The sequence below is a fragment of the Sylvia atricapilla genome, chromosome 10 (assembly GCF_009819655.1).
Source record: "Sylvia atricapilla isolate bSylAtr1 chromosome 10, bSylAtr1.pri, whole genome shotgun sequence".
Lineage (NCBI taxonomy): Eukaryota > Metazoa > Chordata > Aves > Passeriformes > Sylviidae > Sylvia > Sylvia atricapilla.
In genome coordinates, this window is record NC_089149.1 from 7487824 (window position 1) to 7632002 (window position 144179).

At 43.6% G+C, this 144179-nt stretch overlaps 1 protein-coding gene and 1 long non-coding RNA gene across 2 annotated transcripts; both read left to right on the plus strand.

Annotated features, from left to right (window-relative positions):
* The first annotated feature begins 8124 nt into the window (after positions 1-8124).
* On the plus strand, positions 8125-95412 carry LOC136365384 (uncharacterized). Its single transcript, XR_010744363.1, has 4 exons — positions 8125-8904; positions 48793-49068; positions 89872-89963; positions 95070-95412. It is a non-coding gene; the product is annotated as an uncharacterized lncRNA (long non-coding RNA).
* On the plus strand, positions 58699-60364 carry SOX2 (SRY-box transcription factor 2). The gene has a single exon (XM_066325783.1). It carries the CDS (start codon positions 59406-59408, stop codon positions 60351-60353), a length of 948 nt encoding a protein of 315 aa, XP_066181880.1. The 5' UTR covers positions 58699-59405; the 3' UTR covers positions 60354-60364.
* Positions 95413-144179: the final 48767 nt, after the last annotated feature.

Here is a 144179-nt window from a genome sequence, read left to right on the forward strand (position 1 = left end):
TGTCCCCAAAATCTGTGCTCTCATGGAATTTCAGAGCAGGCCAAACACAAACTTTGGTGTATTTAAATTTGTGTACTATTCTAGTTTTGCTTTCCCGTGGCTGTGTTTTTCCATAAGCTGTTTTCAGCATTTGCATTCACCTGGAGCATCTGAGCAGTTGCGGTAAGTGGCGCTCCCAGTTTCAGCTCTGTGTTGGTGGCACCCATTCCTGGGGACTGGCCCTAGAGGTGACTCTGCAGCACAGACCCCAAGCTGTGGCCTTTCCTGGTGCCCCCACAGGCCCATTGCACCCCTGGAGCAGCTGCACCGTGGATCTGTGCAGTAACAGTGACAGTGGCACACGTGGAGCAGTGGCTCAGTGCAGTGTGGCAGCTCGGGGCTCCGCTGCACAGAACGACCTGAAAGGAAATGCCAGTTTTGTCCCAGGGAAGATGCTTAGAAAAGATCCCTGGGCTTAAGTTCCATCCCTGTCTTTTACTAATCCATTTGCTTTGCTGGGGATTTGTGCTAATGATACCTTCTTCCCCGGCCTCTAAGCTGGTGGCTGTGTGCAGCCCCTGGGTGCTGCCTGGCCGTGGGCAGAGCCGTGTGGGAGTTGTGTCCAGCAGATAAACATGGCACAGGGGCTCCCCAAGGTCTCGGGTGAATTCCCAGGGAAAACCTGTGATATATGGGATTTCATGGATGCAAAAGACACAACCATCAACTAGCACACGTGCCTAAGTGTTAAAGAGTTCAGTTAAGTAGTTAACCACGAGTGTTAAGGATGTTTACATCCTCAATGCTCTCTGTATTTTAATGTTGGTTTAATTTTTAATTTTTAATTTTTGGTGGCCAAATCCATCCCACACAACCATCAAATGCATGTTTTGGGCCGAATTGGCATTTTTGTGAAATTCTTCTAGTGATGATAGACTGGAAAGACACACTCCATAGCTCAGCTCCCAGTGGCTCCACCAAGCACTGAGTTGAATCAATATCTCTCATTCCACAACAAATGAGAAACTGTTCTTTTTTAATTAGAAATTTCTAGACCCAGTCCTTAGATTTTGTAAGGATGAAATTTTGCCAAAACAGAGGGAGAATGTAAATTTCGATATTTTATATAAAAAATCAGTGGGTATAATTTTGATGACAGATGAATGCCCTACACTCTCTCCAAAAATCTAGAAGTTAAACAAGTTGGAAATAAAAGTAAAAATATGATATTCATAATTGTTATTCCTGGGAAGGGGAGGGAGAGGAGGAAGAACAGCAAGATTTAGAATTAAAGAAAATGTTCAATGTTTATCAGGTATGATAATCATGAAAACTGATATTTCATGGAGAAAAATCCTCAAGCTGTTAAGTTTTGTTGGGAATTAAAATTTGCTTGATATTTATATGGGTTTTTTTCATGCAATACACTTTTTCATTGTTTTATTTTAAATGACATTACAAGAACCTAATCTTCTACATTGAAATAAAATTCATAATTAATAATCTAAATAAATATTTTGTTTTCAATTCTGAGAATTGCTGTGTGATCATCTCCTTTAATGAATTAGACCCCTTTGAGGATGGAGCTGGTCATTAACACACATCATCAGCTGATGCATTTTAATAATACATAGAGTTGGAAGAGAGAGGAAGTGTGAGTTACTGAAGCTTGCAAAACCAATCCCCTAAAGCTTTCATGTTTTATTTGAGCATATGTTTTGGAAGTGGTGGTGTTGACACTGGTGGCACTAATCTCCTCTTTATCTTGTTTTGATTAAAAGGATATTTGAATATTATTTTTGGCAAACTTTTATCTAGCCTCAAAGGGGTTCCCTTGTAACAGCTACAGAGAAATGGTTATAATAAACATATTCTATGATACACTTATATCACACAGTATAGCCACTGCTGGTGTACTCCAAGAATGCAAAATACTCCTGGAAAAAACCAAATGAGCTTGCTGTCAATGCCAAGCGTATGAAAATGTCAAATTATGTTCTTTTTTTTGTTTGTTTGTTTTGCATACCAAGCTGTGTGAATTGCTTCATCTGTATAAAGGAAACTGTGCATTAGATTATTCAATAATTTAGTAATACGTGTGGTTAGGAGACAAAAGGTTACAGCAGTTTTATGACAGATATTTTTATCTTTTATAAAAGCACACATCCCCTTTTCTTTACATCTCTTTTACCACCTATCAAATGACTGGGTTAACATTCAGTTGAGATGTTATTTATTTGCACCTTACTTGGTATTAACTGTATAAAACTTAATTTTCAAAATACGCAACAAAAATACTTTTATCGTTTTGCTTTACAGAATGTGCAGTTGTGTGTAACTGTCCCACAGACTGTGAGCACGGTGCAGATCCTGACATTCTCAGTCACTGCAGGACAGCTCACAGGGAAAGGGTTCATACTTCTGATAAAACATCACAGTCAGGGAAAACCCCCGTGTTCTGCTCTCCTTTTGCCATTTTTGACTCTAAAGCAAGGAGCAGTGAGTGCATGGGAGATCCCTTGTCTGTGTATTTGTGAATGGCAAAGGCCCTGATTCCTGAGGTGCTGGATCAAACCGCTGGTCTCCATTTCCACATTCAGCAATATCAGCATATTACCTCTCTTCTTCATCCCTGTGGATGTGTTTATAAATAATGTTGAGTGGTTTAAGAGCTTGCTTTTCACAGACCCCATGCTGCTTATTTGGTTCTTAAATATGGATTAAAGTGTCTAATTTTAGGTTTTAAATTGCATATACACTTCTAATTGAGAGAAATAGTTGGTCTTTAAAACCAGATCACTTTTTTATGCAATTAATTTCAGACAAGCCATTTTAATTATTCAGAGCAGAAACACACCCCCACCTAAAGCCTGCAGTATGGATTTGTTGATGCTGGGTCATATTGCTCAAGGAAAAAATAGAATCACATGGTGTAATATGGTGAAATTATTGGTTGCAATTTATTTTATTTTCCATCCTCTCACCATTCTACTTCAGTGATTTTTCAAATAATTTGTATTTCATCAGAATTACTTGCTATTTTTTATTTCTTCTTCCAAAGCTGCAAATGACTCTCCTGTTAGTCATGTTTTCTCACAGATGGGACCTTATTTCTGCTCTTTAACCACTCAGGACTTAGAGAGGGTGATTCTGTGATTCCACTGGCTGATGCTTCTCTGCGTTTGGCACTTCCACAAAACCCTTCTTTTTTGAGAAGTTCAAAGTTCGTGTGATCTTGTTCTGGTTTTTGTTCTTTTTGGAAAGCTCTGTCTTGGGAATGGCTGCTGGTTACATTCAGGTATTCAAGTCACACATGGTGCTGAGCTTCTCTGTGTGTACACAATGGTCATGCAGCTTCTCTTTGCAGAATGTTGCCTCCAACCCTCCAGCTTTTGTCCTTGCTGCTCTGTGTCCTGGATTAATTCCACTCACAGAATGTTCAGTTGTTCTGGTTCCCTAGATTTGTGTTGCTGTAGTTGTGCTCCTCCTCAACATGTTTGTCCTCAGAGTCAGAGCTCACATGAGCTTGCTCTGGAGTTTCAAAGATTAGAGGAAAATGGTCAGGTTTTCCACTTCTATACATTTATGTTCCCCCTCCTTCGGTACATCAGAGAAGTCCTGTTCCCCATTAGAAAGTACATTCTGAGACTCTGAACATGGTGTTCTGCTCCTGGTTGTTCAGGGGTGTTTTAACAGATTATTCTGAGGAACAAACTCACCAAGTGTTCAGGTCAGCTTTGGTGTTCAGATTGTTGCTGTTCAATGCTTGGTTCTTCATGGTCTGCTTTGTAAGGAGCAGTGTCAGTGCTCATAACCTTCTGCTGTTTCTAGTAGGGTTTTTTATAATAATGCACTCAAAACCAAAGAATTTAGGGTTGCTGGTCCCAAAATTATTGTTCTATTGTTCTCCTGTGAGGGGAAGTGGCACATTCCAAACTGATGCTCAGAAGGAATTAATGCCTGGTGGTTGCAAGTACTTTTGTCCACTCCTCTAACCCAAGTCTCAAAATCTTAACTGTAACTTGAATTACACACTGAACTCGAGTCCTCTCACTGTCTAAGTGGTTGTTGACTTCATCATAACCTGTATTGTCATGAGACCCAATATGGGTTCTCACATTAAATATCATCAGTGCTGCCTTCCCCGAAAGCAGCAGATCCAGGAGTTGGTCAAATGTCCGGAAGCTGCAGTCCTGAAGACATTCCATCTCTTCTTTATTGACTGTTGTCACTGGAGACTCCTCGCTCCACATGCTGCCTTTGTTCAGACTCCCAAACACAGCACAGGGAAGGAGCAGAATAAACACACTTGGTTTGATGGAGATGGTGACACAGAGAAGAGAGTTTAAGGATATGTTAATTTTCAAGTACTTTACTATGATTAAAAATTAGTTCACATTAAAATAAGAGCTATGACAACTGTCTGAACTTCATAGGGCTTTGTAGGAGATTATATTGAGAGCCTTTCCACTAGTCTCTATCATATTGGTTGAGTTGACGCCTATAAAGCATTCAAAAATCATATTGATGAGTGTTAGAGAAAGGGTTTATTTAGATTGATAGAATCTCCTATAATAGCATTCATAACAAAATCCTTAGTATTTGCAGAGTGATGCCTTGGCTTCTCAAAGCTTTATAGAAAGCTCTGTTGTTGGGTAGTTATCCTTTCGACATGAAAGGAGATCCTTCTAGGAGCAGTCATTTTGCAACTTACTTATCTACTTCACAAAGATGCAGTTAGAATATTTGCTATTCCTGCAACACTTTGCAGGTAATGGCTGTCTTGGAAATTACCAGATCCTTGAATTGTCTAAATGAATCCCAACCTAAATTTTGGTCCAATAGAGCTTTTTTTTTTTTTTTTTTTTTTTTCCCCCTTTTAGTTGACTTATACTAGGTATTTTATAGAACACGTATATGGTTTAGATCAGTCATAAAACCCAGTGAAGCAACCTGGAAGAAAACAGAACTGATAGATGGTTTTCTGGCTTCTATTCAAAACTCTTGTTATGTTGTGGAGTACTTACTATGAATGCTTGGCAACAAAAAGGCAGAGATCCTATATTATACAAATACTTAAAAGCCTGCACCCAGAGACAAGAGAAAGAAGAAAGAGGTGGTTTTATACACATAGTCCCTGCTGTCTCCTTCGCCTCTCCTGGGAAGTAGTTATGACATAATAGGATTTGAAGGTTACTCTTCAAATTTCTTTTCACCTTCAAGTGAGTAACCCATGTCATGCATCGCAGGAAAGCTGTCCTCTTGACATCTGGTGATGCAAAAATGGCTTGAAATGAGCCTTTCTGTTAGAAAGAATTGGAAATCAGACTTGCAAAAGTACAAACTTAATTCTATTCTGCTTTTTCTTGTTTAAATTTTCAAGCCATCACTCAGGTTAAGAAAAAGCTGAGTTTAAATACGTGTGTATAACAGCACATAATAGCTTTGAAGGCCTCTAGTTTAAAGTTTGCTTGGGTGAAAATCAGTTGTATCTTTCCTTCCTTGCATCATTAAGTTCTTTTCTTGATGGGAGGCAAGAATATTGTATTGTTCCAAAAAAATTAACATTTAATCTCATATGTTAAATTGTTCAATTAATATTAGAAGTAAATATTTGGGGGAAGGTGTTGTCCTCTAATTGCCTACCAGAGCCTTTTTCTGCCTCTGAAAAGATAATTGGGCTGGGAATATGACTGCTTGAAATATTTAAGAACAAATGTATGTGTAGAAAAAGTGTTTCCTAGAAATAATTATTAATCTGACAAAATGCATTTTAAGACAGTTGTAGCTGATTTTTGGTACAGTTCTTTCCAGCTCAAATTTGTATTATAATTGCAGTTAATTGTTTAAAATGCAATTTTAAATTAACTAAAGATGAACCTGATGTATTTCCTTTTTCTTCTCTGTTGTCCCTTTTCAAATCATATTTATGCACATTAATAGCAACCATCCTCCTTTCATCTAGTTAGCACAGCAGTACACTAACTCTGTAATTTACTGATTTTAATACCAGCTATTTCTCCCTGGATATTGGTACATGGGCATAGAATTTCTTTGAAAAAGTAACAATAATGAAAGAAATGAACAATATGAATTTTACATCAAGAATTTCCTCGCTAGTCCTCTAATAGCTGTAAAACAACTGCAATGCATTATCTTCTGTAATTTCTTATACCTTTCTTTCCCTCATAATAAAGGGTCCTTTGCTCTCAAAAGTCTTTTCAGTAAGAGGTAATTGCAGACCATGGTTAGTCTTCTTTTGGTTGAGCTTTGGTCTTTTGTTGGAGTATGGGAATTCCAGATCAAATCTCTTCTGATTCTTGTTTGCCCCTCTCTTTTGGAAACCAGTCCAGGGTAGAGATATCCAGAAGTAATGTTGCTGATAGATTCAGAGGGGATAAAAAAACTGGAAAGAATGTTTGAGAAGCATTTAATCTGCTCTGTATGTCTTATTTAGGTCTGGAGTGAATCCTCCATCACAGCCCCACTTTTCAGGAAGAATGCCTCCAAGGTGGCATAACATAAATTCCAAGAAAATTCCTTTCCTGGATAAATTAGTGGACTTGAAGACTACACAGTCCTGATGTTTGCTGATAACCAAAACACGGGAAAGCCTGTGGTTAAAAGCTAGTGATAGTGGTGGCCTGAAGTGTGAAAAACTCAGAAATGATCAGCCTGCAGAAGGCAACAGAAGCTTTTAAAGTCTGTAGCTTGAACTGGAGAGGAGCTATGAGCAGTTGTATCTTTCATTGCAAAGTACACGGGCTTTTATATTATTGCAAAATCCTTTGGCCACACCAAGGCAGAGCTACATTTCTCCTTTAGTGTTTATTTAAATAATGAGCTATAATGAGTCTATTTTAGTTTCAGTTATAGAGTGCTCTCCAAGAAGGAACAAAACCCAATAAATAATTCTCAGTCTTTCTCGGTGGTATATTTAATGCTCTGAAAACCACCCTTAGTTGTACAGCAATCAAAAGTTTTCACTATATTTCCATGCAGGAGCTAAAAATTCTGACAAAATGAAGAGGGGTGTTTGGTTTTGGATAGAATTGCATCTCCCTTCCATCTCAACATCACTAAAACCGTCGATGGGAATAGAGTCAAATTCTTACCAATATATCTGAACTATTGCAAAAATCCAAGGACAAATTTATTTTATTTTGTAGTGGCAAATACTTTCCCCTCTTAATTTTGTGGGAGTGTTTTTTCTCCCTACAAGGAATAAATTGCGCATTCTGGAAATGAGTTAGTCATTCTGAAGTTCAGAATTCATGAAGCTGTTCCAGCAGAGAATGGATACGGAATTGCAGAAAAATCTCAAGGTCACTGGGAATATTCTTTGGGGTATTCTTATGTGGCTTATCTGTGCTCACATGCCTAATTTTTTTTTCAGTGCAAAGAATAGCCACTTGCAGAGAATGGAAGCCTTAGCCCAGCCCTGTGCCATCCCTTATTCAAGTTCTTTTATACTCCTCTTTTTAAAGAAGCTGTCAAGTTCTTTTCTGAAGCTGACAGGAAAGGCCAAATCTGCAGTACAGGAAGAGAGGCAAAAAAGAAACTTTTTTGTGTTGATGTTTTACTAAGTGAGCTAAGGAGAATTTTAGAATCATGTAATTTACTCTGGAGGCATTTACTGTACATAGCTATAGTGATGGTAATTTCTTTCATTGTGGAAGTGAAAAGATAACCATCAATCAGTTGTCAATTGGTCAATTGCAGAAGTGATGAAAAGAAACTGGTAGGAACAATCACTTCTGTGGCTACCTAGACTATTTGGGGTTTTAAGGAAAATACGGGAACTGGAGTCTGAGGAAAAGGAGTGAGGTTGAAACATAAAAATAGTCGGTGCAGGGGTAAAAGGATCTCCTATAAATACTGTATTTATTTTCTTTCCTGCGCAGTATAAGTGCTGCAAAAATAGTCAAAACGGAGTTTACACCGAGGGATCTCTGAACTGAGCTTGGTGAAAGATGTGATGTGCAAATAGAGACTGTTCAGATGGAGGTTGGAAAATGGAAGGATTTTTTGTAAAAAAATTAGCAGGCAGCTGAATTATTTCAAATATTCTTATATGCCTAGTAGGAACTGCAGTTACAAGTTCATGTGTGAAGGAAAATATGATTTGTGTTTTTACAGAATAAGAGAGGCATTATTACATGTAAGTTGCAAAGTGTAAGAAATACTATAAGGCCAGGTATAGGGCCGTTTTTACATATATACCATGGAAGTTGTTTTTAAAATGAGCCTGATGGCACAGACTGGCATGAACGCTGTGCATTTAACAGTTATTTAAGCAGTGTGAAAGGCAAGTGTTTCATTATGTATGCGTATTGCAGGGGGGGTGAGCTTAGGACAGAACTAGGAAAAAGATTAAATTCATTTATTTATGAAAAGAGTTCAAACATTATCAATACGGGGTGGTTTATGCTGTGGTGTTTTGTTTCGGATTTTCTTCCCCCCTTCTGTGGTAGGTAATAAAAAGGTTTACAGGCCCTCCAGAAGGATGAGATATCATCAGTTTGTAATCCAGCCCATGGTTTCCTAGATACCGTATTGTCTATTCTGTTCCGCTATGTGAAAAATGTTGAATATCAACAATGGGTTTCAGTGCTGTATTGTTGAGTTTTGTATGAACTAATCTAGCTTCACTAAAAAAAAAAAAAAAAAAAAAAAAAACCCTACAGCTTTGGACAAAAGTCTATAGCCAGTGCATTCGTAACTCCCCATGCACAAGAGCTGACTGTGGCTCTGGGAAGACATTTTACTCATTTGATTTCTTTTTTCTTGTAGTCTTCTTGTCCAGTTCTCAGGTGTTTACCACCTATTAGAATTTCACCTGTATGGGTCCTGTGCTTGAGAAAGTCCCAGGACTTGTCAGCTGCATAGGCCTCATAAAAGACAGCTCTGTTCAGGGTTTGAAAGGTAAGATTTTGCCGAAGTCCTCTGCTGTCTGTGCTTTAAGGTGCTAACTTTATTGGCCTAGTTCTGAAACTTTGCAGCTTATCACTCATTTGGAGCTGGTGGAGAGGGGAGCAGCTTTCAGCTTAACAGGAAAAATAACCATTCTTGGAGTGAGAGGTGGTGGGGGTTAGAGGGGGGATGGAGCTGAATGGAATTTCCTCTAATAGAAACGGAATTGTAACTAACTGCTGAAAGTGAGAAGTGTGGTATCTGCACAATGAGGTGTGTGAGAGCAGGTACTCTGCAAATAACTCTCCTTCAAAGGCAGGGGAATAGCACAGGGGAAAGCGTTTGACCTGTGGGTAGGATATTTCCAGGGCATGGGGAGCACAGGGAATCCTGTGCTTTGGAACTGCTTTGCCATAAGCACTTTTTTTTCGGTTTTTTTCTTTCTTTCTTTCCTTTCTCGTTCTTTTTTACTTTGGTCTCAGAACTGTCTTAATGTTTTGTGGAAATGCTATTGGGGGTGCTGTTTGCTTGAAATAAAGTGGGCGGAGAACAATTGAGGGTAAATAAGATTCATGGTCAGAAAGATTCTGTCATTAGTCAAATTTCTGAAAGAATTTGTGGGTTTTCCTCTTCAAATAAGTTTTTCCTAGATTTATTAAAGCAGTTCAACAGTAAGCAAAAGATACTACAACAGTAAGAATTTACAGATATATAGGCTGTGGTGAACTATATTTTATGCACAGTAAATATTTATTTGTGAACTTAAAAGTGTCTGTTAAATGTTAAATATATGCATTTTATGTTAAAATATTCCTACCTTTTAAAATGCAAATTATTTTCTATATATGTATTAATATGTGGATGTTTTCAGCACATAGATTTGTGAATTTTTTTTTTTTCTTGGAGAAACAACTTTATGGACAAATACTTTTACTGTAAATGGGGGAAGATGTTTTTTCTATGGAGAAATGGAATTTTTGAACTGCTTTATTTATTTTAATATAAGTAATGCACTGATATTGCGGTTAGAGACCAACTTACAAAAATCCTCCAGGCATTTTCTTGTCTGTGTGGAAGATTTTTGCAGAAGCTATGCCAGCTTTTAAAAGACTCTCTTTGCCCTGCTGCAGTGTGAATGTTTTTCCCATCCCCCTTTTAACCTGGGAATTAGAAGAAAGTACAGATGATGCTTGCTTAACCCTGCATTTAGTGCCAAGCAGTGATGTGCTCCCTATGAAACCATTTCTGACCCTCTGCTTGCAGTGGTGAGCCTGAATTTTTCCCCTTCCTTGCCCATCATTGTCGGTCAATTATGGGATGGAACTGAACCAGAAAATCTGGTACAGTCTGGCAATTAGTACAAAGGGTTTCCAGTCTAGTGTGAAGACAGAGATGCAAGAGCCCCAGCAGCTAGAGAAATAGTTTTGATTGGCCATGGACATTGCCTTTTAGTGCTGCTTGGTTACTTTCTAAAGATACTGGCTCTTCTACCCTACAGGTTTTCTCCTTAAAGTACTGCATTACGGGCCTACTTTTTATAAGTCTTTTGGGAAGTGGGGGGGTCTTCTTTTTTTAGCTCTAGCTTCTCCCATTTGCAGACTGTCATTTTAACCCATCAAACAGACACATTTTGACTTGTACAACAAAGAACCAAGTTATCAACATTCACAGAAACTGACATTTTTAATTCAGGCTTCATTATGTCTTCGGTGTATGACAGTGAGCTACAAAGACATTTAAAGGGTTTTTTTTTTCTTTTTTTTCATTTTAAATTCAGCACTGGGATGTTTATCTTTCTTTTAATGCTCATATTTCCCTTTCTACCTTTATTCTTTAGTAATATATAATTAGCATTATCAAAACCATCAGCTATTATCCACTATGACTTTTGACCTTTGTTTATATCTACCTAGCATTTTCCAAACTAAATTGCTACATAAATTCTGTTTATGTTACAGTAAAATGGAATTTGCTAAGCTCCGTAATACAGTCATCATAAAAATAATCTCTTTTGATATTACTAAGATTTAATGAATGTTTACATCTGTGCAAACTTTAAAAATATCTGGTATTGTAAGAATTAATAATAAAACAAAAATTTTAATTCAAAAATAACACACAGATGTCAGGCACTTTCAAAGGCTAGCAATGAGCCTGTAGTTGATATTTTCCGCTATCCTAAGAGCAAGCAAAAATTATATAAGTTGGGTTGAAGTTTAGAAGAGCCCGTTATGCCAAATAAAAATTATAGACTATTATTTCCAGGAAATCTGGTATCTTTGCTGAGTAGAGTATATGAAGACAGGACTCATTCAAACCTTGTTCAAAACCAAAATGCAGTATAATTAGATAGCACTGCAAGCAGTTGACAAAGTAATAGGAACATCGAGCATTCAACCATAACCATAGTGTTTTGTTTGTGAGAGTTTTTGTTTTCCTACGAGTCAGCAGTTTCTGGTTTATGCTTGGATAACTGTGTGTTTGGGATGTTGTCTTTTGTAGCTGGAAAAAAAGTAAACGTGTGACCTAATCTTTGTGTGCGCTTGTGAAATGTTACAAACACGGGTTCTGAGTTTCTGTTGTCGTTTTTCCTTCGTTCCGTCAGCCTCTGCACCGTGGTGCTGTGGGAATCCCTGAAGGTGGCTTTAGGCACATGATGGCAGAATATTCCATTCAGCAGTTAAATACTCCCTGGCTGTATTAATGGCCAGAAATGCAGGAGTGGGGACTGTAAATGTGATGACGAGATTAACACATTGCCCACTTCTATCAGGTACCTCATGTTTTTGTATTTATCACTCATCTTTCCCAGCTGACTGATGGCTGTCACTCAGCAGCTTTCTTTGGCTGGAAAGAGAAAGAGCTTTCTTTAAAGATGTCAGCAGTGTGTTGAATTCCATAATAGGTCATTTGCACAGGAAGCCTACACTGAACAACAAATTAGTGGCTTCTCTTGTAGATCTTTTGATAGCATATATTGGAAATGATGTGATTGTGTGGTTTATTGCACCAGGAAGATGATAGCAAAGTGTAGGTCACAGTCTAATTTGATTACCCAGGAGCATCATCCCCAAAGATGCACTGAAGATGCTTTAGACAGGAAATGTGTAGAATAATTATCTCGGTACCAATATCTGCCAATTTCATTTGTTTACCAGCGGAACAAACAAAATAGTAACTTACATACAAGTGCAGGGGAAAAGAAAACTATGACTGATTTTGGCTTGGTCTGAAGAATTGGTACAAAAAGGCACAAGAGCATTTTGAATTTTTTGCCACTTGTGGTTTAAGAGATTCCCAGAAATTTCTCTGAACAGTAGACACCTAGACCCTAAATCCACTTCAGTTAATTTTTTCATTGTTTTATTTCCTGTTGTCTTTAGTGACCAAGAAAATTTGAAATTGAACAGGGACTACCCCATCTTAATTTGTAACTCTTCAGTTACCATATTATGGCCTTCAGTTTAAGTACTCACACAACCATGGTCGAGCTGTGAGCTTTGACAGTGCATCAGTGTCAGAAAGTTTAATTGTGAAGTGATTTGTAAAGAGATAAAGATCTGTCCGTAGCTATCAGCACTTTTCTACCAAGGATAATTTTAGTTCTATGCAAGGGTTCTCCTCTCTCCCTACAAATGTGCTTTCTAAGCACTGCTATGCCTATTAAGTATTTACCTATAATTGAAGTTTCAATGTGCCATTTTTCATATGAAAAAACTGAGGCGGAGAAGGGCTGAGTGACATTACCTCTAGGTGTGGTTTGGCAGTGTGCTAGGAGTTTATTGCTGCTTTGCCAGTGTGTTTGGAGTTTACTGAAGATCTCCCCTGCCAACGCATTGCAACAGCTTTTTTTAGTGGCGACTCTCATAACTGCATTCTGGATTTCATGGCCTCTTAAGATTGCCCTTCACCTCAATAACAGCTGTCTCCACAAAATGAATTTTGGACAAACACTCCACTGCAGGGTCCATTCTTTCTACATGTGTGTCACAGTTCTGTGATTTCAGTAGGACGATGATCAGAACTTAATTCTTCACCCACACAACACTCCAGCCCCTGAGCCCTGTTGGTAGCTGTTCTGTCACTCTGCTGAAGAAGTTTGGCTCAGTTGTTGATTTTACTGCTCTTCTAGAAAATCAAGCTGCATGTTGGTAGATCTCAGGTGGAAGGTAACTCTGTGCCATAAATAAAGCCCTGGGAATAACATGTAACTACCATAGTTCATATATGGGTATTAAGTAAGATCTGTTCTTGACATCTGTTTCCTGAGGTAGTGAGATCTGTGTCTTGAGGAGAAAAACATAAAACCAAACCCAAACAAATAAAAAAGGCCAACCCATCATCATCACAAAGGTCAGGAGTGTGTGGCTGTGGTGCAGTTTGACTCTGCCAGCTTTTGCACTGCACTCAGGGGCCAGTCTCTGCTCTGACATGCTGAGGGCTTCCTGATCTCTATTTTTTCTCTATTTTTTCTCTGTTTTTTTGGACATATTGCTTCTGTCCTTGCTCGATGGTTAAAGGTATCTTGGGAACAGACTGCTGGGTCTGCTGATCTGAGAAATGTGTTGGACTAAGGGCACTAATAGAAAATTACAGAAGTTTTGTAGTACAGAAGAGAAATGAGGTCAAGCCCGTTGCCTGAGCCATGATCTACCAGCTTGCCTGCTCCTGGAAATGTTTCCTTTGCATGACACGTCCTCCTCAGCATTTCTACTCACCCTCTTCCTCAGGGTGGGAAAAGCAGCTGAAAAAGCTCACTGTGAGAGATTTTTAGACATATTACAGGGTTTTATGCTCCCCGTTCCCATTGATTTTCAATTCAATTTTCACTTAGATGAAATTCAATAGGAATAAAATACCTAATTCCTTTATGCCATTGAGAGCCTTCTGTCCTGGGTCTTATGGTAGGCTGTGGAATGAGTGAGCATTGGCTGTTAGTGGGATGTGACAAGCATTAAGAAATAAGAGATTGGATCAGTGTATTTCATGGGACTTTATACAAATCTAAGCAATTGGCATTTCATATAAAGGAAAAGGGAAAAATTACTGGTAAAGACGTGGTGATAGCAGTTTCTCAAAGAACAGATCCCAAAGGCACAAGGAGAAACTGTGCCATTGCAGGGGATGACAGGCTGTGTACTGAGACATCTTTTGTTAGCACATGAGCCTTAGCCAAAGACTCAGAAAGGAATCAGATTTTTAATGACAAGCCTAAGGGACTATGATGAGCCTACAGAGACAGAATTGAAGTAATCAAGACACAGAAATGAGATATGACCAGAAAGTTGCATGAAACTGCACTGAATGAGCATTCAAAGCAGTAGGAAAACCAAGCTACAGGCTTGCTAGTCAGCAGAAGGTGGTGATGGCAGTGACAAATGAGGCTCAGGATGAAGGGGTACCTCATACCTGCAATATATAGTATTTCACTTTTGAAAAAGTCAGCTGTGAGCAGATGACTACTACAAATAATATAAATTACAACAAAATATGCAAGATTTGCAATTTTTTGTAAGTCCTCTTCTGGCATCTCAGATATGGCACAGACCCTCAGCCAATCCACTGATCACAGGCTGAGAAATAGTAGACAGCATAACCACCCAGAGTCCCTGGCAGACCTTTTCTTTGTCTATGATGAGTTATTTGCATTTTCATAGGGATGTGGATGGTAGAGGTGGCCTCTTGCTCCTTCCCATTTCACCCCTTTCTAGAGTAGTTCTTAAAATTTTCTGTATTATTTCTTTCTGTTTCTTTCTGTAGTTATCTTCTCAGTTTAGTCCTACAGATTTTCTCTTTCCAAATTGTGGGGTTCTTCACCTTCCTCAGTATAATGCTGTTAATCATCCCTTACTCATTAGAAATTTCCTCTTGAGAGTTCCTGAATCAAGGAGAAACATAAAAGGTGTTGCTGGTTTGTGTTATGTTGGCACTGACTGGAGGAAAGATAAAGTAACCCCAGGTTTCTGTAAGGTTCTGTGTATCTGTAAAAGCAAATATGCTGATGAGGACTAAAGAGAGAATTCATTCCTGATCCATTCTGCCAGTTACCACAAAGGTAGACACAGGTACTTCAGCAAAACAGCACGTTTCATGTTTTCAATTTGTCTTTCATACTTTTTTAATGGAAGAACAGCCTCAAATATGCTATTATATCTCATTATTAAAATTCCATTTTCAAACAGTGATATCTAATTTTTTTTTCCTAAAAATGTTCAATAAGTTGTTTTTAAAAATTTGGAAACACTGTGCTGGAAGTGAAAGTTTTCAGCTCCAAACTTAGCAAAGCACTTCAAAATTTCCTTTTTCTTTCTTTGGAAGAATATTTAATTTATCAACTGTAAATGCAAGGAGAGGTGTTAAATTCTGTGTGTTAAAACTCTAATTAGATTAAGTTGGATTGTACTTTGCATGTTCTCTCAAGCTAATTCCCATGATCACCATGCTTTAAAACCTTTATTAGGGGGTTTTGTTAGAGATGCATCACTTAACTGTTGTTATTCATCTGACAAGAAGAGTGGATTCAAATGTACCCTTCTTTCAAAGCTGTGTTTGTCACTGACCTCAGATGTTGAACTGAGAAGAGAATTGGTTTCTAAGCACTGCACTGTGTGTGCAATGCCAAGAAAACTGCAGAGTTCTGACTGGCATCCTTCTAAGTGAGGTGATGTGAGACCTTTTTGTCTGGTGCATTACATCGATCAGAGCCCAAAATACTTGGGTGTTGTATTTGGAGATTCACAACTGGATATTGTCTCTCTAGTGAGGAGTTGTCAAGATGAAATGAAGGAGGCAGCACTGTGGAGAAAGAAATATTGGGAACTCGTTTTGAAAGAGGAGGTTATGCCTAGAGCTGAGGAAATTTCCTTCTTTGATTCATGAGGGAGGAGAAAAGAGGATGACTGGTTAGGTAGTAGTCTGTTGATGATGCCAGATTTTCAGGACAATAAAGTTGAGGACACTTAGCAGAACTGGCTGAAGGATCTTATGAAACTCAATGAGAACTCCGTAACTATTCCATGAAATTCAGCTTAGATAGGTGTTAAAGTGATGCATCTGGGAATAATCAAAACTTAGCAGATAAAATTATGGATTTCAGCTGTCTTACCACCAAGGAATGAAATCTTGGGATGATAAAAGACAGCGCCATGAAAGAATCAGCTTAGTGGTTAGTGGTGTTCATTGAATATTAGGAATAAATAGGAAGGGGATAGAAGATAAGTACAGAATATTTATGCCAGCATATAAATACATGGCACACCCACATCTTGCATATTGCCTGCCCCTACCTTTTCAAAAGCTTCACAAAAGGGCAACAAGGATGATCACAGGAACAGAGAGATTTCCATTAAAAAGAAACTAAGCAAAGTAGACTCTTTGTATGCCTAGAAAAGGAGACTGTTGGGAGAGATGATGAAGGTATCTAGACTAAAGCACCATACACAAAGAGGTTCCCTCACGTGGTTTGTGCACAGTCTTTGCCAGGACAAGAAATGAAGGCAAGATGACAGATGTGGCAGCTGGAAGAGAAGCAAAAGCACATCTTTAAACATAATTAAGTAGCCACAGGGTACTGTCAGAGTTGAACGTTTCTATGGGTTCAAGGGAAGCTTGAACAAGTTCCCAAAAGGGAAATCCAAAGAGGTTAAAAATACACATGAACCTCCTCTGCCTGGAGTAGTCTCTGAGACTCAGATTGGTGGAAGCTGGAAGAATCTTCGGGGGGAATGTTATTGCTTTCTTCTTCTGTCCTTCTCTAGGCACTTGTTCTGGCTGCTGATTGAGACGGTGCCTGGCCAGAGGGAGGCTTGGTCTCACCCAGGACAGTCATTTTCTGTTCTCATGCCACCAGGCATTTATGCCCTGACCTCACACATTCTTTTTATATCTACATGAAGGACAGGTCAGAAACTGGAGCAGAAGTAGTCTGGGCAAATAGTTTGAATGCTGAAATCTCCATCTTCTTTTTGAGCAAATCTTCCTCTTCAGCTAAACTACGAGTGGGTCTGTCTACCAGAGTGCTCCTACGAGGCAATCAGAGGGAAATACTGACAATCAGAGGAATGTTTTTAAAGCACCCGAGTTCAGATTAATACGATTTTTTAACATGTAGGGAAATCCATGAAAAATTTATCAGTGTATAATAGCCGAACAATGTCTCCAGGAGACTTTAATTTCTGCTTCTAATCTTTTCATCTCAATCTGCTGGGTCAGCTTTGCACTTCTCCTTGTGTGCACAATGGGGAACAATGTTTAGCTGATGACAGAAATGCAGGAAGGGGATTAAGTACCCCCCAAGCTTTCTGTATTTCAGTAATGGTGTTGAACGTTCCCCAGTCCCTGGTTTTACTCCCCTCCTACTCTTCCGATAAATTAACTCGTAAATCTGAAAATCAAGACATAGCTTCACTGGGCAGGGAAAATACACCCTGCAAATTTTCCTAAATACCCCTTTAGAAAAGGCTTAACTTTGATTATTGTAATTGATTATCTTAAGCCCCTGAGTGTCAGAATTCTGCATTACACTCAGCTTGTGGTTTGATGAGAAGATGGATTTGGCAGCGGTCTTCAGTGTCCCCACCTCACCACTCCCACCCACCCACTCATTTCTGGTCTGTGGCCCAGGTTTGCTCCGTAGATAGAGCTTCAAAATCAAGTTAATCTAAATATTGTATGCCGTTAAAACACCAGTTACACTACGAGCTTTCTCTCTGTCCTCCCTTCTCCCTGTGACAGCACAAGTGTTGTGGGACTGTGCGGTTAGAGAAGGTTGAGAAGTTTCTTACAAGGGCCCATTTCCAGCCCCATGGGCTCACAATATAACTGAGTACTGGTGGCAGCATGTGACAACAAAAGGTGCCTTCTGCTGGATGGTAACTCAGACCTGGGGAAGTTCAAGCCTACCATGAAGTTGCACCTCCTGTGGTGTGTTGCTTTTAGGGCTGCATGAGCCAGAGCCTTGAGCCAATCTAGATAACAAGGAATTTAACAAACAGTCCTCAAAAGAAATTGAAAATCAACTTAAACGAGGAATAAAAAGTAATAATATCCTTTTTCTTCAAACACTTCGGGAGCGTGATTACTGGCAGAAAATCTCTGAGATGCTCGAGGCATGAAAGGAACATTCAAAACATATAAAGCCACAGCAGAAAAGCTGTGATTTTTTTGCACCTGTGCTTACCACGGGGGTGGCTGGTGAGAATCCCATCCCAGAATCCTAATTTATTGACTACATTTTAGGATTTGCATCAAATTGAAGCGTCCATAAATAGTAGAGAGTAAATGAACAAAACAAGCTATAAAAACTCATCAGGAGTAAAGACATTCACTTGGAAATTCTAAAGAAATGTTGGAGAGAAACAGGTGATTGTGGTGTACAGCTTTCTAGCTCAAATAATTTTGAGCCAGAGGACTGAAATCTGACTAATACAGCAACAGATTTTAAAATCTGCACTCAGGCAGATCCAGGAAGCTGCATCCCAGTAAACCTGACATCTGTGCTGGGGAAATGAGTAGAAATTATAACAAATAATAGAAGTAGTGTAATCTGAATAATTATGGCATATTGTGAAGTTTTCTGTGTAAGTTTTAAAAGATAAGTCCTGGCCTAATTGTATATTCAAATTCTCTGAAGGTATCTACTAGTAGGAGAACACAGAAGATCCAGCTGAGATCACCTACTTGGGTGTTCAAAAGGGGTTTAACAAGGTTCATTCCCAAAAGCCTTTAAGAAAATAAAATATTCTGGAACAAAAACGAAGATGCTCACATCAATAAATAACTAGTTGGCATAGAAAGCAGAGTACAGAAATAAATGGTCAGTGCTCACAGTAGAGGTAGGTCATCACTGCAAACCCTGTGGAGATCTGTGCTATTCAACATATTCATAAGTGGTCTGAAAATATAAAAGTGAATAGTGAGGAGAAAAAAAATCTGCCTATGGTACCAAGTTACTCAGAAAAGTTAAGAGAAGAGCCAGATATGGTGTATTGAGAAAGATCTTGTAAAGCTGGCGATAATGGGGGAAAAAAGACGTTCAGTGCAGAGAAATGCACACAGGAAAAATAACTCAATCTTTACATATAAAGTGATGGGTTGAGAACTAACCATCACTTCTCAGAAATGAGATCTTGAAGTAAATGGATAGTTCTACAAAACTGTCACGTCAAGAACAGTCGAACCAAAATTTTAAGAATAGAGAACAAAATAAAAGCCATCATTACGACACTATATAAATCCATAGTACACCTACAGCCTGAATATTCTGTGCAGTACCAGCCTCCTCAGCTGAGAAAGAACAGAGTGAAGCCAGAAAAGGTTGAAAGACAGATGGCAATAATGGTCACCATGGCAGGGTGGGTTCAAGACAGGCTAAGAAAGTTGGGGCTGCTCATTCTGGAGAAGAGGAGGTTGTGTGGAGACATCACAGCACCTTCCAGGACCTGAAGGGGCTGCAGGGAAGCCAGAGAGGGGCTCTTCATCAGGACCTATGGTGATAGGACAAGGAGTAATGGATACAAAGTGAAAGAGGGGAAATTTTGGTTACATGTTAGGAAGAAACTTTTTTTATTGGGAGAGTAGTGAGACATTGGAACAGGTTGTTTAGGGAGGTTGAGGATGCCCCAACCCTGGCAAGTGTTTAAAGATGGATTGGAAAAGCCTTGAGCAACCTGGTCTAGTGGGAGGTGTCCCTGCCTGTTGTCCCTGATGCATTAACATCTGTGATGGCTTATTTGAGTACCAAAGAATTTTGTTTATGGTTCTTAGAATTATAATCAGATTGTTTCAGTACCTGTTTTAAGGTAGCTGAACATTATTATGTAAAATTCATGCATGGTGTCTTTTTAATAAACAACAACAAAAATCATTCAAATAAATGAAGCAATCAGCTCTGAACACTTGAATTCTCTTTAAAAAAAGTTAAGTTAGTCTTAACTCACAGATTTCGAAGACACTATAATAAAGAATTATTGGAGGAAATATTGCTTTTACTGTTTTCAGATAATGCTTAATGTTGTTGCAAATTATAAAATTTAATTAGCTATATAAATGCCAGAGGAACAAATAATGTGCTATTGTCTTGATATCTTTCCAGAAATTAGTCTTTTAAAACAAATTTGCCATATTAATCATCTAAAAATATTTTTGATCACTGAATTAATAGTTTGCAGCCTGTTTTCAGGTATTCATTGCCATAGGTGATTGCCTCTTAATTACTACATGGGCGCTTTCTATTCACTCTTATTAATTCATGTTTTCTGGCACAGTCCCAAAAGGCAGCCTTGCCCTATATCTTCTAATTACTTCTATAATTGAATTTGCCCACTTTTTCTAACCTATTTTTTAAACTGACTGTGTTTGTTCATGGTTTATTGTGTCTTTTTTGTGTCAGTTCTCTGCAAGCAGAATGTACATTGATTCTTTCCTCGTTTCTCATTAATTTTCAAGAGCTTTGCTGCATGTCTGTTTTTTCAGCCTGTCAGACCTATTGCTAGACCAAAAAAGATTCTTATTATTAAAGGTTAGGTAAAATAGACTGAAGTTAATTAATTCATTAGTAACTCTGAGCCAATTACTGAAGCCTTCTCTTATTTATATACTTGTTAACAAGACAGAGATGAGAAAGGCCTATTATAGGCACATGTCCTTCAGAAGTTGGGCAAACCCTCTGGAGCATATGCATTTAGTTCCACCAAAGAAAAAGAATTGATTCCAAAATGAAGACTTGAAGATCTAACTGGCAAAGTCTTCACGAGCTGAAGGACCTTCTTGTGGCCACCCAAATATTGGTTTGGATTCTACCTTTTGATCACAAGGAATAAATTTTAGTGGTTATCTTTAAGGAGTGCACACATCATGTTTCTGTATAAATGTATTGACTTGCCAACTTCCCCAGAATAGTTTCTTGGGATGTTTGAGAATAGTTGAACAAAAAGAAATTACCCATGCATATCTATGCAATTAAGGGGGGGCTTGCTGATTTTGACTTCAGATGGTTTCCTTGTATTGATAAAGGTAATGAGATATGTAGCTGGGAAGAAACCCCATTAATTTTTGCTAAACGCTCTGCAGGTTATGAACCTTACATGAGAGATGAAGTCACACAGAAGCTACAGACATATAAATAAAAAAGGGAAGGTAGCTGTGGATCATTGATCAATGTCAGATGTTTACATTAATGACATCAATGCACATTTTAAGGATAGTATTCAAAACCTGGTCTTATTTTTCTTGAGGCTGAAGCACAACAAGACACCATTCTCTCTCACTGAATTCAGTGTTGATACTAGTGTGTTGCTTTTAAAAGGGTTATTCTATTGTTGAGGAGAAAATCTTTGGGGTTTTGTTTTCTCATAATTCAACAACTTGATCAGAGATCATTAGAATTAGAAATTCTTTGGAAGTGTCATGCAAGCCTGGTGTGATAATCTAGATTTGGAGGGAAATGATGCTAAGATTATATTATATGAGGAACATTATATGAGCTTTTCAAGCAAATAGAGAAAACATGGATTTAGAGGGCACCTTTGACCCGGTTTATAAAATATAGATCCAATTAAATTTAAACAGGAAAAAAATAGGTGTTGGAACCACTGGAGTGCAGAAAGCTTGGCCTTGCCCAGTCATTAATGGTTTTAACGAAAATTGATCTGTAGTTCTAGATTTAAAATCCTGAAGAGGGATAGTTACTAAATTCTCTGGAAGTCCTATTCCATGTCAGGAGCAATCGTGGGTGAAAATCTCCAACTACCACCATAGGAATTATTCTCCAATCCACGGTTATTTCTCACCTGAGAGAACACAGTAAGAAGAGAAAGGAAAGAATACAAAACCCAACAGCACACGGTCCCCAGCTGAGCCTAGTCACTGGGAGAAGGTCTGGGCTCCATCACTGTGCTCTGCCAAAATATCTTCCTTCCTCTGCTTCCTCCTGGAACACACACACACACAGAGCTTCCTCACGGCTCCCTGCATGCCACACAGCTCACTGCACAACTGGGGTATTCATTATTCAATCCTGCTCATTCACTCCCTTCCCAAAATTAGTTAGGAAATAACTGGCTGATTGAAACTGCTGATATCTTGATCAGATCATTATTATTTCTGGTAGGAAATAAATAAGTAATTATTTATGCAAGTGCTTGGGCTGCTCTGTAGTTAAAATAGCTTTTAGATTTGTGCTTAAAACAGGCATTCACTGCTTGATTTTGTGTGAATTACATGATGTGGGCTTGCCAAATTTATCACTTATTTTTGGAATGTAAAGTTACTGGTTTTGAGAACTTTTTAAGTATACATTTTGATTTATTTTAGTTATTGGCAGTTACCTTTAAGACTGTGTGAATGAGAGACCCGGATACTTGGATCTTTCCAGTAGAAACAATGTAAACAGATTCTTGTGAATTTAATAGGAGTAGAGTGATACATTTAGACAGCTTAAAAGTGCAGTGAAATGAAAAAAAAGTTTCCCTTAGCACTTCATTTTATAACTAATGAACTCATCAGACTGAGTCCTGTCATATGTAATAGTAAATGTAAAAGTTATTGAAATAACTTTTGCCACTATGAAGTGCACACTATGATGAATCAGTCACTCAGCTGCCCCCCATGATAACAATATTTTCAGTTTGGGCACATCTGAAGGCTTCTGTCACCTCCATTTACACAGACCTTCTAATATTCAATAAGATTTTAAGGAAATGAGAGAGATGCTTCTGTGTCATCCTTTGTGTTATCAGGACAAGGGTAACTTGGACACGTTGGAATTCAGGCTGTTCATCACAGGCTCTTTGATAGCATGAATTGACAGTGACAATGCCATCAAAACAAAATAACAGAGTTTGTGGTGGTTACTCCACAGAGAACTGTGGACAGGACAGCAACACCTTTTTCTTTTTTCACAGGGCAATGGAACATAAGTCTAAAATGATAAGAGCAGTAGTAAGAAAAAGGAAGGGTTTTCTGTCTGAAAATTTCCTCCTTTATCACTTCTGCAGTTCTTGCATGTTTTATAAATTTATTTCCATCCTTTACTTCTGTACACGTTTGCTGCCTTTGACTCTACTCCTGTCACATACACTGAATTGAAAAATTCACTGTTAGCTATTTCCTTTCATAGTTGTTCTTGCTCTTCTTTCCTCTGAGTACCCTCTAGCACATCTTGAAAATACTCTGCCTGCCGTCCTTATCTCATGTCATGTGAATGCATTTCAGCCTCTGCACCAGCCACTGTAATGCTTTTTAGTTAATTCTGTATCCTTGCAGTAACTTCATGTAGCCATCAAGGAACTTGTAAAGAGTGTACTGACTTGTAGGAACATGCTTGTTTCTTCTGGCTCTTCCTTCAATTCACTATTGGTTCTACTTTGTAGAACAGGCTGTGACCACAGGGAATTAATGGGCTCAGCTGGAGTGGTAAATCATAACCATCATCATAATCATGGCCATAACACACAGGCAAGGTGAGATTCCATGACTTTCCGTATGTGACAAGGGAGGAGTGTGGCAGAGAGAGCAGCACAGCCTGTTGGATAATCCTGGGCTTTACTCTTGGTCCTTTCAGCCCTTTCTAGTACACATTTAATGTGGAAATATTAATACAAATGCATATTGTTGTAGTGAGTAAAATCTTGTGGCTGTCAGTGGACTTTAAAAACCTTTTCTAGAGGAAATATTTTAAAGTCTTTTCTGTTACTTTTCATTAAATTAGAGCATAAATAACTTTGTTTAGTATCTTGGATATTAGAACTTTTCCTGTATATCAAAGGCTGACCTGAAAATGAGTCACCTGATTGAGGAAAAGACTGAATGCCAACAGTATTGATCAACCACATTCCTGCTTAAAATCATTAGAATCCTGCTTAAAATCTCCACTCCTCCAGCCTTGAAGCACGGCTTTAGAGAAACTTATTTCCTAGTTGTTCCCACTCGATGTTCAAGCATCGAGTCTTGCAAACCAGGTGGAATTTTCTGTGTTGAGATGTGTCCAATTAGCTGTTTCTTAGCTGATACTTCATTATCTTCCTAAGTAAGCCTTAAATGTGTTAAGAAATATGTTTTTTACTTTAATCCTGAAGAGGAGAAAGGCTAAAAAACACTTTTTTTTTGCTTCCAGTCTTAATGCGAGTTCTCAAAATTCAGTTTTAAACAAGACAAGAAGTTACATAGAATCTATTATTTCTTAAATCTGATCTTCCTGATTGGTTTGTAGGAACAGGTAAGAGATAAATAAATAATGGAGATAGAAATAGATATTTACAAGCAGAAATTAATCTTATTCTGAACACAAAGTTTTGGCCAGAGACATCAGCCCAGTACTGACCACGTGCACTTCAGGGGGACAGGATCAGCCCTTGTGCTCGTAGCATCTGTTTCAGGACACCTGGAGAAGTGAATGTGCTCCTTATGGGTATCCAAACTGCTAACACAAAACAAAAATGAGTGGTTATTATCTGCATGTTGGCATTGTGTATTTTATGTCTACAGTAAGTGCCACCACTCAAATGCCAAACCTGTGCTTAACATTGTGCCAAAAGGCCTCCTGGCTGATAAACCTTGACAGTACATTGTTCTCTTGTCAAGGGGCATTATCCTAGCAATTCAGCAAAAATTTTTCTTCATTTGGACAGTGCATCTTTCAGACATTCCCTTCTTCTATTGATTTGTTTTCTCCTGTCCCTTTCTCCTTCTTTTGTTTTCTTATCATAGCTTCAGGTTATTAAGTGCAAAGTATTGATGGGAATGGGTGGTTTTGGTCGATGGAGAGCTAATGCATCCCTAATCCCACCATTGTTATAGAGTTATGCTTTACTCTGGTTCCTGATGGGGGAAAAGGTGCAAAGCTCTTGATCCTAGTTTTATTTGTCACAAACCCATCCATCAATCAAGCACAAGCATGTCTGAATGCTGAATGACATGTGGGTCTCAGCTGAAAAAATTCGATAACACTGTATTGTCAGGTTGCTCACTCTTTTTTTTTTTCGATAAGAAATACATTTGACTGAAATAGATAAGCATACAACTACTAAAGACTTGAAGAGAGAGAGTGACATACATGACACCAAAGGTTTTCGATCTTCTGTATTAATGATACTTATGAGTAAATAAAATGGAAAAAAAGCTCTAGACATGCAACATGCTTAAATCCTGTGAGGTTTTTTATTAAGGTGGGGTTTCAAGTTTTTAATCTGGACATATATTGTAGCCTGCCACCTAGGTCCAGATGCTGATCGAATCTATGACTGAATTTCTCTTTTTTAAAAAATTTATTGGTTAATATAGCAGACATTCATGAATAGAATATTATTTTTATATATATTGAGAACCTATGCATTTATTATTTCTGAATAAGGATGAAGACACATAAGTATATATGTGTAAGTATTATCCTTTTATGGTTTGAAAACATTTTAAATTTATTATTATAGTACATATACATAGATATTTTATACTATGCAAATAAGTATGCATGTCATTTTTAAAATGCCCCTTTAAAACGTATTTGTCTTTTGGAATCTCTTTATACCAGTTATTGTGCGAAGTACACTAATACATTGCTGAAAGCTTATCCCCGTATTTATATACAATTTTCTATTCATACTCGCTTAAATAATTGCATTTAGAAACCGTTAAAATGTTGCAATTTTCCATTTGTACATTGTTACTCTGAGAAAAGTAATCAACAGATCAGAACAATTTAGAAAATGCATTTTATTTTCTTGCCACAGAAGTGGACACTTTAGAATGGAGAACACATTAAATGACCTAAAAAACCCATCAACAAAGGTAACAAAAAGACAACCCAAATCAGAGGCTCTAAGACAAACATGATGTAGCCTCAAGTACTGGCACACTCTATGAGTAAGCCATTTTTTCTCTGCTCTGTGACTAGGGGCTACAAAACTGCAAAAATCAATGTGGGAGTGCTTTAGGTTTGTTGGGTAAATTACATGTGCTTGGCTGCTCTATTGTATCTGGCCCATATTCTACACCAGATACTTTTAGATGGAACTGTCACATAATACATATACTCAATATTGATTTTTGTAGATTTAACAGAGCTTGAACTGAACTCCATGGTAAGCAAGGAAAAACTTAAGAAGTGCAGCGCCTCAAAATACTACTGAATGTCTTTGTCTGGGAATCTCCTGGCCCAGTTTTAATTTGGAATGGGCAAAGTCAGTACTGAGCAGTTGAAAACTTCTGGCATTAAATATTTGTTGGTTTATCTTCAAATTATTTATTTTTGTGCATTTTTTAATGTTTATACCAAGACCACGTAAACATGGAAAGTTATAAAAATTTTTAAATTACATTATATTGTCTGAATGTCAGATGATGCCAGATGAAATCCAGAACATCTCTGCTAGCACTAAAAAGTACTTTAAGGCCTCTGTACATTTCATGAACAAATTATTTTATATTAAATTCAGTGCATGCAGTGAAGTCGATGACTCTCAGATGCAGGACACCTAAGTCTAAATTAGACATGGGAATAGGTGGTCTCATTTAAATTTGCATATAACTTCAAATTTTTTTAAAAAAAAAAAGACACTAATTCAAATGTCTAAATATGAAACATGGAAAATTTGGCTGCCTTTGTAAATCTCAATGTTAGTTATCAAATATGAGGTAATCGAGTGAGAACAGTTTGCTAGATTTAGGTCCCAAGGCTGGTGTGACAAGACTGGCAACACTCCCTAATAAGACTGAAGAAGGCTAATACTTTCTCAGGGGAAAGAGGGGAAAGAAAATATATTGTATCTTTAAAAAGTGAATTAAGACTGCAAACATTAGTTTATTTCCATTATATTTGTGAACAGTCTATTACTAATGATATCTGTTTAAAGTAATCACATTTTAAAATACCAGTCTCCAGAGTAATTTGTAATCAAACAATAGTCGCTGTAGAACATAAAGAAACGTCATTTAATTGCTTGAAAAATGGATCCTTCTGGTTTAACATGCACCCACCAGCAGTGTCACTGGAGCCCTGCCTGCACTCCTAGTCACACCCCAGCCTGTGTTTATCAGTGCTGCGGTGACTCAGTTACACCCACAATGTGTGGGTCCTGTACTGAAGGACTTTCGGTCACTGCTGCCACCAGGAATGCTGAAATTGTATTTAAAGGAAGGGGAGAAAAGAGGTCTTAAATTTACAGGGAATGCTTTGCATTATCATCACTGCTCCATGTCCCTCAGCTCTCCCCTGGCCTCCTGGGATGTGATCCTCATGGGGCTGCAGCTCTGGGGGGCTGAGATATTTGAGCTGCTCTGCTTGGTCTTGGCTCTGGGCTCAGGGTGGGCAGTGTGTGGTCCCTGGCTCACCTGCGCCCTGACAGACAGCCAGTGGGAGCCACCTGCACCTCAGCACCCTACATTCGAACTTTATAAATCCCCCGATGGTTTTTCTGTTTTTAAAAAATGGTAGGACATGTTTTCAGCTGGTGTTAATTGACATAATTCCAGCAATGTTCTTGCTAGGACAGCAGTTTCCACTAATGAATATCCAGCATTGTATCTCTGCCAGCAGTCAGATGTGGTGATCAGAGCGGCCAGCCTCTGAGAGTAAAGCAGAGCCTTGTCAGGGGGCCTCCACTTTAAAACTTTGTCTCTTGGTCTGTCAGTGCTTGATTTTATTATTCTAAGGGCATTTTGATAACCCCTCTGTGTTTGGGTCTTCATGGTGTGAAGGTCTGACTAAATAATGAGGGTACTTTCTCTTTTATCTTTAGAGGGAGGATTTACTTATTACTGCCAATAATATGGGTCAGATTTTCAAAGGTGTTTTAACTTCACCTCCATGTTTGTACTGCATAAACACTCGCAATTGCTTTTGTATCCAGTCATTTCTACAGATGAGCATTTCCTATTTTCTTGCTATGCAAGTGATGCTTGTGTGTGTATTCTTCTGTCTCATTTCTATAGATAAACATACATACACACAAGTGGGTGTCATGCTTTTATGTGACATTTTGCAGTGCTAAGTATTAAGTGGACAAGACATGAGGGCCATTTTCATTCTCAAGATATATGATGGGCTTGTTTTGTGCACTGAGGAGAAAAAAGAAAAGATTGTGATTTCAACCTTTTGCTTTTGCCATTCATTTTGTGCTCTGTCTTATGTGACAAGAGGCCATGAAGGATCTATGACCATGTGTGATATTCCCAATAAATGAAATGTTTTTCTGTATTCTAACAATATCTGCTACACTGCCTTGTGGTACTGATCCCTCCATTTTATGAAATTAGCCGTATGAAAAGGGCCTTTAACTTCCATAAAACCCATGTGGCTCTGTTCCTTAGACAATAAAAAGCAGCTTACAGAAACAGTGTCTACTTACCTCCTTTTGAAAGAAAAATGAACATAAACAGGGTTTCCTCGACGGAAAGAGCACTTTATGTTTCAGAGTTTGATCCTACTTATGTAGTTTTGCCCATTCAACACCGTGGCTTCTGACTGCTGTCTGTCTGGGAACTGGGTGCCAGGGAAGCAAACGCTCAGCCGTACCTTGTCAGCAGCTGTGCTGTATTTTCAGTTTACTCTTAGGTGCCACAAAAGAGTCCCTGATGTTATGCTTAGATGCAAATCAGCTCCTGAAGTGAATGGCAGTAACGTTGTTGACATCCAGTATATATTAGAAGTCAGCACAAGTATCATGTTGGTCTGTGTCTAGTGGACGTCCAGGACCACTCAAGAGGTTAAGGACATTGTTCATCAACTGGGAATGCAACTTGAGAAATGTAAAGCCAACAGAATTAGAAAGAAAGGGCAAAACACCATATGATTTGTCTGTTTAAGTGCCATATGGCATCTCTTTAAAATGTACAGTATTGGGGAAGAAAAGAGATTAGTGCAAAATGTAAGAGCTGCTTCATAAGGCCCTAAGGACCAGCAGTTCAAAATGCTGGAGTATCCAGACAGCCTCTCCTGCATCTTAAAGAATAAACGATGTCAAGCTACAGAAAATGATGGATGCAATGCTTCTCGTTAGCCTGACACACGTCCCAGGGAGGGATGATCAGCACAGAGCTGTGGCAGGGTTGCTCTGTGTCTGTGTAGCTGTGCAGCCACAGCTGCTCTACAACTGCACAGCTCTGCTGCCTTAGCAGGTGTCACTGCAGTCCACAGCCCAGGTGACAAGCTGCAGGAGCTCTCCAGTGGCTTGTCACAAAGGAGGGTTGCAGAGACCAATTACTGTTTCCTTAAGCTGCCTAAAACTGAATTCTAGCTCTTGTGGGTATGTGTTCTTGCTTCACATCTTCATTCTAGTTTGGTGGGAATTTATTTGTAATGAGAGTAATTGCTGCTCTCTTGTGTCTTGTGCCATCGTGACTCTCTGGGCAAATAAAATGCGCCTGCAATTGGGTTCTGCTCTCTTGATCTGAAATGCAGGGCCACAGGATACAGTCCTTGCTCTGGGTCCCTCAAGAGTAGCAGGATTTCTCCTGAATAATCCCATGTCTGACACCTTCCTTGTGAGCTGGGATAACATGGCTAAAACACTTTCTGACTGTTCTGAGACAAGTTCTTCAAATTCCATTTCATCCTTATAGCCTAATTCGGGAATATCTTAGGAAACATAGGTTTGGTATTTTGTAAAGTTATACCGGTTGGTTTTATTCTTTAGACACAGTCAAGCCACTGCCAGTCAGCGTTTCTTTAACTGAGTGGTCCAAGTCTGGTTTGAGCAAAATAAATAAATGCTATTATATATATTCATACATATATGCGGAAATATCTATTTTATGCATTGGTTTCATCTGAGCCAACTTAATTGATTCAATTGAATTTACATCCATATGAGTGTAAAGAAACAAAAAGCAGTCCTGATAATAAAGTGTATTTCCAAACCAATAACTGTAAGAAAAGAACTGTAGGAAAAGACTCTTGCTTAATTTCCACACCTCAGTTAAATTACTTTTTCAAAACCAGAGGAGAATCATTGACTGGTCTGGATTTTTCAAACATCTCTAAAGTATTACATTATGAATTTTCTTGCAGTAATGAAAGAGTTATTTCTTCACTTATCACATGCAAAATTGCAGAATTCCATTTATTAAATATGAAAATATATTTCTATATTTTAGAGAGCTACAAATAAAAAATAAAATGCCAAGGGAAAATTATTGCTTTTTCTTAGCTGGTTTTGGATTTGATTCTGTGCCACTTATTTTTTGCTAATTTGATAATGTTTCTCCAAAGGAAAAGAACTTAAAAAGGGATTTTCAAATTGGTTCCTACAGCTGTAAAACTTCTGATATGAGATGAAAACTCATGGAGTGTTGTAAAGCATTAACAGAAGAGATGAAATTGTTCCATCAATCTGAAGCCTCTGAAAGCTATTCATTTTCCACTCTTTAGTTTTGTATAAGTTCTTGTGATGTCAATGGGAGCAACTTGCACTCTCAAAGCAAAAATCCACCCAAAGGCAACAACTCATAATGAAAGGGAAAAAATAATAATCAAAAAAAACAGGAACAAAAATTTTCCATCTTGAATTACAAACCCCTCAACTTCCCCACATATGTTTGATTCAAACAATATTTTGTTGGCTGTAAATTCTTTGCAATTGGAATGTTATGTTTTTGGAGGAAATAATCGAGAAAAGCATTCCACCAAACTCATGATAATTTGATTGCACAGTCCATATTTGGAGCATATTAGCACATTCACTCCTGTGTACAAATATATAAACTGTCATCTCCCAAGCAGTGACAAGAAAAGCGACAGAGGAGGTTCAGATGGGGGAGAAAGGAAAGAGTTGCCAATAAGGCCCAAGGCTTGCCAAAATCCTGTAAGTGAAGGAAACGAAACAAAATGCAGAGAACAGACAAGGAGAATAAGTGGCTAATTACTGTACATCCCACTCAACTAAAAATGAAACACAGGCACAAGACATCAGAGAGGCACATATTGCATAGGCATATCCTGACAGCAGTGACAAAACAGTGTAATCACAAACAGAAAGCTGGGAACCTTTCCCTCTTTGTTGGCAGCGTTGGTTGAATGTATTCTAGCAGGGAGAAGCTGTTATTCCCCTGTCACTGCCTGTCCTTTTTCTTCCCCAAGCAGAAAGAAATGGCTCAGGGGAAGTGTGACTCCAGATCCTGCAGGTTCCTTGTACTCCCAGTTTATTTCTGGTGTGGGGCAGTGCTTTCCCTGGCTGTGCTCAGGTGACAGGTGTGTTGTGTGCTCACACTGAGACGTGTGTAGGTTCAATCTTGATATAAATTACCTGATAGAAATCGGGGGCTGCTGAGAGATCCCTAATTTTTGTTGGGATTTGCTGTGTCATTGTGAGCAAGTGGCACCCCTTGGTGCTGAAGTTCCTTGTGATTTTAAGACAGAGCCACTGTGGGCTTTGTTAATCATTTGAGACACTTGTATAAAAGGCATAATACTTGGTCAAAGGCTTGTGATTGTTCCAAAATTTAGCTGATGGTTACCATATATTCCTGTAATTCACCAGACTGATTTATTGCTTCATGTTGCAGTAAATATTAACTGGTTTAGTAACTGGGCACTTTATTATTTTAATTTAATTAAACCAGATGTGGGCAAACGAAAGTATTCTGAGAGATATGACTGTAACCCAAAGCTATGGAATCTGAACACTGAAGGAAATTACTGAAGCCGTTTTGGATGTGCTCATCTCCCTCCTCTGTTGGCTTTACCTAGAGAAGTGCATGAAATGGAGTGGTCTCTGTGTATGGGTCTTTATTGTCACCTTGGGTTTATTGGCCAAGAATTGGCCATATAAAGCAAAAAAAAAAAAATCAAAGCAGAGTAGATTTGATGAAGGAAAGAAAGGAACTTCATTTTATTTCTCAACAAATTCATAAGGGATACGTGTTGCCAACTGAAACAGAAAGGAGGCACAGCTGGAGGCAATTAAGCAGAGAGTTGGGTATGTATTGGCTGGGAAGATTTGCAAAACTCTCTGCAAATTGCTCCAGTCCCTGTCTGCTCCAAGTGGCCCAGCTCCTGGTTGGCTGTAGATATGCAAAGGCACAGCAGTTCTGTGAGGACAAGGGAGCAGCCTCACGCAAATTGATCCAGCAGAAGTTAGTTGGTGTAAGCACAGCAACTGCATTAAACTAATGAAGGTACTTCGTTAGGGACCTCTGTCTTCTCTGTAAGTGCCTTGAGGGTGATGTGAGAGTGAAGCAAGAATCACTTGCCTTAGCAAGTGAAATGTCTTAGCTGTCGTCCTTTTTACAAACCATTGATTGGAAACGGAATAAAGACAGACCTCTCCATACTTGACCTCTTTCCCTGGTTGAAGCCAATGCCTTCTCAGTTCTCTTTGCACTGGGTGAAAACCAGCCCTCCACTTCTGAGTCCATGGCATTGGAGTGTGGTTCTCAGGGACAGATGTAGCTTGATGGCCCTCCACTGTTGGAGAGCTTCCACAGCAGTTTTGTTGAGGTGCCCAGCTCCTGTGTGGGGCACAGTGATGGTTTTAAGGGACAATGGCAGCCCTAAAGCACAGTGGTGGGGTGGGAAACTGCACAGGTAACATCATCCTTTTAGTTGGGGATCCCTCAAGCACAGTCACTGTTTCACCTACAGTTCTTATGACTCATAGTTCATGTATATTGCTTATTTATTTCATGACTAAACTGTGCATGTGTCCACATGAGATGAGATGTTCTTCAGAATATTTTGGGGTGTTATACTGAAAAACTACACCACGTTATTTCTGCTTAAGGACACTGGGACTTAGACCTAGGGAAGCTCTGCAGCCAAAAGGAGTGACTGTAAAATGTAATGATTGTTATATAGGGCATTTTTCAGCACTGATTTGCACTCAGCATTCTGTGGCGCTTCTAGACTGAGGAACCTGTTACAGCACTAAATTGTGCCTGGGTTTAGGATGGAGGTTCCATCCCTTGTGGAGAAGGGTGTGTGTGATTGCAGTAGTTTTGCTGTCAGGCTGCACTGGGTGAATAATCTGCAATTTGGGGTTATTTAGGGGGAAAAAATGCTTGTGAATAAGGCTTTCTATCATCTTTATCTGGGTACAGCTGAGTATGCCTTGATTGCTTCCCAGCTGTATTGCAATGCATGTGCAGGCACAAGTGTGGAGAAAACTGCTTTCAGTGTTCCCGCAGTAGTATTGGTTTCTGACAACCTTAGATCTGTTCACCAAATGCTATCTCAGAAAGTCAGGTGAAAATTCTTAGTCCTCATGTCCATATTTCTCAGTTATCTGAGAACAGGATAACCAAGAAGAAAATCTCTTGAAAATCTAGGAAAAATTGAGTGTTAATAGTCTCACAAGTCATAGAAACTACCATAAGAAGAGAAAAGCTATGCCACACAGAAGGGATTCTTCCAAAGAATTAGTCTCTTATGTGAAATTTTCCAGGGATTTCAATTAATAGTACCCACCTTTTCAATTTAAAGGATTTTTTTAAGAGTAAGGATATAAATAAGTAAAAGCGGCAGAAGTTTGGAATATGTTGTATTATATATGTTGTAAAAAAGTTTCTTCAAATTTATTGGAAAATCGCATTTTACAAGAAATAAAAAAACCACAAATCACAAGAAATATTATATCCAGTTGTCTCAAAACATACATTGTGCTTGGATCAAATATCAAAAATTAAATATGGGACTTAACAGTACAGCTGTATTCTATTGTCATTAAATTTCGACTTGTGTCTCCAAACTAAGGAAAACAAACCTTTTTAAAAATGAAACAATGTTTTAATTTGGGAGATTTATGACAAAAAATGGAAGTATTTTTCAAATTTCATGTACTAAGTAGGAATAGTTTTTCATTTCAGTTTTGATAAATCTTCAAACAACAGTGTTGGTCATAAAAATGAGACGTTAGCAACACTGAAATCACTTTAAAAACCCTGCAGCAGTGGCACTGAGTTTTGTTTTTAAGGATTTGAATACAGAGCTCTGGGAAAAGGGAGCCTAGAAAAAGCAATGCAACACCAAACCTGATCCCTTGGCTGGATGGAGCTTTGCTTGGCTTCTGCCTTGACATGGGGTTGAGAAAAGAGGGCAGGGGCTGTAAAGCTGCCCTTCAGTTCTGCCAGGCTGCAAGACTCCAAACTTCCCTGGCAGTCAGCTGCCGCTGGAGGACAGTGGCTTTGTCAGCTCTTCTCATTTCTTTTAATTTCTGCTGCCTGGTGCTGGGAAAGGCACAAATGAGTTTTCACTTTGCTGCCTGCACAGCCCTGCTGTCCTTGTGCAGAAAGGGAACCTTCACAGGCCAATTCCTCCAGCTTCCTGCACTTCATACCACTACAGGGTCTACTGAATCACCACTGGATTTGCACAACTTTCATTAAGTGAAAAACAGTAGCGAATGAAAGCAATCAGATTAATTGTTAAACGTAGCAAGAAAGCACCTTTAGACTTCCTTTCCCTTGCAGGCTCCTTATGTTTTGCCAGTGAAATAAAATCAGGGCGTTTAGTCAGGTGCTCAGGGGAGCTCTGATGCAGAGGAGGTGACTGCAGTGCTGGGGGCAGATGACACACCCTGCTGCTCTGTGGACTTACTGGCTAAATAAAAACAAGATTTATTAGAAAAAGTAGCTAACTCAATGGGACAAGGATACAGACAAAGAAAAGCCCGTTTATACTGAATAAAAATTATTTAACAGGATTTTATTTACTTTAATTAATGCTCTAAATTTGAGTTCACCTTTTTCCTTAATTAATTTCCTTAATCGTCCAAATACCTCAAGGTAGACACAGCTAACATTTTATTCAAAATACGTAAAAACAAGTGTCCTAATATTGTTTCCAACTGACAGATCATCTTGGTTTAGAATCATTTATGTTCCAGATGTTGGCAGGAAGAACACCAACTCACGAGATGAAACATGAGAGCAAGAAGAAAAAGACAAAGTACTTTCTGAGGAAAGACTTGAGAAAATGTTGCTATATCAGTCAGTGCTTTTGTCATTCCAACAGGTTTAAGTGGTTTTGGTGTTTTTTGAATATCAGATGTCTGTCCCAATCTTTATAAAATATTCATTCACTGACAAATTATAAATCCTGCAATGTCTTCTCCTCTAAAAACTCAAATGATTAAGTGAATACCAGCCACAAATAGAAGTGAAATCCAAGCCAGACACTCTGTTACCCAGAAATGAAAGTAATTCTCCCTCTCTGTTCCCAAAAGTTTGAATAGATGATGAAGCAAAGATGGATATACAATACACCCAGAGGCTTGGCAAGCTTTGGGTAATTTGGAACAAGGATCTGACAATTTGCAGAAGAGCTCCTGCAATACCCTGTGCCCTGGGCAAAGAGCTTTCTGTCACATCCTCAGAGTTAAGAACATCAAGTCCACTGATGGGAACATTGAGTTCTCAGCTAAGTCCAGTGGAAACGATTCTGTCTAACAGCTGAAATAAATTCTGCTGTTCCTCTCTTTCAATTTTTGATGGAAAAAACAGGAATATATCTGGATTTTGGTATTACCTGAAGCATAATTGGAGACAGCCAGTTAGGATTCCACAGAGTATTTCTTTCACCTTGTTTATTGCAGGCAGGCAAACCCTTCCTTTCCAATGGCAAGTAAACCATTATTTATTATACTTTTTGGCTAGGAAGTAACTGCGGCCTGTGGAGATAATTCTGAAGTAAAATCCTCATATTTAAAAAGAGAAAAAAATACCAAAAAAGAGATGGTTAATTCAAAATCTTTTAAAAATAGCAGAAGCAGAGGCCAGGATGGGTGAGCTGTTTCCATTTGCTTGTGAAGAAGGGCTGAAGACCATTAGTGGATGAAGAGTCACATCACAACCCTCCTGCCAGGCTGAGACCAGGCTGGTCATACTCCTTCCAACCAGCAAACTGAGAGAACCACTCACAGATTCCATCCCAGTGCGTTTCTGTGCAAATTTCCCCTTGCTGGCATGCAGACATCAAGCCACAACACCACAGTGACACTGTGACTCCTGAAGTCTGGAGAGCAGACATGTGAATTCATGTATGAATATGTTGCTGATCTGGGTGAAAAGTTCCCAACAACTCCTTGTCCCTGTTACTTGTCCCTTCTTTTCCTTCCCAATAATCGTTTGTGGCAGCTGGACCCTTGCTAGCAGAACTGCATGTGTCCTGTCAGCAAACAGTGAATGTGGTTAAACAAAAATGTGATTACAGCAAACAGTCAAAGGAAAAGTGTATCAAAAAACTAAACAAGCAATAAAAATTGCTTATGAACATTTCCAAGATAAACTAGATAATTTGAATGGAACCTGTTCACAGACCGAGTCTATGTGCAGGTTTGTTGGAATGGGAACTTCCAGTGGAAAGTAGCTGAGAAAAGAGAGTGACAGTAATCTCCTAAGCTGAATCAGCAAAACCAGAGCAAGGAATGAGAGCAGCAAAGGAAATTATTAGGGAGAGGATTAAAAACAAACTGAGAAGTGGTATTTCCACATTGTCCACAATTCATCTGTGAAACTCATTGCCATGGAATTTGGGTAATGCTTACATTATTAGAATATTTAAAAAAAAAAAAAGGGGGGGGGGCAAATAAAGGAATGAAAAAAATTTCAAAGTCCTATTAAAATGTGTCTTAGACTCAGAAAGTTCCTGATCCTCAGGTGGCTGGACACGGGTGACCATGGAAGGGAATTGCCTCCTTCTGCTCACTCTGTCCTGAAGCTCTGCTGTACCCTGGCATTGACCTTCCCTGTTGGAGGAGGATGCAGGACTGGAAGCAGCCACGGTGCCACCATTCTTCTGGCATCAGATTTCATGTACTCAGTTCTTGTGCTATTTTAATCTACAAAATAAAGCTAGGAAAGTCCATGGAAAGTGCTGGAAAAGTCTGGTTAGCATCCTGAAACTGCTCAGCTGGCTTATACACACTGGAAATAAATCGTTATTCACAATAGAGCACCCCAATTTCTGTGTTATTTTAAAGCAGGAAGTGAGAGTAAATTAGCTCATATGAGGGTTTCTGTGATTTGGCCATTTAAGTGGTTTTTTCCAATCTATGTGTGTGCATGTATCATTTTGTTTATAATTTGCATCCTTAATTACATGGAATGCTTAGAATAAAATAATAAAAAAAAGCTCTTTCTTACTTTCCTTGCAGAAAAATAATGTGTTAGTTAATCTGCAAAAAGTGTCCTGATTAAAAGAAATGTGAAACTTCTGCCTTCTTAGTAGGACTGAATTTAGTCATTCTGAAAAGTAGAATAGCTGCTGCATCTATTAAATATTATAATCTTGGTTATCATCCACTGAAATATCTCCTTTTCCAGAGTTCTAATGGAAATATAACAAGATACCAAAAAAAGAGTGTAAGGAAAAGAAAATTATGCTTGGTGCTCTGAAAATTGAACATTTTAATGGCAATAGGATGAGGAGATGATATGTGTTGCAAAGGACTTTTCACTTGGATTTTTTTTCAATAATTGGAGCATCTTAAATTATATCACGGTATTTAGTATGAGTAAAGCATGAGTAAATGTAGAAAAAGGACACAAAAAGACAAATTTCCAGCATTTGGCACTGTAGGAGTAGTACTAATAAAATGAATTGACTCACCAAGGCTCCAGTCCAGCAGTTACCAATGTGCTCAAGTTCATAAGTGATTTTTTTCTAATGGAACTATTTATAAATATTAGGCTGGATGGGATCCTGGGATCTTATAATAGCAGGACTAAATTAGTCTACAGGATTCTGGTTTTCTAATTTTGCTTTTATCACTACCTGAGCAGCGCTCAACAGAATTCAAGGGAATCCCAATTAAAAATTAGAATTAGCAGCAGAGTTCCTTTTTGCTTCTCTGGATGCCAAGCAGTGCCCTGGACATTGTCACTGTGCACCCAGCAGCAGTGAGGGCCAACAACAGCTCCACATTGTCCATGGGCATTACAAAGGAAGGATAAAATCAAAGGTAGAGAAGTCGTGTCACTGCCATTTGATGATCAGCCAGCATCATTTCAATCTTATCCAGAGATCTTTGGTCATTTAAGTCTGTTCTGTGTCCCCGTCCCCACAAGGTGGAACATTTAAAAGGATAAATCAGATACTTGAGAGATGTAGGCTCGTGTGGATGAATGTATTGAGGAGCCTAAGGCTCTTTGATTTCCCAGCGCCTTTGAGGATCTGGATTGTAATGTTGACTGTCATCAGCTTATTGAAAATAGCAGAGAACATACCTCTTCACTAACTATTTTATTATCCCTAAATGCCTACTGCGGAGAAGAAAAGACAAGATAGATCCCCACAGGACTCGCCATGGAAACACTGATCCTGAGGGGAAAAAGCCACTCAAGATCACTGCTGTCCACTCTACGCAAGTACAGAAATATTCCGGGGCATTGTATGAAAAAATGTTTGTAGGCGTAAGAATGATGAGCACAAGTATCTGATCATCACACCCTGGCAGGGTGAATGTAGCCATTAACTAATTAGCAACAGAATTTGCATAACCTGCAACCCTCAAATATTTTTATGAATAAATTGATGGTCATCCAAATGGGTTGCAAAAGAATTAATTAAAAGAGATGATAGGATTCTACAGACAATCAAATGAAACTCAGCATTTTTAGTAATTAAAACATTTTACCCTTATGATTACTCCTCCAATTTTACTAGTGAGATTACTTTTGCCCAGTTCAGTAGAAAAAACAGGACCTGTTTGTATATTTTTTTCCTGGTTTTTACTTTTTCTTTTATTTCTTGACTGTGCTGGAACGACCAATGGGTTAAAAAAAAAAAAAAAAAAAAAAAAAAAAAAAAAAGGCAAATTAATATATTAGCTTGTTAGCAGTTATCTTCTTAGGCAGGACTTGTGAAAATTTAGAGCATTTAAAATGCTCCAGCTGGCTGCTACTGTCTATTTTGACTGCAGCAAAACTCACTCATACCCACAAAATATTTCTCTTGTCCTTTGGTAATTAATAGGTTATAAGTGCCAAGAAAAAAAAAAAAAAAAAAAAAAAAAAAAAAAAAGAAAGAAATTCTGTTGCTTTGGCACTATTATAACAGGAACTATGAGTCTCTCTAAAAAGTATGAAATACCTTATTCTATGTTTAGAGCTGATTGTGCTGTTTGTTAGTTGTGGCCTTGAAGTATTTTGATTTAATCTTCGAAAACAGGGCTGATCTGGATGAATTCCAGCTGAAGCTACGGGAATTGAAGAATTAAGCCACAGAACATAATGAAATGATTCAGTCCCATGCAATCTGATGAGCATCACTGTGTGTAATGGGATGTGTGTGTGGTTGTATCTGAAGCTGGTTGTATGCCATTGATTACAAAAGTACCTTTTACACATAGTGTAAGATAATTACTTTGTATGAAAAGCAGACTATTTTAAAGCATTTATTTTAATAAATACATTTAGCACTAGTTTTCTGTATGTGGGTATATTGTTAGTGAGTAGTATTCAAGGCTAAAGCCCTTACCTTTGTGCTGATGCTGAAAACTATCAATTATAAAGCACCTAACAATGTTCTACCAATGAGCACTCTCTTTTAGTGGCACGTTCCTATTCCTCTCTTTAAAAGACAGATATTGCTGTGTGCAGGAGCACCAAGACTGGGGTACCATTGTTAGGGCTGATTAAGGGGAGGAGGAACTGTTCAAATTTTAGGGTTCTTTTCTTATCAGACATCTATTGAACTGAATAGCATTTTGTTTTATATCACACTTTTCATGGCCTAGGTATCTCAAAGCTCTTTACAAAACAGTCTGTTTCAATAATAAATATTACTAGAATAGTGAATGTGTAGGCATCTATTATGCGATCTGCAATAGCTCACATACTCTTTGGCATTTGAACAATGCATTTAGGGAGTAGGGTGATAGGAATATGTAAGATAGTTTTATTTGCAAGTGTTAAAATAAATGTTTGAGAATCTTAACATTGAAACCAAAAGTAGGAGGAAAATGTTTATCCTGCACCTTATAATTTGGTAAAACCCGCCTGGCATCCACCTGGATGCATCATTACAGTTGGTGAGAAAAGCCAGAGCAATAATTGCTCAGTGGAGGGATGGAGCTCTTGAAAGAAGTAGTCTCAGCCTGCAAACATCTCACAAGTGGTTTAGGACCATAGTGAAAACATTCCTCACCACTGAATTTGTCTTTGTTAGAGTGGTGGACCTCAGACTGCATGGAACAGGTCCACAATTTCTGGTAATTTTGACTGTGCACAAGGAGGAAATAGAAAGAGGCATGTACTAAATGCTAAGGAGGCAGTAAGAGCTAGAGAAGGGGAAATAAGAATGCTGGACAGTAAGGGGTGTGTTCATCTCCTTCCTAAGTTGCTGGATCAGCCATAAACCATACTGGCACTGAGCTGTCCCCTGTGTCCTCAGTAAAATTACTGCACTGCTAGCAGAGATGGTAAAAAAAATATCTACAGCTCAGCCACCACAGTTCACAGCCCATCAGAGTGGGAATTAGGGGAAATGATAGAATTAGTAAAGTCCTGTGTTGTCCCCAACTGGATAGCTCGTTGTGACTGTGGTCTTTCCTATAGGTACAGCTGTGTTCGTGGCTCCTCTGACTGTGCACCCCAGATCCATTTTGTCTCTCTTTTCTCTAGATTTCTGGCTATCTGTGCCCCAGCGTCTTTTCCTCTAGTCAAAGTCTCTCTCTCTTCTTTCTCAACCTCCATATGCTCTCATCTCCCTTTCAGCTCTTCTCTTCCCCCCTCCTCCTTCAGCCTGGACAACACTGCACCTCTTTTCAAAGCCTTTATTTTTAGAGGAAAATAAAATACATGAAATCTGAATGACTTCAAAACCATATTCTGGTGCTTTCTCTTGCTTCTCAGTCCACTATTGTTGTTCAGACAGTGTATAGAGCACTATATCAAGTAATTGGGTATTATATTTTGGACTGTAGTTCGGGCACTAAAAATAGCATATTGGTGACCACTTTGTTCCATATGCCTCCTTTATAAAAGGAGCTAACGGCACTTTTTCAGGTTTTCCATGTTGGAACATTAACTTCTAGCAGAGGTGCTATTCTTTTTGTGGTGAAAGCAAAATGAGTGTGAGCTGGGGATGATCATTGCTTCCATGAAATTTTGTAAAACTCATTGCCACGTGATTATTTCCTATCACCAGGTTCATCCTTGCAGGTTCAGGCTGACATGTTGCCACTGCTGTTGTTCAGCAGTTGCTTTGTTGTTCTACCATTTTTTATCCTGTGCTCTAAAAGACAGTGAAAGGCACTCACAAAATCACTTTCATTAAGACAACCACCAAGTCAGACACTGTTATCAAAGGCTGATGGTCTTGGTGTTCAGCTGGAAACATCTCACAGGAGCCTGATTATCACAAATGATAAGAAACTGCCTTCTGCCAATCGTGCTCTTACAAAGTGTATCACCTGGACCTCCAAATCTGGGGAAGACGAAATACCTGGTCACTTTTTGCTGCCTGCTCTGTGCTGCCACCCTCACCCAGATGACCCTCAGGACTGGGCAGTGGTTTCCATCTCTTGATGGGCTAACTAACTGGATGTGGTCTGGAGAAGCTGGCTTGAAGGCCTGTTTGTTTGGAGCATCTCTTCCGTGTACCCCTTCCTGCCCAGTTGTCAGGGGACCCCTGGCACATGCCCCTGTTTCTGGAAGTCCTGTGGGTTATTTCCCTGCTCGCTGCAGCCTCAGCTGTGAGTTTCTGTGCACTGCTGCAAGGTGATCTCTTACTTTCTCACTGTGGAGAAGAAGGATGACCAGCTGACAGTAAAATTGCTTGGTGCTGATGAGCCCTTGGCTTTGTTACTGTGGTAAAACATACATCATTTGACAGCTGCTTGTGCATGGGAAAAAAACATCGATGATTAACGGTTTCCCATCTTTTCTTGCTACTGATCTTCTTTGCTTATGACAGATGAGACTTAGATGTCTTTTTTTTAAGAGACAGAGAGAGAAAAGGAGAATATTTAAACTTGTTCTCACCTAAGTCTTTTATGTTATCCTAAGGACCTTATTTGTAGTAGAGATTTTTGTCTGAATTTCAGCTCTCCTAAAATGATGAGATCTGTCATTCAGCTTTAAAAGGAAATGTGTATTCTTCCCTGGCTGGATTTTTTTTTTTTTTTTTTTTTTTTTTTTTGCCAAAGGGTATAATGCTAATTTTACTTATTCAGAAATTAAAATAGCAAACAGTTTATATGAGGTGTTGATAATTACCTATATTACTGTAATGCTGTGACAGATGTTGGCAAAAAGAGGCAGAAAATGCCTACAGCTGTGCACTCCATGACATCCAGTTTATACTCAGACAGAAGGCTAACAGATGTTCTGAACTGTCACTTTGCCTAAATGTTTTTAAAGTCTAAGGACCTGCTTTATAATTCACTAGGGCCTCATTTGGTTTCACAGAGGTCCTCAGAATTCCCATCTGTGACAATTAATGTCGAAGACTTTTATAAATCAACCCCTGTCCTTATTAGCCCTCTGCAAATAGATATTGTGTATACTCCCGAGGCTTCTATTTTTTGTGACCTAGTTATTAATTTCTATTCCTTGTATATAGCATAACTCCTGTTTTGAGATGAAACAGATTTGGGTGACATGAATACAGCTTGAGCACCAGAGTCAAAAGATTGCTGATACAATTTAGAGTGACCTCAGCATACCTATGTTAAAATATTCTTTATTTTCTTGATGAATGCTATGATCATTTCTAAGGTGGCTGTAAAATGCTAACAACTTCAAGCCACTTATTTTCCCAAAGGAAAACATAAATCTTGGTGGTATCAAAATAGAGCACTTAAACAAGCATGATCAGCCACCAGAGAGATCCCTATTCCTAGAGAATATTTTTACTCCAAAAAACTTAAAACATTTAAGGGGTAGTTTAAAAAAAAAATCAAATAAAGGTTGATTTATTAAATTATGCTCTTTAAATTAAAAATTAAGATCTTATAGAAGTGGTATATAGATAGTGTATGTGTATAGAAAAATATTTAAAATCGTCGTCTTCAAGCTCCGCCCAAATTTGCCAGCATACCTTCAGATGCGTAAAAAATGTCTCTAGAGTGAAACAACTTAATACTTTATTGATAGTTGCCATTTCTTTTTAAAAGCTGAATTCCTGTTGTGCAGTATTTTAATAGTTTAAATATTGTGCTAACATAATCAGTGTTTGTCTTCTGTTCCCCAATCCTGTATAGAAGCAAAACTCCAAATTGTACATCTTTCTGGGTTTGTTTCTAAATTACTCCCCACACTTAATTACGAGGATGAGAGGGATGCCTTATTCCTCTTTGTTATAGGCTAAGCTCTCAGTAATCCCAAACAAAAGAGCCAGTTCTGGAAGATATAGGATTTGCTAGCAGGATTATGGTCTCATAGATAATGATGTGCAGTCAGCAGAAGCGAAGCTTTATTTTAATTCAAATAAGCTAGTAAACAAACCACTGACAAGTCTGCTGGTGAGAGTAACTGGCTTCTGTTGCCACATTGGCAGCTAAATTATAGAAAATCTATTATACCCTGTTCACCATATGTTTAATTTAATACAGATACAAATTAAACTATCCACAGTGCCTATTAAAATGACAATACATATTTTTTAAATATATGAATGTTTTAAGATACATTCCCCTGACCTTAAGAAGGGCAGTGCTCTTTTGGGAGACTACAGCAAAACACATGCTAGTCAACAGATTCTCTTCAACAACAACAACAGCGATTTGAAAAAACACAGAATATTAATAGTACAGTTTTGTAACAGATAATGAGGTTAATTGGGGTGTTTTACCTTCTAAGCATCTGTTCTTACACACTTCACTCCCCCTAGGTTCCTGGGCCTTGCATTTGATAGAAGTGGTTGATATCTAATCCTCTGTATACGTTTTAATTCAGTGCCAGCTACAGTATGAGGGTTTTGCCCTTTTCCTGCTGCAAATAACTATTCCTCATTTCTGCATATTCTCGTTTATTAATGTTCTTTCAAATGACCTGGGTTTCTTGACCTGTCGGGAACCTTGGAATTGCTACTCTGTAATACTGTGGAGGGTTTCAAATTATGCAGAGGGATTCCTGCTTAGGGCCTGTGTTGTTCAGAGGAGGAAGTGTTGAGTACCATGTGTTGTGGCCCATTATGGACCCTGATTGACTTGAGTCGTGTGGTGGTAAGAGTGAAAGCAGGTATTGGAGAAAAATCAAAATAACAGGAGGCAAATATTTTGAGAGTCTTAAGTGGGGACGTTTCCAAATAAACTGAGTTTACCTCATCAAGTCAGTAAGTCACAGCAGGTTATAGGGATCAGCAGATGTTTCTGTGAGGTGGTGATGGGCTACTTGAAACCTGGTTGAAACCACAGAGAAAGGAAATAACCTTCCCCAAATTCACCCCTTATATTTTATATGAATGATAATGAAAAAATGTGCCAGTTAAAATATTGCAAGTGAAGAGCTCTGTGGACTTCCCTGGGATCCTTCTGCCGGGATTGGAGCTCTCCTTTCCAGCTCCAGTCTGCTCGCAGCAGTAATAGGCATGCAATGAAAATACAAGTTTTGTGAAATTACTCGCTTGCAGGTTATGAATTGTCACTTTACTCCATGGTAATTCATTTAAAATTCAGCATTCAAAATTATGTTTCTCACAACATTTAAGATGTAAGAGCACATGCAAATGTCATGTGAACATGTGGAATATGTGTGAGGGGAGTTCCTGACTCCCATAAATCTGCAGCATTTTATACCAGGCCCCACACTGTACATTATCATATGTACCATGTAAAGGATGTGCATAGGCATCAGATGTGCAGTGCAAAGTGTGTGTGTGCTGTGTGCACACGTATGCTCCTTGCATGTTTATTTTCATTTCATTTACCAAAACACCTTCAGAATCAATATATATTTGTAATGGAGACATAACATACACAGAAATTTAAGAGCTATTGTAAACAAGTGTTATTTATTTGATAAATCCATCTTTAGTATGTAAAAAAAAAAGTCTTTTTCCAAAGAAAATTGACAACTCTAAGGAGTTGAATGTATAAAAATATTAAGTGCGAGAGACATTTGGACAAAATACAGAATGTTACTGGTGCTCTACTTTCTGCTCTTCTTCCCAGGAGAAATTTATCTTATCCCAAGTGGTCATCTTTCACTAGAGACATATTTAGCACCACAGCTACCCATAGCAAATTTATTGCAATAAGTGTTGAGGCAATAAATCAGCAGGTTCTCTCACAGCAACCATAAAAAAAAAAAAAAAAAAAAAAAAAAAAAAAAAAAAAGTGTGGGGGGGAACTAAACAGAAGAAAACTCTGCAATTTTAGAAGACACATCCAAAGTTCTTCCGTAGATTTCCGTGCAGCAAAAGGCCTGTCTGCCCTGCGAACCTGCCTCTCCTCGAGAGCCGCTCTTGTGTGCCACAGCTCCTTTGCTTTGGGGTAAATGCATTTTCTGCCTTCCTGTCCCTGAGTGCTGGGGGCAGTAACTGGACAGACTCCGGTGTGTCCCGAGTGTCCTGCTGAGGCTGCGGCGTGGGGCACAGTGGCCGGGATTCCCGGGATGTGTGTCCCTGGAGCACACAGGGCACCGCACCACGGCTCCCGCTCCAGCTTTTTGGCCAAAAAAAAGCCTGAGAGCTGCTAAAGTGAAACGAGAGGCTGAGAACTTCTGGGAATAGATTGGGAAGCCCCTTTCTCCCAGGAAAGGGGTCCCGGAGGACACGCGGGGAGGCCGAGCGAGCGCTGCTCGGGGGATCCGCGCTGCGCACCCCGCCCGGCCCCCGGGCAGCCCGCCGGTGTTAAAACATAACCCTCCTGTCAGCGAGCCAGAATGCGCGAAAAAAGTGTTTGTCCCGTGTGGTGTGAACCTCACCTCCTCCGGGGAAGATTAACCTGGGAGCCCCGGCGCGGGGAGCCGGGCACGGGCTGGGGCTGAGCAGTGCGGAGCCACCGCGGGCACGGCAGGGGCAGAAATATTGGCTGGGGCGAGAAATGCCAGCAGCAGCCTGTCTTCCCCCTCTGCTTTGAAACAGCTGCAGTGCTTTGTCCTGGGTAGGAACTCCAAAATCCTGAATTATTTTTAATTTTGTTTTTTTTTTCTGGCCACAGTGTTGGGTCAGGCTCCAGCAATCAGCCCCTCTACGGGAGACCGTGTCTGGCAAACACCGTACTGCTCTGTTGGAATATGGAACCTAGAGGTGTATCTATACATAGCCAATTCGGAGTAATTAGCTATTTTATCCATGCACCTGGATGCAGGTGGTCTGGGTTCGGATGTTTTCTTTTGTTGGGGGTTATTTCTCCAAGTCTAAAATGAATTGTGAAAGTCAGAATCTAGGACGTTCATTTTCCCACCCCGTGGGATCGGTCTCGGCACGGAGACTTAAAGGTACCAGTGGCCGTGTGGGAGCCTAGCCCTCCTCAGACCAGGGCGAAAAATGCACGTTCATATGCGAATTTCTCTCAGAGCCCTTCCAATATGCGGTTCACTTTTAAACTTTTGTTTGCTTGTTTTTCTTTCCTTCCGTAAAGTCTTAGAAATTGCTGCAAAGCGTTATAAAGTTATAGCTGCCCGGTCCACACACTGGTGATTTCGTTTCTAGTTATCTGCAAAATGAGCTTTAAGCCAATTTCGTGCTTCAGGCTTAAGAGAGGGATTCGTATTTCCCTCCTAGATGCGTGGCATTCCTGGAATCTCTTTGTCAGCTTGCCGTAGGATGCTGTAATTTGCCGGGAAACTCTTTCCAAAATTTGTTGTATACAGTGGTTAAGAACACTGTAAGATTTCTGAGCCGTCGGGTTGTTCTCTCTGGAAAGAAAAAAATAAAAATCATCTTTCATTGATTGATAAGTCAGTTTTAAACTATTCAGAGCCTGCTTCCCATTTATCCCAAAGAACCCACCGTAGGTTCAAAATATGCCTTCCCCACTGATCTCTCTCCTTCCCTGCTCTAAGAAATAAAACAGTTCTTCATGAGAAGCTTCCTTCGAGAATCCTAGAAAAGTTCTTGTACCATTCCCTGAACTTTGACACTCTTGGCCCCTTTACTCCACATCCCCCCCACCTCCTGAACATGTTGAAGGCTCTTGCAAAATGACGGGAGGCTGCCTGAACTGCGCGGCTGGAGATGAGCCCTGGCACCCTCCGTGCGAGTCCCCTGCTGGCGCTCAGCCCGGCCGGCGGAGCTCCCGGGGCCCGGCAGCGCCGCCCCTGCGCGGGGACACGCGGATGTGGCGCGGCCGCTCCGCCGGGGCCGCCCCGGGAGACGCTCCCCGCACCCTCCCCGCTCCGGCGGAGAGAGCCGGCGAGAAGATGTTTATCCTGAGATGCAAAATGGGTTGTTGAAAAAACAAGCCATGTGCAAATAGTTTAATTTTCCGTTTTGATGCTTATCTTTGTCTCCCGAATTTCATCGGAGAGGCTTTAATTGGCGTGTGGGTAATAGTTCCTAAATAATCCCTTATTAGATGACTTCAGACGAGTTGCGAACCAATAACGTCTTAGTCCCAAAAGTGAAAGTAGAATTTGAAGGTTCGGGTCAGTTTTTGTCAAAGGGCTCGTTTGAACATCTTTTAGTTTGCTGAAAAAGCTAATTAAAGAACGTTTGAAGGTTAAAGTCATTATTCCGTGCTGTTGTCGTGCTACAAGTGAGCCGAGTTTTGTGAAAACACAAAGGGCAGAAGTCACTGAGGTGGATTACTGTCAGTCCAGGCTACAGAGGCACAGAGAACTGTGGCATTAATTCCTATAGAAAGGTAGACAAACACAGTCACTGACTAACAACTTTCCCGCAGAGCCCTATTGTCTAAGCACTTTCTACTGCTTTGGGGTTCTCTTCGAGTTGTTACAGTCGTAACCAGATCCCAAAGTAGGTAACGGGGCGACTTTCGGGCGCACAATTCCTGACCCGCGAAACAACTTTCACGACAAAATTCGCCGTGGGTCTTGGCGGCTCTCTCCGAACGTTTATTTCCCCCTTCAGCGGTGCTAATTTATTCATCACTTGGCAGAAAGTTAGCAGCGCGGCAGAACTCCGCTGGAGCCCGCGGCACCCTCGGCACCCGCAGCCGCCCGGCCCCGGCGGGCACAGCCGCAGCCGCGCAAGAGCCGCGCAAGAGCCGCGCAAGAGCCGCGCAAGAGCCGCGCAAGAGCCGCGCTGCGCGGGAGCTGCGCGCCGCGGAGGAAAATCCCGTGGGCTAATCCCGGGGGATTGTCAGCAGCGGTTTGAGCCTTTGTGTGTGCGTGTGCGTGGACGGCAGATTGCAAAGCCGGGCACACAAAGATAGGGCCGGGCACAGGCACGGCCGGGGCTGCTCAGCCTCGCCTCCCCAGCGCCCGCTGCCTTCGCGCTGAGCCGCTTTGCCCCAGTCGCTCTCGAAGTCTAGGCTTTTTTAGGTCTGGCCACGACTGTAGATCTCCCCAAATTCAAAGAAACAGATGTTTGGACTGATTGTGGATGGGGGGAGGGGAGGGAGGGATCCCTGCAGCTGCAACTCAAAGAAATATATTGATAAAATATTTCAGTGGTAATAAATACGCAGAGATCAGCTCGACCTTGCGAGGTCTTTATTTTAATTTTTTTCCCCCATATACAAAAATCTTTATCAAACCTCTATTCTATGGCTTCAATAAACAGAACCCATTACCTCACGGCAGCTTTTGTTGGCCTGTATACAAGCGAGAACAAAATGGTTATTCAGGAGAACGCTTTCGATTTTTATTGTGTGTAGTATGCACAAAGAGCAGTGTTATTGTATTAAAAAGAACCATCTGTAGCAGAAACAATGGCATCAAATTATCTTTGAATACCCACTGCAAAAATATAAAGCTTTTTTATTATTCTTCTGCTGTACGGTGGGGGACAGAGAAGTGACTTTTTTGTTGTTGTGGGTGCATTCTTATAACACACACCAAATCAGCCATTGGGATTTTTTTTTTTTTTTAAGCCATAAACGATTTTTTCCCCTCTTGTTCCAGGGACTGCAGTTAAGAGCTAGGGCTAGGACTTGGAGGATGTGTAGGCAAACGGAAAGAGAGCCGGGGAAAGAAAAACCGAAATGGATTCATTCTCTGTCCTGGATGGAGGAGGAGAGGAGAAGAGAAGGGGACGTGCGAGCTTCCTTCAGCTGCCTCTGTCCGGTGAAAAGTGCTCAGACCCCCGGGGCCGCGCCGGGCTCCGGAGTCCGCGCGGACTTTGGCGTTGAGCTGCCAATCAAACCGCTCGCAGCCACCACCCTGCGCTGGCACCGACATGTAAGTAGCTGCAGCACAACTTTGACATTCACAGTTTTTTTTTTCCCCCCCTCTCCTCCCCCGTGACCTTTAAAACGATCTGGAAAGTGTAGCTCCCACCTACGACCCGCCGCTCTGAGCTCCGCCGCCTTAAGCTCGGGGGACGCGCGTACGGGTTTGGGCTCGGCTGAAATTGCGCGGCCGCGCATCGCCAGCGAAGCGTCGGGCAGGAGCGCGCCCGGTCCTCGGGCTGCCTGCGCCCTGTGCGCTCCTGTCCGCGGAGCTCAGGGCCCGCGGGGCTGCGCCGGGGCTGCGGCGGAACCGGGAACCCCGCGCCGTTCCAGACGCGGCCGCTCTTTCGGCGCTGCCCGCGGGGCGAGCCGCGGAGAGGCGCGCAGCCCCCGGCCGCGCCCGGCGCAGGGCGGCAGGCGCGAAAACACCTCTCCGCTGCCAGAGACGCTCCGCGGGTTCCCCGGGTTCCCCGGGTTTCCCGGGCCCGGAGGTGCCCCGCGCTCCGCGGGAGCGGCCGGGGCGGTGCGCGGGGCGCGGAGCGGGCGCCGGGCGGGGGTTCCCCGCTCTCTGCCGCCCCCTGTGGGCGCTGCGCGGCCGCTCCTCCCGCGGCCCAATCCCGGGGAAAGGGGCCGGCCCCGCGGAGCGCCCCGCACGCCCAGAGCGCATCGCCTCCGGCTGCGCGGGGTCCGCGCCCGGGAGAGTCGGTAATAAACCATCAATACCTCTGAGCGCCCGCCGCTGCCTTCTGATTGAGCTTGGGGCTGGGAAAGGCCCGAATTTAACATGTTGGCTCATTATAATACCGTTTAAAGGGAAACTCTTCTTAGTTACAGTTAGCAAAGTTGAGGTTGGCTTTCCCCCTCCACACACACACACACACCCCTTTTTTTTTTTTTTTTTTTTTTTTTTCTTGGTAAGAATTTGGTAGATAAAGGTTAATCTTGGGCTGAATGATAGAGCTGTGATTGACAAGAGAAAAGGTGTTGAGGGCAGGTCGAGCTGTCTTATTTACAGCCCACTGCTTGCTATAGAGCCTTTGTTAGGACTGGAAAGCTAATTTAGTGCTGATCAAAAGCACCACAGAGTTAAAGGACTGGTAATGACTGCTAATTTCATTTCAGCCTCATACATCCCCAACTGCTGTAATTAAAGACGTGCTATTTAAATACAGGTGAAGGGGTTTTGTAGTAGGGGGAAAGTGGGTAGCGGGTTACAATTTTATTTATGGTTAATATGGTAAAAGTCCAACATTCGGTTTATGATTTTAGCGATTTGCTTTTTTGCACTCTTCTGCCCCTGCAGAGCAGGGCTGGACGGCGGGGCCGGCCGCGCAGGGGCAGGGTGAGGACAGCGCGCTGCAAATGATGGATGCGAGACCTCAGCTAGCCTGGGGTTATCTTATTTTTAATTATTGCCATCAAACGGCAGTCAGGAAACATCGGGAGCGCTAGGGAGAGGGGAGATGGAGGGACACGTGTCAGCTTTTAAGTGCCTCTTCGGAAGCTCGGGTCCTCATATTATTATTATTTTAAATTAAATTATTTTAGCACTCCACGGCTGGTTCGCTGGCTCTGAGACGATGTAATTTCACAACCGATATAACAGTTTCTTTCTGGGCAACATCAAAGCATGAAAGCTCTACATTTCCGTAGTTGGTTAAAATTGACCCCAAAAAAAAAAAAAAAAAAAGGGGGAGAGAGAGAGAAAAAGAAAAGAAAAAGAATTTAGCCTTTAATCTCTTTTTATCCACGACGACTAAAGATCTGTACTCGACCCCGCTCGGCTCCGGGCTCCCGGGGCTCCCCCCGGGCTCCCCCCGGGCTCCCCCCGGGCCCTCCCCGCTGCCGCGGCCGCTCCGCGCGGGGGTGGCGCCCCCTGTCGGCCGCGCTGGGGCGCCGGGGGAGCCGCGGGACGGGCGCGGAGCCGCTGCAGGGGTTAAAGTGAGCGCCGTGAGGAAAGGACGGGCAAGGCCAGCAGAGAGCGGGAGTTATGGAGGAGGAAGTCACCTCCAGCTTGCGCCGTTTGCTCTCCGGAGAGATGAACGTGGGCGAAAAATAAGTGAAGTGCCACCGACTTCTTGCTAAGCGGCTTCTTTCCGTGAGGCTGGGTCTTACAGAAACGCTGATATGTGATGCTCTCCCGCACCTGAGCAGAGCAGGGGAGCTGCTGCGGGACCGCGCCGCCCCGGCGGGCAGTGGGACATCCCCGGCAGACCAACTTCTTTATTGGCAGCCTTAGGCAGAAAAAAAAAAAAATCCGGATTAATTTTTCATCGTTCCCAACTTTGGTGTTCCAGTGCTGTCAGCAGATGCCATCCTTTCAGATGCTCGTGCTTGTGTTTCCCTCCCAACGTGTCTTAAATAAGTCAGTGTTGACAGGTGTTGCTTGTAAGCAGGGTTGAACAGTTCCTTTTCATTAAGGAAACATTTTCTCAAAAGGCATATGTTTAAACCTGAAGCAATAAAATCACCTCAATGCCTCCTCAAAACAAAAAAAAACCAACAAAGCTCAAACACTTCCTCCCCCCCCCAAAAAAAACCCTCCACAGCGCAACAAAAACAAAAACAACAACAACAACAACAAAAAAAAACCCCTCCCACTCTTTCCCCAATTCCTGGAAAAGGAAGAAGCGTTATCTTAAGTGAATCGCCTGGAGTGCGATTTTATTTCCTCACTGTGGACATGACAGATTTAAAAGAAACCTAGTGATATAAAACGATTAGCCAAAATATGTGACGTGCTGCATCGCCACCAACTTTTTAGATGAATTCTCCACTTATTTTATAGAGTGCACGTAGCTCAGTGTAGCCCATTTAACGGTGGTATTTGCTGGTTGCCCTAATACCCAGCACGGTTTATGCGTCTTGCGTGCTAAGAGAAAGACTAATGGAAACCAAATTATTTCTGTTAAATTGGGGTTATTTTGTATCTCCTGTTGACAGCCTGGATGAAAGTCATAACGCCGCAGTTTTTCTATTAAATGAACCCCATGGCTGTTGGTCTCACAATAAACTTTTCACTTTAGAAATTATATTCGGATAGGTTTTTATGAAATATTATTGTTTGTCGCGCTGAGCATACTTTCTCCACTCTTTCAGTTTGGTCTGCGCTCGAGACTCCCTGATAAGGCAGTTCTGTAGTAAGAGCGCCCAAAATAAAGACATGGCGTTTTCTATAAATAATAGCAAGAGCCCTGCACAGATTTCCTGCACCACGGAATTCCCAGATTTCCTTTAGTGTTTCTTTAGTTAGCACGCGTTCGGTATATATAACTCTGAAATTAAGCAAAAATATACATCTGTATAGATCTGTCAGGCCAGTTATAAACAGAGGTATTATATGTCAATTACCACAGGAAATGGAAAAAATACAGAGAGCTCGTACACACGGGTTAACGTCAGGAGGCACTTTACAAAAATTTAGTGACTCCTGCCGAAAGGTAAATGATTAACCCGGTTCCAGGAGAGGGGCTGTTAGTGCTCCTCTGAGAAACAGCAGTTGTGAGGGGGCTGTAAAGGGGTCGTAAATTCCCCCCTCCCTGGGGCAGAAGTTGGCACATAAAATCAAGGGTCCCGAGTGATCAGTTTAACCAAACCGCGGTTTTCCTGGGCTCGATTCATAACTCAGTTGCCGGGTGTTATTCTGCGGACGTTACTCAGGGGAGAAAGTGCTGTGAATCTGGGATCGGGTGCCAGGCTTGGCAGACAGCTGGCAGCAACGGGGGGGTCGGCTCTGTGCTCAGCTGGCAGCAAGGGGGGGGTCAGCTCTGTGCTCAGTCTCGTTCATCTCCACTTGGAAGAAAAAGTGCATTTGGGGTTTATTTATGTCTTTTGGAAGGTTGTTTCTGGATGCCAGCATTTCCTCCAGCTCTCTGCTGAGCGGTGCAAGGGGAGACTTGAAGAAACAAACCAGAAAAACAGCCTCAAAGGCCAAATTCGCATTTCACCTTTTCTTGCGTCCCCCTCAGCCCGTCCCTAGTACCTGCTGCCCTGAGCACCCGCAGCATCGCCCCTTCTGTCCCAGCCCGTGGGCACCCCCTGGGCCTTTCTCCTCGCACTCATCCTCTCCCACCGAGAAGGATTCCACAGGGACAGCCGGGGTGTTTGGAAGAAGCCCCGTTTTCCAGCCATTTCCATGGAAAAAGAGCTGTGACACCCCGCCGACAGCACCCCGCGCCCCAACCGCCCGCAGTGCCGCAGATCGCGGTGTGCCCGAAGCTCCTGCCCCGCCTGTCGCACACACCCGCGGGCTGAGGATGAGGATGGCCCGGAGTCCCACGGGCTCCCTCCTGCTGCCCTGGAGGAGCCCGAGGGCCCCCTCGCCTCTCCCCGCTGCGCCCGGGCTCCCTCCGGCAAAGGCTCCTTCCGATCTTGGGGTGGAGGACAGTGGATAGACACATGGGAAGTGTTGTTGTTATTATTTATAGCACCATCTCTCTGCTCCGATTAAGCGCCGTCTAAATATGAATTCACTGTATAGACAGCTAGTCTATAATTTGAATTAAAATCCTCCCAACGAGCCCGTCGCTGGAGAATTCTGAAATCACAAGCCTAAGTTGACACAATGAGCCCATGGTGTCAATAAACCATGGGCGAGATGGAGAGATTGTCACTCCAGACCATAACAGTTCTGAAAGTGTCATTACCGTCTGTCCTGTCAATGAGCTCCAAATTAAGGACTATGAGGAACAGCGAGATAAAAGTCACCGTCTTGGCTCCATTATGGGCGATCTTGTCAGTGATCTGAGAATCACTGGAAAGGGCCTTTTTTTTTTTTTTTTTTTTTTTTTCCCCTTCAATGTACTTTTCAAACCATGCCTCGGGATGCCAGGGTTTGAGGTGCGCTGAGAGAAGCAACCTTGAAGCACCCCAGGCTGTGCCTCAGGCGTTCCCATTGAAACTGCCACAGCTTCTTTGGGAAATGGTGTGAATTCAATGGAAGAGCCGGAATAATTCCATCAAAACTGTGCTGGGGCCAAAGAGGACTTCATTTGATTTGGGCGACACGTGTGATCCCATGAACAGACACTTTTTTAGACCATTATTTTCTTAAGTCAACACAAAGATGGTGAAGGGGAAAGAGGGAAATAAAATAGAAGCCTCAACTTTAGGAAAAGACAATACGTTTGAGATAGCCCCTTCCAGGCATTAAGACTTTGAGAGAATGTCTCCAATCTCTCTCTCCTGCGAGCCTGAGAGAGTTAAGGGGACTTATTCAGGAATTGGAAACCTTCAATTCTGGATTTTTGTGCCTTTGTGGGTTTAAGCAGTTAGCGTTCTTCAGGAGGGTTTTGTGTTTAATATACATGAGTTCATTCAACTACAATGGGAAAAGAAAACTCATTTGTTCTTATAAAACTAGGAAGGAAAGATAACTTTAAATAGACTGCCAAAAAGGATCCCGTTCGAGGGGGTTGCCTTCCTGCTAAAGAGCCAACATTCAACTGTAATTTCACCCCGTTGCGTTGTACAGTAATTCCTAAGTTTATCCTCGCCACTGATCTTGATTTTCTGATTTATTTTAAAGATCCCGTAAGAAAAAGCACGGGCTTCACTTATGCTTTCCTTTGGGTAAGAAATCCCGGGAGTGTGATTTTAGATGCAGAGCAAAAACCACGGACAGTTTGAGGAAGCTGTTGGCTATTTATGAAGAGTCATGGAAGCCTGTTTGGACAATCGGCTTCTCTTTTTATTGAGAAGCCTTTTGAAAACGACTTCGAGAGGTGGTGTGCGCGATTCGGCTTTTCTGCTGCTTATTGTGTACGTTCAACTCCCTCCAGGATCCGAGTTTTATTTTTTTTTTTTTTTCTCTCTTTAAATTTTCCTTCTTGCAGCACTGGACTAAAGCGGAGCTGCTTTGCTTATTTTTAATTTTTGTTTCTCCTTTTTTTTTTAAATTTTTTTTTTTAACCTCTCGCCCATTTGTTTTTATTCCCCCCCGGCTGAGGAGTGCGGCGGTGGCCGTGGCTGCTCGGGGGCTCAGCGGGACCCCCGGGAGGAGCCGGGCCGCCCCGCTCGGGCCCGGGCCGTGCGCTGCCCGCCCGGCCGCACGTGTGCGAGCCCCGCGCTTCCATTCGGGGACAACGGGGATGAAAGGAGAGGCCGGGAGCAGCGCGGGGCTCCCTCGGCATTCCCCGGCTTTCAAGGGTCCTTAGAGCCCTTGAATGGAATTATTGGGAGAAATGGGGTCTGGCGGGACCGGCCGCGGCTCGCCTCCTCCTTGGTTTGTACGTGTAATGCCACTTCTGAGAGCGACAATCGGGCTACTTGCTGGACAGGGAGGGACAAAAAGGAGATTAAACTGTTTTAAATAATAATAAAAAACATCCCAAACGCAAGCAGAGTGGATTACACTTGCCGCGGCGCCTCGGCTCCCCCCAGGTTCCCCGAGCAGCCGCCTTCGGGCCTCGCAGGCGGAGTGGCCCCAGCCTCACCCCAGCTCGGCCCCGCCAAACTTCCCAAGTTTTCGGGAGCCCTCTGAGCGCCCCGAGGGTCTCCCCGGCTGTGGGAGATCCTTCTCAGGCTGAGGACATCTGCAGCAGCCCGGGACCCTGCAGGGGCCGGGGAAGGCGGCTCTGGAAGCTGGGCTGCCCCTGCCCCTGTCCCGGCCCGCGCCCACTCCGAACGTGCCTTTTATTCCGGGCCATTTCAGACTGGATTTCCCCAAGTTTTCCTCGGGATACTACTGCAAAACTCACGGTGTGATGACTGAAATTCCCCAGAGATTAGGGTATAGTTAGTTCATTAAAACTTCCCTGACTTCGCTTCGGCTCCCGAGCGCTGGGCTGCTGTAGCAGCATAAGAGGGGGCAAGAGGAAATTTATCTGTACATTTTCGTCTTCGCCTATTTTTTTTTTTTTTAACGTAATGAAATTAAAACTTTTGGAGCTCACAGTTGACATTTTGCAGAAAATTGAGTTATCAAGGCAGTAATTATTTCACGGGGAGATAAAACTCTCATAGCCCTAACTGTCAAATAGGGGCCTTTTCAGATTTTAATTACAAAATAAAATTAGTCTGCTCTTCCTCGGAAGGGTTTGTGAGTGGCTAAACAGAGCTTTCCCCAATACTGGTGGTCGTCAAACTCTGCTAATTAGCAATGCTGAGAAATTCCAGTTAACAAGGACATTCTCTAAGTCTCTGCAGGTTCCCTGCCGTTCGCCTTCATTTCCATAAGAAGATTAAGAGTGGAGGGGAACACACTCAAATGCAGATGCAGAAAAGAAGCGTTTTTAACAAGCATCATAATAGTAAGATGCTTGGCTAGTTCTCACCTAATTACTGCAAGTTAAACCTCTATTTGCAGCTAAGGACAAAAAATGGAGCTGCAATCTCCCATCTCCACAAGTCTGCTTAATAGTTTGCTTTAGATTGGTTACTAGTAGGTTCAGGGAAAAAAAATAATATGAAAATGTGTATATTCTTTCCGATAGAGTTAACACGATAGGTTGTATCCGTAGGGCTTTTAGAAAAATCGGCGAGTATTAGAACAATAAATACATGAAATCCAAGTAGTTAACATTCATTTTCTTTTTAAGACACTCATAACCTGAAATAAGAGTGCGTGTGCCGCAGAGCCCATCACTGAGAACATTTGCAGACTATTTGTTTAATGTAAGCACTTTTCATTTCCATAAATTATACCAAAGGCAACGATTTTTTAAATCCACTCAGATTAAACCGTCCCTCTGCAGGCCTCCCTTCCCTGCCTGTATTCTTAGAGAGCAGTGGTGTTACTGTCATTAATATAGAAAATCAGAGACCATTTCATCTTTGCTTTTTTTTAATTTTTTTTTTTTTTATTATTATTATTTTGTAGCCAGCTTCCCGGTCTGCCTCTGCTTCCGCCCACCCGTGTGTGTATTTCCAACCCAACAAACCTCCATCCCCTGAGGAAAGGCACAAAATGCCCCAAAAGAGCCATCGCCCTCACCTTATTTCCTGTATTGCACTATTATGTATATATGCCACTTTATTGCAACGATAATTAAAAGTGGTAATTAAAATAGAGCCGTAAATAGTCCCGATAGCACAATTGTTAGGCATTTCCCATCCTTTATTCGTGTGATAAATGCAATTAGAAAGGACCAGGCCTCGCAAGGCTCTCAGTGGGCTCAGGGCAGCTCACCATGCCCTGGTCCTGCGTGGGGCTCCGGGCTGTGAACCCCAGGCGCCTCCCGCAGCTGCAGCCAGAGCAAAAATAACCCCTTGCCTGCGCACCGCCAGCCCTCGCTTATCGCTTTAGCACGATGAGCAAGCACCTACACCGCCCACCCATCCCCTTTAACAAAAAAAAAAAAAAAAAATCCCTAAAATTATTGTTAATAACTTTATCAACTGCAGACCGAAGAACAATAAGGCAGTAAACAGCCGCCGTGCCTTCAGGAGTGTGTGGACAGTCAGAATCCCGTTATATCCCACATCTCACAATTTGCACCTATTTTTCGACAGTTTAACCTATCACTTATCCAGGGGTTATATATGTGTATTTTCGAATTAAACGCGTTGGACCCGATAGGATTTATTTGCATAATCCACGCACAGAAGAAAAAAAAAAAAAAAAAAAAAAAAAAAAAAAAAAAAAGAAAGAAAGGAAGAGAAAGAAAGATGCGTGGCTGTTCGCCGGCAGATTTTTACTAGTCTTTATTATTATTATTATTATTATTATTATTGTTATTATAATTCACTATTACGGTTGTCATTCCCGTTCCGCCGGGGGGCATTTCCCGCTCCCTGCCCCCGCGCCTCCCGGGGCGCGGCCGGGCCGGCAGGGGGCGCCGCAGCGCCGCGGCTGAGGCGATGGGGGCGCCCCGCGCTGCCCCGGCCCCCGCCCCGCTCCGGCCCCGCGCCCTCCGGCTCCACGCCGGGAGCAACACCGCCACCAAAGGCGGAGCAACCCCGTGGAGGCAAAGGGGAGGCGCGGAGCGGCGCGGGGGAGCGCGGCCGGGGCGGCGAGCGGCTCCCCCCGCTGCCGCTCCGCGTCCTCTCTCTCTCTCTCTCTCTCTCTCCCCTCCTTCCTTTGTCGTCAAGTGCGGTTTAGCAACAAAGATCCCAACAAGAGAGTGGAAGTAAACTTAGCCGGGGCTTTGTGCGGCCCGTGTAGTGACAACAAGGGAAACAAAACTACCTATTTGTAGCGCCCGGCCGTGCCCCCAGCCCCGCGCTGCGCACCCCGCGGCCCGCCGTGGGGTGACGGCGGCGGGCGGAGCGGGCCCGGAGCCCTCCCGGCATCGGCACAGGGGTGCGGGCCCCGCGTTGTGTTCGGCGGGGATGGCGTGTGGGGACCCCGTGTTTGCACTGGACATCATCCCTCCGCAGAGGCCGGCGGCCGGGTGGAGGGCTCGGCGCGCTGTGGCACGGCCGCACGGAGCAGGGCCGGGGAGACGGGCACAGCCTCGGCCCGGGCGGAGCGCTGCGGCTCCCCGGCGGCGGCAGCGGCAGGGCCCGGGCTGCGCCTCACCGGGGCTGCACGGCCGTGACGGGGCGAGCGAGGCACACGCGGGGCCCTGCGCAGCCCGGCCACCGCTCTGTCCCGAGGGGCACCGGCAGAGCGCTGGGGGAAGCCGCTCCTGTCCGCTCCCCCCACGGCTTCTCCTATCCCCAAGCCAGCACCAACTTAAAGAAAAAAAAAAAAAAAAAAAAAAAAGCAAGGAAAAAAAAAAAAAAAAACCACCACGTAGCAACAATGCTGTTTACCCACTTCCTCCAAAAGGCGTGTGTGACCTGTTGCTGGAAGGGGAGATACAAAGGTTCCCAGTGGCCGCCCGGGCCGCCCCCGGGCCCGCCTCCCCGCCGAGCCGTCCCGGCGCGCCCAGCCCCCGCCCCGTTTCATGCAAAACCAGGGGAAGAGACTTGTCCTCAGTGGCGGAGCCGCCGAGCGCTGATTGGCCGGAGCGAACGCATTTATTGCCTGACAAGCCCCCATCACATGGATGGTTGTCTATTAACTTGTTCAAAAAAGTATCAGGAGTTGTCAAGGCAGAGAGAGAGAGTGTGTGTGTTTGCAAAAGGGGGTAAAGTAGTTTGCTGGCTCTTTAAGACCGAGGTGGAGAGAGAGAGAGAGAGAGAGAGAGAGAGCGGCAGGCAGAGAAAAGGGAAAAAGGAGGAAGAAGTTTTTTAAAATCAAGACTCCGGCGGTAATAATAGCAGTTATTAGCATTATTAATCCATCAGCGAAGAGGAAGATCCTGATCTTGATCCAAGTGTGGTTTTGGGGAGTCCCCCTCCCCCCTTTCCTACCCCTCCCTAGGAAAAAAAAAAAAAAAAAAAAAAAGTCCGGCTTGGGACTCCGCTGCGGCTGCTCCTCGTTTCTCTGCTCAAGGCTGGTTCCAGGCAAAAGTAGTTTGAATGTACAACATGATGGAAACCGAGCTGAAACCTCCCGCCCCCCAGCAAACTTCGGGGGGAGGCACAGGCAACTCCAACTCGGCCGCCAACAACCAGAAGAACAGCCCGGACCGGGTCAAGCGCCCGATGAACGCGTTCATGGTGTGGTCCCGCGGGCAGCGCCGGAAAATGGCCCAGGAGAACCCGAAGATGCACAACTCCGAGATCAGCAAGCGGCTCGGGGCGGAGTGGAAACTTTTATCCGAGGCGGAAAAGAGACCCTTCATTGACGAAGCCAAGCGGCTCAGAGCTCTGCACATGAAGGAGCACCCGGATTATAAATACCGACCCCGGAGGAAAACCAAGACCCTCATGAAGAAGGATAAGTACACGTTGCCGGGGGGCTTACTGGCACCGGGCACCAATACCATGACGACTGGGGTAGGGGTTGGGGCCACCTTGGGAGCTGGGGTGAACCAGAGGATGGACAGTTACGCGCACATGAACGGCTGGACCAACGGAGGCTATGGGATGATGCAAGAGCAGCTCGGCTACCCGCAGCACCCGGGCTTGAACGCGCACAACGCGGCGCAGATGCAGCCCATGCACCGCTACGACGTGAGCGCCCTGCAGTACAACTCCATGACCAGCTCGCAGACTTACATGAACGGATCGCCTACCTACAGCATGTCCTACTCCCAGCAAGGGACCCCGGGCATGGCCCTGGGCTCCATGGGCTCGGTGGTCAAGACGGAATCCAGCTCCAGTCCCCCCGTAGTCACTTCCTCGTCTCATTCAAGGGCTCCTTGCCAAGCTGGGGACCTTCGGGACATGATCAGCATGTATCTACCAGGTGCTGAAGTACCAGAACCAGCTGCCCCAAGCAGACTTCATATGTCCCAACACTACCAGAGTGCACCTGTTCCTGGCACAGCCATTAATGGCACACTCCCTCTATCACATATGTAAGACAAAGGGGCCGGGGGGGGGGAGGGTGGGAGGGGAGGGAAAGGAAAACTAAACAAAACAAACAACAAAAAAACTTTTATTAGAAATTCTGGACTTTTTTTTTTTTTTTTTTGTTTTTGGACTATTTTTGTACAGAGAAAAACTCCGGGCGGGGGGTGGGGGTGGGGTTTGGGGTGGGGGGGCTGTCAGAAATTAAACCGACAAGGAACTTGTATAGATCTCGGAGGGGAAGCAACTACACAAAACTTTTAAAAAGTTCTAGTTTAAACGGTAGGAACTTTGCAGAAAGTTTGCAAAAGTCTTTACCAATAATATTTAGAGCTAGACTCAAAGAGCGAAGAGGAAGATGTTTTAATATTTGCAGGCAACTTTTGTACAGTATTTATCAAAAGACACATGGCAATCAGAATGTCCATTGGTAATATAGAGAGAAGAAAAAAAACCAAGCTCGCGAATTTGCCAATTATTTTTTAAAAATAGAGTCTTCTTCGACCATCGTGGTTTTGGCAGCTGAATTTATAGCAGCTGCGAGAGGAGAGGAAATTATTTTATGGCATTTGGACATTTAAATTGTTTTAGAAATAGTACAAAAGATTTAAAAAGGTAGGACGAGTACTTGCGAACCATGGGCTTGGTTTGCTGGATAAGGGCAAACGTTTAGATTGTACTAAATTTTTTTTTTTTTTACTTCTTGTTAAAAAGCAAAAATTGCCATGCAAGTTCACACGCCGTTTGTTAATTTATAATAACTTTTTGTTTTCAGACTTCATCCTGTTCAAAGAAAAAAAAAAAAAAAAAAAAGAAAAAAAAAAAAAGGAAAATTACCAACCTGAAATTACTGTGTTTGAAATATTTTCTTATGGTTTGTAATATTTCTGTAAATTTATTGTGATGATATTTTAAGTTCTTTTTTTTTTCTCCTCATTTTCCGTAGTTGTATTTTAAAGATTCGGCTCTGTATTATTTGAAATCAGTCTGCCGACAGTCCATGTATATATTTGAACTAATACCATCCTTATAACAGGTACATATTCAAGTTAAGTTTTTACTCCATTATGCACAGTTTGAGATAAATAAATTTTTGACATATGGACACTGAAGTTCCGCTTGAGTCTTGGATTTATTTTTGTAACGCCAAGTTGTTTTTTAAATAATTCATGCAGTAGAAGGTATCATGGCAGCCAACCGAATACGATAAATAATGCAGTAATATAGAAATATATATATATATATATAAAACGCATGAATATTTTTATAGGTATGCACATAGAGAGAGAAAGTACGATAGCTTAAACAGAATAAGTGCCTGTGCCTCCTTCGGGGGGACGGGAACGCGGAGCGAGAGGCTGGTTCCCTGTTCCCTCCCGAGGACGCGGGTGCCGCGGCCTCCGGGGCTTCTGTCGCCGCTGCCTTTGGCCACTTGTTGCCCCCGGAGGGGCCGAGCCGGGGCTGGCGGGGCAGCGAGAGCGGGCACTGCCGCGGCCTCCCGGCTTCCAGGGCGGATAATGCACTCCTGTCTTTGCCCAGCCGTGCCTCTCTCCCCTGGGCGGGCAGGAGGGGAGCCGGCTCGTCACGGCCGGGAACCGCAGCGCGCCCGGCCTGGCCGGGCTCAGCCCTCCCCGCTCCCTTTGTCCGCCGCTTCCCAAACTTTCCTCTCCCGGCTCCTGGGCCGCGCAGGAGGAGGTGAGAGGTGGGGGCGGGGGTAGGGTTGGCCGGGCAGAGGTAAGAAACAACAAAAACCGAACAAACAAACAAACAAACGAAAACAGTCGAAATGCCAGAGACTTTCAGGTTTTTATCCCGGCTCTTTCTTGAATCCTATTTCTTAAATTGCCAGCGCGGTGTAGCCCCGTTTCGGACACTCTCTGCAGCCGGTCACAGCCCCAAAGAGAAGCGGTGGCGCCCGCCATATAGAAGGAGAGATCCACCGTCCGTGCCAGGTAGAATTTTACTTTGTACAGTCGTTCCGGCGCTTGCCGAGGACGGGGCTCCGCGCTGCTCCGCGCTGGCCGGCGCCAGGCCCCGCGGGCCCGGGCAGGGGGCGATGGGCAGCAGAGCTGGGCAGTCCCTGCCGCAGCCCCAGAGGTTATTCGGTGCTGCTAACGCCGCTGCGCTTTCCCTTAGGAAACGCGCGAGAGGGAGATGTGAATAATAATAACAATAATAATAATTGAAAAGGTACGAAATACGGGATTTGAAGCGCTGTGATTGCAAACCGGTCGTGTCTTCTGCTAATGGCATGTGGTACGTGGCGACGAAAGCATGTGATGTTTGGCTTAGGCAAGGCACAAAGTGGGCACTCCAGCACGGGGCAAGCGTTGCTGAGGTTTTCTCTCCAGTGTTTCTTGTCAGCCACTGGATTTCGCTTTAGGTCCGGGAGGAAGAAGGCCGGGTAAAATGCACACACGCTCACAGGCACACACACACACACACAAAGTTACCTGGCTGGTTGTGGCTTTTATTTGGTATTGCTATTTTCTGGGCTTAGTTCTGGCCTCCGTCCTTGAAGCCTGGTGTCCAGATGAAAACTAACATTGCCGGACTAGGAGACGTGGAGATTTGCTCACTGCCTGGTTTTGTAGTTTAGCTCCCTTTGTCCCTTTAATTTCTGCACCGTCGCGGTACCTGGGCAGGACAACAATTTTTGCAGATTCTCAACCTTTTCTGTATCTTTTACGCTAATGCAACTAGTAAAACATTCTTTTTCAGAGCTGCGAGCGTTTGCAATGCATTTGGGGATTATTCACGTGGTAATGAGCCCACATCCCCACTCCCGCTCGCCTCGCTGAGAAAAAACCAGGAATAAAACCCCAATCGATATCACGATTCCATTTTTAAAAGCAAATCTTAGCCAATTAACAGCAATAAAACCTGGCCCCTTTTTGAAGTGCTAACTAAAATATTCGAGGGGGGTATTTGGAAGTGTTGGTCCTTTTACAATTCGCATAGAGAAGGCGAGCTAATACCACTAAACAAAAGGCACTAAGCCACATATTCAAGCTTAGTGAATTCAGCAACTTTTTATATGGGCAATTTGTTTAAGCTTAGATTTCGGAGTACGATTTGGAATATATGTGGTTGAAACCTGATATCCCTTGGACAGATTCCTTACATCCATCCATCCATCCATCCATCCATCCATCCATCCATCCATCCATCCATCCATTTATCCGTTTAGGGAGGATAAACCAAAGCATTTTACATGTGCAGCTGAACAGTTTTATTTTTAAAATGTTACTTGGAGGAACGCCATTGTCCACTGCTCATTTAAATTCAACACATTCAATAACGCCATTTACACCTAAGCCATTATCCTGGGTTTTCGTTTATGGCAGCTGAAATGTGTAGCAGAGCTCGTGGGTATGTTTTTATTTTGGTTATTGAAGATCTTTGGGGCTCTCCGTGGTTTCCCTCTGGTGAATTGTTGTGTGTTTTATAGCCAGAGTGATGCTCGGCCCAAGAGCGCCAGTGTAATGTTTCTCTAACCTTCTACAGAGCCGAAGTGAACCCAAGGATAAGATTATAGTTTCCCCTGTGATTTTTTTACGGCTTTTTAAGTACCGGGGTGTTAAAATATTTTGCAGAACTGGAGAGGTAGATTAGCAGGGTTTCTTGCCAAAGCTGGGAAGCTGGTATTACAGACTGTCCCAGGGGGAAATCGCTCACATTAACCACTAAATGAATATTTGACAAGGGCTCATTCGGGGGTATTATTACTACAAACGGGTCCCTACTGGACTTTCCAAGGGTCAAAGAGCAATGGTTCAATTAATTATTTAGACTGTTAGTAGATTTGGTTGTAATAGCTGTACTTATTTCTGCAACCGACAGCTTCTTGCGGTGGGGGATCTGGGGAGAGGCTCTGCCTCGCAGCCCGGCTCCAGCCCGCGGCTCTCGCTTGCCGACAGACATTTCTTGGCCGAAACCACGTTTTGATTCCTTGAGATGCCCACTGGGGCCAGGTGGAACATCAGGGGTGAGGGTGATTCCCCACAGCAGAATGTTTTCTCTCAATATTAATTCCTCCCCGTCCCCAACGGGCAGCAGAGCTGGATATCTGCCTCCGAATAGGAGGTAGATAGTCCAGCAATTTAAGTAGTATATAATGTAGGTCCCACTGAAAGAAAGAGGCCCATTACTGATAGGTGTGATTAGATACACTTCAAGTCATTTAAATCCTGATCTAACTCAAATACTCAAATGTAAAACCTGCTTCGGTGGTTGTGAGATTTCCGAGGATATATGCAAAATGCTGGCATTTTGATGGCAGAAGAGCTTCTTCTTTGCGTTCCTAACACCAGTCAGGCTCGCCTGACACTGTCGTTTCAACATTTTTCGTGGTGAGAAGGGGCGAGAGAAGGGAGGATTATTTTGTTTAATTTCTACAACAAACATGTCTATAGTAGTAGATACCAAAAAAGAAGAAAAAAAAAAAAAAAAGAAAAGAAAAAAAAAAGACACCCCCCCCCCCAAAATAACGTTGGGAGTGTGCGATTAGGTGACAATAATGTATGTTGAATGAATAAGAGATAAGCTGCAAGGGGGGAGAGGGAAGCAGTAATTACAAACCCAATTCATTCAGCTTTTCAGGACTTTTGTTGTGGGAGCTCCATTGACGGGCTTCGAGCTGCCAGTTTTCTCACATTAAAAAGAACTGATCAGCGCCTCAGGGGGACAAGCAACACCGCTTAACTGCATAGTGATGGGGTCCTCATTTAGAGCCATTACAACAAGAAAATTAAACAGAGCCTTTGTGTGCACCAGGTTTACTTTTCAATTGCTGACAGTTTATAGCTAACTGCTCAGAGATTTAAGTTTGATTGCGGTTTGATCGCCTGCTAGTTAGCACCGCCGCTATTTCAGTTTTGGTAATTAAAACCAGGTTTTCTGACGATGGCACGGGGAATTGCGAGAGTTTGGTACTATTTTGCTTTTGAGGAATCAATTCACTTGGCGAGGACGTACAGCGTTACAGTGAGTGTGGGGGCCGGTTCACTTGCGAACTGGAAAGGAACGGAGCCCGGGTTGGAAATTCCCGGAGCTGCGCGTTTGGCTGAGCCAGAGCGGGAGGGCGAGCTCCGAACTGCGGGGCCCGGCCAGCCCTGCCCGGGGACCGGGGCCGCTCCGGGGCCCGGCCAGCCCTGCCCGGGGACCGGGGCCGCTCCGGGGCCCGGCCAGCCCTGCCCGGGGACCGGGGCCGCTCCGGGGCCCGGCCAGCCCTGCCCGGGGACCGGGGCCGCTCCGGGGCCCGGCCAGCCCTGCCCGGGGACCGCGGCCGCTCCGGGGCCCGGCCAGCCCTGCCCGGGGACCGGGGCCGCTCCGGGGCCGCTCCGGGCTCGGCGGAGCCTCTGCGCCGGCAGGTGCGGGCGGGAGGAGCGGCCAGGAGGGACAAAGCGAAACCCCGAACCTCGCGGGATGGGTTTGGAGCTTTGGAGTTCGCAGAGAGATTGCTGCGGCTGAGCCGTGTGTGTGTGACTGTGTGTGATTGTGTGTGACTGCGTGACTGTGTGTGTGACTGTGTGACTGTGTGTGACTGTGTGACTGTGTGTGACTGTGTGACTGTGTGTGTGTTTGTGTCCTTGTGCGCCTGTGCGTACAGGGGGAGGGGGCGCGCCGAAACAAGCTGCAGTTTTTCGTTCCCGTTTAGCAGTGTTGGAGGAGAGCACGGCCAGCCCTTCCCGTTCGGTGTGGGGCGGGTTCGGGCCCGGCTGTCCCGCTGCAGGCCGGCAGGAGCGGGGGGAAGCCCGCGGGCCGGGGGCCGTCCTGTGAGCGCCCGCGGGGAACGGAGCGGGGCCGGGCCGGAGAAGTTTCTGCAGGAGTTTGTCTCTGGCTCATCCGCTGGCGCAGCGTGCTGCCTCGCAGGACCTCTGCCATGTGGGCGAGAGCTTGTGCAGCGTGGCTTTATGTTTTGGGGGTTTTTTTGGTTTGATTTCTTTGTTTTGTTTTGGTTTGTTTTTTGGTTTTTTTTTTTTTTTTTTTTTTTTTTTTTTTTTTTTTTTTTTTTTTTTTAATTTACCCCTGTGAAATTTAATTCTTTTAGGATTTCTCTGTGTTTTGTTTGTATTATACTCTCGTCCCTACCCTTTTCCCCCCACCCCTTGATAAAAGCTCTTCTCCCTCCCTCGTTCCCTCCAAATATGTTTCAGACTCGAGTCACCGAGCGGTTGTTCCCAGGCAGTTTCCTTCTCCAGAGGAGCGAGGTGGCCGCAGCTCGGGAGGCTCCCCGAGGGCAGCCCGGGGCCGGGGCACTGTCAGGCCGCTTCCGCGGGGCCCGGCCGAGCTCATGGGGCCAAAGCGGCGGTGCTGCCGGTTCCTACAAGCTCTGGGGACAGAGGGACACCAGGGGAGAGCTGTGAGCCGCGGGGCACGGAGCTGGGCTGTGTCCTGTGGTGTCCCCACGGCGCTGCCCGCTGTCCGGAGCCCAGCGGCGGGCACAGCGCTGCTCCGGCCCGCGGCCGGGACGCGCCTCCGCTCCCGGACAGGCGGCCGCTGGCCCAGGGGACGGGAGGCCCGGCCCCCGCGGGCTCCCCCGCCCCGGGTCCTCCGTGACCCCATCATCATCTCCACAGCACTTCGGGCTGATGACGTAATGTGGGCGCTTTCTTTCCCCTTTTTTTTTTTTTTTTTTTTTTTTTTTTAACCTCTAGAAAATCGTGATTAACGGCAGGGGATGGGGATGGGGAGGGGTAGAGGGGGGAATCCCACCGGGGGCTGGAGAGCACGGGCCTCTGCGGAGGCTTTCTCGCAAGGGGTGTCTTGACACACCAGCTCACACTCACGCACACTCACAACTCACACGCGCTCCAGGCTGAGGGCTTGATCCTGCAAACCCGCCTCCCATCCTGCGGGAAGCTGCCAGCGCTGGGGCGGCCGGTCCGAGCGAGCCGACCTTAATCGGGCGAGTAGGGACGGCCGGGGCCGGCTCAGTCAGAACCGAGCCCCGCAGCGGCCGGGCCGGCCTCCGGCAGCGGGGCTGGGGCTCATCCCCGCGCTGCCCGCCTCCGGTGCCGCGGGAGAAGCTCTCCAACGTGTCCTTCTGGCATCGCCGGGAATGATGGTGGTTCCTTTAAGCTCTTACAAATTGCAGAAGTTGAGGAAGACAGAGAAATAATTAATGTATTAAAACAAGCAGCGAATTCCTCAGGAGGCACCTTATCAACTCCAGCCACACTGGCTTCATCCCTCCTCGTATGCTAATACCCCGTGACGTCATCGGCGCCAGACTGAATGTGAATCAGTTATGAAATTATTAGTTTTAGCTTAAAAAGCAATCTGGCTCTCCCGTGAGTGGGCTTTGCGTTGCTGCGGGTTCTCGCTCCGTGTCCTCCCCATGTTATGCACACACAGTAGTTGCGACTTTCCTGTCGCGATGAAATCAATATTTCCAAAGCACACGTCCTAACAAGGGGTGATGTAAAGAAACCCATAGATTAATTGGGTCCCGTTTCTGAGTCGGCTGTGTCTTCCTTATCGATACACACTTTACACCCGAAACCAGACAGGCGGATTTCCTCCTACTTTTCAGGTAGGCAAGAGCTCCTTGTGATTTATTTTTGTTAAGATCCCACAGAGGGGGTGTTATTCTTTGCCAGAGTCTGAGAAAAAATAATACCCAGGAGTTTGCTTTTGGTTTTGCTCGCGATGGAGGAAAATGGGCCAGAAAAGGGGGAAATACAGAAAATGTTTTTTTGTTTGTTTCAAATAGAAATATTTTTTATTTAGAATTTTGAAAATGAGAGCATCCCAGCGGTGGAGGGCCAAGGGATCTGAGCGGGCAACAATGGGAATTAACACCATTTCAATCGCTGAGACCACTCTAATTAGATGTCTGGGTCCGGCGAGATCAAATACCTGAATCTAAACCCCTCGGCTCGGTTTCTTTCGCTTGCAAATGCTTCTGAAAAACGGTTCATGAAGAAACCAAGCTACCCCCAAATTCCCCGGAGTCTCTTTCGAGGAGTTTGGCCGAGAACAACTTTCTCCGTGGCTTAGGGGGGCCGGCGCGTCCCCTCCGCTGCCCCGGGGACACCCCCACGGCCGCTGCCCCCGCAATTGCTGCGGGACACTTTGGGGATCTTGGGCCGTTTCTTTCTCCCCGTGTCCGGAGAGCAGAGCTGCTCCCATGAATCATGAATAAACTCTGTCCTGGGAGCCCCGGCAGCGGCCCAGCTCCGCTCCCGGGAGCTCCCGCGGCCGGCAGCGCCCTAAGGGGGACGGAAAGAAGAAAAAGGAAAGAAGGAGAGAAAGAGAGAGAGAGAAAGAAAGACAGAAAGACAAAGACAGAATGAAAGAGAGGGAAAGAAAAGTTGTAACTGGCTGAGAAGTGAGTTTTCTGACTAATGAAATCCAAAATGAGCGGCGAATATAAAGTATTGTAAGATTTCTTCCCTGCCCCCCAGGCACTGATTGGCAATACCTTTTTTTTTTTTTTTTTTTTTTTTTTTTGTGCGTTGGTTTGAAAAGCAGGAAGAAATGTAATGAATTGAGTGCTGTCAGAGATGTCTTCTCTGTTGATGTGGTGAATGGCAGTAGCTCCCTGATCCAGTGCAGGTGCAGTAGAGCTGGGGAATAAAAGAGGGGGGCTCTCTGTTCAGTGGAAAAAGCACATTCCCTACAATAGACCACACACTGCCAGCCAGCACGGCATCAGCTCACACTCTCAGACTTTTTTTCGCCTCTTTCCACAGTCCTGAGCTCACAAAATGGCTATACATTAGCACTAGTTAGGGTTTGCTTTTAATGAACAGTTGTGACTCCTTTTGACCAACATTTAAATCTGCTGTGCTCTCTCTGAAGACAGGTCTGTTTTGATCACAGGTTTTAAAAAATGGCCCGTTTCCTAACAAGGCGGCTTATTCAGGGCCATCAGTTGCATTTGATTGCAAGGAAAAAAAAAAAAAAAGGCTCTCGATTAATAAAACGCCTACCCCCAAGTGTTTCCAATGGGGAAAGTTTTTTGGTTTTTTATTTTGGGGTGGTTTTTTTTTTTTTTTGGTTTTGTTGGGGTTTTTTAAATATGTAATAAAGTGTTGTGGGGAGGAGGAGAGACTGTTTTTAAATGGATGAGATGGTCTAATCCTATACACGAACGCATTTTAATCCTGTTTAGAGATAACCTGTCTCCTTTTTGGCTTAATATATTATCCTTATACATGGATAAAAACTTTGCACTCTTATTAATTCGGTCCAGGTTGTTATTTCTTGGCTTATTCCCGTAATTCTTTTTCTTTTTTTTTTTTTTTTTTCCTAACTTTTTTTTTACCCTCTCGACGATCTGCTCAAAGTAAGCTAGGTTACACTTGGTTACACAAGTTTTATTCGAAATTATTTCCAGAGCGAGGGCTCACTCCTCAGCCAAGAGGACTGATTGATTCTGTCCCTCTCCGCCTCGATTTGATGTGCCTCGTCCTATCGCGGCCAAGCCAATGAGCCGGGATTTTCATGATTTTCATGGCATCCCGGAGCAGCCCTTGCAGATTCCTCTCGCACCTAACCTGCAAGAAGTAGATTAAGCTCTTTTGGATATACTTGCTGATGCATTGCGCTGAGGAAAATTGCTCGGCGTTTGCTTATAGAAACCCATGTTACTGTGAATGTTCTTTTTTTTTTTTTTTTTTTTTTTTTCCGAGTCGTGATAACAAATAGCATCAGCTCCTGGAGCAGTTTGGCAAAGCCATTCTTGCCTGAGTGGTGCTAAACGGGAGAAGCTGACAGCTACCCGGTTATTACCTGAGCTCCGAGTAACCCCCACCCCCAGGCGATAACAAAACGTGCTGGCAATAAATGACATTAGAACCACCAGTCAGGTGCCGGTGGGCGCTCGGAGCACGTTTCCAGGGGGCAGATCCTGTCCTCCCGCGCACAAAGAATGGACCTTGTCTACACAGGAGACAAGAGATCGATGGTCCTATATCATATCCTGTCATATCCTATCATATCGTATCGTATCATATCGATGGTGCTGTATGAAAAATAAGTCTCGTTTCCACTTTGTTCGGGACGTTTCAAACGCGCCGGAGCATCATCACCTGACAGCGCCTTATTTACTGCCAACAAGTTGTAGCTCCCCCAGCCCCAGCCCTGGCTGCTCGGTAACAAAGGCAGCAGAGTTTTTGGCCGGGGTTTTCGGTCCCTGCCGGGGGCTCGGGGTGCCCGGCCCCGCCCGGGGAAGGGGCTGCGCCCCGCCGCTGCTCCCCGCGCCACCGGACAGCCTTTGTGTCCTCCTGCTGCACACACCCATAATTAATCCTCCTTCTTACCGCTTACATCCTGCACCCAAGGGGCAACTCAAACCTATTTAGATCGCCTTGGTTGGTTGCACAAATTTAAGTGGCAAATGAGTTATAAACCTAATAACTGCTTTAATAAAAATAATTATTTGATTGTGGCAGAGGAAAATTTGCTGGAGTGCAGGGATGCGGCTGGGTTTGCGTTTTGGTGGTTCATCTTTGCTTGGAACTTAAACGCCTTTAGAAAACGTTACTCTGAGAAAAAAAAAAAATCCCAAACTCAAAACAAAATGAAAAACAAACAAAAAGCATCCCAAAATCAAAATCCTAAAAGACTTTACATAAAAAAATCGCCCCGGCTCTCGGAGTACCGTGGAACATTTCCCGTGATATTCTAAAGAAGAATTAATTTGTAAACAGAAAAATCAATATGAGATTTGGGTGGCTTTGAATTAATTGAAAACAGTCAACACAGAGGACCATTAATCACAAACGCTGGTACTTCTTTTGCTTTTTCCCCGTTAAGGATGAAGTTTCTGCGCCTCTTTCAAGTGTATTTATGCTTCTGGTTTTACAAGAAAAAGTGAGGATGCAACAAGACCAGTCGCGTTGTCCTCTCTATACTTTTAACGCTAGCATATTGTTTGATTACTAATTCGAGTTAATATGATCTTTATGGCAACATAACAGTGGATAATTGGCCCTTTTTCTGAACAACAATGTAAATCACAATCGCTTTATTATTTAATAACGTCAAACGCTTCGTTGGATTGGCCCCGACAGAGAAGACCTTTTCTTTCTAGCCAGTGTTGTTGAGAAAGAACAATGCAGATCTAATTGTGGAGATTTCAGAAGTTGGCTCCTGTAAATGAACAGCTTAGATATGGAAGTTCCAGCAGATGTCTGCACTTTTCCCTGTGACAAACCTTGTAACCCCCCCTTCCTCCCCCTCTGCCCCGTCCTCCCCCCCTCCCCGACTTATTGAAGATTTTTTGTTCTCACATCCTAGCAACAACCTAAATCTTCCAGTGGCGAATACACCCCTTTCCCCCGGTTGCTATCCAGCCCTCAGATGGCCGCCTTCAGCGTACACACCGAATTAGCGCTCGGCCCTGGCTCGCCCCGGGCCCCCGTCAGCTGCGGCCCGGGGGTGTCGGGGGCAGCCGGGGGGCTCGGGGCTCTCGGCTCTCCGCCGCCTTCCCGCCAGCCCTGCGAACGTCCCGGGGGTTGGTTTGGCAACACTCGAGAGGCGGCCGCAAGTTGCGCCCGCCGTTATACGGCAGGAGACGTGTCGGGGCCCGGCGGCTCCGGGCGGTCCCCCCGCCCTGTGCCCCGGCCATGGGCCACCCTCTGTCCTGGGGTGCTCCTGCCTCGGCCCCTCTGCCCCAAACCCTGCCGCTCCGCGCTGCCGGCGGCACTGAGCCCTTCCCGGCTGCGGGGCTCCAAGGCAGGAGCTGAGCGATTCCTGGCGGGGGCGGGGGGCACATCCACTCTCCCGGTCCCGCGGCAGCCCCGCGGCTTTTCCCCTTGCCCTGGAGGTTCCCTGCCTGGGATGGGCCGGTCGGGGCGGCGGGTCCCGCTCCCCCCCTCCCCTCCGAGGACAATTCCTCGGAGAGGAGTTGATCTGGCAAACTTCTGCTGTGGGTTCTGGCAGCGCTGCTGGGCCCCCGCCCAGTCCCAGCTCCCCCCGGCCCCAACAGTGCGGGGCTTTGCTGCGCCAGAAAACCCTGGGGGGCGTGGGGGGACACGGCAGGGCCGTGGGTGCCAGCCCAGCGCTGCCAGGGGTGTCAGGAGGTGAGGCAGGTAGACCGAATTCGGGATATTGTCCCTTTACTTTGGTGCGGGGTTTTAATTAGATGATTTTTGACAAACCAGCTGAAGAACCCTCTTGTGCCGCCAGCGCGGCGAAGCCCCTTTCTGCTCCCTCCCGGTGTGCTGCCCCAGCTGCCCGCGGCAGGAGCCAGCAGGTCACAGCCGTGCGGGTCCCCGGGGCCGCCTCGGGGCATCGGCATCCCGCCCGCTCGGCCGGGCCCTCCGCGGGGCACCGCAGCCTCGCATCTGCGACGGGCGGGGTTTTGTTCCTTTGCAAGAACCCACTCGAGGGAAGTCCTGAGAACGCAGACCCGATCACTAAAATTACCCTAAAAAGCATTCCAAGTTGAGCGACTCGCCCTGCCTGCAGCCGTGGGAAGCGGTTGATGAATCCCTGTTGACCTTTGAGCTCTCTCGCCTCGAGTGGGTAGAAAAATCTTGATTTTCTTTCCCCCCTCTCTAGCTTTTCTTGTTTGTTTGTCTGACAACTTCGCTTTTCCCCGCTGACATCGCCTGGCGGGGGGAGCCCGGTGAACGCCGCCCGTTCAGAGGGGCGCAGGGCACCGGGGCTCTCCCGAGCGGCAGGCGCGGCCCCGCGGCGTGCCAAGGGTTAACCGTGCCCGCTCCGGGGCTCTGCCCGGCCGCGGATGGAGCTGCGCCATTCCCCAATCCTTCGGGAGAAGAGCGGGGCCCGCAGCCCCGGGACACAGCGGGCCGGGGGCGGCCCAGGCGGCCGCCACTCCCCCGCAATGAGCTCATTTCCATGTCTGCGCCTCCCGCAACTGTGAGAAAATCCGCCGGGACATCCCGCGTGCCGATGCTGCCTGGGCTGCCCCGGTCGCCTTGGCGACAGAGCCTCGAGGGGGAACTAGAGAAATAAAATAAACCGAAAGTTTTCCCGGAGTCGGCGCATGGCGGGGAGAGCGGGATAACCCCGCGCCCACGCGTGTCCTCAGTGGGGCCGGGCCGCCCGAACACCCGCCCGGAGCCGTGCGAGGGGTGGGGACACGGAGGGGCTGCTGCAAAAGTGCCCGGGGACAGTCCGGGAGGGGGAAGGGAGAGCTGAACAGCCCCACACTTATCAATAACAAGATGTATAAATATCAAAGTGAAGGAGCCCGAGTAAGTCTTTCTAGAAGCGCGGAGGAAGCTTAAGCAGCTTTCTTTAATGGTGATTTGTAGCTCTGTAAGGGGCACGGATAGCAAATACCCTGCAGGTGCATGTTGTAACACTGCCATCCGGACTTTAATGTAGATTACTCTCCAACTCGTTTGATCGGTCCTTTGAAACCCTTTACAATTGCCTGTGACGAACCGCCAGTCTCAGGTTTTTTTTCTTTGAATAATGCCTTAAGGGTAAGTCCTCGGGGCTTTTAAAGATCTCCAGCACATTGAAAAAAAAAAAAAAAAAAAAAAAGAAAAACCCACCAAAAAAACCCCCCACGTTAGGATTTTACTTTAGAGCATGGGTCCATGTCTCTCAACTTGGGGCTGTTAACAGGCGTCTTTTAAATCATTAATCATCTAATGACCATCAACTTTGGAAGGGAGATGCGGAGATCTTCTAAAGACCTCCAAACATTTCTGTGGCATTTGGGAACACACTGGTTAAAATTTAGGAGGCACACAGCCCATCTCTCCTGCTGAAGCCCTGGAGCTGGTGGGTCGCCGGTGTTTATGGCCTCTCAGCTGGGTAAATCTCTGCTCTGCTGAAGGCCTTTTCCCCGGACATCGGGAAGCTCCCGGGGTGAGTTGGGAGAGCAAATCCGAAGGGTGATGCAGGGGAGAAGCCCTCCCTGCTCCCCTCACCCGAACGTCCCGCATCCCGGGACCCTCGCCCCTGCTGTGTTGGTGCCTCCGAGCAAAGAGTGAGCGGGTTTTGAGGGGGTAAAAGTTTAAAAAAAAAAAAAAAAAAAAAAAAAAAAAAAAAAAAGACTCGAAGGCACAATAAATCCCTCAGATGTTTCCACTCTCACAGCAAATAACGTTTAACCTTTCATATTTATTCGTTACTATTAATTCAAAAAAATAATTACTGAACTTTTGGCCCTTCAACTTCCACAAGCGGCGCTTTGTTTCTTTAAAATAAACTTGGGAGAAGCGATCCTTCCGTATCAAACTAGGGATTTGAATTAAGGGCCCATTTGGGACACTTGAGACTACAAAGGGTTACACATAAATAAATGCCACATTTGCCTATTGCAAAAGTTTTCTCTGTCCTTTCTCAGTCACAACAGGGGAGGAAAAAGCCGTCGTTTATTATCTAGTGCTGGGCAGGAGCAGCCCCTCCAGAATGTGCTCTTAGATTTGGCCGGCAGAAGAGGGACTCTTTTTTTTCCCCCCCTCAACAGCAGCTCCTTTTGTTCTCCAGATCTCTTTCCCAATTTCAAGCTTCACTTGCGGATCCTAAGTTTGTTTGTTAATGACGCTATTACCATCTGGCTCGTCCTACTTTCCAAAAGATATAAATCTCCCCAGTTTCATTGCCTACATTATCATCTAAGTGCCACCGTAGCTGGAAGAAAAATATGCTTTCAAGGCTGCAAATTCTCTCGCACGGAGCAAGTTCCCCGGGCGCGGGGCTGCCGCCCGCCCCGCCGGGCTGCGGCCGCTTGGGAGGGGACGAGGCCAAATGGATTTCACCTTGCAGCGATGCTGCGAGAGCGGAGAGGCGGCGGCGTTGAAGTTTTCCACCAGAAACTTAAGTGAATCTCCCTCGCCCCCCGCGCCCCCCCGTCCCTCTCGGCCCCTTTTGTGGCTGTTTAATGCATCTGGCCACTTTGAACCGTTATCTCGGGCGGGGAGAGGGACGGGGCGCGGTGGGTCCTGCTCCTGTTCGCCCTCACCCAGCGTGAACCCCCGTCTCCGCCGCACGAGCACATATTCCATGCGTGTGGGTGAACCTTTCCCACAGGCGCTGTACAGTAAAGGGAAGGAAAGTTTGGGCTCCTCTCAGCGCAGAGCGGCTGCGGATTTGTGTGCGTTTGGGCATAAAGGGACGGGGGAGGGCGAGAAGGGATGGGGGAGGGAGTTGGGTCGGTTTGTGTATGGGCTCCACAATGACTCTATTTATTCGCTGCAACCAGCCTGGGCAGATTGAATAGGCGAGAGAGAGACACTCAGCCTTCCCAACGCGTGGGCTTTGTGGGATCCAGAACCCACTAGCAGATTTCGACTGCTAATTTCCCATTCTCGGGGGTCTCCTGCGAGGAGATCGCGGCCGTGCCCATCAACTACGGCTCCCCCAAACACTGTCCGTGTTTCTTTCTGGTCCTGAACCTCTCCGCGTGCAAGCTGAGCGTCAGGAGAAGTTTAATCATTTATTGTTTCTTTGCTGGATCTCCGGCAATGTTTCCGCGGATTAAAAAAAAAAAAAAAAAAAAAAAAAAAAAAAAAAAAAAAAAGGCCAAATATTTTATTTGATGATATGTATATGCACACACACACACTGTTGTCAAGGAGGGAAAAGATACTCCTTTAATATGGGAAAGAAACCCAGGGATTTTTTTCCTGAGTGATCTGATTGTTATAAATAATTACGGATGAAAAGAAAACTCACTTATTATGCACTTCTAATACTGTGACTGCACAAGAGAGCAAGGGGGCCAAACCAGTGATTAATTAATATCGCACCGGCGTAGCTATTTTCTCGCAAAAGGCCTTTCCCCCCTCGCTGCTGCTGAGTTATCATTCCAGCTCGAGTCATGTGTAGCCAGGAAGGGATCTTGTTTATAAATTTATATGACGACCTTTTCTTTGTGTGTGCTCTAAAGTTGATATGGACAAATTGCAGAGGTATACAATTTAAGTAGATGCACTTTTAATCACCGATCATTAAAATGGTTATGTTAAATATACTCAATTACATGCATGACTTCACCCTAACAGTACTTTCTATTCTCCCAGCTGCTCACGTATTCCTTAACTATAGTCAGCAGAAGAAACTCGATTATGCTGAATCCATACATTTCTATGGATTTCATCAGCCTAATTAATGCTTCAGTGTGGTCCATGTGTCTGAATGGTCCCTTTGCTATTACTTGGGTAAGGAGGCAGTGCTGGAATGCAGAGGGTCTTTCTTTCAAAGATACCCATGGGGGTCACTCTAGGACTCTAATGGCAAAGGTAGCAAGTGTTAAATAGCAGAAACATGCAGAGAAAGGGAAGGCAGCGATGTAAAAGGGACATTGATACTGTAGGTATGCCCAACAGGTCAGTGATGATAATTAAAACGCTTAAAGAAGAAAAGGTAAATGGAAAGCTTCCACAATTCGCAGCATGCCTGGTTAAAAGCAAACGAATCAGCGCAAAGAAACGCACCTCGCTGATCCTGTCGGGGAAAAAAAAAAAAAAAAAAAAAAAAAAAAAAAAAAAAAAAGTTGACAGCAGATTTTTAGACTAAATAACTACTAGGGCAGCCTCTTCTGTGAGCACCGTGTTTGAATGCCCCCGTCCCTTCTCTAATTTTCTCGTTGTCGAAATTCAACGTGTCAGGGAGAGGATGCCCGGCCGGGCAGAGCGGGCGCTCCCACGCTGCCGGTCCTGGCACCGCCGGGGCTTCCTGCAGTCCCCCGTCACGGCAGATGCACGGGGAGCTGGGGGAAGGAGCGCTGCCCCTCCTCTCCGCAGCTTTCTTCCGAAATGAAGAAGCGATTAAAATGAAGGGGATGTTGCAGCCTTAGGGGAAGCAGCCAATGGCTGCTTTTATACCGCATCTTCCCATCTTAGCATTTAGCGGGATATAAAAGGCACGCGTCCTGCTATTCCAGCGACGTTTTAATCGACGAGAAAAGCATCGGGATTTTTTTTTTTCTTTTTATTTTGCTCCCACCTGTTGTAGTAGCAGACCATCTGATCACACCTTTCTCTGGCTGCTGGGAGACGAGAGAGAAAAATCACAACTCTTTCTTGTCACCCACTGCTCTGCCAAAAAGCTCGTGTTGGAGCCCACAGCTCTTCCCTGTTTCTCCACCAAACAGCTCAGTTGTCCTAACTTCGAGTCGGTGCCTCGCTTCAGCCTTCATCCTTCAAGTGGAGAGAGAAAGCAGGGAAGATTTCAGATCTATAACCAAATTATAACCTAGGAACTTTATGCTTGTCATGCTAATTTAATGACTTTTATAGTAAGTGTAGACTTTCTGTCTTTTGAAATTAGCTCTTCAAAACGCTTTGTGTAATGACAGGCACTAGACATAAGAGACAAATGCACAAGCAATAGTGGGATAATAATCTGGCAAACACGGCACCATTTAATATTAAAATGGAGAACAAAGTGCGTTAAATTTCAGCGTAGAGGTGCATCATTGTCTGATGCCATTGGTGCGCACTTGGGCTCCGGAGTGACCCCGGAGGGAGCGTCCTCCAGCAGCCTGGGCTCACCTGGAGAACGAGCAAATACCAGATGTGCGGTACAAAACAGTCCTTCGCCTAACGCCGGCTCCCTTTGCGTTCTGGCGGTGTCCACACGAGGCTGGGTGCTGTAAACACCCTGCTTTCCCCAGGCTGGGGCTGCTGGGCCCGGCCTGCTGCTCCCTTCCCAGCGGGGGCGGCCGGGAGGGTGCAGGCGCTGCGCTCGCACTGCGGGGCTCGAACGTGCACATCCCCTCGCTCCTCGGGAGCGTTTCTGTGCTCACACGCTATGAGTGCTCCAGAAATCTGTCCAAGAGATGGTCTTGATAACAAAGGGAGGAGTAAACCCAAAGCTATAGGTGTATTACAATCTGGGCGACTCGCTCATTGCCTATAATTGTAAATAAGGTAAGTTCACACGACGATCGAGTAACGAGGGAACAAGAGCCCCATTTTAATCAGGTGGTTATCTCTCCTTGGTGGAGATCAGAGCTCCATTGCTCCTGGCCTTCTCATTGTGCCCCCCTGCTGGAAATGACAGCTCCTTCAGAAATAACTAACTTGGTCCCTGGATGGGATTTCAGCTCTTTTGCACTACACATGTACCAATTGTCATTTTACAGCTACAGCGAAAACCCTAAATTATATAAGTGTATAAACTCGGCCTCATTAAATCCCCCCTTTTGGATAGCCTCAGGGTTGGAGAGTATATTACTGTAAGCCAGAGAAGACTTAAATTATATCCAGTCGGGGATTGAAACGCAGTGGCATTTAGGCACACTTCTTGTCTCAGCTACAGAGGTTTCATTTTTCCCCTTTAGAGTCTTAGAATATTACAAATGCAAAGTTTCCTTATGTCAAATCAAACTATCTGAAATCCCGTTTCTTGACTGAGCCTCCGGGGCCCTTTTTGGTGAGGACAAAACCACGAAGATACGATCAAGCCCCATAGCCTGACAAAAGCGGAGTTTATCGTTCATCTCAGAGAGTTTCCTAATTTGAAACGAAAGCCTTCCCCTTCCAGAAAGCATCTGAACATGCTGTGTGGGTTGTTTTCCTGCGCATGTGTGCGGGTAAAATCGGGGTGTGCGGCAGGGACAGGGGGCCGAGGGCAGTGTTTACCCCGCGGCTTGGAGCACGCCCTGCCCACGGGTTGATGTTTCCACCCAAGCCGATCTGAAAATAACCATTCCGGTGGGAACCCCGCGCCCACGGGAGCTGCCGCTGCCACCCAGGGGCATGGCCGGGCCGGGGGCTCTGCCTGGGACCCTCCCTGTCCCTCATCCCCCCGTGGGACACCCTGACCCGGCTGCGCTGGGTCCCCTTTTGGCAGCGCTGCCAGCTCGGGAGAGGGGCACGGCCTGTGCCAAGCCCCCCAAAGCCGGCTTTGTGGGGAGGGGGCCGCCTTCCCCCCTGCTCCAGCCCTCGCAAGAGGGTCAGTGGTTTAACCAGGCGTCACCAGGACTTCGTTTTATCCCCGGTCCACTGAAGCGTGTGGCTTTTAGTGACTGATGGCCGCTGTGGCTGTACGCGGCACAGTTGCTCTCACGGTGCGTGCTCCAGATGGGCACGTCCCGCAGGCTCGGGGCGGGGGGGCACGGCCGCTTTGGAAAGGCCACCGAGACACCGAGATTTGTTCTGGGTCAACCCTCCCCTAACGCCAAAGTTGGGAAACAACTTTCGCAGCGTGTGTCGGGCAGGGAGGGAGCGGCAGTGGAGCGGCAGCGGGTGCCGCGGTGCGGGGCGCCGGCGCTTGGGGCTGCCGAGGCCGGGGGCCACCCTGCCTGGGACTGTCCCCCCACCCGCCCCGGAGCATCGCCCCCGTCCCTCTTCCTCCCCGAGCCCCGGACGCGCAGACAGCACGTTTCCAAACTTTGAAATGCCAAATCACGTTATTGCTGTGGCAGGAGGCTGCTTTCGTATCTGTGACAGCTGAGTTTTCCCCATCGATTATGTGACACTGCAGTTCATTTACACAGCTCAAAAGCTTAAAGACACTGGAGGAGCCCCCGGTTTAACCCGAAATCCTAACAGAAAGTGAATCAACTTTCTGGCCAGTGTTTAAACTGATAGATCAAAACTTAATTTGGAGAGACAGAAAGGGAGAGAAACGACAGCACGGATTTATCTTGCCCGGCGTCCTTCGCTGAAACTTTAGAAACTGCGGCGTGGAAAATCCAGGGCCGACATGCTAATGAGCAGGAGCGCGTTGGGTGTTCAGGGATGTTACAGATTTCAGAACGCAGATTACAGCGCCTGATTTTTTTTTTTTTTTTTTTTTTTTTTTTTTTTTTTTTTTTTTTTGTGCGGGTGCGTTCAATAGGTGCGTGGCCCGAGGCTGCCGGGAGGCTCCGGGGCGTCGCTGCCCGCAGGGTCGGGCAGAAGTTCCCGGCGGGGCAGGAGCCTCCCGGGCTCGGCCATCCGGAGCGCCCCGGCCCTGCCACCGGGCGGCAGGGAGGGCTTGGGGAAGAAGGGATGCTGGGAGGGTGGCATTTTCCTCTCTCATGGGGACGGGATCGTCCCCCTTATGCTGCCGGCTTCTTCCCTGCGCTTCTTTTAGTGGGGGGTTTCCAGGAGCCAGGCCAGCGCCCGGTCCCTGCCGCTCCCTCCCCCGTCCTCGCCGAGGTTTCATTACTTGCTGTTAGTGCCTGGAAACAATAAAGGATGTGGGACTGGGCTTTTATTGATTATTTGTCACCCTGTATTTGTCAGTTTCAATAACTTTTCCTGAAGTTTTACTTACGGGCACTTGAGCTTTCGGATTAGGCCAGCTCTGCGGATTGCAGCGAGGGGTAATTATCCGCTGGCCTGCTTCCCCGCAGCCGGAGAGAAAAGAGCATTAACGTATAGAATGGGCAGGATCCGGCCTGAGCCCCCCCTAAAGCGCCGGCCGGGCGAGAGGCGGGGGCCGGGAGCGGAGCGGCCCCGCCAGCTGCCCGCGGCCCCGGGGTGCGGCCAGCCCGCGCTCTGCCCGCGGGGGCTCCCCCGGGCCGCCGCAGCGTCCCCCCTTCCCTCGGTTTAGAGGCGAGGGATCAGCCCTCAAGAGACGGTCCCGCTCTCGGGAGGGGGGACCCGCGGCGCTGGGGCCCGAACCGGGGCTCTCGGCTGCGGCCAAATCCCCGGGATTCAATTAAAAAGCTGGCTCGCGCCGCTGGCGGGGAGGCGAAGCCGGGGGATTTGTATTATGAAGATCGACTCTTCAAAACTGCCCGCCTGGCAGCCCGGCCGCGCTCCCGCCGGCCGAGGGGACCCCGCTGCCCCGGCCGGAGCCCCCGGGAGCGGAGCGGAGCCGGGGGCTGCGGGGAGCTGCGGGAAGCGGGGGGATAGCCGCCCCCGCCTCTCTGCCAGTGTTTTCTTCCTCGAGAGAAAAGACCTTATCCTTGGCCATCTTCCTCCTCTTCATAAGTTTCCTGCGTCTCCCGAGCGCTGCCCGCTGCTCCGAAGGCGCTCCAGCCACGCACGTTGTAAGCACGCTGAAGGCGAGCATCATCGCTCGGCGGGCTGGCAGGGCGCCTATCGTGGCCAGGATAGCGTTTGATGTGCTGTATCTCATGCCACTGCAAGCTAAGAGACGAGCGAGCGCAGAGTGCCCGGTTACACGGGATTTAATTACAGCGGAATGCATTCTCCATGCTGATTAGGAGCAAAATCAATCGGGGGCTTATTTGCCACAATGAACCAATAAAACCCCAATTTATTAAAGCAATAATCTCAAGCCCCAAATGGTCTAAATATTATTGTTTTGATGGCATTAAGGGAATTCGGAGTGGAAGTGTGACACAGAGAAGATCAGGGAGTCCTACTCCATGAATTCGGTAGGAGTTTCTAGCCCCGTTCCAGGAGCTCACTTTCTGGCTCAGAGATCTTGGAGGAAGGGGGCCAAGTTCCCCAGTTTCAGATCCAGGTGTCTGGGTCGCTGTGGTACCTACAAGGCAAGATGCTCTGTGGTCTGCAGCTGTCTGTGCTGAGGCAAACATGAGGTAAACAGCTTCCTACCAGGTCTTAAGGATTTCCTGCTTCCCAGCGATTTATATGTGAAATTCCTGGAGGAGGGTAGGCCACACAGAGGTCCCCAAGCTACAGGTCAACATAAAAGCCTTGTGACAGTATTAGAACACCGCACAAAGTGCCAACAATTTCTCTGGTAGGGATGAAGGAGAAAGGGATTCCCTCAGGAGGGTGCAGAGCACCAGAGTGGGGCACATGGGTGGACTGGGGCACCGTGGTGCCCTCTGTTCCCCTCTGCCACATGCGATCAGCCCCGTGCCGTGCCGTGCCACCCCGCAGTGTGCAGGGAGCTGCCCTGGGCACGCCGTGGGAGGCTGGAGGGGCCGCGGGAGGGGCGGCGCTGGTGGGCTGGTCACCCTGGGAACCGCGGGGTCCACCAGAGCTCAAAGTCTGTGACTCAGGAGATGCTGATTTTGCTTTACAGCTTTCTGTAACTCCAGTCATCTCTGTCCCAAACCGGAGAGGACCTCATTTCCTGCTCAGTGCTGTGCCAACCACAAGGTCTTTTCATAAGGCTGCAAGGGGTGCCTGGCTGCGGGAAGGACAGTCAGTGTTTGTCACCAGGGAATGAGCTGGCATCACAGCTCTAATCTGAGTCAACAACCTGGCCAGCCCTGAGCATGACTTCATAAATCACGGTAGCTAATTGAAAGGCACATGCTTAAATATGCAGTGTTGTTCAAAAAGAAAGAAAAAAACCTAGAATTTAACAAACACTTTTTTTTTTCTTCCCACTAGCCTACTGATCAGTCACCTGATTGTTTCAATTTACAATATTTCGTGCAGAGAAAAAAAGGAGAAAGTATAAAAACATCTTGTATAGACATAACAAAAACACAAACGAAAAATTCATCTCCTAATGAGAGGCTTAGCCTTTTTCTAACACATCTTTAATAATAGGGAAACAATCTTTAAGTGTTTTTAATTTAAATTGTTTTCATGTTTAATTCACTGTTGCTGCATAATATTATTAAGTGTCTATGTATCTATTTAGCAGAGAGGCATATGATATTTCAAAGCAATTGAACCAGTTTTGAAAGGAGAAAGAGTCCTGTACCGTGCCTGTATTCACTTAATTTTTTAATGTTAGTTAACACACGTACGCTGGATTGCCTTTTTCTCATCCTTCCAGTAGAAACGAAAAGTAAGTCTGGAACAAAAGATCAGTTATGTGCTTTTTGCTTCCCACACCCAAACCTCCTGCTTTATTTTTGTATCCATAGGGTCTGTGTGATCTCCTCCCGTGAGAGGCATCTCAGCAGCTCAGTCCCCTCTGCCATCTCAGCGCTGCCACTGGAGAAGCCCAGGAGGAGCAGAGGCTGAGCAGCAATTTGAATATCCATATTTAACTCTTCAAACAACAGAAGATACTTCAGAACCATGTGTGAGACAAAATGCCATTAAAGTTTCAATCATTAAAGCTCTGTTTAGCCGTACTCCAGAAATGAGCAGTTCATAACAAGCAGGGAATACTGATTGACAGTTTGCCATCAGGAGCCCTTAAGTAGGATTTTTCCAGCTATAATGCAGTGTACTCTTCAGTGCTCCCTTTTGCAAGATGCTATTTCAAGTAGAGGAGCATGAGGAAAATTTACATAAAAGCTTTGTATGTAATATGTGATTGCTCTGAAATTAAGAAGCACCAGTTTTCCCCTTATTGTTTCAGAAATGAAGAGTGCACTTTGTTTTCTTGTTTACTTCGGGCGCTTGATCCCTTGATGTGTTTCAAGTGTTTTCTGTCAGCATCACGAGACCTCGCTTACCTGCTAAATTTTAAGTGTAAAGTGATTAATGTTCAAAGTGCCTGAAAAAAACAGCACTAATGATGTCTGACAACTTTTGGGGTTTTTTTGTTGTTTGGGTTTTTTTTTTTTCTTTTCCTCTTAAATAATATTTCATGGTACATTAAATGGGTTGTGCAGTCTCTTCTGAGAGAGCAAAACAATGTATTGCTGCATACTTAATGTTTCGCCAAGCAGAGAGTTTTAAAAGAAAAAAAAACAACAACAAACCTGAAGGCAGCATAGAATCCTGAGCCCTGTCTCAGCTTCTTCTCAATTCAGTAAGAAATGTTAGTAATTTGGAGAAAGATACAGAAAGAAAAATAAATATTATTTCACAGTAAACCTCTTAGTGAGTCACTTGTGATCACCAGCAGATATCAGAAATGTTTCTTGTTAAACCCACTGAGCATTATTTCTTCACAAGTTGAAATGTTTTTAGCCAAACTGTTTTCTCGACGTTCGCATAGGATGTACCAGTTAGAGGCAGAGCAGCCCAAGAGAGAAGCAAACAATTAAAACTTTTACATATTTGTTTCTTGACAGACATCCCTACAAGATAGGTTTTAACATTTCTTCTTCTTCTTAATTTTTCATCCTTTTTTTTTTTTTTTTTTTTTTTTTTTTTTTCAGTAAGAGGGATAAGCTTGGAGTGCCCAGTCACCGTGGTAACTGCCAGAAAAATTCTCCTGAAGTTTGAAGAGGTCAGCTAACAGGGTCAACAACTCTGGCCTCTCTCTGAGCTGGGCCTGGCAGGCTCCATCCTGCGGTTGGGGTGTTAGCGCAGGCTGAGCCCTGGGAGGTGGACCATTCCAGCTCTGATATAAATTTTTTGAGTCAGTTCACGGCCTGGACTCTCCAGGTGGCCTCCAAAATCGATTGTGACCTTGTGACCCTGTCTAACGGAGGCATAGCATCCAACCTAAGTAAGGATTTAGCCAGGAACGACAGCTTTCCACTGAGTGTTATTGGGGACAGTACAAACAGTTTGGGAAGCAAGGAGGTAGGTATGAGGAGTAGGGGTCATTAAAAGCATATTAAAAAACAATTTTAAAAATCCTTTTTAGCTGAAAGTTTTTATTTGCAGTAACCATGCCTTAAACTAACGGTTCTGGCAACTATTTTTTGCTTCCATGATAGTGTTTTATCAAGTACTTCAGTGCATTAATATACAAAAAATTGGCTTTTTGCATATTCCAAACCAAAATGATATTTTGTCTATCTCTGGATTTTGAACTTGTAAATGAAGCTGGCTGACATGTGTTAAACTAGATGTCTGTGAAGTGTTTTTTTTCCTTAATATCATACAGACTAGGAGACTGCTTATTAAAGTGGGCTATTTATTTTAGGTAGTAATTTCCCTAATACGTGCATTCTTTTTAGACTGAAAAGTCTCTTAATCCCTGTAATCTGTTTTTAAACTGGAAAATTAAGTAACATTCAGAATAGTGTGGAATGAAAGTGTGAGAGTTTCACAGAGTTTTCCTTTACTGGTTTGCAGTACAAATAGAAAAGCTACAAAACTAATTATGTACTTTGATAGGAAAACAATGGATCATGCTAAGATCATACTCATAGAGAACGTGACTTTTTTTTTCCTTTAAGATTTTAAGCAACAAACTATGTGGAGAGGGAGGGAGGGGCTGCTGCAAAGTTCTGATTTTGTTACTGAATCTAGAAACTTGCCCTTCTGAGCAAGAGGATTTGCTCTTGTATTCTGTTCCCACTGCTACAAAACCTCATGCATTGCTCACACGAGTAATTGGTAGCTGTCAGATGAGTGAGTGGAACTGCACTGAGGAGCAAGATCCAGTTTCCGAGCTGGAAAGTGCTATCAGACATTAAGTGACTTTAAAACTGCTCTGAAGGAAGAAAATTGCTTTAATATTTGTTTCCAGTCTTAGAAAAATTGTGTGGTGAGAACCTTGCCCAAACACTTCCCGTGCTTGGCAGGGCCTGGCTCTGACATTTTACTTCCCAGCCCCTTCCCAGTTGAGCAGTTCCCCTGAGGTTGGAGGAGCTGCACCAGAGTCAGGGCCATGAAATACAGTTCAGGAAGAGCATCTGAGCCTTGCTAAACGTCACTGTACTGCTGAGAAGCCCCACAGGCCCCAACAGCAAGAATATCTAACTTTGACTTGCAGTAACACCTTACTCTGCAGAAAGTCTCCAAAAATCCACAGATAAATCCATAGCCAAAGTCCTGCTTCTTATGGTGTCAGCATAATGTGCTCCAGTTTGGAAGATCAGAAATAAGAACTGGGGCTGAATTTTGCCATAAAATAATTTAAGGCCCACACCTGCACATTCAGATATCCATGGAGACACTATTTAATTCTACCCAGAATACTAATAATAGTTTGGTTTTGGAGGTAATTTCAACAGAGCTCTGCTGAAAAGACTTTATTCCCATTAGGAAGTGTGTTGGTTCAGGAGAGTGGCTTCTGTGGTTGAGTTTATGAGGATGAAACTTACAGCCCTTGGTGAGAATCAGAATATTTGCTTGCTTTTCAGAAAAAAAACTTTAAGATAGTACTGTAAATATCTGGATGGTGGATCTTCAATATTTTAAAAAGCATCTGTGTAAATTTTTACATTTAAAAAATATATATACTTATATCTGCTTTGTATTGTCATCACTCGGGGACCAAGTTTTACCTGACAAATGGGATCACTTCTGAAAACAGAAAGAACTATTCCACTGGAACTTTTGGAAAAGAATTGCCCCAAATTTGCCCTAAAGCCTCCAGCTTGGAATGAGGAATTGTTGGCAGAGGCAACAACAAGGAGATCTCAAATTCTCCTTCCTGCAAATTCTTTAGCATTGACTTCTGTAGATCCTATTGAATTTATTTAGCTGCAAGTCTACAAATACCATTTGGAACAGGTCGTGGTCTTACATGTTTTGTACCTCTTCACGTTGTTCACTTCATCCACATCCAAGGATGTGGAATGCCCAGAGGTGCATATGTTAGCAGCAGCTGCAGTGGGACAGTTCTTCTTCTTCTTCTTCCCCATCAGTGCAGTGAAGTGCTCACTCAGCTTCATTTGACTTCTTGGAAAACTCTCAGAGGTGCAGGCTCTCTGAGTTTCCCAGAGGGATGTATGTGAATGGGCTTGGTGCTGTGTTAGAGATAAACCAGCAGAATCACCAAAGTCTGTGGTGGTTCCCAGCCCCTGATAACCCACGAGGCCTTTGAAAGTTCCCTGGGGCTGCTCTGTGGAATTGTATTAAATTGTAATCTTCATAGTCTTCAATTAAGTTTTTTTATTAGAGGAGTATGTGGCAGTCTGCAAGAAAATCTGAGGTCTGAGGGTCATCTGCTCCCTGAAAGCTCGGAGGATGTTTGTTTGTTGTACAGGAATATGACTCAGGTCATGGGCCATGAGGTGTTGGGAGGTATTTTGTTAATGTTTTCAAATTAAACACATGCCAGGCTAAATGAAATGTATTTTATTACTCATGCAAACAAACAGAACAACAGCAACAAAAAATCCACTTCAAAATAAAACAAAGAAAATACAAGTGATAAACGGACACTGAAGCCTCAGCCTGATTTGTCTTTGCCTGTGTCCAAAGCCTGCATTCCCAGTGCTCGGCAGAGACAGAGAGGCTCAGCTTTAGGGAGCAGCACGTTGCCGTGGCCTGGATCAGGGCTGGCCAAGGTCTCTGGGTTCTGAGAGGGCAAATGAGCCCTGGGGCTGACAGATGTGCTGGGAAAAGGTCCTGAACAAGTGCTGCGCTTCCGTCTGCTTTTGCTTCTTCCTCTCTGCCTTGGGAGTGTGTGTCTGCTGTCCAGAGGAAAAGTCAAACTAATCCTGATGCTTTTCCCTATTCTGGGTGGACTAATTCAGAGAAAGCACTTATGGCAGCCTTTGTGGAAAGGTTACAATATGGGTTGATACTCTAGGAACTATAGGAAGTTCTTAATCCTTCCCTGCCTACGGGGCTGTCATTTATAGACCCGCTATTGTCTCATCTTTTATAAGGATGTTTCCTTACATTAAGGTTCCAAGAGCAACCAGACTTTGCCATTGTTCACAGCTATTTCTGTTTGTGGCTTAATGCACATCTAGTATTCTGTTTATGCTTTCACTGCTCTCCTACGCAGCAGACTGTACCTACACACCAGTCTAGGTGACATCACTCTCAAAGCATTCATTTCTCTGGTTCATTTTCTCCTGATTTGTCTGTGCATCTTGACTTTGCATTAGCCTAGTTCATTATAGGTAACATGATAAAGTACATGGAACTTTATGCTTTTAGTTTTCATTTCATCTTCATTTCTTGTTTGATAAACTTGCTTATTAAAAAAAGCTTTTAGGTGTATTTTTTATAACTGAAAAACCATTCTTACCACATAAGAAGAATGAATTCAACCATGAGCAGAAAAAATTGAAGCATAGATAATTTTGAATGTATAAAATTTAGCTTGATGTTAGTGGTGGTTTAATTACTGGATTTTTTTTATTATGACTGTTCATGAAGACATCCATTGTTTTCTGCTTTGATTTATGTCCAGATTAGCCCCCTTCAGAACCTCATTTCTGGCAGTCTCAACAACACGTGAGGGCCTGGCAGATTGTGCAGACATTGCATCTTCCCTCACTGCTGCTTCTCCTGAGCTGTTCCACCAGCTCCACAGCCTGTCATTCCTCAGGAGCCCGTAATGATTCCTTTCCTCCATCATCTGCTCCATGGCCCCTCCAGAACCAGGTGATTTTGTCAAAGTTTTCCAACCAGTTTAGAAACAGACACTGAAATGAAGGCAGGTGTTGTGGTGCTGGGGTGACATTGTGTCGCTGCCTTCCTGTCCTGTTCCTACAGACCTTCTCCAGAGCTCAGCTCTACGGCCAGACAGTGAGAATGATGAAGTCAGCATCTTTGTAAAGTGCTGGGAAATGTTATGCCTGAACAAACAGATGCAAATTAACAGCTACCTAGGTTTTGTCAAACCTAACTCTAGCCAGCACTTCACCGTCTCTGCTGCCCTCTCAGCTGCTCAAGATTTGCCAATAAGCCTTTTAGAGTCTGCTTTTGCACCATGCCTTGCAAAACGTGACATTTGGGCTTCAAAACTACCCTTGTGTCATAACACACATTGCAGCACTAATGCATCCTTCTTCCACATGCATCCTCACTTTGCTGAAAAAAAAAATAATCCGATTTCAGAACAAACTACAAACAGCCTGATGATGCAGGGTGAGGAGTGCCCGGCTAGCTTTGTGTGCTCGAGGCACAGCTTTATCCCGGCCATCAGCGGGACAGAGCACATGCAAATGTGTGATCTATTCCTTCCCCAGCCCCAGCGGTGCCTTGCTTTGCAGTTCCTCTCGCTGGTGAGTCGCTCTTGTAATTTCCAGTTATGTAACCCCATCTCATTTTGTGAATATGTGAATTTAACAGCTGTCAGTGTCAGCAGCGCCTGGGAGGGGTGTGTGTCTTTTTTTTTTTTTTTTTTTTTTTTTTTTTTTTGGCAAGCTGGCATTACTCATCAGTCTCATGGTAGTTTTGTTTGAAAAATGCTTGTGTTAGAAAAAGTGGATTTATCAGCTCAGCACTGTATGGTGCTAGCATGCAGCTCAACAAAAGACAAGTGCTCATTTCAGTAACGCTTGCAGCATTTCATGGGGCCCCCAAATAGGCTGAACAAGGCTTCTCTGGCAACTAACCCCAAGTACAGTGGGAAACTATTAAAGTGGCAGTGTCACTGCTTGGAAAAGGGATTTGGTTTTCTTCCATCATTTATTGCTGCAGGTTTTTTGTTTTGTTTTAATTAAAGACTTTGAACTGCATTAGGAATTTCCCTGAATATTGGAGGAAAAAAAAAAAAAAAAGAGGCGTTACTGAAAATTTGTGCTCCTAGAAGTGATTTTTTTTCTCTCATGGTTTCTTGGAAGGTAGATCACACTGTCAGTCTGCCCTTCCCAAAGTGGATCTGTTTTATGGGGAAAAATAGGATACTTGCAGCTTTTTCAAGTAGTACTACAAAGTCAGTGGTGCTGCAGCCTTTCAGGGAAAACTCATGTCCAAATCAGTTTATTTTCAGAATGATTTGCTGCACTTACACTTTCATTTGTAGCTGCTCTTCCAGAATGCAAATACAACCTGGAGAGTTTTCTGTATTTAATTGAATGTGTCAGGTGGTTGAAATCATGTTTTAAAATCAGCATTACATACTGCAAATGTGTCAAACCCTTTGTTCACGTTTATTTAAAACAAATGTATTTTTCAGTATTTATTTATTTATTTATTCTCTCTGTTTACACTTCACGCAGATGGTAAAGATAAACCAGTGGGTTTAATTTTTGCTGAAAAATTGCCTTTTACATTTTTAGGTTCTCATAGCCTGGCAAGATGCTACAAATCCCATGTGACAGCGATCAGAGGGAAATACTTATTTGAAGAAACCTCTGTCATTAGCTGTGCTGTAAGTTTTATAAAAGGTTCAATTTCATAAAATGCAAATTCTGGACTAATTGTTCCTCTGCAAGCCTTAATGGTCTCTGAGCTGCATAGTTAATCTACTACCTGCCTCTACCCACTTATCCAACAGAATTTGGAGCTGGGTAAAACACGCCTTCACACATCACTTACATCTATTTTAACTTTTCTTTTGACACGTTCTGCTGATTGTTTACCATAACTTGCATCCAGACAGATGGATTTGGACTTGCACGCTCTTAAAGCTGCACAGAAGACAAGCACATTCCCCGTGGGGACACCCACCCACAAAAACATCTCCGTGGGTTCACGTCCCGTGGGTGGGTGTGCTCCAGGTGCTGCCGTGGTTGGGGGGAGGGATGGGTGGATGCAATTCCTGAGTCATCTTCTGTTTCCCCTTGGAGAGAGGTGGTTACAGGGAATTGCCTGCTCCCTGCAGGGGCAGAGGGCTGTGGTTATCAGCTCCTCAGAGCTGTAGAGGCCAGAAACATGAATGCACTGTTGTACCTGCACACACACCACGCACCTCTGCACCTGCAGTGTCCTGCAGCCACCCCTGGACACCAGGAGCTCACTGTGATCACCCTCTGGCTTTCCAGCACAGGTGAAGACAGCCCTGAGGTAGCAGGTCACATACTCATATTGAGCTTGGCACTCAGAAAACTGGGTGCTTGCTGCAGTGTGCCTGCAGTGGGGACAAGTCAGACACCCTGGGTCTTCAGTCAGACCATACACAGGTCAGGGACTGAAATGTTTGTCCCACACCTACCGCAGCAGAGTTGTGGTTGTTGACTTGAGTGACAGGGAATAGAGGACTGGGATGGCTCAGCCCAAAGTCCCTTAAGCCTTGGCTTGATGGGTGAGATCTTGAGCACAGCCAGAGCCCACAACATTAAAGGCTTTATAAAAGCAACAGTGCCAGTTTAAAATCAACCTCCCACATTACCAGCAGCCCCAGCAGGTGAAACATGATCCAGGTAGCCCAAGCCAGTGAGTAAACAAACTGCTGCTTTCTGAATGAGCTGCATCAGAGAAATGCTTCTACCTGGGAATTACAGTGGCTATTTGCACTAAGTGAGCTGTGCAAATGAACAGGCTCCCATGATTCTAATTCTGTGAAAATGAGTGGGCTCCTATGATTCTAATTCTTATTCCACACAGATTTTTTTCCCTCTACACCCAAAATGAAATAGGGAAAAAGTTGTAGGGAAAAAATTCGCTGATAAGACTAGAAAGTTTAGTGAGATTGGGCCTGATCTAGCTGCTTGAACTTCAGTGGGGTCTGTTGCTGGGTTTCCCTGAGCTAGAGAAAACAATCCTGCTGCTTCCAAACTGCCAAGTCAGTCAGAGGAATTTAATATTGTCCCTAAAGAAGCTGCTTTGCTGCTCTTCTGTTGGGTTCCCAGTTCCATTTCCAGTAAGCAGTATTAACTTAGGGGCTTTTTACTTGACTACATTTTTTTCTCCTTCAGCTCCAGCTCTTGAACCTTCACAGAGCCTTGCTGTGTAGACCAGCTGAACAGAGGCTGAATGCATCATTTTAGATCCTCTTGGTGTTACTGCCTGGCTCCCTAACTGGAGAAGTGCATAAAAGCAAAGAAGGTGGATCTGTCCAAGTAGAGCCTGGACCCTGACAAGTCCCATGGGTCTGCCAGGGTCTAAAACTCTCTGTGGAGTCCTTGGAATGTGCAGACTGAGGGTACACCACACTGAGGACTCAGCAGCCCAGCTCTGCTCCCATGTTTCTGCCTCCCTGTCTGGTCCCATCCTGCCCCAGAGAGCCTCTCCCCCCTCCCCTGCCCAGGCTCCACTTATTCCTGAGTTATGATAACATATAAGCAGATTAGAGAATTCTTATCGGAATAAGTTGGACACAATGCAACATTTAACTCTCAGTGACAGCCACCTCTGACTGTGAGTGACATGTTATAAATTATGTTTGAACTGGATTTTTTTTTTTTTCTCTTCAGAGGCAGATATTCCCTCTGCCACCCAGTCAGCCCTGTAACGTTGCACTTGTGGCCTTAATCCCACTTGGATGTGTGCCCTGCTGCCTCCACTTTCCGTCACTTGGGTACTTTAGTATTCTTGAACAAGTGAACAATCTTTGTTTCTGTACCTTATTAGGCCAAAGACCATAGCAGCGAGTGATGGCATCAGCAGGCCCTGCAGGCAGGATTCTCTGCAGACACAGCCAACCTCCAACAAACCCCTTTTTATCCTCCTGTTTCTAGGAAGAATTATGATGGTGGTGCCCTGCTGTTGATCAGTCAAATCTGTGGTAGGCCTAGAGATAAGTCCTGTAAGTGTGGTGTACTGTAAAACAGCGGCTCCCATTCATTAGTAGCTTGTGTGTAATAAACCACCCAAAGGAGGGGGGTGGGGAGGGAGAGGGACGAGCAGCTGCAGTGTGCAGGAACAAACAACACAACTCATTCTTGGGAGCCAAAACTTTCTAATTTGCTGCTGGGCTGCTGGGAGCACTGAAATTCTTTCTGATAATGCGCTCGTGCCCTCGGTGTCTCTCCTGGCGTTTCCCAAGTCCTGCTCTCCCGAGGTCCCTGAGCCTGGGATAGTTTCACTTTGAACCCAAAACACAGAGGGGAGCTGAGTGGGGAAGGGGGGGGATCACATCAGTGCCCAGTGTTTGCAGACTCCGTGGACTCCCAGTCATTCTGCTGGGAATGGCTGGTGCATGGATCTGCTTGTGCAGTGAGTAAACAAAGCATCACATGGGCTGCAGAGCAAGCAGGAGACAGGGGGCAAACCCAGGGCTAGCTGGGCATGCACAAGCACAAAGTGTCTCAGATGTGTAACTGATTTAGAGCTTGCTGGAATACTTAGAAACCTCTATCTCCCAAGAGGTAAAAACCTCAAACCAATCTCAAATGAGTAAAAGCTGAAAAATTATTTGGTTTAATCTGTTCTAGGTTTCTCCACAAGTTCTGGTAAATCTTTGTAGCTTGTAGGCAGGTGAATTGAAATATAATGTAAGATGTTGCACGTGTTGAGACATCAGCAGTTCCTAATATTTGCATAGCTGTGAATACATTGGTGATTTTGGATCTCAGCCTTGGACCTTCCAACTGCCTGTGGAACATTTCAGACCAGGATGTGAAATTATTAAGTGTTGCACAACTGCTCTCATAGACCAGGCCTTTGTGCTGATGTTTGTATTATCACAGGAAAATGAAATTATTTTCAGATAGCTGCTCTCTGGAGGAGTGCTGTACCCTCGCAGGAGATGACAGTGACTGCTTTTTCCAGGGATGTACCAGGCTGTGATGGTGCCTGGACTGTCTCCTAACATTTGTATAGACAAGGGCTACTTCAATGGCAAATTCAGGCATGGGCCAAAATGCAAGCATTCTTTATGTAGACAAGGCAAAATGGCAGATTTGAGGTTTTCCACTCCCCTGGAGGAGATCCATCTCCCTCCTCTCCTGGAGGAGCTGTGCTGTGAGTTTCAAGCTCTGAAATGAGAGAGGCTTCTGCCAGATTGCTGCTTGATAAAGTTACCCAATGAGATGAAAACAGCCTGAAGAGCATCCACTAAACAGTGTTATCTAAACCTAGGCACAAAATGTTTTTTATTTTTAATCTTCTGGAAGTTCAGGTAGTACAGCTTAAGTACTTCTGATTGTGGCCTTTTGGCATTTTGAACAAAGTGAAAATAACTTGACATTTTGGTTTTGCTTCCCCAGACTTAGGTAGGTAAGCTGATAGCTTTATAACCAAAACTGGCTGCTCACTGCCCATTCCCTGCATAGAGCCTGACTTCTCTATGCTGTTTCCAGCATTTTCAACTAGAATTGCAACAAGATTTGTGGGAATCTCTCCGTGAGTTTTCAAAGAAAAATTGCAAAGGTAACACCTCTGGTAATTGCTGCACTGTATAAGCAGAGGAGAGAACCATCAATTGGAAAAGTCCAGCACTGGTCAGACTGCCCTGCTCCCTGACAGCTGGCAGCTCTCAGCAGGTACCTACCTGTGCTCCTGTTGTCAGCAGGTTTGAAGTCATAGATGAGACCAGCAAATCCAGTGAATGTTCTGGGTAGCTGTGAAATCGAGGGGTGGAGGGTTTTTGTTTTTTTTTTTTTTTTTTGGAGGGTTTGAGCCCCATCTCCAGCACAAGCAAAACCGTGTAATCCTTTCTTTTGCAATTAGAGCTGAAAAATAGCCCCGGGCCAGAGCACTTGCACAAGGAGCAATTAGACAAGCTAGACACTGGGAAAAGCTAAAAATAGTAAATAATCTGCCTCCACAAAAATACCTTGAATCATTAGAAAAGAACATTTTATGAATTTCCTGGGAATCATTTTGTGCTTTAATATGTTCACGGTGTTCTGCCTGGAGGGGCTATATTCCAACTGCTGTTTGGCAGAGGTAAACATGAGTAATATGACTCTCTTCTTACACTTGAGACACTGAAAAAACCCTAAGTCCTGAGATTTTCATACCTGGCCAATTGAAATTGGGCTAATGAGTGGATTCATATTGAACTGAGAAAAAATATGCCCTACCGCTCTTTTAAGAGAAGAAGTCCAGTAGTTTGGGGGTAAAAATGACTTAATTTTTGTTATTTAATGGATCTGCCCAGTTTTCTTTGGGAAAGAATGTATGAATCAATGATACTCATCCATTAGCTGAATACAAACTATTATAAAAACTCTCCTTTTAGAAAGTATATTATTTGAAAAAAAAAAAAAGGATGACAGCTCCTGACTTATTTTGCAGCACTCCTGGCCTGGATGAAATGTATAAACAAAAAAAACCCTAACCACAGCTGAATATTTTTAGTCCTTTGCAGGGACTACATATGATGCTACTTAATTAAGAATGCCTCCAAAAGGATGATTTGACTGTTTCTGGTAAACTTCTGATGCAGGCATAAAAACTGTAACAAAACTGAGACCTGAGGCTTGAAGGCAGCAAACCAGAATTAGCTGGTTGCTAATACATGTGAGAAAGGGGTTGCAGGTTCCTACAGTATTTTGGTGGGGTTTTTTTTTTTGCTGGGAACTTGTGTAATACTGTTTGAAAAATGCTGTGAACATAAAATCACATTCTGTTCTGTCTTCTTTATTTACAGGAGGTAATTCAAGAGGAAAAAAGAAAAAAGAAGCTATACAATGAAACAGCAAATTGTGAGCATCTGTGTGCACACCCCTGTGTGTCCTTGTACCTCTGCTGGCTCGCTGGCTCTCAGGAGGAGTTCCAGAGATGGGTGACAACACAACTTTGAGTTCCTGTCCCTCTGTTTCTGTGTGGGGCCTCCTGGTTATTCCCAGAGCTGCTCGTCCCCATCCCAGCACAATGCCCTGCTGTGACAGGGGTGTGATGCTGCAATCCCAGGAGCTCTTTGCCCACCGCTGGCTCGGAGCAGCAGCGATTTTGGGGACAAAGGGGCTGCGTGGGGGCGGGCAGGGACCCCGGGGCACGGGGGCAGAGCTGGTGCTGGAGCTCCACTGGGCATTGAGGGGTCCCTGCAGGAGCTCCCCTGTGTCCGTGCTGTGCATCCAGAGGGCTGTTTGTCCCCACAGCCGCTGCCAGGGGCTGCCTGGGGCCAGGGAGAGCAGCTCTGGATGCTGGAATTTGATCCAGCCCATCCCTTCAGCCCTGAGCATCCCCCGGCCTGTGGGAAACTGCACAAAGTTTCTCCTAAACGTGGATTTAAAACGCTTTCGACTTGACAACTTCCTTTTAAATAAAAACATTTATGTGAAGCGAGAGCCATGTTTGCCTCTGCAAATAAATGGAATTATGGTTCTAAGATCTGACTTAATCCTGAAGTTCTTAGGCTGCACAGTAAGTAGAAAAGAAAGAGGATTGCTTGGAAAAGCAGGGGTTAGCAGGATCAGGCTCCATCTTACATCTTCTTGCTCATTTTCCTTCTGGCATTCAATATACCTTTCTCTCTTTTTCTTTCTTTTTAATATACCTATTAAACTACATAGAACTACCACTGGTTGTTTATAACAAAGGCAAAGTAACTTCGTGTCTATTACCTAAGTGAAAATAACAAGGGATGGTATACAGAGAGTGCCCATCCAGCTTTCCTGCTGGAAAACACTGAGCATTGCTAAACAAACAAAAATTGCTCTTCCTCCAAATGTATTCTTATGCTAAAGTCATGTCCTTTTGAAATTAATTTCAGGACTTTTCTCCAATGCTTTGTAATTCTTTGTTCTTTTTCTACATTGTTTTCTCCGTGAAAATGTATTTAAAAGTCTGAATTGAGGTTTCAAAGGGTCTGAGGGAAGACGTTCACAGAGTAATAATGCCATTTGTAGTTGTTATATTTCTGACAATGGATTTTCTAATCAGACAACATTAAAATACTTTTGTATTATTTTTTGTGTGGTTTCATGACATTTCTGTATTTCCAGCTCTGATTTTGGTACCCATGTAGCCAGGCTAATTAGGATAGCAAGATTGTAAGTTTTATTGTTACTCCATCCAAGTCAATCTGTTCTATCACCCCACTTCTGGTCTCAGGACTCTTTGAATTCAGTGAATTGGGGTTTTTTCGGGTTTTTTTTGCTGAAGCCCTGAGGTACCTGTATTGCAGTTGGGAGATTTCAAATTCAGGACAGTTAAAACTGAAAGAAGCCTGGGCAAGAAGAGAGATTTGTTTAGTAGATGCATTCAGATGAATCTCTGCCATAGACTAAGGTGAAGACTGAATGAAACGTGTTGTGGCAATGTTTCCTTTGTGGGCTGCAGAAAAACGTCTGCACAGAACTGGACCTGCAGCTCCCTGTCCCCTCGTCCCTCCCAGCACCTCACCATGGTTCCCTGTGTCCCACAGAACAAGGGAATGGCTTTGTGCCAGCCCAGCAGGGACCTGGCTGGGGCTGCCACCTGCTGCAGCCCACGGCCACCCCGGGACACCCTCCAGGGCTGCCCCAGCTGGTGAGACCCCGCATTGCCATGGAGATTGGGTGGGCAGTGCTGCTCTGCAGCAGCCCACATCCTGCCTGATCCTTCCTGCCCACACGCCTGGGGTGGGCTTGGGTACACATCACTTGTTTGAAACGAATTTATTGGCTGTGGCGCCTGGGTTTTGTGCACAAGGACAAATTGAGCCAGAAATCCAGGGGATTTCCAAGCTGAATCTCCACCCCGTTGCAGGGTCTGGCTCTTGCTCTAACTCTGAAGTGAAAGAAACTGTCTGTTGTTATAAAATAAAGCAGTGTTTTAATGTTTTGCCACTGGAAATTTTCAAAAGCAACGTTTAGATTAAAAAAAAAAAAAAAAAAAAAAAAAAAAAAAAAAGTGGCTTTATTTTTTTTCCTCATGAACGTGCAGCATGAAACATTTTAGCCAGTTCCAGGTTGAACCCAGCTCGCTTTATCTTTTTAGATTCAAATTTAAACTAGTTTCCATTCAAAGTTTTTAAAGGGACACACACAACGTCATTCTTCAGCGTGACATTTGAGTCTCACCCCCTGCCAGGAGGGATACCTTAACCTCCCTGTTACTGAAAAGACCAGAGACAGAAAAATTGCTTGGTTTTTTGTATATCCCTTCACATGGCCACTTGCTACTACTTGGAGTAAAGTGAGTTCATTGTAACTCCTCTCTTTTGTGGTTCACCTTCAGTTTGTGTGGGACTTTCTGTAGCTGTACAGACATGGACACCGGAAAAATGAAAAAGCAATTTCTGTCTGCCCTCAGGAAAATGGCTACATGAAATAAAAGGGCTGCATGGACTAGACACAGGGAGACTAAGTGAAAAAAAGATTGTTTTGTAGGTGACTTTGAGGACCATCAGTTTATTAATGTCTCCCCAAAAGAAATATTAAAAAGTCAAGCTAAAGCATCTGTATGTGTCAGTGGAACTGTACTACAGACTATTTTTGCAGAAAATGCTCTAAACATAGCTCTGAAATTGATGTAGATAAATCTGAAGATATTTTTCACATAAGCTTTTGAAAGCAGAAATCAAGGGAGGTTTTGTGTTTGTTTGTTTTGTGACAGGGAAACAGACCACAGGTATGCAAAACAAATATATTATTAAAGCACTCTCTACATATCTCCCTGTCTTTCTCAAGCCATTCCAACCAAAAGCTTTTGTAAGCATGTGGGGGCAGCACTGACCTTTTAATTCTGTTTATATGACAACTAGAAAAAAAGAAATATCCCTGGTCAAGGAGGGCCTGAACTGTAAGAGTTGCCTCAAGACGCTTTAACCAACCCGAACTCGAGGCTTTCCTGCAGGCAGCAGCCCCGGCATGTCACCTGCAGGGCTGTCGCTGGGCCAGGGGAGACACAGGGACACTGACACTTGTCCCAGGAGTCTTTGGCAGTGCTCAGGTCCTGTGCCTGTGAGCAGGACCTCAGGGCCGATAGCTGGCTTGAAATCTTGTCAGATAAACCTCAAAACCTTGGTTTGTGGCGGCACTGCACCGGGGCTGGGCTGGGGTTTTGGGGGCTGCTCACTGGATCCAGAGACACCGTGGGGCTGCCCCGGGCTCAGGGCAGTGGCTGTAGGCTGCAAGCACCGAGGTTTGCAGGATGGATGTTTTTGAAGCTGCTGTGCTGCAGCAGCCATCCTCCCTGCAAGGAGTCAGCCCCGGCGGTGTCACCCCCGGGGCACGGAGCAGAGTGCCGGTGTCCCCTGGCAGGGACACCCCGGGCCCGGCACCGCGATGTTCCGTGGTCTGGCTCATCTCCAGCTCCCCTGAGGCCGCGGCCGCCGCTCCCACAGCCCCCGCTGGAGTCTGGGCTCGCGTCGGGATGGTTTTGCTCCCCAAAGCAGATTGTGTGGGAGCCTCTGCCCCAGGAGACATCTGCATGTGTGCTGCAAACCCGGGGAGGGTGAGGAGGCACAGTTCACACCCAGCGGCAAAGGAAAAGGAGGGAAGGACAACATTGGACTGGTGAGATGAGGGATTGCAAGGCACTCCATGGGCAGCCAGGAGTGGAGCCATGTTGGTCTCTGTTCTACGGGTCCAACAGCAGCTTGCAACACATTTTTCTTCCTTATTTATTTATGTATGTATATATATAGTACATTTAATTTTTTCCCTTAGGCACTTGCTCGTACATCAGCGGACAAAGATAGGGAGACACAACCTCTCCCCAGAGATACGATCCTGTGTGGTGCTGAGCCTCTGGGCAGAGCCAGCCAGTGCCCACTGTTGCCGTCGGTGCAGGGGGATTAAGGGCATTTCACAGCTTTCAGGCACAGAAACAAATTGTAAACTGTAGTGTGGCATCCATGTGTGAACGCACACACAGACACACAGAGAATGCCGCCAGCAGCTGATGCTTCACACTAATCACTCTTATAAATGCCTCTAATTGGACTTATAAATACTTCTAACTTTCCAACAGGGAGTGAAAAATGCCCGACGGGCTCCATGTAAACTAGCGAAAAAAAAAAAAAAAAAAAAAAAGAAGGGAGTTAAAAAGATGAGTAAAAGCTGTTTTAAAAGGTGGCAAACCCCACACCAGCACTGCAGGAGCCCCCCAGGCTGCGGAGGAGGGGGAGCGCCGGGGAGGGGCCGCAGCGCCCGGCCTTTGTCGCCGGAGGGGGAACATCGGGACCCTGCGGAGAGGGAACACAGAAACCCTCCCGGCGGCGAGAAACCGGCCCAGACAAAAGCCCGTTACATGGTTGCAAATCACCCCGCTGCTGTTATTTTATTTACCGCTGCCCGCGGGAGGATTGTTTGCTCTTGCAAAATTTTAAGCTTTCCCTCCCCGCCTCCCCTTTCCCTTCCTTTTCCCCCGGAGGCTGCCGGCGGCGGTCCCCGGTCCCACAGTGCCGCGTACAGACCGAACCCACCTGCGGCTGAGCCTCCCTCCCGCCGTGCCCGTGCGGACGGAAAATAAACCCTTTTCCCCGGAAAGAGCCCATGGAAGGCTCATTTTGGTGTCGGGGTGAGCAGCGCAGCCCGGCCAAGCCGCCCCGTGTTGTGTGTGTTTGTGACCGACGGGCACAGGCTCTCGCTCCCCCATGGCCTTCCCTGCTGTGACAGGAAAAACTTCCCGTGCTTATCAGAAAACTTTTTTTTTTTTTTTTTTTTTTTTTTTTTTTTTTTTTAAGGGTGCAAGACAGAGGAATAAAGGCCTCTGGAGCACCACATTTATTTCTTGGATATTTGTTCGGCAGATAAATTTCCCTTTCCGTGACTCCGCAGGCCCAGGGAGCCCCGCTCACCTTCCCCATCTTATTCAGGCAGGTGAAGCTTAGGACTTCGGGATTTTAACAACACGGTGAACGCGAGGCCCCGGTCAAAACAACCTGTGGACTTTTACGCTTTGCAAAGGTACTAATACGGACAGGGACTTGGTGGTTCCCCCACCTTCAGCGTCTGTAAAACACTTTTTGCATGTTAGGTGCTGTGAGGAAGGAAGGAAAGAAGGAAGGAAGGAGGGAAGGAAGGAAGGGATGAAGGAGGGAAGGAGCAGTAGATGTTATTTGTGGTGATGTCTTGCCCCGGGGGCACAGGGGGAGCCCCAGGCAGGTCCTGCTGCCCCAGTCCCCTCCCAGCCGGGAGCTGGGCTCTCCCTCCTCTGACAGGTATTTACAAGGGGCTGGAACAGGTAATTAGCGCCCAATCCCGGCCGCGGGAACCCCTCTGGTCATCCCGCCCAGCACGGGCACTGACGGGAGCGCTGATTTTCGACGGCTGATTGAGCCTGAACAAAGGCCCCAAACAGCACCGAGTGCCCGACCCGGGGATGGTAATTTTAGAGCCAATGGGCTCTTTTCCCATCAGTTTAAAGCGCTGTTATTTTTTTTTTTTTTTCAAGCTGATAACATTTTAAACATATTGCAAGACGGAATTTTCCTGGGAAGCAGGGAAAACCCTTGAATCTGCTATAAAAGAAACTTGTGTGAATAAGGAAACCCGTTCTGTGAATTCACCTGTTGCCAGCCAAGGAGAAATGTTTGGTGTTTTATTTCAATGAAGAATTTGCTGTATATCTGGTGCTTTATCTAACCTCACTCTTTGAAAGATTTGATGTTATGCTTGGCAGAGCTCTCAGGTTCAAGCTGCTTTATTATGCTGTGCTCTACAAGTTTTAACATTTTATACTCATGGTATTGAGGGAATAAAAATACAGCCTGAAATCCTCAGAGAACGGGTAAGTTGCATTTCACGTGGCCCAAATGAATCTTGAAATTTTAAAGCAGGAGTTTATACAAACACTTGATGGCATGGAAAAAAAATAAACTCCATCGCTTTTCTTCTGTAAGCGAAGTCTTAGAGGTGAGCACATCTGTGGCTATCAGGAGATCATTTCTGGCCATGATCAGAAACTACATCACCTGCATGTCTTGCTCTGCAGGTGCAGAAACCCTACAAACCCTGTGTTAGCAGTCTCCAGCGGAGGAAATTTGCCATGGTGCTATCAGTATAAAACTTTTCCATATCCTCAGTGTTGGGTTATACTCGGTCAATTCAGTGCAGTTCCCCTGCGCAATCCAGCTCCTTCAGGTGAAACATGAGAGTGGACAGTGTCCATTTGCCTCACTCCCACCATTTTTATCAAGCCTTGTCTCCCTGAAGCAGAAGAATTTGATGGGGAGTCTCATCTCAGTATCTCTTTAATGCCATTATCTACATGCACCAGCAGCTGCAGTCCTGACCACTTTTTCAGCCCACTGCATTTGAGCAGGTCACTCCCAGGTGTGGTGAGGTGGGTGTTGAAAGAGGTGCCCATGCTTTGACCATTTCTTCATTTGTTTTTCACAGAGATGAGGAGTTGAACTGCACCTTTCAGGGCTACCCTTTGTCTCAGGGGGTGGCAGCTCTCAAGGAAGGTGCAACATCAGCTGGCTCTGCACAAAACCTCTGGCATTATCCCAGCTGGGGCCACTCCTGCAGTGTCTGTCACAGCACTGGGGCTGCCCATGCACAAAACAAATCAGGAGGAGTGCAATTCACTGACCAGTGATGGGCACGGCCCAGTTAGAACCCCTAATTCTGGGTGATTACATCCTGAGCACAAGGGATAGGATTTTATTCTTACAGTGTTAAATGTTTGGGCCTGACTAGAGCACATCAGCTAAGGCTACAAATAGGAACCTTTTCTGCAGGGAGGGAAATTGCCACAGGAATCTTTTAGTGTTTTAGAGCTGTTTAGGGATACCCAAAGTGTGTCTTTAATCAAAACGCCTTCTGGTTTACTCATACCACCCTCACTCCTTCCTCTAGTCAGGACCAGTAATTGTCCTTCTTTTCTTCTTTTCCTGCAATAAAGAAGAAACTAAAAAAGGAGTCAAGTACCGTGCACAAATGGATTTTGGATCTTCATATGTGTGGGACTTAATAATTTTTATGATGACTTTGATTATGACTAATGTGATGCTATAACCAAGTGCAGTTATAACTCTGCTAAGAGTTCAGGAAATAGAAAAAAGCATTTGACTTGTAGGAAGGTTTTAAATATCTTGCTGAAAGCTCCTGGGCCTGGGCTCCCAGATCTCTCTCTGCAGAGCACACTTTAGCTTTGGACGTACCTTTAAAGACTTTAAACAGCTTGAGACTTGTAGTTGGCCACAGGAGCTTAGAGAAAATTCCTGTTTCTAGGTTTTAAACCCTGAGCTGAAGTATAGGAGCCGTGCTCAGGAAGGTAAGGAAAGGTGTAACAAGGTCATTTTGAATCACATACATTCAGATTGTACTTTCAAAGTCGGTTTTAAGTTTAATTGAAAGCTGAGGGCAAGGGAGGAAGGGTAGCACTGATGAGCTGGCTTATTTTGGAGCATGTGAGGAGCTATGTTGTTGAATGCTCAGTGAGCTGCAATCTGAATAAAATGGCACTGGGCAAGTTGGTAGGGAGAGGGGCTGGGTAAACTGGGGTGGTGCCTGGTGATGGCCATCTGTGCAGGCTTTCCCTGGGGTCTGGTGTTTTCTCAAGCTGATGGCAGCCCTTGACCACGTGAATGATGGTGATGAAGTTGCCTGTTTGACCAAAACCTCCAAGAGGATTTTGTGGGGGATTTATTGTGCTGGCAAAGTGATGAATGAACTGAACCAACTGGATATGGCTGTTTGAAAATGGAACTGGAAAAGGGAATAATTTCACTGATTTTTTGTGGTGCCTAATAAAACTTCTCCCACCCATTCCTGCGATGCTCAAGAGATGCACTGGACACAAGGAGGTGGCAGGGCTTCACCCTTGTTATGGCTGGAGATGCTGAGCAGTAGGGGAGTGCAGTGCTGTGTCTCACATCATCCACAGGCCAGGGGCAGCCTGGAAAACTCCTCCTGCTCAGGCTGTTTTCAGCAATAACAGCTGATTCTGGCCTGACAGAAGAGCGTCTACTAAGGGAATTATGCTTCTCGGTGGTATCAGCAACTCCGCTAGTTGTTTTTTACCAGGATAATTGTCTCTTTGCAGAGTTCACCTCCCTTTGCCAGAGGACCTGCTCAGGCAATGCTTGTGTTCATTCCAGCCAGGTGCATCCAGACTGATCTCTGAGGGCCTGGGGCTCCTCTGCTCCAGTCCACGCTGTGCTCAAGGTGGAGGTGTAACCAACAGGAGTTTTTCCTCTTCTCTGGAGCTGTGTCTTGTCCCCCTTAGTCTCACTCTTTGAATGGGGGAGCTGATGTTACCCATGGTGGCTTTGCTGCCTGACAAAAACTTCCATCATATTGCTGTAGAAAAAGATGAGTATTGGGGTCTTTTCTGCATGAGTTTGTGTTTGTTTCAGCTGCCCCTCTGGGCTAACCCACGGCTGACCAGTGGACCACAATAAAAAGCCTTGCTCTGCTGGAATATGAAACAGAAGTTGCTCAGAAATCTGATGGATAAGAACTGAAACCCTGAAGAGAAACATGTCTTTTAGTACATGGCCGTCACTTTAAGCTCCTGATATATACAGCTGTCAGCTGTAACATTTATTAAGTTGCTTGAGGGTCTAGGAAATAATGTACTTAGGAGTGTGGCGATATCAATATTTTAAACTGTGATTTTACCAGCAAGTTTCTTGTTCTTTCTGTTTAAAAATTAGGAATAAGTAGATTTCATATTTTTTCTAAGTCATAAGGTAAATATTTTTAATCTCTGCATCACAGACATGCAGTTACTTTCCATTTGAGTACAGTCTTTGCTTTTTTATTTCAAAAATGCTCTGAACAGCCACCACCACCCATCCCAAAAGTAGACTGCAGTAGCTTCCTCTAGTTTAAAGTTTCTGAAAGCTGGTTCCCAACCCAATCTCATTATTTATGGAAGATAATTAGTCCTTTCACCTGCATTACACATTAATTCCTCAGTCTATTTAAGAGGAGATTTGTATGAGCTGTTAGTCATGTGTTGACCACTTGCCCCGTGTCTAGACCCAAATCATGGGGAATTAGCTCAGATTCATCAGGCTTTTAAAGCATAGGTTTTTACATCAGAAATGAAAATGCAAACATTTTGTGCTGGATGTTCCCAAATGTTGATAAATAGGGAGAGGAGTATGACTTCTCATGTCATAATTCCTGCAACTTTTGGCAACTTCTTGCAAATATTTTGCTTGTATGTTTTTTTCTTTTGGAGTTTAACTGCAGCTCCTCCATTAACATTCTTAATGCAAGGTTCTCCCCTCCCCTTTTTTTTTTCCTTACCTGTGTTGCTTCCCCATTATACATGTAAAACAAATCCTTACTATTCCAATTCAGCAATATAGAAAATTGCACTAGATAAGTATTTAAGACTGCCCTTTTTGGGCAGCTGTTGGTGTTATCACTCTCCAAAATGAAAAATGCAATTGAAATAAGTATCCTAACTTGCCTGTTATTGATCCAGCTGCTCTAATAACTTTGCCCTGGGAAGGTCACGATATGTGTTTTTGTATGGTTTTCTTCTGGCAGTGTTTTGACTTTATCTGTTTTCCACACCCTCCTAATTATTTACAGTTAAATTATCTCAGGGTAATGTCGTGGGGCTTGTCCCTGCTGCACCACAGTCACTGGAAATCAAAAATGTGTCTGCAGAGCTCTCCCAGAGCCAGAAAGGCACCCAAACGTGGAGACAACCCCGCTCATCTTTGTGAAATTAGTCTTGCTGTTATTAGTCTTGAAAATCAAATTAGTCCAATTCTGCACTTTCTGGACATATTCCTGTGAGCTTCTGATTAATGAAGTATATTGTTATCCTGGAAATAGAGAGGAATGTTTCTGTTCTTACTGAAGTATTTAAATGCAGGTATGAATGTTTTGGAAAAATTGAAAACGGCTTAGACTATGATTTTTTTTTCCCCATAAACCATAAATCATTATAACAAGATTAGCCTTTTACTACCTCTCTCCCAATTTCTCCCTAAGGCAGGTTTTATTGTCACTTTTGGGCAGAGCTGTCATGTAAAATCCTCTGCTCTTCATCTTGCTAGTGTATATGCTTAATCATCCGTATTTGAAGTTTGGAGTATGAATTAAAGGAATATTTAACTCCGTTGAATAAGTGAAGATACCCAGTGGTACCACTGATGTAACATCTCCTTTCTCTAGACCCTTTTCTTTTCTTGTGATCCAATACTGCTTAAGTCAGAATAAATTAATTTAATACCTTAATTAATATGTTTTTCAGTGTCAAAAAATGCAATTCTTCAGGATCCTAGTGACCTAACAAGGAAAAAGTGTTTTCTTTATCTTGAGAAAACACCTATGGGATTCTATATTCTACCAATTAAAGAAAATAGCCTAGCATGCTTATTTGAGAAAATATCTTCAGTAAAAAAGTTTTGGCAATGTTCTTGGAAATAGTTTAAAGCTATAGTGCTGCTTGAGCTACAGAATAGCTGGACTGTGCAGGGAGCTCCAAGGGAGCTGGGAACCAAACTACCAAACTTTCCAATGGCAGGGATGTGTGGTTGTTTGGTTTTGGTTTTTTGTTGTTGTTGTTTTGTTTTTGGTTTTTTGGGGGGTTTTTTTTGGTGGGTTTTGTTTGTTTGTTTGTTTGTTTGTTTGTTTGTTTTTGTTTTTGTTTTTGTTTTTGTTTTTGTTTTTGTTTTTGTTTTTGTTTTTGTTTTTGGAGGAGAGAAGCTAAAGGAGGGTGAGAACCAGGTTCCATTGTTTCCTAAAGCATCTGGAACCCGTAACTGAGTTACCTAAATTTGTGTTCATTTCTAGAGCTCAGAAGGACTTGGAGGAGCTGATCTAGGTTGTACCTGGCTCATGATTTGACATGGTGTTGGTACCCACCACATCACCTCAGTTTATTCCATGTGCTGAAATGTTCCAACAACAAGGAATTAAAAACTTGAATCAAAGCTGTGAGAGGAACCAACAGCTGTTCCATGCACCCTCCCTCATCCAACAAAGGACCAAGGATTGTTTCTCCATTTGAAAGATATAAGCCTGACTAATTACATTCATTCTACAGGTAGTATTTTTGGGTTTGCCAATTAATAAAGCACTACCAATTAAGGTAATACCAGGCATCTAGCGTTGCCTACTGATGGTTTGTAGGGCATCTCCATCCCTTCATTACTTGTGGAATTTTTTTTTTTTTGGTAGTAAGTACTGTGATGTTTTATTTGGTTTTCTTCTCCCTGATACTGCCAAGCTAATTAATATTTGCAGTGTTCTTTAACTATCAAATGAGGTTGCAACCATAAGCAGATTCTTAAACCTCTTAATGCTGAAAGGAAGACCTAAATAACTTTTAAATCTGCGAGACAATGTCAAGAAATGTACTTGCTTAAATTTAATCCATCACTTTGTGCCAGCAACACATATAACTGAAAGGTCAGAGAATCATTGAGAGGGAGAAAAACAATTAATTTGGTATCAAAAAGGTAATAGGATAAGGCCTTGCCCAACCCTCTGCTATTGTTCTGCTGCATTAACTTCAGCAGGTCAGATGCCACTGGTTGTTGACCTCAGGCCAAACAGGGTCAGCCCGGGCTGATTACAAAAGAGATGTGTTTGCACTTATCCAAGTGTCTCTTAAAAAACGTGAACCCACATCTGTGTTGTTCCTGAGGAGGAACACACAGAGGGTAAACATTTTTCAACGCAAATATCATTTAGAGAATCTGGAGCATGAAGAACAGTGTCCCAGCCTGGCATGGCTCCTGTGTGCGAGTCCTTCCCACACTGGCACAGGTTGTGGCCCCAGAGCTGGCAGTGCGTGTGTGCCAGAGAACTGCTGAGGCACCAGGAAAACCTGCCACGAAAGGAAGGGGTGGAAAATAGTTGTATTTTTTTTTCTCTCAGCTCCTCTGCACACATCGTTTCAGTAGAAGTTTCAGTTTCAGCTCCAAGAGGAGCTGCTGATGTTAATAAAACTGAAGGTGCCAGTGAGTTTAGGTAACTCTCTCCTGGAGGGGGGAGGAAAAGGTCCCAAAGTCTTTTATGCCTAAAAATGTTTTTCTGCAAGTATTCAGTAAACTTCATCAGTGTAGTGGGTGAGATCTACGCTTCATCATACCTTTTAAATTTACCTGTCTATGCCCTTGGGATCTGCTCTGTGCTCCTTTTGGGGTCAGTAGTGCTCAAGTCATCCCACTTCATTTGGGAGGAACGACTTTTTGTTGGTGCTGGGCTGGCTTTGTCAGTGCTGTGTTGAGCACAGTTTGGCTTTTGAGAGCAGCTCTGTGCAGTTAAGGCCCAGGTGAGGGTGGTGCCGGTCTGTCTCTCCTTTCGGCAAATTCTGATGCTTTTGGTTGACCTCAGCCAAAACTGAGCATCTGGTAAAGAGTTGCAAGTTCCTCCAAGGCTTATGGCTGCAAACTATGAGTAGGGCAGAGAGACTCTGGAAGTTTCAGAGGTGGTCAAAGCCATGTAATGTCACTTCACTTTTATGGTGGAGTAACTTGGGGGGTGGTGATGGTGCAGAGAGAATCTGGCAGACAGATCCTGATTAAATGCAAGTGCCTTGTTTCTGTACCTTATGGCAGACTGCCCCATCCAAACCCTCCAGCCTGTGGCTCTGCAGTTCAGACAATTTTAATAATTACAAAGCTGTAAATATTCCAGCTGACAGATGTGAACTGGAGTTTTCCTGTGCTGCAAAAACATTTGAGACTCTAGCTCTGGGCTAGAGACAGTTAGTTAATTGAAAAAAAAAAAAAACAACCCTCCCTCTAACATATGCTATCTACCTGCTAAAACTTTAATGGGGCTGCTCCCCTAAATATGCTCATCTAATCCATGGATGAGACCTTTTGGAAACAGTTGCATTTGTATTACCTTTATTGCTGGGGTCAATTCTGTGATGTGATGGGCCTTCCCCACCTCTGCTGAGGGGACAGGAGTTATAGGTTTTGTTTTGAGCACCAGTGTTTCTAATAGAGATACTGAAAACTCCTAATTCTACTACTTTTTCTAGAAAAGTGAAAAACTGCTCTGATTACTGCTAATAAATATATAATACTTACTGAGGATTGGGTGCAGTGAAAGGAGCAATCAAACGCCTTTAAACAGGGGCCACTTTCCTCTTTAAAAATATTTAACTGCAAGAGTGCTCTTTTGCTTGGGATCATGCTGGCAAAAAGCATTAATTGTGAAATGTTTCTCATTTATTCTGAGTTTTATTTTGTGTTGGCCAGGATCCCTCTGTGCTGCTCCCACATTTAAAGTCTTCCCTCACGCAGCCCTTCCACATTTGAACATTGACTGGTCAAGAAGATAATGTTGTAATTGTCCCAGGACTGTGCCAGTGGGGGCTGTCCCACTGTGCTGGGGGCACCTGGGCGTAGATATTTCCTCACCAGGAAGGAGCAAAGCACATGTGTGTGCATGGGGTCTGCTCAGATGGCTCAGGAAAAAAAAAAAAAAAAAGCAAGGGGTGGGAAATTAAAGTGCTGAATGAAGAATATGCTAGATAAGTGGAAAAGTAAAGGAGGATTTTGCCAAGCTGAGACTGTCCTGTGGTGTCTGTCACTTAGAAACGCAATTGCACGGTCAACTGCAATAGCATGAAAGCCCATCAGCCCAGTAATCTCCAGCTTGTAATTGATTCTGTTTCTACAAATGTTAGCTAAAGCAAAAATCTGCATTAAGGTAAGTGCTAAACATCCATCAGCCTGACTGATTAGCCAAAGCAGGAATTGCTGGAGAAATGCATGTTATTTGCCATCAGATTAAGTGAAGTTTTGCTTCCACAGTTGGAGAGCTGATAATTTGCTTGTGATGGGATCAGTTCAGTTTTCAGCTCCACTTGCTGTACAAACCTCAAGTATTTAAGGGCACATCTCGAGCCAGATAGGCAAAATAAAACATATTTTCTGATTAAATAGATATAAAAACATGTTGAAGAGAAGCTTGAATTGTAAAGATTGAACAACTAAACTAAACAGTGAACAGGCCAAACTCTTTATATAAGATGGGTAAAATTGATTTATTAATGGATTGTCTAAATCTCCTTTGATACTACTTATTTTGTCCTATATCTGTTTTTCTCTGCCATTGGTTTTTTTCTTGAAGCTTGATCACCTGATATTAGTTTCCCTGAATTCATTAAGGTAACCATGCTTTTGTGAACTGGGCAACCAGATTCCATAACTAAGAATGCCTCCAGGGTCTATATGCCTTTACAATATAATAATTATATCAACCTAGAGGCAAGATAAAACTGAATTCGAGAAACTGATTTTTTTAAAGCATTCTGTAATGATTATGTGTGTCCATAGGAAAATTATTCCTGGTCTGGGCAAAATCCGTCGTTTGCTGATGCTGAGCAATTACATGGCAGATGGTATTAGTTTCCTTTCTAGCTTATGTAACTCCACCAGACATCATGAATTAGGAGTTTTATAATATTCTGTTCATACTTTAATTGAACACTTCGGTGCTTAAACTCAAAATTCACTTATAAAAATGTTCTCTACTAATCATAGTGCTCTAAAGCTTAGCAAAAATTAATGCAAAAGCGTTATAAAGCGATTAAAAACTTTGTTTCCTTTGTATTCAAGCAAGTTCTTGCGAATAATTTTTTCTCTATTTGCTTGTCTCTGAGGTAAGCATCTTGCACATACCTCACCAAGAAATCCCACACAGAGCAAGTCTTTAGCTGAGCAGGAACCCTGCCTTGGAAAAGTTCTCTGGGGCTGTGAATGGCTGCTGGTGGCCAGGACTCTGCTTTGGCCACCGTCAGTGGCCATCGCTGGGTGTGCCGGGCTGGCAGGTGGGGTGGGCACAGAGCACAGCTCACAGTTCCCTGAACCAGGGCTGTGATGCTCCTTCCTCAAAACTCCCAATTCTTAATCACCTTGGGAAGCCCTTTCATTTCCAAGTCCTCAGAAAACATCTTCCCTCTGCCTACTGATGGTTGGCCAGGTGACCCCTGAGAGCTGTGTTAGTTCTCAGCAGATAACCATGGGGGAGCTGGCCTGGCTGTGATCCCGTGGTGATGCTGAGATCCTAATAAATGTCTGGAGATATTTATTGATTAGCCAGATATTGCCCCAGATGCATTGTGCTCAAGGTCCAGTGAAATCAGTGGAGCAAAAAGAGCAGCCCCTCAAGCAGAAGGGATCTGGAATGGATCTGCCTGTCCTGGTGGGACTCTCGTGGGAGCCTCAGCTCTGTGGAAGCCCTTTTTTCATTCTTTGCTGAGCGGGTGCTGTGGCTCATTTTCCTTTTGCATCCTTTCTATCTGCTGGGCCATTCCTTTTGTTGGAACTGTCTGTTCCCCAGAAACCTGTAAGGCTGCTGCTCCCAAAAAACCTCCTCAAAATTAGTTGAAAATGCTCCTCAGGCTTGGAAAGAGCAGATGACAAAAGGAAGGCCCTGACTGGGTTCCTCCTGCTTGCTTGTGATCTCTTGCACCATTGGCAGTGTTGCTTCATCTCAGACTTGCAAACCAATTCTCTCCTCCAGGGCTTTCCCTTCCCTTATGTGTAATTTTAATCTCAAGTGTGGCTGGGCAAGCCAACGGGAGCAGGGAAATGCAGTGGCAGGAATTGTGGTGGTTCTGTCTGCACCAGAAGTGGAAAGAGCTGTCTCCTCAGTAGGGAAACTCCCTTTGGAGAGATTTACAGCTGATTTTTCTGGCCCCAAAAGGTTGATGAGACTTTGTGTAAGTACCTAAACATTTGGATACGTGTGAAATAAATAAAGCCACCAAACCACGTGCAGTTTATTTGAGGTTACAATAGCTTAATTTCTTAAGCATCCTTATTAAAAAATGAGGAACAATTCAGCCTTTAATACAATGTGGAGCTGTGATTCATAGTTGGTGGTAGGAGAAAGCGGTGAACTAATTGCTTGGGTCTGGTCAGCAGAGAGTGAAGCAGCTCCCTTGTCTGTGATACCATGCCCCTTCCCTTTCTGATTATCCTCCAGCAAACATCCTACAGCCCCATTCATAAAGTCCAGTAATGACACAAGAAATGTCAGGAGTATCTGCTGAAGGAGTGGGAGGCTGACAGAGCAGCACATTGTGAGCCTGCAGAGCAGCTCTGCCTTTCCTCTGGGGTTGTTTTCAGTTCTTTTGTCAGCTGATTACATGGTCTTTTATAATTTCTAATCTACAGAATAGAGCTATTTGCTTGCGGATTATGTAAAAGTCACAGGCTTATGCAAAAGAAAAACAAAATAATCTGAAAGTGGATTCTCTTGGCAAAAGTTAAGCTTCATTTAGGTGTTTTCTTATTTAAAGGAGAGTTTAATCTAAAAGTGTACAGGAAAACCCCAAAACTTCTGTCAGTCTTTGAAATTTCAACTTCGTGATGTTAAATCACCAGTGCCCTCATGGACAAGGCTTAAATTACTTGTCTCTATTCAGCAAAATGCATTTTATGTTTAAAGCTGTGCAAAATGTAAATGTGCTTCAAGTTGTATTGGTTTTTATCTGTTTTGATGAATAAAAATAATGTTAAGTAGTGCTAAAGTTCCGTTAGAAGCACCAAGTCATGGTACAAGGTTGTTACGTTTGCTGTCTCCTTTATTTGTTAATAAGAATAACACATACATATCTGGATTTTTGGTTTTTTTTTTTTTTTTTTGGATGTCAGTCTGTGAAAGTGGGCACTGAGTCTTTGCAGAAAGAAGGAACTGTGGGTTGGGATATAAACAGTGTGAGCTGTGAAGTATCTTTATGTTGGTCCCCAAAACTCTCCAGATAGAATTGCATTTGCAGCCTCAAGAGAGAAGTCTTGGTAGTATGTGTGTGTATGAATACGGAAGAGGATGTGGTGAAATAGGATGAAAATGATGATAAGCAGCAGCAGAGTTTCTTGTGGGTCTCAGGGTTGAAAGAAGGGCCTTGAGATGGGGTCTGGTGGAGACAAATGAGGTTCTTGGCAAGGGTAGGAGCTGAACTAGCGTGAGGGATCTGAAATTCCAGCATGGATGGAGCAGGGAAGGGTTTGCTCAGCTGTATGTAAAACCTCCCCGAGCTGCTGTGAGGCCTGCAGATGTGATGAGGTGTGTGCAGATGGCTGGTGTGATACACTCACCATTTATCAATATGAACTTTGGAAGCTGGCTTAAATCCCTCTCCTTAGCACCTGCAGCAGGCCCCCTGCTATCTGCTGTGCAAAGTGGGCAGATGTATATCCAAGAGGCACACTTTATTTTTCCTGGGTCAACATTTCATATGGAGTTTCACTAGCAGGGTAGTTTTGTTTGGTTTTCATTGAGCCCCTTATTATAAGCACACTTCTGTTGGGGGGTGAATAGTAATGCCAGAATAATGGGATCTGCAGTGGAGGGCTGGGACCACTGGGTTTGGCCTCCCAATAAACTGTTCTTGTGCTCCTGCAAGGGCAAGGTCAGAACAGAATAAACCTACCCAGAAAAAAGCAAGCCAAGTGCAGGATGTTTTACACTTAAAACCGAGTGGTCTTAGGGATAGAACTTGGGTCTGTAACCAGAGCGAATGGAACCCAACCCCAAATATTCTGATGTCTTTTTTTTTTTTTTGTAAAATATTTAAAAGTTACAGACGAAGTCTCGTTGGCTTTGATAACTCTAAATGAGGTGTCTCAAAAGACATCTCTGCTTGTTGGATCGATGTATTTGGAGACATTAAAGAAACTTCTGTAAGGCAAAACTTAATTTGAGAAGAAGATTCTCAATTCTGTTTTAAGATTTTAGTACTTGGACAGGAGTTAAGTTTGCAAGGTTTGTGCTTTTTGTTACAAAAGAAGTACTGTCTAGTTAATATCCATTTTGCTTGTAGATTATCCAGATTAAATTCTCTCATGTCACCAAAATATGAATTGGATAGTTCTCTGAATAATTCCATTACTCTAGAAATAGGGGATCTGCTCAAGCCATCTACATGCCTGTCCTACTTGTGCATTAATCCCAGCATTCCAACAAGAATGTGATTCAACATAAAGAAATATTCACTTTGGACAAACATTGTACAAAGCCTCTTCCATGACTGCGCTAAGGAAAAGCAATATCTGCTTGCTTGAGGATGCACATAACTTCTCTCACCCAGTTAGAATAGGGTGTTTGACTTCTGAAGGCATAAAAAAAAAAAAATCTGTGATGTATGTTCTGCTTGCACTTCATTTCAAATGCTTCTCTCAGAGTTTACCACTTATGTTTAATAGCAGGTTCTTGTCTCCAAGATTACTAAGTGGTTTACAGACTGTTTATGTAGGGATTACTGTATTTATTTCTGAGTTGATTCTCAGAATTTGACAACTGTGTTCCACAGTAATGCAGAACTGCTTTTGCTAAAAATTAAGCTTCATTATGAGGATCTAGTTCATAAATCCAGACTTGCTCACGTTGTTTACATGAAGTCTGGTATTTGGGTAGGAGCTTAGGCTTGAGCCTGGAGCAGAGAAGTCTATGCATGTTTTGTCCCTAGAAGCGAATTATTAAACTGTGGGTTGGGGTTTTTTGTTTGTTTGGGGTTTTTTTGGGTTGTGTTTTTTTTTGTTTGGTTGAGGTTTTTTGTTTGTTTGTTTTGTTTTGTTTTGTTTTATTTCTCTGTGCTCCTCACTCTTTCCTCTCTCCCCTCCCAGGGTGGACCCATGTAAGACCTTGGGCTCTGACAGACACTTCAGACCTGATTCCTCCCTTAGTGCTCTGTGTATCCTGAGTCTGACTGGCAGCCAGACACATGGTTGGGAAATTCACTGTCCAGGAGACTCAGATTTTGTCTGTTTTGTCTGTTCAGTGTAGGCAGCTTTTGTAATTGTTTATCTGCAAGATAAGAAATCCACACTTCATTCTTGGCTTAAAGATAGATCATAAGTAACAATCCACCATTGCAACCAACCCTGGAAATTTGGAAGCAAGTTGAAAAGTAAGAGAGACTTCAGATCTTTTTGTGCCTGTGACCTTACTGGCTTTGCTTCTGGCTGCTGTCTCATATGGTGTGATTTGCATCTTAATTTTTATACAGAGCTAGCTAAACTAAAACCATAAGCACAAGATTTACCTTGTTGGTCTTCAAGATGTTCATATTGCCACGTCTTGTCACTTTATACTGAATTATTGTGGTGAGGAAGATCACCAGTCAGAACGGCAAGTTAATTTGTTATAGAAGTATTTTAGAGCTTCCAAATATCAGCATATTTGTATATGTATACTTAAATATATCCTTAGTGTTCTTTTCTTTCCCTCAGTCACCACTCCAAGTTGTTTTTTCTGCTCAGTGTTGGCTGCTTTGCCAGTCTGTCACTGCACAGCCCTTGTTTTCTGTCCTGAGAGTCAGCTCTCCTCACTGGTCCCATCTGCAGGAGCCTGTTTTGTTCCTACAGAAAACCTCCCCTCATCAAGGAGAGGATGATTTGCCCTGCTTTCGTTTGGACTTGTCCTCTAAACCCAAGGGCCATCAAAGGTTTCCCCCATGGGATGGAGGCTCCCTGGCCTGCTCTGAAATGAAACAATGGCTTTCCTATATTCTGGGGTCTGTGCTCCAAATGCGTCTGTCTGCCTGGCTAATGGGGCCCGGCCGTTTCTGCCATAAAGGACTGGTTTGTCTCCTGCATAACGGGCTGGGACAGATACTCTGGGAGGGCACACCCTGACACAGGGGAAGGCAAGAGAGAGCTCATTGCAGCTGGGGAGGTTTTATTTGTGAGATTAAAATCACACACGGTATTTGAAGGGGAAAAAAAAGAGGAACCAGGAATGAGCTGCGTTGATAGCATTGGTTACAGGCAGTGTTTTCTACAGCACCCAAGGGTGATGCACAAGTGTGAGTTTACAGCATCTGCTGAGGCAGCTTTAGCTAGAGCAGGCAGCAAAAGCATTGAAGAACACTTTTCTTTCAAAAGTGGGTTGACCACCTACATCCAATCTGTGGTTCCAGGTGGTCTTAAATTCACAGTCTTTAAAACACAGAATGAGCAGGAGTGCTGCAGCCTCACTGCTCTGTTCACTTGGGATGTATAGAGGGAGCTTGTTTGTAGACATGGCTGGCTTTCTGCTGGCACTGCTCTCTCCTCCATTTTTAGAAATCATGCAAGTCCTATTTCCAAAAAGGAAACCTACTTTTGAAAACCTGATTTTGTATCTCTGGAGCCTGATGGACTGTGCTGCTGTAAGGTTCAGCTGTAAGCTTCCCCATCTGATCTCTGCTCAGGATCACACATTGCTGTTGTCTGACTTCCACCACTTGAGCACAAGCAGGATGTTCAGAAATGTGGGGATCACTTGAATGGGAAATGCAAAACTAATCTAATTACTACTTTTGGAAGTTTTGTCAGGATACCTGGAGTTTTGCAGATAAGGGGCTTGTGGGGTATTTTGTGTGCAAAGTTCAATTTTGCAGAGCAGATTAATATTATTTTGCATGTTTTCCAACTTAAAATGAAAATAATTTGTCCAAAACTGAACAAAGTTTAATCTGAGCTGAGAAAATAAGAGAATAAAATTGGGATGGATAGTATATTTTTGCTGTTTTAGGAAGGACTTTAATAATGAGTGTGCCTCATGCATATTCCATCACAAAGGGGTGCTTACAGCTGAGACTCATGCCTAGGTATAGGCATATTTGCATCGAGGTCTGGTGTTAGATCACTAAATATCCTCTGTTGTGCTAAGGGCTTTTGTTGCCTTTTTTTTTGTTGCATCTGTACCTGAGGGTTTTTATTAAAGTGCAAAGTCATTGTTTCCTCCTCTGCAGCTTGGATTCCTTCCTGCAAGCAGAGATGAGCTGACTGGGGAGGGCTGGTGCAGCCAGGGCCGTGTCAGCTGGGGCACAATAGCTCACATCATCACCCACAGCCAGGGCCAGAACATTCCTGCTTGGCTGACTCTGCCTTTGACAACCTTTGTTCTTTCTGTGTGCGCAGTGTAGTGTCGCAGGTAAATAAGGAAAAATTACTTTTTAATAATAACTGTATGAATTGGAACGAAATAGTGTTCCAATTCTATTTCAGTCACCCTGAAAAGACAATCCCTCCTGTCAGGATAGTGACTACACACTCAGTTAATGAAATACAAGATGCAAGGGTTGCGTCATGAAAACGTTCCTCATCATCTAAATAACCCCAGGGCAAGCTAGAGATACACAGCTGCTTTCAGGAGCTCCTCAGCTTTCTGCTAGCCTGTTATATCCTGGAAAAATATTTGTTTCCTATCATTCAATGTCTCTATTTTCAGATCACTTTCTGATGGCATGTTTGCTGAATCCAGGTCTACCTATGAAGGTTCACGTTACTTCCATGGGATGGAGATAAATTATTTCTGTCACCTCTTTATATCTTGCATGGGGAGCACTATCTGAAGTTATTCTGAGTTGTCATAATTCACAAGAGAAATGTCATAATTCACAATTTGGGGTGCTCTGCCTGAGCACACGTAGGAATGTAAATGGCCTGGGTGAAAATGTTTTCTGCAGCAGAGCAATTCTATAAAGCCTTTAACTGCTTTGATTGCTGCTTTTTGTGTACAGTGGTGGCAGCTATTCTGGAAAATTCAGTTTGAAAGGCAAAAATCAATGAGGGCCCTTCCCATGTTAAAAACAATTTCTCAGATATTTCTGAGCTTTTTGGTAATGCTTCCCTGTTTCTTCTGTGGGCTTTAAATCAAATCTGTGTAAGGTGACACAGTCTTGCTGCAGAGCAGCTCTGGCTTTTTGTTTTCTTGTCACCACTAGTCAGAGAGGAAGAAGAAGAATTTACTGACGTGATACAGAATTGGTTGATTGTTGCTGTAGGGAACTGGTCCATTCTTATCTCTCAGTATAAATGCTGTGAACATCTCCCTAGTCCTGCCTTGGTCCAGTAAGCAATATTAAAGCCTTGTGCTATGTGGCAACTCACCAGTGCTCACTTGCCATCATGGTCTAGTGGACACCAGAGGCAGAAACATTATGGGCCTCTCCCATCTTAACGTATTGTCATCTGTGGCTGATGTCCAAAGGGTCAGTCCAAGCTATCAGTTTTAGGATTCTTCATCTAATCTCCGCTCTTAAATTATTTTGTGACTACAAAGACGTAGAGGAGGCCAGTTGTCCCCAAACAGACAAGGAATGGAATTAGGGTTTGAGATGATGTGCTGCTGAGTGTAAAGCACAGCTTGTTTTCTCTACCCACACTGCTTGTTGACCACTTTGCAGAGCACTGGCTTGAGGTTTGCCAGCTCAGCGATGTTCTCACTGCCCTGAGCCCATGTGCTGGTGTGCTTGGCTCAGGAGCAGGACATGGCATACAGACCCCTTCAGTTTAGCCACACAAAAACTAGTTTCAGGGAGCTGGGCACGTTCCCCTGGCAGCTGGTGGTCAGGACTGACCTCCTCCAGAGAGGAGCAGCAGCCGAAGTGAGGCAGGTGTGACCCCACAGTGATCAGTGATCCCACCCTCACCTCCCTTTCTCCAAAGGGTTTGTCTCTCCCATTTCCACTCCCTGGGCCCTGCTTGTTGCTTTGGAGGTAGGAAGTGGCTGAAGCCATGTTTATGGACTAAGTGCAGGCAAAAGCCACGCTGAGCTGGAGAGAGGGCACATCTAGGGGATTGGTTGTTTAATTTTGTGAAAGTGGGCCCCGGACAAAATTTTTGACCTTTAGAAAAACCAATTTCTGATCTGAGCTTTTATCATCTGCGAGTGTAAACATCTGTAGCTCTAAAGAATGGCTCCATAACAGGTTCAGCTTCATGAAATTTTCTCTTTTACTGTCATTTCTCCATCCTTCTGCCCCTTTACTCTGGCATAAATGCTTGTCTTTGAACCAACTTGCATAGCCCCAGAGCTCATCTGGCTGAAAACCAGCCCACCCCAGGAGGGTGAAGGGAGGGCTGTGTGGCAGTTTGGGAATGTGGGGTTTGAAAATGGAATCCTTGTCTTCCTGAACTCACATGTGGAGAAAGCCCTGAGGGGGGATTGCTGGGATCTGCAAGGGTTTAGTTGCTGGTACAACTGCTTCTGTTGCAAGAAGCATAAGTTTGCATCCTGCCTGCCAGGACAAAGGAATCCTTCAGGTGATGTTAACAGGTGTCACCAACAACCTGCACATCAGCCACCTCGGTCTGGTGTCTTGTGTTGCTCAGTCTCTGACATCAAAGTGAAGGCAGCACAAAATGGCCACTGTTTTCTGAGGCAGGGAAGCCAAAAGTCTCCACAGCTGATGGTCACTCCCCTCCTGCCTAACTGGTAGGTTGTGTTTGTAGACATTTTTTTTTGTCTTCCACTACCTGGTGCTGATTCTAGCCCGGTGTTGGAGTGGTGCCTCCTGGTCAGTGCTGAGGTAAGGAGGGATGGAGATGTGGTGCCTTATTTGCACTGGTCACTCACTGGCCTTGGCCATGCCAACCTGCAGGCTTCCTTCTGTGGAAGCTGTTTGCTGAATTCTGCTGCAGCTTTTCCTAGTCTGGTCTAGCCAAGAGGTGTTTTGTCCCAGGGAGGAGGGAAAAATGCATCTGCAAAGTCTGCAGGAGCTGTCGTGGAGGCCTCGGCTCCAGATCTGCCTCTACCTGTCACAGGGTAAACAAAGCGCCCTGGGAGGACTCGGGGTTAGCTGAACACCTTGGTCACACACTGAGCAAACTATCCCCCAGGTGTGCTTGCAGAACAGACTCTCCATCAGCGTCCTGTCATGCACAAAATGTTTATCCAATTTGTCAAGATAATCTTTCTTCAAATAAGCTCAAGTCCTAGGCCTCCGAATAGCCCAATTTCAAGCAGTATAAAGTAACTCCTTTTTTTTTTCCTCCTTTGCTTGCACTCCCCCCCCCTCCTTTTAATCACTGTGTCAACTTTTCCTTGGCTTTAAGCAAACTGAAAGTAATTATATCATTCTCAAGTGAGTTATTTTTTGACTGAGTTAGATGATTTGTAAGTTACTTCAGAATGCTCCCGAGTTGGGGTATCCCTTTTCCAAACACACGTTCTCAGATGCCTCATGAAGTTGAGCTCATCAGTGACCCAGCAATATATTTATATATTAATATATCTTTATATCTTTATATCTTTGTATATTTATATATTATTTATAAATATATATATTAATATTTACATATTTATATATTATATAATAAGCAATATATTTATACTGGCACATGGAATTGATAATCAGTGATAACTAATTCCGGCTATTTGTAAAGGAATATAATTTGGCTTTCCCTCCCCTCTCTCCTTAATGGTAGCTTCACCTATGGTTCTGGATTTCCCTTAGGAGTTTAAAAGAGCCTGTACATTGTCATTTTCTGCTTGAAGATGTCAATACATTTTCAGTCTATTCTGAGTATGGATTAATAATAGATCAGGTGTTGCTGCCTAATACAAATTCTCACTCTTTTTTTTGACAGACAGCAGAGTTTCTTAGTTTTGCTGAATACCAAACATTACTTCTGTGATGGTTCAGAACTGTCAGGTGGAAAGTCATTTGTGAGGGTTTTTTTCCCCCAGCTCCTGCAAAGAACTTGGTGTATACCCCAAAACAGAAATATAAATCATCTTTTTTCCCTCCCCAATATTTTTCATTCATTAATTTCCTTCCCCCCTCTCTCAGCCCAGGTAAGACACCAGAACCTGTCATTTCCTTTTTGCTTAAATTAAGATGAAAGTGAATTTTATCTATTTCCTCACAGCTCTTTGAAGGTAGGTAGGATCCTTAATGTACTTGCCATTTCATTTTTAAATTTAGTGGGTAAAATACTGATCTGGAGCCAATGGCAGTGCTCCTGCAGGCCAGATGTGGTCAGTGGGCTCATGGGGAAACTCTCAGGAGCTGGGCAGGAGCCGTGTATGTTCTTGCCTTCCCCTCAGCCCAAGTCAGGGCATGGACAGCAGCTGGGTTTGAGCTTTGCATTGGAAAAGCTGTGTTTAAAGCCTGACTTTTCAAGGGTGTTAAGGGCACCAATCATTATGATAATGATGCTTACTGTTTTGGGAAGAAATGCTGTGTTTAAGCGGACTGGTGATATCCTATTTATTGTTTGTGAAGGGGAAGTCGTCAAATTTGCCTTTAAGGCATATTGTGAATTGGAAGAGCAAAAAAAACCCAGCTTCGTTCTTCATAACAGCCATCTTCTTTTGTTCCCTTTTCATGGATTCCTGCTGCATTTAATTGGTCAAACTTTGACAAGCAGTAGCCCCCCTACATACCTCTGACAGAGCCAAGGGGATATGATGGGTAAACAGATCTGGAGTTTTGACACCGTGTTCTTTCTTCCCCATCAGTCAGTCCTAGATGTTCAGAAAAATAAACATTTGGACTACAGTATGGCAAAAAATAGGGTTAAAAATGTCTAGAGCTGCTATAAATATAAATATTGTCATATTTACAGAAGTAAGGGTTGTGATAGCCAGTAAATAGAACTTTATTAATAAAGGTTGCTATTATGCAGCTGAGAACCTTGAAGTGCTTAACAATTCATTAAAGCCTCACAACCCTTACCCTTCCACATTATCAATAAATGTTATGATTACATACCTATTCTAAAGTAGGTAAATGGAGACCCTGTGCACTTGAGCGAATCTTTTTTCCTCAAGGTCACATAATGACTTGGTGATAGAATTCAGCAATCTTTACATTACCACCTGAGACTGCTCCTTAGAAAATTCATTTTTGGAAAGATGGGGGGAAAAAAGGGGTATTCATGCTGGTGTCAATACAGCTCTTCTGTCTGAGGAAGCATTGTCTTTGGTTCCTGTAGAGTACATATTGGATTTGCTGCTCAGGGCTTTTTCTGAATGGTAAATTCATCTTTTCTTGTATTGCCAGTCAACTAATTGCCGTCTGTGCAGCCTCACAACTGTTCTAAGTTTGTTCTGCATAATTATATTCCCGCTCCTGCTCTCTCGTGCTTTTGTTTGTGTGAGTTGGTTTGCACATTATACAGCACTTGTCAGACTTGCTTGCAGGGAAATAACTGGAGAATTGTGCTGCATAATATTTTGAGTGAGAAGAAGTCAGCCTTCATCTGGTTGATTTGATAGTCCCAGGAATCACTTTGCTTGTTGCCAAAGAGTGAAATGCAGCCTGTAGAAGGGTGTGGGCAGGAGCAGCCTCGGCAGCCAGAGAGAGATTGAAAGCCCAGCATGCCAGAGCTAAATTTGGGGTTTGCAGAGGTAAGTTGCATATTGCCTGAGTCATCAAAGGCAGCAGGAACCTATTGCTTCTGGGTAGAGCAGAGGCAGCATCCTCCTTCCCAGGTACCTCCACAGCTCTCTGTAAAAGGCTTCCTCTCTGGGTGGCAGCATGGCAAGGTTCATGTTACTCTCTGACAGACTCCTTTGTTGGCCTCATGCAAAGAATCTGTTCCTCTGCCCCGTGAAAATAATGATCAAGTCTTCCCAGAAATCATTAGCCAGGAACTATTTCTGGCAAAAGGGAAGGATTGCCTGAGTCTGTGCTCAGTTAAAAAAATTGTCAAATACACATGGCCAGCCCCAAATATTTATGATTTATGAGCCAGATCTTTGAAAACAATGGAAATAGATTAAAATATTACTTTGTTCACATCAGAGAGAACTGCAAATATGTGCCTTGTGAACAAAACAGATTCTTAAATAATGCCAATATTCTAGAAACTGGTGTGCTTATGAAAATTTTGTGGGTTTTTATCCGGTTTTCACAAATATTATAGTAAAACTCTAAGCTTTGGTGACAATCATGTTGCTTTGTGACTACTTTAAAAAATCCCAACTTCCAGGTCAATCAGATTTTTTACATTTGTGGCATTTTTCAAAAGCAAAAATCTACTTCTGTGCGTTCTTTTGCAACAGACCAAATTGTGCTGTTTTCTCATAAGTAAAAAAATAGTTTTGCCTCCTGCAATATTTCCAGGTTATTTTTACTGGAAAGGTATCCTTTCAGTTTTCTGTATTTTTACGATAGTAAGGACACTTTCATTTCCCGAATTCTCCTTGCTAGCCTGGCTAGGATGTGCTGCTATTGACCTGCTCCAATTAAGGCTTCACAGTGTGAACATCAGCATTTTATAGTCATGGCAAAAACAAAGCTCAGTTCTGCCATGTGCAAACAAACCATACAGTTGCCAATTGTGCTGAAGAAAAATCTGTGACCTGTTGGCTGTATCAAGGTTTAAAAAGTTCTAAATTAGTCTTGCTCTGATGGTATATGGTTAAGTTGCTTGCAGTGCTCATTGGACAGCTCTGGACAAAACGTCACAGTACAGACACGGAGATTTGACTCTGATCCATATTTTGCGTGAGATTTAAACCAAAGAAGCTGTGGTTTCTATGAAGTATTATGGCAGGAGAGTGTTCAGGCTTTCCATTTCCATATTCATTTTCTAGAGCAGTTAGCTTTCTGTCATTTAAGTCTGAACTCTGCTGACATGGGAAGTAGTCATATGCTGTTAAAATAGAAGAAAATGCCCAAAGTTTTAACTCTTGCTTTCACCTTCTTCAGTTAGAAGTGATTTTCTTACTAGTATCTAGCCATGTTGGAGGAAAATTAATATTTTAGACTTTTTTCCTCTTTTGCTGAATGTGTATCACATGAGGACCACAATCAGACAGCAGTGGTTCTCTGGGAAAAGATCAACCTCATTTTGCAGATTCAAGAAGTTCAAGTAATTCCAACAGCATGCAAATGTTGATGCTTAACCAGGAATTGTCTCTGAACCTTTATGTTCATTGCTGCTTCTTGATTGAGCATTCATGTTGTTGTATGGTAGAAGAAAAGGTTGCAAGATAATTCCTTGCCACTCTGGCAAGCTGTGATCTGGAGTGTAGAGGGAATCATCTCCCTTATTTTGTCAGCGTTACTCCTTTGAACTCCTGGCTGAAAAAGTATAATAAAGCTCTGTCTCAAAAGGGAGGTCATCAGGCAAGCACTGAGACTTCAGGAAATCTTAAGCAAACCTAAGGAGCCATTTTGCCATTCAATTGCTCCATCCTGAGCCAGGCTTTTCCTTACTGGTGTATTCTGTGATGGTAATGCCAGTGCTGCTCTAATTCCTGCTGCTCTAATGTGCCTCTCCCTGGCCCTCGCACTGAATGCTGATTATTCCCTCAGCGGTGCTGCCTTATGCTGTGTGGAGACCTGGAGAAGCAATGGTCATGAAGTCTGAAGGAAAACGTGGCTCAGCCCAAGCCTAGAGGCAGTTGGAGGCTGGATGGGAAATATTATATTGGGGAAGATGAAAAAGCAGCAGCTCAGTTTGGCCACACGTTTCAAACCCAGATGTTCGACAGCTTTGATATGGACTCTTCCCCCTTGTAAAATAGCACCTTCTGATACTTCTGATTTATTTACCTGCCTGTTGCTACTGGGAGCCTGTTACAAGGACCATAGGGTATTGCTCTTTTGATGGACTCCACATCAGAGGATGCATTAAAAATGACTGGTGTAGAACGAGGGAGAACTGCATGGAAGTTTAAGTGAAAGTGTTCCTAGAAGTCTTCCTTATTAATTGTCTCAAGGGCTCCAGCTGCTTGGAAGATGTCCCAAGGGTAAACTTATTCTCTAAGAAGACAACAGACATCAGATCTTGGCAGGCTAATGTGCAAACTCTTCAGCATCTGCATTAACTCTCTAGGTGCTAAGATTAACTTTTTTCCTCTCAATTGTTACTTCTATCTTTGACAGAGAAATTGTAGTTGCTCAGGCAGTTTTGTTGTGAAGTTCAGGTGCACAAGGTGAAATCTTAGAACTGATTGCATAAAGATAAAGCATAATCCTTTTGGGTGAGAGAGTTTTGGCTGCTGTGTTCTCCAGCCAGTGCAAACACATGAACTATAAAAAAGCAAGGTTTTGATTGTATTATTTTTGTAAATTGCCTATTGGCTTAATGGTTTTCCAGGAACTCGTTGTTTTTTTTGTTCTTTTCATGAATTGTTGGACAGGATCTGTGCTCCAGAGGCAGTGAGAGGTGGGACTTTAAGTCAAAATACTCAGATTTGATTTCTGCCCCTGCCCTGTATTGCTGAAGATATGAGGAGCTATCCAGCTCCTCAAGATGTTCAAAGAGATGTTCAAAGCTCAATATTCTCTTCCTGTGATGAGGTTCCTGAGGCCTGTGGTGTTTCTGAGGTGGTGTCCTAGGGTGACTAGGACAGGTGGGGGATGGGGGTATTTTTGTTTGTTTGTGTTTTTTTGTTTTGTTTTGTGTTTTTTGGTGGGTTTTTTTGGTGGTTTGGTTTTTTTCCTTCTTCTTTGTGTGTGTGTGGTGTTTTTTTTCTTTTTTCTTTTTTTGTTTTTGTTTTGGTTTTGTTTTGTTGTTTGTTTGTGGGGTTTTTTGTGGTTTTTTGGGGGGTTTTGTAGTTTGGTTTTTGTTTTGTTTTGTTTTGTTTTGTGTAAATCTCCCACAATTATTGTAGATATCAATAGGGGCCCATAATTGTTATAGGTGGTTATTACCTCTTGAAGACTGACCCTCAAATGGCAGAAGAAAAGTAATTTGGAGTAATAACTGTTTCCATTTCACTGACAGAATTTTAGTCTTGCAAAAACAGAAACAGATAATCTGGTTTGGCATCAGTAGGTACAATTCTGCCCATAGAGGAAGCCGTAATGTGGCCTCAACAAGAAAAGAAACCACGCAGTTTTAAGCAGATTAGATAATTGAGATTAGCCCTCTATGATCTTGCTGTGTTTTCATTTATTTCAAAACAGTCTAACACAGAGCATGTTGAGCAATCAGTTGAAAATCACGTGCAAACACTGCCTAAGTACCGATAAGGATCGTGGAGGTAAACAATGAATTCCTACTAATGGCTAAGTCACCAAGGTAAGATCAAGTCTAAATACACACCCTTAGTTAAATATAATTTCATTAACTCAGGTTATGTGGCTTCAGTAAAGGGTTTTTTCCTCTCCCTGCTCTCCACTTTCTGATGCTTGTCAAATGAATTGCATACAACCAATCCATCAATTTCAACTTTGTTTGTCTGTACCAGGGATGTGTTCTGAGCTGAGCAATAATCCAGTATAGTTCTGTAAATCTCACAGCAAATCAATCCTAGATGGGTGTGGCAAAGCTGGTTAGGAAAGCACCATTTCAGTGCATTTTGTGTATGACATTTCTCTCTCTGAATTCTAGTAAAAATCAGCTTATTCTGATTTTAAAAAACGGCATGCTGCATTATGAATACCCAGATATCCCATTATTTCCCATTTAGGAGGCATGAAGGTTTGGCTATCCTGTTCTGATTGCAGTGGTTAAAGAGTTTCTACTCCTCAGTTAATATTATGTGATGTGTGGTTCATGCCATTCATTCATCCCTTTTCAGCACCTCCCTTTCCAGAATTCTACATAGATGTGGTGGGATTTTTGTTTATATGGGGCTTGGTGTTTGGTTGGGGTTTTTTTCCCCCATACTTGACGAGCAAGTTCAGGTATTTCAAGTATTAACAGTTTATCCCTGATTCAACATTTCTGTGGAAAATCCTAACTTGAGCTATTCAGCTGGTATTTATATCTCAGGATTTGGTTCTTTGTGTAAGACTTGTTCTTCCTTTTTGTGATTTCTCATGTCCTTTACTTTTTTCTTCCCATGCAGTCATTTTTTTGGATCAGTTGTCTTTCTTCGGTCTTTTGTCCAACCTTCTTTCTAAAATATTTAAATTCCTTTTTGCAAAATATTCTTTATTGAAGCTTCTAATCAGCAATGCAGCAGGTGAAACCAGACAAACAACGTGAGGACTCTTTTCCATAGGGAATCCTCGCTTACTTGTGAAATGTTTCTATTTTAATATTTCTCTCATCCTCCCTATTAAGTTCCACAGAACCAGTTTTCTCTTTTTAGCACAACAGAAGACTTTTCACCCTGATCAGCACTGCAAACTGGTTCAGCCCCAAGGAGACAGTTAACACATAGCAGATGACAATAAATAACAGCAATAATTGAAGCATCCATAGCAGTGGATTTAGAATTTATTGGCTCATTTATCAGCCTGCATAAAACAGGTTTCCTTGCTGCTATCGTGGTAGCCTGACAAGGGCCAGTAATAGACTCCTCAGAGGGAATACAATAAAACCCATAGTGGGAACATTTGGGCTCCCCTGACTCAGAGGAGACTGGGAAAAAAGAAAGTGCTGTTAATAATTGTGGTGCATGATTTGTTTCATTTCCTGAAATCATGGAGGTTCTATATACCAATGGTATCTTTCTTGATGAGTACTGTAAGTGCTTGTTCTTTGTCCAAAGGCTGGACCTCTTTGTGTTAAGCAAACACAGAAAACAGAAAGTGAATTGCTGCCTCAAAGAGTTTACAACCTTGAAGGAGACGAGCAGATGGACAGGAAAAAGTGGAAGAATGGTATGAGATCTTATTAATCAACACAAAAAGTAATGGTAAGGCAATGCGAGTTGTCAAAGCATCACCTCTGATTTTTGCTGAGGTGGATGGGAAAGGACACGAATGTGTTAACAGACTTGCAGGTCCTTGCAAGGAGGGCCCACTGAATGCAGAGGTGGTGTGGTTAAAATCATGGTGTGTAAATTTTTTTTTGTCAGTTTGTCAATGTAGCAAATGTTTTTCAGACTGGTCTATTGGAACGATGGTCAAGCAGAAGATGGGGTAGGTGATAAGGTGTGAAACACTTTGCCAAGCAAGATCAGCTTCTGTTTGAAGTAATAGAAAAGATGGTGGTATGGTCAAGAGTGAGGAAAGGACAAAACTGTGAAGGGAGAGAGCTTAATCCAGCTGCTTTGGATGTGGCCTGGCTGTTTTTTAAAACAACTATCCCTCACAGCTATCCTAGCAGTAGAAAAGGTTTCAGTCTGGAACAGCAGGGAGATCTGGAGTAAAGATGTGGATTCCTAGGGCCATGAAGATAGGATGAATTAGTGAATAAGACCTGTGTAGAAGGAAGGCAAGGCAGGATAAAAGCTACCCATCTCCCTGATGGTATGTCACCTATATAGTGTGTCACCCTGAGAGCCAAGGGGGAGTGAGGACAGACTTTTCCATAAGATGCGGGAAAACTATGCATTTAAACTGTGTTGTTTAGCTACACTGCCTTTTAACTTCACTGATCATCTCCCTGCTCTTGTATTGCAGAAGAAGTTGTGTGAAGTACCCAGTTTAATCCTTTACAGTTCATTATGTCTTAGTTTTTATTTGCTTTTTCTCTAATCTAAAGAGCAATCATCTCAAGATGACCAAGTAGGAAAAGCAATTGTGAGCTCTGTGATACATAAGTAGTGCATAGGAAGGGGCTGGAGGCATCCATTATTGCTGGTAGTCTGATTTGTTTCTTTAATCTCTTTCATCTCTTTGCACTCAGTGCCCTCCTCTTGCTCGGGAAGCTGATAGTTTACTTTCTAGATCTATGCTATAATAGCTACAAATACCTGCTGGATGTTTTCTGTTCAGAATTCTGGCATGAGATATTAAGAAAATCTCTAGGCATGTTGCTATTACTGTCCAGAGAACAATCTAAACCTACAGCAATTCTTGCATTTCTGTGAAGTGTGATTGGAAAACACAGCTTAAAAACAAACTTTGCTTGTATTTCTGTTTGCAGCCCTTAGTCACTCACTGAATCTTTCAGTTTGTGTTGGCACTTTCTATGATGTTTTGTACTTCTTTTTTTTAACCTTCCTGGCTGGAATAGGGAAATTCCCCCTTGCTAACTCTTCACTGTGGCAGTTAAATGTAACAAAAAAACCCCATTGGGAATGGAGCCCCTTAGGGATCTGGCACAGTGTCTCCAGGGAGTGCAGCCTCTGACCAGCTCTGCTGAACAGCAATGATTAAATAAATGCGTGGAATGTTAGCAGAGCTCTGTCTCTGTGACAGAAATGATGCAACAAAAATCTCCTTTGTCTGGAGATGTGTTGCTCCACCTGTAAGAGCAGAGCAATACAAATAAATCACTTGCCTTCTTTAAGGCACCTTGGTTTGCTTTGCTGCCTCTCTGCTGAGTTAGCCTCTCTCTGGATTGTGATCTGGGTCTGCTATTCCAGTCTGCTTTCCCAAAACCAGAGGCAGGATTAGCATAAAAAACAATATTGGATTTGAGAGCAAATCATGGGATGTTTCCTAGGAAAGCAACAGAGGGCATTTAAAACCACTTTATTTTCAGATGAAATTAAAATTTGTTCTGTTTGTGTTGAAATAAGGAGAAAACGATTTATTTTTCAAAATTCTGTCCAGGGGTCTAAATCTGATCATGAATCCCAGCTGTTGACTCCAGAGCTCACAGCTTAAGAGGCTCTAGGGGAGGCAGCATGGAATGGGAAGACTCTGAGTGATAAAAATATGTCTGAGGAGGGGCAGAGCTGCACATGTCCAAGCGTTGGCTCCCTAACACTGTGCAGGAAAATACCACCAGTGTGTACTAAAAGCAGAGCGAGGGTCATGTGATGTTATATGCCAAACTGGAGCAGGTTTGTTGTACCAACAAGCTGGTGGCAGTCCAAGCCAGGCAGGTGGCAGCTCTGGCTGCTGCAGTGGCCAGGTGAGGCTCTGACCTGCTCATGAGGTGGGGCTGGTTTGGGGTTTGTGTCTGAGGTGAAGGGCAGTGAGTGGACCCCCAAGTTTTCTTCAAGAAGTGATCTTACATGTTGGATTTCAAGGAAGGTTTATCATAGAGGCATTTTTAGTATTTGTGGATGAAATTGGAAAAGGATCTATTTGCAATTAAATCCAAACCACGAGGACAACCACTGAGGTTCTCTTTCAGTGGTTAATCCCACCTCTGATGTCAGACTGCCTAATCCTCTTTATAAACTCCACCTGCCCAACAGCACACAGTTGTGCACTGCCCAAACCTTGACACCTGAGAGGGGAAGGGGGACGAGTTAAATAATCAGAAATTTTGGAGCCGGTGTTGGATCTGTCCAGGATGAGATGGAAAGTGAGTTGGAAAACCATGGTATTTTAGAGCAGCTTGAAGCTTGGTAATTGAGTTGTGATGGCCAAGACACTTACTGTGCTTGCCACCACTGGCCAAGTCCAGTTATTATTGTATCCATGAGCAGCTCTGCAGATGTGCCTGGGTCCTGTGAACCCGAGGCTGTGGGAGCAGGAAAGGAAAGTTAAACACCAAAGAGCAGCCAGGTGCTGTCCTTAGCAAATGTTTCCCCAATAATTAGATCACCCTGTGGTGGAGACGGTGGAACCAGATGGTGCAGAGGAGAATTCACATGGTTCAAAACTGAGAGGCAATGCACTTTTATAATAAATTTCACTTTCTATGTCTCATAACTACAAGATTTTTTCCCCTCTCTTTCTGTGTTATCTTTTGGCAATGTTGACAGTTTTCTTTTATTCTTTTGGGAGTATTTTCAACATTGCATAGATGTTTATTTAATATGTCTCTAGTGGCTCAGCAGATAATAGTAAGTCAGAGCGAATATTTACCTTCTTTCTGAAGCACTATTCCATTCAGCACTTCTAGCACTCTGGCAGTTTCAAGTGAGCAGTGTAGCACTTTAATTTTTCTTTACTTTGGACATTCAGTCGCTCTAGAACAGGACTATTTCTCATGTTCTTTCTCCCGTTATTTTTTCTCTTCATCAAATTATAAGTATCTTTTTTACTCCTTTCTACTGACAGACTCAGATTTTTATTTGACAGGTTGCAGTGACCCAATGGAAAGTTCCCCTCACTGTCCCCAGAAGCTGCAGAGTGCCACAAAAATACCTCTGGGTGTTGTTAGGACACCCCGACTCCTGCCACCAGCAGTACCAATTAGTTGAAAAGAGGACAGCAAAGTCTATTAACATGAAGAAAAAGGAACCCCAAATACTACTCCCCTGCTGTGAGAAAACTAAGCTGTGTTTATCCCACCACTCCTCGAGGTGTTTGTTTAGGGGTGGATTCCCAAAATTTCTTGGCACCGCTTCTGCCAAAGTCATAAATCTAATAAACTTCTGGTGGCTGCTGAGCACTGAAACTCTGTCTGTCCCCAAAAGGCACCAAGAGAGGCAGTGGGGGAAGGCTGTTCACTGCTTATTTAGTGCTTGTGCAAGCTAAGTCCCTCTGAAGAGATTAAGAAATATTTTCCTTATTTTTCAGACATAAAATTTACCCCTACCTGAAGCTACAGTGTTTGTTAAATGTCAGACTTTTTTACAGCATACTACTTCAGACCTTAAGTACGATCATAAGAATCTCTCCTGGCCCGAACAAGGTAGTTTTGTTTTGTATCTAAGCATCCCTTCCTTTGAACCAGATCAGGAATTCACTGTATCTTGGAGAAGAGGTAGTAAGGGAAACATTCTTCAGATGGCAAGGGTTATTTTTGTACTTAACGTGGATAATGCACATTACATCAGCCAGAGCGTTTCTGTAAAGGTCTGCCAAGTCCTAAATTTTCAATAATCCCACTTCCTTCTCTTAAAATTGAAAAGGTAGTGACTCCCCTGGGAATGCATGTCATTTCAGCATTCCCGTTGACTGTGTATTCTGAAATGCTGCAGTCTGTTTGCTTAGTAATCCCCTTGTCTGTGTAAGTTGTTAGGGGTAACCAAAGGCAGCTGATTACTTAATTGTATAAGGCAGGAAATGGGGTTCTTTCATTAGTTCCCATAATGTTCTTGAGAGCAACCAGTATTCTGCCTGACTGAGTTTTCGATCCTTTAATTCAAAAGATATACTTTCCCTTGGCATACTCAGTGACCCTTTATCCTGATAGGCTATTTACTGAATAAATTGAATATTTTAGTTTAAAAAAAAAGAAGCCTAAACTTTCTAAATAAAATAAAACATGATCTCTTATTCCAAGATAAAATATTTTCCAACCACAGAAGAAATACAACATGTAAAATCTTCACCTCACTTTGCAGTTTTGTAAGATCATTGTGATGTGTTGGGGTGTTTTGCTTTGTTTTTGTTTGTTTCGGTTTTTGTGTGTGTTTCTTGGACTTAGGGGCTCAAACAGCAAAAGAAATATCACTATCAGCTTATCACAGCCCAAAAGATCTGCTTTTATTCAATGTCTCCTGCTTAGGAAGACCCTTCTCATACTAATGATATGCTTTTTTTTTGCTGAAATTACAATAGCAAGCTTGGGACCAAATTCTGCTGTTTCTGTGTCCAGCAGCAAACAGTTGTCAGAGGGCAGACAGTTGCCAAGTGTGTGCTTTCCATGTGTTTCGGGGTGTGTGGGAAACCCTGGACAGTGCTGGCGGGGCTGTGGCTCAGGTGTGTTCCCCTCTCCTACCCCAAACACAGGGAGTGGGAGCGTGGAGCCAACTCCCACAGCCACCCTTGACTGTGAGCAGCCAGGGGAGAGACACACAACTGCAACCTGGTCTTTAGGGACATCTACTTGTCTCATTAAGAAAGGAACAGCAGGGCTTCTTAGTTTGTTGGCGTTTTTTTTTGTTTGGTTTTTTTTTTCCTTTTCCTTTGCTCTAACTTGTTTCCCACAGTCACACACATGTATTAGTTATTTTTGTAACCTTTAAATAAACATGTGGTGAACGTGGAAGGGAAGCTCTTATTGCTTTGGGTGAGAAGGAAGGCACAGTTACCTCCATTATTAACTCTCCAAAGAATTTCAATGATATTTTTTTCCTGTGCCTTGTTGCAAATTAATTTTTTCAAGTACATTCGAATGTTTGGTGTTAGATGTTGGTGGAGAACAGAAGCAGCAGTTGTCCTCTGCTGCTATTTCCCACGTGTAAATGGTGTTCCTGTATGTCTTGCTGGTTCAAATGGAAAAGAAATGAGGAAATCTGGAAGCTATCCACATGGCTGTGGATAATTTCAGTCCTAGGTGGTTTGTGGCCTATACTGCTCAGCAGTGAGCTGCTTGGGAAAAAGCCAAACTCCACACCCCTTCTGCCCCTGGTCCCCACTCCCCCACTTTTCCTTTCCCTGTTAGCCAGCGCTGGGGCTCGTCCAAACCAGATTCCAGCACTCTGTGTGCCTGCATGGCTGCTTGATGTGACACGAGACATTTCGGGCACAGGTTCAGGAAGGACCAGCATTTCCTCCTTCTTTCACACATCACTCGTTATACCTGTTTCCGTCACTGAAGGGATATGTTGTATTCACAAATTTGCAGACTTTTAAAGCACGAAAAACAAACACAACCTAATAAAATGTCCACCGACTCTACAGGCATAAATATCCCTTGTAAGATACTTTCTAACCTTTGGGACCGTTGACCTGTTGCATTAAAACCACTCAGGTGGGTGAGCTCTGCAAGGTCTTTCAGGTAGAGATGAATACAGTTTGCACAGAGGAGCTATATAGAATATAGTTTATAGTTTATTCTATATATAGCTACATAGAATATAGTTTGCACAGAGGAGCCTTAACCACTGAGCAAAGGTGTTCTCTAGGTTTGGACTGACCTGGGAACAACTGTGCCTTAGAAAAGGAGCTGTGAAAGTGTTTGCGAAATACCAGAATTCAGGGGACTGGTAATGCCCTTCTACTGAGTCTGTGTATTATTTTTCTGGATTTGTAAGAGGACACTTGCTGGTCTTTGGCCCGTTTTGATGGAATGTAGAAGACAGATCTGTAATGAGGTGTTTACTTTGGATCTGATTTAAGGCTCATGCTGGTTGAAGAAAATCATCAGGTGGCTTTAATATCCTTTATATAAATACAACAACCTTTTTTTTTTTTTTTTTTCTTAGAGAAAATGTGGGGATGTCTAAAGGTGTAGACATTGTAGAACCACATGAACACATTTAATTTGAGTCTAATAATTTCAAACAAATATGTGACTCCAAATTAATTGGAGGTTTCTGCTTCTAACTATAACATTTCTTATCATGTAAAGCATTAAGGCAGCATAACATATACAAGACAAATATTAAACAAAGGTATTATAGATGGGAAATTCCTAATCTAGCTCACTGTGTTGGTACAGTGAAAGTTTCTTAATCCAATATCTGATGAAGGAACAAGGAGAGAATTAATTTACTGCACACTAATTACTGAGGAGTATGCACTGTATATACAGTGAAAGGCGCTGAAATGAATACTTGATAAACAATATCTGGCAAATTAAAAATCTGAAATGTTAAATGAAATGCAAATTAAAAATCTGGACCGTTAAATTAATTGAATGCAAAAAAACCCTGACATTAACTATCATCAAGGGTCGAAGTTATATCAGCAAAAGCAAAGCTATTCAGAGTTAAATCCTGCTTCTCTCTGTGATTTACTTGTTGTGAATGGGTGGGCACTAGAGGAGCCCCTAAGACACGGATGAATTTGCATACGTGAGGAGCAGTGCTTTCTGCCTGCTGTGCAAAAGGCTGTCCTCGGAAATGATGGGGATGCTTTGCACCTGAAAGAAGGTCTGCTGAAAGCGATGGGTCTCTTGGGTGCAGGGAAATGTAATTCCTGTGTTGCAGTGCCTGTACCAGCTCTGCTGAGCTCATGGTGAACAAGTTTTAGTTCAGAAGAGATTTGATTTTTGTCCCTTGCATTATGTTTTAAGCCTAGTTCTCCCTCTCTATGTCTCTCCCTCCCCACCTCTTCTGGTGGAACGGAGACTGAAAAACTGCACTGTGAAAATGTAAGATGTTTTTAATAATTAAATTACAGGAAGTTTACTAATTCCCAATATAAACACACACATGCATATTAATTTATGTTTTTCTCTAAAGTATGCCCATGAAGTATCTAAACCTACAATTGCCAATTCAGTTGAAACTAACTGAAATCTGTTTTAAGGATCCACTCTGCTGAAACCAACTGGGTCAACAAGAGACTGAAAAGACAGGAAAAGTTTAGTATTTATCTTAAAATTCTGAGACATGCCACAGGCTGCATTAACATGTGGCATTTTTTAAAATCAGTTTAATTTTTTATTTGTTTTCCTTCATTTTCGCATCTATTCCCGATTATTTGTGTGAAGTGTAACCATACATAAAGCACTGAGTGTGAGAAAAGTTCTTAGCAGGAACCCTTCTTGCAGGTCCACCAGGCTGAGGGAGGGCGAAGGCTGCAAGGAGGATCTGGAAACCTTGAAAAAAATATGTTGCAGGTCAACCCTAATAAAGTTAAACCCTTCCAAACACACAGACACCAGCCTGTACAAAACATAAAGATGGAAACAGCACTCCCCACTTTAAATACATGCATAGAGGTATAAAATCGTCAGGGGGGTTCGATGATTCAGGCTTTCTTTTGGGGGGTAAACTCATCTTTGAGATGAGACAAAATTGTTTGGGGCACAGATGAAGTGAGGCTCACTCAGGTGCTTGTGTGGTGGGGCTGTGAGGAGAGATGTTATTGCTGGGTGTGTGTGTGTGTGTGTGTGTTCTGCATCTTTACACCCGTTCCTTCAAGTGCTGGGTGTTCTTCCGACTGAAGAGCCTGCCCGTGATGAGGGGGATTGATTTCACTGTTTGAAGAGAAGGCCCTCAGAATGACAGTTTTCATTGATTAAAAGAGGGCACTTTTCAGAGGGAAAGTGATTGCAGTAAATTCCAGGTTAAACTGATATTAGCATTTGAATTATAGGCAAGTATCAGAATTGCTAAGCATTAGGAATTTATATTAAGATTGATCTGGGAGAGAGTACTGCTAGTAAAAAAGATCTATATATTACCCTTGCAATGTAATGTCATGACTCAATTGCAGTGTACTACCACTTCAAGGCTGGAAAGAATGCACTGCAATTAGTTTAACCTTTCACAAATCCGAACTATCTAGCACTATCTTTTTTATTAATCTTTGCTTGTTCAAATACGTTTTAATAGATTTAGATATATAGTAGCAGATATATTGCAATTAAAAATCAAAGTTCTTATGTACCAGTAGTGTTTCCCTGGAGGTCTAGTCAGTCTCCACAGTAATGAAGATGTAATTACACTGATGTAAATCGCTGCACCATAACTAGGAGGGATTGGCCTTTCCCCTCCCTTAATTCATCGACAGATTTTATCTTTGACAGGTACTGTCAAACACGGTGATGGGATAGAAGGCAGAATGCTTTTTCTGATAACTAATTTGCTTGGGAAGAAAATGTGGTTGTTTTATTGTGTTTGTTGTTTGGTTGTTTTGGTGGTTTTTTTTTTTTTTCTTTTTTTTTTAAGATGACTTGAATACTGAGATAATTTTCAAGTCCTGCATCTCCCATTCTGGGCAGCAGCAACTCCTCTAAGCTTCCTAATAAAGCACGATCGAGATCAAACTTTCTGCTCTGACTGTGCTGTTCTCAGCTTGAGTAGGAAAACATATCTGAAGGTAGTTTGTGTGTACATATAAATAAATAAAATGTATATTAACCCCCTCCAAACTAAAATCAACATCAGAAGAGGGTGATCTCTTACAAAAAACCCTTTCCTTCAGGTGGTAATTTAGCTTATCAAGTTTTTGCTGTTGTACTGGACTGAAACAACACTTAGTTTTTCATTATCTAGCAAACAGCTCTCATTTTCTTTCCCTCAATAATCTCCTTGGACATGCACGTATGCTCTGTCACATTTTGTGTGTACTGTTAAAGCTCACAACCAAAACACTAAATAAAGCCCAACCAGAAGATCCACTCTGCTTTATTGAAAGGCTGGGACATTATGCCTGAGAAGAGAGATGCCATCACTGCAATAAGAGAATGTTCTGCATGAAGTGGTGGAGTGGTTGGATGTTTCCAACAGTGTCTCAGTGCCTCAGATGGCAAGGTAGGACATTTCCATGGAAATTAGCTGAAGCAAAGATATGGAGGGCCACCAGAGAGGATGTTCAACATGTCATCATGATCCTGCTTCAAGCTAAGTGATGGCAATTATGTGTTCCTTGTCACACTGGTTAGCAAGGGTTTTGTATGGCTACATCAAGGCTCCACCAATCTCTGACCTCTTGGGCAATGCAGGTTTCTGAGGAGAGGTGAGAATTTCTCCTAGGAAAGATGTTATGGGCTCACTTCAGACAAGCCAGCATTCCCTCTCTCAGTGTGAACAGTCAGGTTTAGGACCAAGGCAGGAGTGAGGGAAGGTTGCTGTTATACTACTGGGAAACACTGCTGGTTTTTTTCCCCCCCATCACTTTTCATGGGCATGTATTCTGAGGTTTTTCACATCTGTTTCTCATCTCTGGCAGTCAGCAGTTGACACCTTTCTTTGGTAATGAAAATGGGGCTTAGTGAATGGCAGAAACCCCAAAGTGTCCAGGCCTGTGGGTGAGGGGGTGCTGCTGGCCCTGAGGGTCTCCTTCCAGGGGCAGGCACAGCTTTGGTGGCTGTGGCATCACTGTCTGGGCTCTAAGTGCTCTTGGGCTTCAGTGCAGAGTGTCTGGTGCCTTTCCAAATTGCTGAAATTCACTGAGGAGAAGATATAGAAAAATAAAATAAATGTCTCAGTTTTATTTTCCATTGAACTGACATTTCTTTAGAATTGGCTGTTCCACATGTTACTCACCTTGCTGGCAAAAGCATTGGTGATCAATGAGGACAAAGTGATTGTGACTGTCAGCTTGCCACGTACATCCAGAGCAAACGAACACATCAGAAGCTGATTTTGTGCAGGGCCTGCTTTTGATTTGTGCATTTTTCTGGCAGACTTGGGCTATGCCCTATTACTTTCTTACAATAAAAGGGAACGTTTCTTCTACTGGAGCTTGCAGCATGCAGCTGCAATAATCATAGGGGAGCCCCAGGTGGTCTGATTTATGGTGTTTAATGTGAACCCCTGAGGTTCTGTCAGGAGAGATTATATAAGGAATAAAACATTTTGCAGAATTGTTTTGCCACACTTCAGTTCTAACTTGCAGTGGGCCTCCTTCATTTATCTCCCTGCTCCAAGACAGCTTATTTAAATGCATGTTTATTAAAGAGCTCCCTAAACCTTGTTAACGTTGCTTTTGAAAATATTCTGATAATGGCGATGTTGACGAGGGTGAATCATCCCTGAGAACATTGTGCTCATCAGGACAGTTTCTCAGCTGATGGCATTTGGCAGATTGCCACGCAAGTTCATGGCACTTCTGTACGGATTTATACTGGGCAAGGATTGGAATGCTGGGCAGGTGCTGACTGACAGCAGCTCTGATGAGCTCTGTGGGTTTGTACTGGTCCAAAGCCTGCAGTTCATGAAAGGAAGCCCTGAACTTAAATCAAATACTTTATTGTCCCTGTAATATTCATACAGGGAATATTATTTATTTAAAGCAAGTGTGTTTCTGTGAGGATGTATCTGCAAGTTAGGCAAGGGGCAAAGAGGTGTTAATTTAACTTTGCCACCAGTATCAAGGTTCTGGCTACAGGTTTCGTTGTTGTCCTTCTCAAAAACAAGTCAGAACAAGCCTGGTTAGTGCCATCCTCCGTGCTGCAGTGGGAGGGGTGCAGGAGGTGCACTGGCTGCACCCATCCATGCAACTGCACTGGCACCAGAGGCAGGGAGTGACTGCCCTGGCAGGCTAAAGGGATGCGCCCAGGGCTTTGGCTGAGTTTGCTCAAACAATAGTTTGTCCAGGCAAGGAGACGGATTTCCAGCCCTGGTACAGCCCATGACTCAGAGTCTGTGCTGGAGCCCTTCTCCTCCGTGTGCTTTCCGTGAGCAGGATTGCAAAACACCCTGACAAACCCAGATCTCGTCTTTCTTCACTCGCCAGGCAAACCTAGACTCAGGGTTTGAACGCAGGTTCCTTTGTGACTAGAAATTACTTAGTTGCATAGTATGACAAGCACAAGATAGTCCTGAAGGTGGAATTCATGTCCTGAAGTGTTTAGCGAAACAGAATAAGACAGTAGCTTAGGAAAGAAGATACTTGCAATAAGTTGATGCTTGCTTGATGAGGAAGTGAAGGAATGAAATCAGAGTGAGCTCTGGATGGGTACAATGACTAAACTTGTACTGGATCAACTACAGGGGTTTGGTTTTCTTTTATTAACCCTGTGCATTCCTGTGCTACCTAAACAGAAACATCCTGATTTTTTTTTTTTTTTTGGCAGAGGACGGCTGATATTTGTTGATATAGCACTTAGTTTCAGCTAATGACAAGTAGACACAATCTGTAATCTTGTCTATTACCTGTCCTGTATAACACCCTTTCATTTACTGCATTGAAGTACCAGTAAAAAGCATTCCAAGAGACACAATGGAGCAGCACAGCAGCCCCAACACAGTCGAAGGCTGTGTATTATATTACAAAATGACTATTTTTTGGTGGGAAAGGGGGAAGATGATGTACCAGTTTACAAGAAGGTTGGGCAAAAGGTCAGGGAAAGTGCGGAATTATTATCGGCTCTGCTTGGGCCACACCTGTGTGAAATGTTTAATGCTGACACAAGAATGAACTTGAAGCATGTTTGGAACGTACCAGCAGCAAAGAAAATTGGAGAACTTGAGCTGGAATTGTTAACTGCATAAAATTTGCTATGGGATGGAGAGACCAAAAGCAGCCCACTGAGACCCAAAACTGTAGGTGAGGCCACTCTCATCTCTCTAAGGACGTGGAATATATGGAGGTTACAGAGCTTGGCATGAAAATGGTCCATCAGAAATACTCTTGGCCAAAAAAGGGCTCTGTTTTAGTTTGAAATGAGAATACCCTGCTTGTAAGTAGGACAGACTGTGACCGTGGTGGGACTGCTGAATTTGCAGCCAGTAAACTATGATTGGTTTTCACTCTTGCACACATATTTTAATGAGAAGTAGGAGCTGGTTTCCTCATTGCTGCCAACCTGCTTAGCTTTGCTACCATCAGTCTGTGACTGTCTATACCAGTTCAGACTCAATGCCAGTTGCAGCTTGCTCAGCACTCCTGGCTGGAATAGAACTCAAACCTGGATTCTGTACTAATGCTTTACCACAATACCCTCCTTCATCTTCTCCTCTGAAAATCTTGCACTGTAGATATTGAACCCTAAAGGAGAAGTGACTCTCAGCAGACATAATTTTGTATGAGTAATTCACTTTTAAAGCTTGGATATATTCCATCTTCCTTGTGACTAATGGTACCCGAACAGAACATAATTGTATAATCATTTTCCAATTGCTTAATAACTCATTTTCCTTGTTTGTAAGATGCTGTTTTTCAGCATTTCAGAGATGCGAGGACCTGCGTGTGGTAATGAGTGACAGACAACTGTTTATTTCTCAGAAATAATGCCATTAAGGAAACCTCTCTACACTTAGAGCCCTGACAGCTGGCCTGACCCTGACATTCTGACTCATCTGAACACAGTGAAAAGCCTGCTGCCAGGAAATTATTCCACAGTCTCATGTTGTGCTGCCTTTGGTGGCAGCTCTCACCTGGGGAGTCCCAGCCCCACCACTTCTGCCTGCTCATCAACACCTGAAAACCAGCACATCACAAACCCCTGGGGCTGCACTCAGGATAGAAATGCTGCAGCCTGACAAATATTTCTGTTGCTGGTGGAAAGGCCATGGAGAAACAGCTTGGAGATGAAACATCTCCAGCTGGGGCTTCTGCTGCAATGGAGAGAATATCTTCCTTGTCTGGGAAAGGCTTGGTCAGACACAGGATGCAATATTGTTCCCAACTGCTGGACCAGCGAAGTTGAAGAAACTTATTCATGTAGGAAAGGGCAGGTAGAGGAGAAGGAGGAGCAAAGAGGTGAGCCATTACTGTTTGGTAGGAAAAGTGAAAGGGTGCATAAACCCCAGAAATTTCCTCAGGACTTTGATCTAGATACAGAAAATGCCTTTGAAGAGAAGGAAACAGTGCAGGAAAATAGACTGCATGGATGTCTTATGCTCTTTTAAACAGAGCTGATGTCTATGGGGACCTTCACTGTGTTGAACTCTTCAACAGATGAACAAAAGTATTCCTTTTTTGCTTTTTTCCTCCCAAGAATGAATGCTTGAGCCTTAGAAGTTGGTGCTGATGTTTAGGGGTAGAAAGAGAAGCCTTTTGTGGTGGGTAATAAACTTCTGTTCTTTCAAAGAGGTGTAACAAGTAATGCTGCCCAAGATATCTTGCTAGAGCAGCAAGAGCCACAACCCCCTGAAATAAAAACAAATTTAAAGCACATGGTTCAGATGGAATGGGACTAAAACACAAATATGGATTGTCAAGGGCTTTGTTAGTCCAGCTAGGACCAAAAACTTAGTTAATTTTATACCTTAGTTAAAGGCATAAATGCCCAAAACCTCCACTTGGTGGTCCAGTACCAAGCCTTGATATGGCTGGTGTGAATTAGTGGAGAGTTTGCTCAGTAGGGTCCTGTCTTTGATTTCTAGAAGAGAAATTTAAGAGAATTAGGAGATTTTTCTTCAGAGTATTCTGGGGTCTGAGCTCAGAGTAGGGGATGTTTGTGGGCATTGTGACTGAGGAGAGAAAGCTCCATGTGTATCTGAATAGTAAAAACAACAACAAAACAAAAATGGCTCAGTTCCTGCAAATAAATGTCACCATCTTCAGAGCTGCCCAAAGTCTACATTTAGAAGTAGAAAAATGTGTTAAAGAGCATAGGGATTGCAATTTTCAGGAAAAGCATGCTTAAAACAGTTTTGCATCTGTCAATGAGTTTTTAGAGCTGCCTTAGCTGATGTAGGTGGTGGCACTGCAAAGTGAGAGAATAAGAGAACTGTTTGGAAAAATCCACGTTCAACCCTGCATCGTACCAGAATGCTGCTTCTCTTCCTCCAGATAACTGCCAAGATGAGGAAAGAACAAGTTCAGCTGTTTGAATCTGTCTTCTCTTTCACAGAGTAGCTGTGGTGTGGGTTTGTGTGATGGTGTTTTCTTGGTGTGTTTTTTGGTGGGGTTTCTTTTTCCCCCAGGTGTTAAAATGTCTCGATCATCTCTCGGAAACCTCAGTTCCTTCATGCATGGGAGCTTCTGCAGATAGTCCTAGTGCAGGATCATCTAACTCTTTATTTTGTTTCCTCTTGGAATGAATTTTTTAGTTGTATTTTTTTTTCTTTTTTATGTTGTCAAAACATGCTATAGCAGGCTGCGTTCTCTTACAACCCATTCCATGTTGAAATGTAAACCCATTGCAACACAGCCTGTCTGGCATATGCTGTCATAGCTTTTAAAAAGCTATGCCCTGCTTCTCTGTTGGCATTGGGAATTTTATTAAATAAGAGTATTTATTTTTCCAAATTCCCCATGGGCAAAAGCAGGTAGAAAACAGATACCTATGCCTAATTATAACCTTATATTTCACATTAATCTCTCAATTTTCTTTCATTCCATCTCCAGCATGCATTCTCTCATTCATAATTGCCACTGGATAATTTGAAGTCATTTGCTTACTCAGGGATTTGTGCCATACGCTCATGGACTGTGGCAGATGAATCCTTCACAAAAAAAAAACCAGGATGAGAAGCCCATTCTTGCTGCTTAGGTAGGTCTTTCCCTCCCTGTCCCAAAGTTACTGAGCAAATTGTTGCTATTAAATTTTAAATTAGTAACTTGTTGCTCAGGGAAAACCTGAGTGTTGAGGGGGATTTAGCAATAGACCCAAGGCTGATTTTGCCTCTTCAGGAGAGATGTTCCATGTTATGTATTGATTGCCAAAATACCTGGTGTGTGGTTACTCCTTGGCTGTTGTTGTGGGAATTTTGTTGTTCCCAAGGAACAGTTTTTAAGGGAGGAAGGATTGGTCAGTCAGCTCAGTCTTGGTCCACGAGGGATTTTGGACTCACGGAACTCTTGGCTCCCGTATGGATGCTGTAGTTGATCTAAGTGATGAGCACAAGGATGTTGCTTCCCCATTTCCTCCTCTCTAATCAGTGTTGCTTTTCCCTGCTTTGTGCTGCAGTACTTAATTATCTTCAGGATTTTGGGGTTATTTGCTGCATTTGGAAATATTGCTGCCTCTCAATCCACAGGAGAAAAAACTCATCCAAAAACAGAAACTCTGGGACTATTCAGAGTAAATGGAAAAAACCTCTCAAACTCCTAGATATGGTAAATATGCTGCAACTTCTATTACATTAATGTATGTCTTGATCATGAGAGATTATTAGTGGCAGTTATCCTAAAAGAGATATAATTCCCTTTCTAGAGAACTGTCCTGTTTCTATCTCCCTTGAATCTGTCTGTCTCTTTTCTACAGAGTTAAGTCACAGAAATCCTTTAGTTCATTAGATATGGACACAAAAGGAGAAATATACTTTCAGTTCTTAAACCAGCCATGTCCTGGGAAAGGCCTGTCCCAGTTTCCAAACAGACTGAAGTCCTTGTGTGGTTTTCTTTCCTTTGGCTTTCTTTGGCCCCACAGCCCACTGAAATGGGCAGAGAATTGCTCTTATTGTCAAAGTAACGTGTTAAAAAAAGGCAAGTGCCAGCAAGGCTCTCATGCCTCAAGAGGAAATATTTCCATTGCCTTTTCCCTTGCAGTTTGATCACCAGTAGGTCAACCTCAGTTTACTTTCCTCTGCACTGGGTAACGTGTTCAGGGTTTTACTTATCCTTAATCATTTAAGTGCCAGTTAGAAAATGTGTTTTGGTGACCCACTCTCCTTTTGGTTTCAGCAAGAAATAAACCCCTTAATACCCCAGAGGGCACAGTCCTACACAGCACCAGAGTCTCACTCAGATGTAGTATATCCTGTATTTTCTACAAGGCAAATGTCATCCCTCTGGGTTAACCTGTCGTGGACACATTGATCTCTTGTACTGTTTCCTTTGGTCAAGAAATATGCAAAACCTTGGTCTCCTACACTGGGTAATGTTTTTTGCTATCCATGCTTCGTTCAATCCATTTTTTGCAGCCTTTTTTTTTTTTTTTTTTTTTTTTTTTTTTTTTTTTTTTTTTTTTTTTTTTTTTTTTTTTGTTAAAGTCTTTCATATTCCCAGTCATTTATCTTATAAAACAGCTACTTAGTTGCAACTTCAGTGTTAAGAATTTAGTGTGATAGGGCTGGGGAGGGGGTGGCTGAAAATCAAACATTATCGAGCAAAAGCACATGCCATTTCTTGTGTATCTTATTCTGCAATTCTTTGAAGTTTAATCTTTTCAAAAGAAAAGCCTTTCAGCTACTTTGTGGCAACAACTCGGGCTTGTAACTTTTGACTGCACAGTGCTCCTAGTTCATAAACTGATCTCATCCTTTTCCTGACAATTAATACTAAAGTGAATTTAAATTGGATCTCCTCCTGCCACGGCATCAGCTGTCTGGAACAGTTTGCCTACCTTGGTCTCCCACACTAATTCTCTCTGTACCTTTTCAAAATGCTGCTAAAAATCCTGACCTCCTTTAAGGCTCTACCAGCCAGCAAGCTGTGAACCAGTTTCTTCCCACGTGTGGATTTGGCTGCACATCCTCTTTGCAGAGCTGCAGGAGAGACAGGATGGCTGAGTGCTGGGCAGAGATCAGGATATCAGCTTAGCAGTGCCATAAGCCTTCAAAGACACCTCTCACCTCATGCTTCAGCTGCACCAAGATGCAGCCCAGAGCAGTGCAGCCTCACACATACCCTGGGAGAGCCCTGGCCTTGTGCTTCTGCTCTCCATCTCTGCAGAGCTGTGACCCCGTCACTTCATCCCTGTCTGGTGCAGTTGTGTGGGCTGTGTGAACATCCCAAACCAGCACACAGAGATGCTCTTGTAGCGGCCAGAAAAAGAAGAGCTCTTTGCATCCTTTTCTTTTCATGCAAGGGGTCTCAAAGCTCCTGTTTATCTGAAAAGCACTATCTTGATTGCTAGGTTAAAAGTTGAAATATTTTTATAGCATGATAAGATTTTTTTTTTCTTAATTAATGTGGGTTGGTAAACTGTGAGTATAATGTCCTGTTGTCATGTGTTTTGTTATGATAAGATTTTTTTTTAAAAAATTAATGTGGGTTGGTAAACAGTGGGTATAATGTCCTGTTGTCATGTGGTTTGTTCTGTGGTCAAAGGAATAATTATATGAGTGTCTTAATCTCTTTTTTTACCCCTTTAGCTCTAGTTGCATAGTAGTTCTAGCACTGGATTATTGGAGAATTATGTTTATACCAAGAACTCTGGGACAGTCTGTGCACAGAAAGTCAGAGTTATGACTAAGATCTTATTGAGGATGACATTGCCCATAGCAGGTATACATTACAGAGCATTCTGCATCCTGTTTTCAAAAGCTCAGCACTCACAGCTGAGGCCAAA

Bases quoted from the DNA above. Each gene is read 5' to 3' on its own strand.
- SOX2 (XM_066325783.1), top strand. From the start codon at position 59,406: ATGTACAACATGATGGAAACCGAGCTGAAACCTCCCGCCCCCCAGCAA.